The sequence below is a fragment of the Hypanus sabinus genome, chromosome 26, assembly GCF_030144855.1.
Source record: "Hypanus sabinus isolate sHypSab1 chromosome 26, sHypSab1.hap1, whole genome shotgun sequence".
In the NCBI taxonomy this organism is placed as follows: Eukaryota; Metazoa; Chordata; class Chondrichthyes; order Myliobatiformes; family Dasyatidae; genus Hypanus; species Hypanus sabinus.
In genome coordinates, this window is record NC_082731.1 from 44,209,328 (window position 1) to 44,346,827 (window position 137,500).

At 48.3% G+C, this 137,500-nt stretch overlaps 2 protein-coding genes across 6 annotated transcripts; both read right to left on the bottom strand.

Moving 5' to 3' along the window:
• Positions 1-12,570: 12,570 nt before the first annotated feature.
• Positions 12,571-44,646, bottom strand: LOC132381505 (glutaminyl-peptide cyclotransferase-like). 5 transcript variants are annotated; one of them, XM_059950952.1, is made up of 7 exons: positions 43,861-44,636; positions 30,416-30,562; positions 27,034-27,112; positions 18,899-19,060; positions 18,041-18,140; positions 14,735-14,953; positions 12,575-13,081 (listed from the first exon to the last, which is right to left on the bottom strand). In XM_059950952.1, exons 1-7 carry the CDS (start codon positions 44,044-44,046, stop codon positions 12,934-12,936), a joined length of 1,041 nt encoding a protein of 346 aa, XP_059806935.1. In that variant the 5' UTR covers positions 44,047-44,636; the 3' UTR covers positions 12,575-12,933. The 5 variants fall into 5 exon arrangements, with proteins under 5 accessions (XP_059806937.1, XP_059806935.1, XP_059806936.1 ...); XM_059950953.1 differs by having other exon boundaries at positions 12,580-13,081; positions 14,735-14,851; positions 43,861-44,630; XM_059950950.1 differs by having other exon boundaries at positions 12,581-13,081; positions 14,735-14,846; positions 26,825-27,112; positions 43,861-44,629.
• Positions 44,647-57,128: 12,482 nt separating this feature from the next.
• Positions 57,129-92,880, bottom strand: fbxo46 (F-box protein 46). Its single transcript, XM_059950955.1, has 2 exons — positions 92,490-92,880; positions 57,129-61,885 (listed from the first exon to the last, which is right to left on the bottom strand). Exon 2 carries the CDS (start codon positions 61,788-61,790, stop codon positions 59,949-59,951), a length of 1,842 nt encoding a protein of 613 aa, XP_059806938.1. The 5' UTR covers positions 61,791-61,885; positions 92,490-92,880; the 3' UTR covers positions 57,129-59,948.
• Positions 92,881-137,500: the final 44,620 nt, after the last annotated feature.

Below are 137,500 nucleotides of genomic sequence, written 5' to 3' on the forward strand. Positions count from 1 at the left end.
AAGTGTATGTACAAAGGATTATTGCGACCCTAGGGAAAGGGAGGGGACGCGGGTTCAAAAGGAACGGTCATTGACTTTATCCCGTAATGAAACAGAATTTGGATCCGATTTACAATGACCTATCAACCGGCAGGTCTTTGGACTGGTGGAGGAGACCGGAGCACCCGGAGGAATCCCACCGGGAGGGAATAGAAAGACTCTTGGAAGGCAGCGGTGGAAGCTGTGGAAAGTTTGTACGTTCTCTGTGTGACCACGCGGGTTTCCTCCGGGCGCTCCGGTCTCCTCCCTCCAAAGACGGGCTAAGGTTCAGTTGCCAGTGTAAATTGTCCCAGGATCCGGCTGGGGTTGACTCAGGGGTTGCTCGGGTGGGGCGGGGCATAAAGGGCTGGAAGGGTCTGTTTTACGTTGTATTTCTAAATAAATAAAAATCAATTTACAAAAACAAACTACACGTAAACAAAGACTGGCAAAGAACCAAAGTGTAAAAGAAGACAAACGTGCAAATAAAAATGAAAAGTAACACCGGGAACACGAGCTGTAGAGTCTTTGAAACTGAGTCCATAGGTTGTTGAATCAGTTCAGTGTTGGGGTGAGTGAAGTTATCCACACTGGTTCAGGAGCCTGATGTGTTGAATCAGTTCAGTGTTGGGGCGAGTGAAGTTATCCTCTCTTGCCAGATGGCATGTTTTCTACCCGAATTTAAATTCCTGCATACCCATGATATAACATTAGATTTCTGTATTCTTGAGCTGTGTCTTATGACATCATCATTACGTCCCGTGTCATTTCACCTGGGCGATCATGGTCTTTCCATGAACATGACTGTTCTTGGATTTTCCAGAAGTGGTTTGCCATTGCCTTCTTCTGGGCAGTATCTTTACCAGACGGGTGACCCCAGCCATTATCAATACTCTTCAGAGATTGTCTGCCTGGCGTCAGTTGTCACATAACCAGGACTTGTGATCTGCACCGGCTGCTCGTACGACCGTCCACCACCTGCTCCCATGGCTTCACATGACCCTGATTGGGGGCTAAGCAGGTGTTACACCTTGCCCAAGGGTGACCTGCAGGCTAGCGGAGGGATGGAGCGCCTTACACCTCCTTTGGCAGGGTCGCATCTCCAGCCCGTGTATTTCAGGGAACACGCACAAGGTGCTGGGGGAACCCGGCAGGTCGGGCAGCATCTGCGGAAAAGAGTCAACGTTTCGGGCCGAGACCCTTCATCAGGAACTGCCGCGATTTGTCCCCATTGTCCTGAAGAAGCGTCTCGGCCCGAAACGTTGACTGTTTATTCCCCTCCACAGATGCTGTCTGACCCGCTGAGTTCCTCCGGCATTTTGCGTGAGTTGCTTTGGATTTCCAGCGTCCGCAGATTTTCTGGGTTGTACATACGCATAAATTTTGGTGTGTGTGTTACCTGTGCTCACCTGCCCGTGACGCTGCCACGAGCAGCACCTCACCTGACCTGTGTGGGGGGCAGTGACGTGGACTTGTTGGGGTCTAACTGGGTTGCATCGTGGTCAGAATCCGCCCGGGAGGATCCGCTCAGCGTGGGATCTACCAGCCAGGCCAACAAGTACGCCGAGTACGCATTTTTTTTTAAATCAATTGGTTATAAATTTTTAATCACTGAGGCGCAATTCCATCACAAAGAGGTAGCGGACAAACCCCGGCAAACCCCATCGTCACCGAGGGTGGTATTTACCCCCCGCGGTCTCAAAGCGCCTCCAGGTTACCCCCAGCTCGTACCCTCACGGACTCGACCATCTGAGTACTGGCGGGTGGTCAGCCCGGGCAGAACTCTCCGGAACAACAGAAGTTATACCCTCCCCCCCCCCCCCACACCATTCGCCCTCACTCCTCCCCTCATCCAGCCCTGCACGGTTAAAACGTGAAATCCTAACGCTGATCCCGACGGAGGGGAGAAGCAGCCGCGCACAGTGCGGATTCCGTCCAGGGGCTCGGGCTCCTTTTGCCCCCGGGGTTCCGAACCCGGGGTCCACGGACGTGGGTACGGTTGCCGTGTGTCCGGTCCGGAATAAGGGTTTGTATTTGGAAAAAAACAAATCTCGCTCAGATTTGAGTTTGTAAGTCTTCCTTCTGCACTTTCGAGAGGCGGAGCACGGGAGCAGGCCGTTCGGCCCAACTCATTCCGGCCGGGATCCCGCGTTAAGTTGGTCCCGTTTGCCTGCATTTGACCCCTACCTGGGGATCTGAACCTGGAGTCCACGGACCCCTCGGGTTCACCCTCTGAGTGGATAAATTCCAGCGAGTCCGTGAACTTGCATGGGAAAGAATTCACATCGTTATTTGCACTAACCTCTCGCTGAAATTTAGTTTTTTTCCTTCAATGATGAACGTAGGCAGCCGACCCCGGTAATATTAGCAGTCCCTAGGATTTGGTGACTAATAGAAATCTCAGATATCTTCACATCCAATTACAGTTGTTACAAATATCCGTTACGGCACACTCATCGCTAGTTATTTGCTAATCAGGATTACAACACTTGTAGCCTTTAATACAACAAACCGAAATCGATGATACGTCCAACTTTGTCAAAGTCCACCTCACAGTATAATGACCTTATTCAAACTTTCATACTGATACGTCTTTTAAAAAAAAATGAACTTGCCTATATTTTTCTCAATAGTCTGCGCCGGCGGTGTAGTGGCATCGGCGCCGGCCTTCGGGACGTAAGTTCCCGGGTTCGATTCCGGCTTTGCACCGTGCTGGGTTGAAGGTCGAGCTGCTATTTCGGCCTCTGTGACACAGACAAACGCTGAGGAAACCGGCAAAGTTGCCGCCAGCTGCACCAAATGGGGCGAAGGATGAACAAAAAAAAATGCATTTTAAGTGTATGTATATATATTTAAATATATAGTCTTGTTATTTAATGGATTAATAAAGCACACAAGTCGTAAATTAGTTTTCTTTTATGTTTTGATACTGTATCTCAATATAATTGGTGTAGTTTGTACGGCTGTGGATTTTAGTTGATATTATTCTGAGAAGGGTCTATAGGCTTCACCGGCCCCTGACCACAGAACATTCGGGGACGGTGGGGGGCCAGCTCCGTGCTGACCGAGGCCGCGGCCTGCCCTGACTGGCGGCGTGGCTACGGAATCGCTTTCCCCAGTTCTTCAGTTCAGAACGCGAATTGCTTACTGTTACTGCTTGCGTGATTTGTGTCCCATCCTCCCCCCCCCCCCGGAGACTGGGTGTTTGACCGCTTTCTTTTTTCCCCACTCTGTCTTGTGGCTGCCTGTAAGGAGATGAATGTCAAGTTTTTAAAATTATTTTTATTATTCAGATTCTGGGCGAAACATGCCTTTCCGGACTATCAAGCCGCGCCGCCCGGCAGTCCTCCGATTTAACCCTCGCCTAATCACAGGACAGTTTACAATGACCAACTAAACGACCGGCTGGTAGGTCTTTGGACTGTGGGAGGAGACCGGAGCACCCGGAGGAAATCCAGGGGATCGTGGGGAGAAGGTACAAACACCCAGCAGACAGAAATGGGAATCGATCCCGGGTCACCTGCACTGTAAAGCGTTGTGCTATAAGCGCCGGCTCGCTACGCTGCCGTGCTCCTTATCTACTAATTATTTCGCGTTTTTTGCGTCTGTTTTGAAAGTGTTTCCGGTAGCCTGCGGTATGTAGTTTGGAGAACGGATTCGGGTGATCCAGCTCTCTGCTGTCTCCGAGCCCATGTCCGACTCCACTTCGCCGATTAAAGCGACGGGGGAGCCTTCTGATCCCGGTGGGATCGTCCTGCTGCCGGAGAGGGGAGCCTGGGAGAGGAGAGAGGGGAGAAGGGAGCCTGGGAGAGGAGAGAGGGGAGAGGGGAGCCTGGGAGAGGAGAGAGGGGAGAGGGGAGAGGGGAGCCTGGGAGAGGAGAGAGGGGAGAGGTGAGCCTGGGAGAGGAGAGAGGGGAGAGGGGGAGCCTGGGAGAGGAGAGAGGGGAGAAGGGAGCCTGGGAGAGGAGAGAGGGGAGAGGGGAGCCTGGGAGAGGGAGAGAGGGGAGAGGGGAACCTGGGAGAGGAGAGAGGGGAGCCTGGGAGAGGAGAGAGGGGAGAAGGGAGCCTGGGAGAGGAGAGAGGGGAGAGGGGAGCCTGGGAGAGGAGAGAGGGGAGAGGGGAGCCTGGAGAGGAGAGAGGGGAGAGGGGAGCCTGGGAGAGGAGAGAGGGGAGAAGGGAGCCTGGGAGAGGAGAGAGGGGAGAGGGGAGCCTGGGAGAGGAGAGAGGGGAGAGGGGAACCTGGGAGAGGAGAGAGGGGAGCCTGGGAGAGGAGAGAGGGGAGAAGGGAGCCTGGGAGAGGAGAGAGGGGAGAGGGGAGGCCTGGGAGAGGAGAGAGGGGGAGACGGGAGCCTGGAGAGAGGAGAGAGGGGAGAGGGGAGCCTGGGAGAGGAGAGAGGGGAGAGGGGAGCCTGGGAGAGGAGAGAGGGGAGAGGAGAGAGGGAGCCTGGGAGAGGAGAGAGGGGGAGAGGGGAGCCTGGGAGAGGAGAGAGGGAGAGGGGAGCAGGGAGAGGCTGAGAGGGGAGAGGGGAGCCTGGGAGAGGAGAGAGGGGAGAGGGGAGCCTGGGAAGAGGAGAGAGGGGAGACGGGAGCCTGGGAGAGGAGAGAGGGGAGAAGGGAGCCTGGGAGAGGAGAGGGGAGAGGGGAGCAGGGGCAGCCTGGAAGAGGAGAGGGGAGAGGGGAGCCTGGGAGAGGAGAGAGGGGAGAAGGGAGCCTGGGAGAGGAGAGAGGGGAGAGGGGAGAGAGGGGCAGCCTGGGAGAGGAGAGAGGGGAGAAGGGAGCCTGGGAGAGGAGAGAGGGGAGAGCGGGGAGAGGAGAGACCGGGGAGAGGCGGAGCCTGGGAGAGGCGAGAGGGAGAAGGGAGCCTGGGAGAGGGGAGAGGGGAGCCTGGGAGAGGAGCGAGGAGAGCGGGGAGAGGGGAGCCTGGAGAGGACGAGGGAGAGGGGAGCCTGGGAGAGGAGAGAGGGCGAGGGGAGGGAAGCCTGGCGAGGAGAGAGGGAGAAGGGACGACTGGGAGGAGGAGGGAGAAGGGAGCCTGGGAGAGGAGAGAAGGAGAGGGGCGCTGGGAGAGGAGAGAGAGGGAGAGGGGAGCCTGGAGAGGAGAGAGGGGAGAGAAGGGCGCCTGGGAGAGGAGAGAGGGGAGAGGGGAGCCTGGGAGAGGAGAGAGGGGAGAGAGAGGGCAGCCTGGGAGAGGAGAGAGGGGAGAGGGGAGCCTGTGGAGAGGAGAGAGGGGAGAAGGGAGCCTGGGAGAGGAGAGAGGGGAGAGGGGAGCCTGGAGAGGAGAGAGGGGAGAGGGGGAGCCTGGGAGAGGAGAGAGGGGAGAAGGGAGCCTGGGAGAGGAGAGAGGGGAGAGAGGGAGAGCCTGGGAGAGGAGAGAGGGGAGAGGGGAGCCTGGGAGAGGAGAGAGGGGAGAGGGAGCCTGGGAGAGGAGAGAGGGGAGAGGGAGCCTGGGAGAGGAGAGAGGGGAGAGGGGAGCCTGGGAGAGCAGAGAGGGGAGAGGGGAGCCTGGAGAGGAGAGAGGGGAGAGGGGAGCCTGGGAGAGGGAGAGAGGGGGAGAGGGGAGCCTGGGAGAGGAGAGATGGGAGAGGAGAGCCTGGGAGAGGAGAGAGGGGAGAAGGGAGCCTGGAGAGGAGAGAGGGGAGGGGAGCCTGGGAGAGGAGAGAGGGGAGAAGGGAGCCTGGAGAGGAGAGGAGGGGAGAGGGGAGCCTGGGAGAGGAGAGGAGGGGAGAGGGGAGCCTGGGAGAGGAGAGAGGGAGAGGGAGCCTGGGAGAGGAGAGAGGGGAGAAGGGAGCCTGGGAGAGGAGAGAGGGGAGAGGGGAGCCTGGGAGAGGAGAGAGGGGAGAGGGGAGCCTGGGAGAGGTGAGAGGGGAGAGGGGAGCCTGGGAGAGGAGAGAGGGGAGAGGGGAGGCCTGGAGAGGAGAGAGGGGAGAGGGGAGCTGTGAGAGGAGAGAGGGGAGAGGGGAGCCTGGGAGAGGAGAGAGGGGAGAGGGGAGCCTGGGAGAGAGAGAGAGGGGAGAGGGGAGCCTGGGAGAGCAGAGAGGGGAGAGGGGAGCCTGGGAGAGGAGAGAGGGGAGGAGGGGAGCCTGGGAGAGGAGAGAGGGGAGAGGGGAGCCTGGGAGAGGAGAGAGGGGAGAGGAGAGCCTGGGAGAGAGGAGAGAGGGGAGAAGGGAGCCTGGGAGAGGAGAGAGGGGAGAGGGGAGCCTGGGAGAGGAGAGAGGGGAGAAGGGAGCCTGGGAGAGGAGAGAGGGGAGAGGGGAGCCTGGGAGAGGAGAGAGGGGAGAGGGGAGCCTGGGAGAGGAGAGAGGGGAGAAGGGAGCCTGGGAGAGGAGAGAGGGGAGAAGGGAGCCTGGGAGAGGAGAGAGGGGAGAGGGAGCCTGGGAGAGGAGAGAGGGGAGAGGGAGCCTGGGAGAGGTGAGAGGGGAGAGGGGAGCCTGGGAGAGGAGAGAGGGGAGAGGGGAGCCTGGGAGAGGAGAGAGGGGAGAGGGGAGCCTGTGAGAGGGAGAGAGGGGGAGAGGGGAGCCTGGGAGAGGAGAGAGGGGAGAGGGGAGCCTGGGAGAGGAGAGAGGGGAGAGGGGAGCCTGCTCGTGGCCTGTCGCGGGCCGCGGAGGATGTCACCGAGCATTTATGGATGTGAATTTGGACGATGGACTTCTTTCTCAGTCTTAAATTGTTTCATATTCGGTGTTTTCTCGTTTTGTGCGGGGGGGGGGGTGGAGGATTTGTGGGTCGATGTTTTTTTTAGTTTTTGTGCGGGAGGTGGGGGTCGATGATTGCGTTGCCGTTCTTTTTTTTTGCGCGGGGAGGGGTGGGTTTTGTTTCTCTCTAAGCTGACTTCCGTTGTTTTTCTTTCTTCGTGGCTATCTGGAGAAGACGCATCTCAGAGTTGAATACTGCATACTTTGGTAATAAATGAGCCTTCGAACCTTTTTTTTTGAATCTTCATATCAAAATCAGAATCAGGTTTATTATCACCAGCGCAGGCCGTGGAATTTGTGAATTTTGCGGCAGCAGTACAAGGATAAATCCGGAGAGTAAATAAATGAAATTCATTCTGTATGTTAAATAGTTCAATTAATATAGTCCTCCAAAACAAAATAATAAAAAGTGAGGTAATGTTCGTGTATTAAAGTATACACACTTCGATAATATTTGAATTTTATCAACTTTGCCGGCATTTTTTTCCGCTTCCCTAACTGTTCCTGAACCTTGGGACAGCCAAGACTGAAACCATGTTGGATGGGTCGGCAGTCAGATATAAGACATCCTTTCCCACATTAGTGAACTTGATAGTTTTTTCCCCTACAACAATCTGTTTTGTGGTAAAATTTAATTTTATTTAAATCCCAGATTTATTTAACGACGAGTCTACATTCCTGGTTGGCTATGGTGGATTTGAACTTGGGGGGCAGAGGTCAGACCAGATTATCCGCGACCACTGGTCCGCTGGTGTGGGACTATACAAATGAAAATGAGTCATACAGTACAGAGCCCAGGCCGTTCAAGCCCTTCCAGTCAGTTCTGACCTTCATTTGTCCGTCTATTTCCCAACGGTTCGGTCCATAGTTTGGTCGGCAATGTTATGGTAGTATGGAAATGTGAGAGAATTCTGTTCACAATCTGTTCTTATTCGGCCTTCCTCTCTTGAACCTGGCCTTCCTCTCTCCACCTCTCTCTCCTCCACTTCCTCTCTTTATTTCCTCTCCCACCTCTCTCCACTTCCTCTCCCACCCCTCTCTCTTCATTTTCCCTCTTCACCCCCCTCTCTCTCCACTTCCTCTCCCTCCCGTCAGTTCACTTAACTTCATGTAAGTTGAAACCCCACGACTGTCAGTAGAAACGGTTCCAACAGGCATAGTAGCTAAGCCGCACCTGAAGGCCAGGAGCTGGACTTGGTTGTCAGGGGCTATTTGAGACGCAGGTCATTGAGGGCATTTAATCGGTAGTGGGAGCCCCTACTAAAGCTTAAGAAAACCAACCATGAATGTGGACTGGTCAAAACTATGGGCATTAAGAAAACCAGACACTGTGTTTGTGTTTGTTGTTGTGTTTGTTGTAGATCTTGTTTTATGAATAGAAAACCGCGACTGAGCCCTTGGAACACTGCTGCCCCCTGGTGGACAGTGTCCGACCAGCAGCTGCAACGGGCCCGCTTTCACTGATGCCGGCTATTCAACCGAGTGGGACACAGAAAGTTTCTGGGAATCTCGACACGCTCAAAATGCGGGAGGAGCTCGGCATTTCGGGCTCGGACCCTGGCGAAGGGTCTCAGCTCTTTATTTCCCTCCTGAAAAGCTGAGTCCCTCCAGTGTGTTACAAATGTGGGCAGTTAGTTCCCATCAGCGCCTTCCTGCGCTGTTCACACAATCCTTTAGACCTCAATCCTATTGCAAGGTGACTTTAAAAAAATTTCCGGGTTAAATTAAGGTTTGGGACTCTGCCCGGAAGGCGGCTGAAACTTTTATTTACCCCATTCAAGAAAATGATTTCTTGTATAACTTCTGCCCTCTGGCGGTCACCAGCTGCCACAGCGCTGGTTCCACTAATGCCGGCTCTTGAACCGAGTGCGACCCGGAGAGATTCTCCTGCTGAGCGGGTTCGCAACGTCAGCAGGACCGTGTGGACTCCAGCAAGGGGCGGGAGAAGGCACACCAGTGCTCCTCGAGTCCTGTAAAGTCCTGAAGAAGGGTCCTCTCCCCGAAATTTACTCCTTTCCACAGATGCTGCCTGACCTGCTGAGTTCCTCCCGCGTTTTGTGGGTGTGTGTTATGGATTTAACGTATCTGCAAATTTTCCTGTGTTTATGAAACGAGCGAGCAGCTTCAAGTTCCTTGGCATCGTGGGAAAGACGAACAACCTCGAACTGATGCAGCAGGTAGTGCTGCTGCTCCCAGGTTCGAGCCCCCAGTTCCGGCGCTGTCTGCGTGGAGTTTGCACGTTCTCCCCGTGGACTTCCAGAATCAGAAAGAACATGGTTTATTATCACTGACAAACATTCAATGGCCACTTTACTGGGCGCCTCCTAGGAGATCAGCAGATTCTGAGATACTCAAACCACCCCATCTGGCACCAACAATCACTGCACGGTCAAAGTCCCTAAGATCACATTTCTTCCCCATTCTGATGTTTGGGTCTGAACAAACAAGTGAAGCTCTTGACCGTGTCTGCAAGCTTTAACGCATCGAGTTGCTGATTGGCTGATTAGATATTTGCATTAACGAGCAGGTGTTCCTAATAAAGTGGCCACCCAGTGTACACCATTAAATTTGCTCCTTTTCAGCAGCAGCTCAGCGCAGTACATTATAAAAAATGTTGCAATAAGGAACCCCGTGACCACGTGGGTTTCCTCCCACAGTCCAAAGATGTTCCGGTTGGTAGGTTAACTGGTCATTGTAAATTGTCCCATGGTTAGGCTGGGGTTAAAGCGGGGGTTGCTGGCCGGCATGGTTTGAAGAACTGGAAGGGGCTGTTCTGCATCATCTCTCAATCAATCAATAAATAGTACGAAATCAAATCAAAGTGGTGAGATGGTGTTCAAGGACCGTTCAGAAATCTGATGGTGGGAAGAGAGGGGAAGAAGCCGTTCCCGAAATGTTGAGCGTGTGTCTTCAGGCTCCAGTGCACTGCGCCCTCCCTGATGGCAGCAATGAGGAGAGGGCACAGCCTGGGTGGTGGGGGTCCTTAACCTTCACCAGCTACCAGATCTGGAAGTCATGCTTGACGGTGGGGAGGCTAGCGTCCATGATGGAGATGGCTGAGTCCCTGGTATTTCATTAACAGGGATGTGTGTATGGGTTGGGGGGGGGGGGGGTTACTGAGACCAACTGTCCATCCCTGGCTGAACCTGGTCACTGGTATCACTAAGAATTAGTGGCTCTGGAGACACATAAGTAAGGTCAGACTAGGTAAAGACAGGGGTGGGGGGGAGAGCGGGCTAGGGTGGAAAGAGGTGTGGGGAGAGAGAGGGGTGGGGGAGAGAGAGGTGGGGGCAGAGATGGGTGGGGGAGAGAGGGGTGGGGGCAGAGAGGGGTGGGGGCAGAGAGGGGTGGGGGAGAGGGGGTGAGGGGGTGAGGGGAGAGATGGGTGGGGGAGAGACAGGTTGGTTGGTGGAGAGACGGGTGAGTGGAGAGACACGGGTGGGGGAGAGAGACGGGTTGGGGAGAGACAGACGGGTTGGGGAGACGGGTGGGTTGGGGAGACGGGTGGGTTGGGGAGACGGGTGGGTTGGGGAGACGGGTGGGTTGGGGAGACGGGTGGGTTGGGGAGACGGGTGGGTTGGGGAGACGGGTGGGTTGGGGGAGAGACGGGTGGGTTGGGGGAGAGACGGGTGGGTTGGGGGAGAGACGGGTGAGTGGAGAGACACGGGTGGGGGAGAGAGACGGGTTGGGGAGAGACAGACGGGTTGGGGAGACGGGCGGGTTGGGGAGACGGGCGGGTTGGGGAGACGGGTGGGTTGGGGAGACGGGTGGGTTGGGGAGACGGGTGGGTTGGGGAGACGGGTGGGTTGGGGAGACGGGTGGGTTGGGGGAGAGACGGGTGGGTTGGGGGAGAGACGGGTGGGTTGGGGGAGAGACGGGTGGGTTGGGGGAGAGACGGGTGGGTTGGGGGAGAGACGGGTGGGGGGAGAGACGGGTGGGGGAGAGACGGGTTGGGGGAGAGACGGGTGGGTTGGTGGAGAGACGGGGGGGAGAGACGGGTGGGGGAGGGAGAGGGATTCTCAGATATTTGCAGTTGCTCTGGCAGTATAATTGTGTAGAAATTGTCCGTTACTCTTGAGTCTTTCTTTCTCTCTGCATTTATTCCTTATACAGTATTAATCTAATAATCACGGCCTTTAAGCCGTCAACTGCCTTTTTTGTGTGGGCATTTGTAGTTTTCTCTTTTTGCAGTACTTATATAACTTTTAAAATATCTACAGCCACCCCTTACTGTCATTCACAGATGCTTTTCTATTATCCCCCCCCACCCCCTCGACTCCCCAGGTATTAAATCAGATGACAATTTCTGGCCAGCGTGGTGGGATTGTCATTTACCAGAGTACCACACAAAATGCTGGAGGGTCTCGGCTGAAAACACTGACTGTTCATTCCTCTCCGCAGAAGCCGCCCGACCTGCTCAGCTCCTCCAGCATTTTGTGTGTGCTGCTGTGGATTTCCAGCATCTGCAGAATCTCGTGTTTATCATTTACCTCATGTTTACCCTCCAAATAAAAAAAAAGCAAGGTTAGGAAAAAATCTAACCCTTAAGATAATAAAATCACACCTTGCTGCAAGTCTGCGCTCCGTAGGCACAGCTTGGTATATGCATATAAAAACATTTATTGCCATTCACATCAAAACCACATACACATCCATCAATGGTACTGGAGACCAGCTCATCGTTCTACCAATTGTCCTGAGCTCCTGGGCACCGAGGGCACCATCGAGGCCAGAGAGTTTGCCCCATGCCATGCTCCCCGACGCCCACCGTCTGCCCGGATTTATCCCAAGAGACGCCGCTCCAGGCGCAAGCCCTCTTGTCAACAGGTCACACAAGGCTTTGGGTCACGGCTGCTCTTGTGCTCGGCCCCCAGAGACTGCCCCAGCAACAGGAAGGGCAAAGTTTAGTCAGGTTTGCCCACTGCCATCTCCGAGAGGCGCAGCTCCCCCCGTGCGCGCCATCAAAGGAGAACCAGGTTGGGCTGAAGAACTCATCCCGGGGCTGAGAGTTAACACCAGACAGCATCTGGTGAACTCACACAGGGGGACCACGAGGGGGAGGGAACGTCCGCGAAAGAGTAAAGGGGATGATGAGAGGGGACAGGGAGAAAAAGTGATGTGGTGAGAGGGGGGGGGGGAGAGGTAGAGGGAGAGGGGAGAGACAGAGAGGAGGGTGGGGAGAGAGGGGGTGGGGAGGGAGAGGGGGTGGGGAGAGAGGGGGGTGGGGGAGAGTCAGCATTGGGAAGAGAGGGGGTGGGGAGAGGGGATGGGGAGAGAGGGGAGATGGGGAGAGAGAGAGGGAGATGGGGAGAGAGTGGGGATGGGGAGAGAGAGAGGGGGATGGGGAGAGAGAGAGGGGGATGGGGAGAGAGAGAGGGGGATGGGGAGAGAGAGAGGGGGATGGGGAGAGAGAGAGGGGGATGGGGAGAGAGAGAGGGGGATGGGGAGAGAGAGAGGGGGATGGGGAGAGAGAGAGGGGGATGGGGAGAGAGAGGGGGATGGGGAGAGAGGGGGTGGGGAGGGAGAGAGGGGGTGGGGAGGGAGAGAGGGGGATGGGGAGAGAGAGGGGGATGGGGAGAGAGGGGGGATGGGGAGGGAGAGGAGGTGGGGAGAGGGGGGATGGGGAGGGAGAGGGGGTGGGGAGAGAGGGGGTGGGGAGAGGGGATGGGGAGGGAGAGGGGATGGGGAGGGAGAGGGGATGGGGAGGGAGAGGGGGAGGGGAGTGAGAGGGGGTGGGGGAGAGAGGGGGATGGGGAGAGAGGGGGGATGGGGAGAGGGGGGGATGGGGAGAGAGGGGGATGGGGAGAGGGGGGGATGGGGAGAGGGGGGGATGGGGAGAGGGGGGGATGGGGAGAGGGGGGGATGGGGAGAGGGGGATGGGGAGGGAGAGGTGGAGAGAGGGGGGTGGGGGAGAGAGGGGGGATGGGGAGGGAGAGGGGGTGGGGAGAGAGAGGGGGTGGGGGAGAGAGAGAAAGGGGGTTAAAATGCAATTTCATAGACACAAGACACTGATACAAGATGAAACCTGCGATAGGTTCAGAGAATGTAAACACACACTCTCACACTCACACACAGACCTGAGGGTTGGCACATTCAGTACGAATGCCTCATATTTCCACTGTTGTGGGACAAGTCGTGCCTGTCTGTGCCCAGTGAGACGGTGTGCACCCTCTGCATTCCAGCTGTGCCGAGAAGCCTTCCTCACTCCTCTGACCGCGGCCTCTTACAGTCCCAGGTACTCTGCCACAAAGATGCTCAGGATCTTGCACAGGTTCTCGATGGTGGGGGGGTCCAGGTTCTCAGGCGTGTCCTCCATCGTATGCCAGACCCAGGGAAACGGGGGGTGGCGATGAGGTGCAGGACAGGGACTCCTGGAAGTCAAACACAGTATCAGGGACCAATTCTACCGTTCCCCAAATCCGTTCCCTTGCCTCAGTTCTGATGGATTGCTATTTCCTAGCTTATTCCATCTCCTTCGGACCTTGTGTTCCACCATCCATCTTTCCCATCGTCACATTCAAAACTATAAATCCTCGGTTTCTATAAAGTCTGTTACACCCAGCACTATAAACTCCAGGTTTCTATGGTCCGTTAGCCCAGCTCTGTAAAGCCAAGAGGGGACTCACAGATTGGTCACAGGGATCAATAATAACCTGGTTGCCACCTGGTTGCGTGTCATAGGTTACAAGGGAACTTTGACAGGTTGCCGAGCTGGGCTGAGATGTGGCAGATGCAGTTTAATCTGGAGAAGTGAGAAATGATTCACTTTGGAAAGTAAATTGAAGGCAGAGTTGAAGGGGTAACGGCAGGATTCTGAGCAGTGTGGAGGAATAGAGGGATCTAGGGGTCCACGTCCAAAATCCAACTCAAGCTGCCTTAAGTTGACAAGGTGTTTGGGAATGCATGTGGTGTGCAGCCCTCCATTTTCTCTGAAGGGGTTCCACGGTGTTTCGTGGCTGTCTGTGGGGAAGCTGCATAATGCACACGTACTTTGATGACAAATGTACGTTGACCTTTGAATCATTAGTTAGGGACTGAGTTAATGTTGCAGTCCTACAAAACTCCGGTTGGACCACACTTGGATTTTCGTGTTCAGTTCTGATCTCATTATGAGAAGGATGTGGAAGCTTTAGAGAGGGTGCAGAGGAGATTCACCAGGATGCTGCCTGGATTAGAGAGGGTGCAGAGGAGATTCACCAGGATGCTGCCTGGATTAGAGAGTGTGCAGAGGAGATTCACCAGGACACTGCCTGGATTAGAGAGGGTGCAGAGGAGATTCACCAGGATGCTGCCTGGATTAGAGAGGGTGCAGAGGAGATTCACCAGGATGCTGCCTGGATTAGAGAGGGTGCAGAGGAGATTCACCAGGATGCTGCCTGGATTAGAGAGGGTGCAGAGGAGATTCACCAGGATGCTGCCTGGATTAGAGAGGGTGCAGAGGAGATTCACCAGGATGCTGCCTGGATTAGAGAGGGTGCAGAGGAGATTCACCAGGATGCTGCCTGGATTAGAGAGGCTGCAGAGGAGATTCCCCAGGCCTGTATCCAACGCGGCTCAGCACCCCGAACGATTGAATCTTGGGTCTCCCTCGCTCTCGGTGGGGAACTCACTGTCTCCATCTGCCATAGTTGGGACATCCCGGTGGTCAAACATTCCCGTTCCCGTACGTCAGTCCATGGCCTCCTCCTGTGCCGCGATGAGCAACACCTGATATTCCTTCTGGGCAGCCTCCAGCCCGATGGCATGAACATCGATTTCTCCTTTTGATAAATAAATTTCACCCCCCCCCCCCCATCTATTCCATTCTGGCCTTTCACCTCTTTTCACCTGCCCAGTACTTCCTCCTGCGTCCCCTCCTCTGGTCCACTCTCCCCTCCCACCAGCCTCCTTCAGGATCGAACGGCGGTCGCCAGAGACGCGGAACAGCAGTGTAACCACTGCTGCTGAACACACGTCGTGCCCCCCCACCTCCCACCGAGAGGCAGGCAGAGCTGGCCTCCCCCACCGATCGGTCGGCCCATTACCCTTCTGCAGAAACGGGACGTGGTCGTCCTCGATGGGGGCATAGTGAGTGTTTCCGTTGAAGTACGTCACCTCGAAGGGGTGGAGCTGCAGCAGACCCAGCCTGTGGAGCCTCTTCTCTGGGGAGAAAGGGGAGAGAGAGCGTGAGACACACACAGACACAGACACGCACAGACAGACATAGACAAACACACACAGACCCAGCCTGTGGAGCCTCTTCTCTGGGGAGAAAGGGGAGAGAGAGCGTGAGACACACACAGACACAGACACACACACAGACATACAACACACACACACACATACACACACACACGAGACAGAGACACAGACAACACACACACAGACATACAACACACACACACATACACACGCACACACACACACGAGACAGAGACACAGACACAACACACACACAGACACACGCATACAGACACACACACACACGAGACAGAGACACAGACACAACACGCACACAGACACACACACAGACACACACACACACAAGACAGAGACACAGACACAACACACACGCACACAGACACAGACACACGCACACAGACACACACACAGGAGATAGAGACACAGACACACACAGAGACAGAGACACAAACACAACACACAGACACACACACGAGACAGAGACACAGTGACACACACACAGACACACACACGAGATAGAGACACAGACACACACACAGACACAACACACAGAGCACACAGACACAACACACAGAGACAGAGACACAAACACAACACACAGACACACACACACGAGACAGAGACACAGTGACACACACACAGACACACGAGATAGAGACACAAACACAACACACACAGACAGAGACACACACACAACACATACACAGACACAGACACACACATACACAGACAGAGCCACAGACACACACTCACACCCTCAAGTCACGAATGCAGAATAAAGTCCAACAGCTGCAGAGGAGGTGCAGTGCGGGTAGACAATAATTCGGAAAATCAGAACAAGGTGGATGGTGAGGCCGAGGATCCATCTCATCAGACCAAAGGTCCACTCAGGAGTCTGTCAACAGGGTCGAAGCTGCCTTTGGGCCTGCCGGTACACGCGGACCGACCGACACTTTCCTGCTTAAAACCGCTCTGCCCGACCGCAGGAAACTGCAGAGAGTTGTGCAGCCAGCTCAGCACAATACAGAAGGCAGCCTCCCCTCCACGGACGCTGTCTACACCACTCGCTGCCTCTGATAGCAGGCAGCATGATCAAAGACCACACCCTCCCTTCTCCCACCCGGCTCAACGACAGTGACCACCTCACTGCTATCGGGCTCCTGACCTCGCCACCTACCTCGTTACGGTCTTACCCGCACCGCACTTTTCCCGGCAGCTTCTGCAATTCATTCTGTATTGTTACCGTTTGTCTCGGTGCGCTGTGTGACGACCTGATCCATAGGGACTGTCCACAAGACCAGCTCTCCACTGTGTCTCAGCAGCGACCCAGGCCCAGTCTGAAACCACCACCCAGTGATGTCGAGGGCCTCCTGCCTACTACCGGCAGCGTCAACACTGGTCTCCGACGTCTGTCCCCTTGCTCCCAACTCCTGAGCTACCAAACTCTGCAGCTGCTGGGGTCAAATCAACACGTACAACACGCTGGAGGAACTCAGCAGGTCGGGCAGCGTCCATGGAAATGAACCGTCAGCGTTTCAGGCCCGGACCCTTTGTCAGGGCTGATCTACCATGTTCCTACTACACCCACCCCAGCCCCTCTCACCCTGCCTCATTCCCCTCTTCCACCCACTAAATCTGCCCATCGCCCTCCCCTCCTCTCCTCTCCTACCTGCCCTCCCTCCCTCAATTCCCTGTCGCACCTTACCCTCCCGTCAGGCTCCACCATCTCCAGCATTTTGTCACCTCGCAGCCTCTGCCACTATTCCAGCTCTTCAGCTACCAAATGCCCTCCCCACCTGCACCACCCCATCACCCCCTCAGCCTCTGATGCTATTCCAACTCTCCCTTCTGCCACGTGGCTATCACCCCCTCCCCGTCAGCTCCCAGTCTCTATCACCATTCACACTCTCCCTCCTCCATCTGCCTATCATCCCTCCCCACCTGCATCACATTCACCCCCTAGACCACATATTCCAACTCTCCCCTCCGCCATCTGCCATTCACCCCTCCCCACCTGGATTCACCCATCACCCCCCAGTCTCTATCCGTTTCCCACTCTCCCCTCCTCAATCCACCTATCACCCCTCTCACCCGCATTCATCTATCACTTTAATCTTTATATTTTCAGGTGTGAAGTGTGTAACTAGTGTGAGTGTGTCCATCACTGATCCGCTGGCGGAGAGGAAGAACGAGCGTGCGTCACCCCAATGTCACCGTCGTGACCACTAACCCGTGCATCGTTGGACTGTGGGAGGAAACCAGAGCAGCCGGAGGAAACCCACGCGTTCTGGGGGTGAACGCATGAACCCCTCAGGGGCAGTGGCGGGATTTGAACCCGCATCACAGGAGCTGTAACGGTGCTGCACTGACTGCTTTGATGCTGTGCCTCCCCGCCCCCACCCCCAGCTATCTCCTCTCTCCTTTTCCAGTCCAGAGGAAGGGTCCCGACCTGAAAATGCAACGGCCCGTCTCACTCCGCAGGTATTCCTCCGGTAGTTTGATTTTACCCCCAGTTCCTGCGTCTCCCGTTCGGACTGGCCTGCCTTGGTCCCCAAGTTCCCTCTCCACTCCCTCGTCTACAGCTCAGCCGGCTTGGGTTCATGGGAGCAGGGCCTCCCAACGTCAGCACCGCTTCTCATTGACTGCCCCGCCCGCCGTTCACACTGGGCCAGAATTAGGCCATTCGGCCCATCGAGTCTGCCCCGCCACTCAACCAGGGCTGCCTTACTATTCGCACTCTCCTGCCTTCTTCCTGTAACCTTTGGAACCCGTGCTGATCAAGAGCTGATCAACCTCTGCTGAGACGAGGCCGATGACTTGGCTTCCACAGCCTTCAGTGGCAAAGAATTCCACAGATTCACCACCCTCTGGGCTAAAAAATTCTTCCTCAGCTCTAATCTAAAGGAACGTCCTTGTATTATGAAGCTGTGCCCTCTGCTCCTAGACTCCCCCACTTCAGGAAACAACTTCTCCACATCCACTCTGTCTAGGCCTTTCAATGAGATTCCCCTACCCCCCCATTCTTCTAAAAGAACCTCCTCTTGAACAAAGAGATGGGAGGTGTGAAGAATGTTCCGCGTTGGGGGGGGGGACCACCCAAAGTGAGGCGAAGAAGACGTCCACGCTGACAGCTCGAGAACAGCCCGTACCGATCCCAACCAGCCGACTGAACCAGCGGGCCGTGTTCTGGAAGTGGTTCAGGAAGACGGGCTTGCTGACGCCCAGGAGATCCAGGAGCACAAACAGATCCTGCAAGAGGCAACGTGAGAGGGATCAGTGATCTGAACGTCCCTGGCCAACACGCTGTCTAAAACACAGAGTAACACACACAAAAATACCGGAGGAACTCAGCAGGTCGGGCAGCGTCCATGGAGATGAAAGAACAGTCAACGTCAGGACTGGGAAGGGAGCCAGAAGAAGGTGGTGGACGGACTGGCAGTTGGCAGGGGGAAGACGAGTGAGTGAGGGAAGAGGGTATGAGGCAAGGTGCTGGGAGGTGATTGATGGAAGAGCTAAAAGGCTGAGGAAAAGAACTGCCAGCAGTTTTATCTGAGGAGGGACGGGCTGAAACCGGAGAGGGTTCAAAGGAGGCTTGCGAAAATGATTCAAGGTGATCCTTCCCTCCGCTAGCCTGCAGGTCACCCTTGGACAAGGTGTAGCACCTGCTTAGCCCCCAATCAGGGTCACGTGAAGCCATGGGAGCAGGTGGTGGACGGTCGTACGAGCAGCCGGTGCAGATCACAAGTCCTGGTTATGTGACCACTGACACCAGGCAGACAATCTCTGAAGAGTATTGACAATGGCTGGGGTCTCCCGTCTGGTAAAGACACTGCCCAGAAGAAGGCAATGGCAAACCACTTCTGTAGAGAAGTCATGGAAAGACCACGATCGCCCACGTCATATAACATGGCACATGATGATGATGTCATATGACATGGCACATGGTAACGATGTCAATGAGTGAGATGCCAATGCCACCCTGGCCCCCTTGGTGACAAGAAACTCACCACAGAGTCGATCAGGGTGGTGCTGGAGGAGCCCTCTGGGTGCTTCGTCCTTGCCATCTGCTCCGCCAGGTGGCGGGAGCCATAGAGGGAGTCGGTGGGGCTCCAGCTGACCAGAGCCTCCTCCCCGTCGAGGAACAGCAGCTGCAGGGTCAGGTCCTGCCTCTAGACGAGAGAGAATTAAATGTAAATCCGAAAGATTGTCACCCCGGAAAATCAGTCGGCACAGTCTGGGGACTTGCTGGGGGCAGGCCGCAAGCGTCTCCCTGCATCCAGTACTCTGCAAAAGTCTTTAAGCACTTATAGACAGCCAAGACTTTCGTACAGTACTGTATTTGTCAACGTGGAATGGAGAGCAATTTGTAAATCTAGCGGGAGCAAAGGGTGTTGGCAATGGTAGATGGATTTGGGACGGGAGAGGAGCGCCGGGGGTGGGGGGGGGTGGTAGTGCTCGGTGGTTGACATGGTTTCGACTGGCTGAGGGGTCTCTTTCCGTTTCGTACATTTCACCGAGTTATAGGAAAGATGTCAACAAAATAGAGAGAGTACGGAGGAGATTTACTAGAATGTTACCTGGGTTTCAGCACCAAAGTTACAGAGAAAGGCTGAACAAGTTAGGTCTTTATTCTTTGGAGTGTAGAAGGTTCAGGGGGGACTTGATAGAGGTATTTAAAATATAAGGGGGATAGATAGAGTTGACATGGATAGGCTTTTTCCATTGAGAGTAGGGGAGATTCAAACAAGAGGACATGAGTTGAGAGTTAAGGGGAAAAAGTTCAGGGGTAACACAAGGGGGAACTTCTTTACTCAGAGAGTGGTAGCTGTGTGGAATGAGCTTCCAGTAGAAGTGGTAGAGGCAGGTTCAGTATTGTCATTTAAAGTAAAATTGGATAGGTATATGAACAGGAAAGGAATGGAGGTGTGCTGCCTTTAAGGCATTTGTTTAGTTTATTATATTTTCGCTTTAGTAATTCGTTTGTTATCGTTTTCTAATTAAGGTTAAGGTTGTTTAAAATAAATTCGTTGTCTGTGATGTATCGCGGCATGCGATGATGTCACACCCGGTTTCGCTGTGTCCTGTGGGAAAATACCGGTTTGGAGAAACAGGAAGGAGGGGGCTTATGTGTGTGCAGGATCAACGCGAGAAAAGTTTTCTTTCTACGCACTAGAAACATCAGAGAAGCAAAGCCGTCAGTTCATGAGATAATCGATATGTTGAATTAAAAATGTTAACGCTGATTCTGTTAAAAGTAATGACGGTTGATAAGTTTATGTTTTTGTTATTTAAAGAGTTGCGGATAGTTTGTGTTGAAGTGTATTTAAAGCCAGTTGATGACGTAGGTAGATTCTGACTGTATGTTGCACTTTAATGTAATATAGTTGTTGTAGTTTTACTTTTGCAAGTATTTATGATGTAAGTGTGATGTCAAGAAGGAAACAAATACTGTATACATTTTGTATTGTTTTATCAACAGTTTTCACCATACGTAAGGGGTGGAGTTTCAAGATGGCGACGTAGACATCTGCCTTTTAGGCGCTCTTCATTTTTTAAGCTATAATCACCCTTTAATCAAATCTTTTCGTACTTAATCATATGGGTTGATATTTATGATTTATTTTTCTTTTTAAAAATAACACTGGATTTAATTTTTTCAAACTTAAAATGTCTGTACCTAAGAAATCGTCTAAAGACCCTGTAACTCTCGATGCAATCTCCAGTCTTCTGGATACTAAACTTGCAAGTCTGGAAAACAAACTTACTGTGAAAATATCGGAGCTTGAAGAAGTTGTTAAATCATTTGATATCAAGCTTCAATCGCAGGCAGCAGTTATTGAAAGCCATGAAGAAAAGTTTGCGGCTCTTGACAAGATAATTTGTGAAAAAATACGTACAATCGAAACTTTGGAGAAGAAGGTACGATCGACCGCTAAAATAATGGAGCAGTATAAGTTTAAAATCACCGATCTTGAAAACCGGTGTCGCAGACAGAATTTGCGTATTATTGGATTTCCTGAAAATCTCGAGTCTGGTGACTTAACTGAATATTTCTCTAATTTATTGTGGGAAATTTTTGGCGAGGACGCTTTGCGGGTTAAACCTACTATTGATCGTGCCCACAGAGTTTCGAGATTTTCGGCTGCAAAAGACAAGCCACGAGCTGTGATTGTCCGTCTCCATTATCCTCGGGAGAAAGAGCTTTTAATTCGATTAGCTCGTCAGAAAGGTATGATTTCTCACAAAGACAACAAGTTTCGTATTGTGGAGGACTATTCATTCGAGGTAATGAGGGCACGGATTGCTTTTAAACCGGTGATGGCGGAGGTTCATTCGATTGGACTTAAACAAGCTTTAAGATATCCAGCGAATCTCAGAATTACGTTGAGCGACAACAGTCAGCGTTTCTTTAATACTCCGGAAGAAGCGAAGAAATTTGTTGAAGAATATCGCTCTTCTTGTACAACTTGAACTATGTGTTATGTGGAAGAACTTTTGGAGAGAAGACGCCATTCCGTTTTAGGCTTTAACTTATGAAGCTGTGGTATAGCTTTTTATTTTGGTCTGCAGACCTGTTTTTTTTTTATTATTATTATCATGATTTACAGATGCTTTTTTAACTTTAATGTCTTTTTTCTTAATTAATTTTTTCCCCTCTGGATTAGATATACATGTTAAGACTTTGTAATAATGATTTATTTTTTAAGATGTCGTTTCTTCTTCCCATAAGACCTTGCTTTCCGTAAGCGTTTATTTGCCTGTATTTGAGAATGGGACGGATGTTTTGAATTTTTGAATTTTTTTAATATATATATATATATATATATATATATATATATATATAGTAGTGGTTATTGAACCCTTTTTTAATTCTATTTTGATAACTTTTTTTTAAAAATAAGATTGGTGAATTTACATCTATATTTTGTAATATGGTCCTTTCAAAATGTCGTTTCTTCTTCCCATAAGTCTTTGTTTTTGAAACGTCATTTCCTTATATTTGAATATGGAATTTTTTTTAAAGGCATATTACACTATTTTAAACTTCAAAGGTTATCCTTTTTTTATTAATGATTTTTTGCTTTTTTATATTATTTTTTCATTTTGATTGATATATATTCTTTTTGTTTACAACCCTGTATTTATATCTGGGTGTTATATAGTTTCTCTTTTCTTTCTTTTCATGAAGTCGCCATCTTGAAAATGGGGGTAATATTAGTATTAGTTTGTGCGCCTGCCGCTTGGCTTTTTTCCGTGGGGTTGGGGGAGGGGGTAGGGATCTTCTTTCACACTTTTGCTTTTTATTTTTTTGCTTTTAGTTTATGGGCCGACTTTAAATTATTAATATTGTTGAGGTGTCATGTTCTCCGGTTGCTCCTGAATCATTTTTCCTTCTTCCTGATTTATGGGTTATGTGTCTTTTTAACCTTTTATGATATACACAATTAATATTGGCATGATGGATAAGTCTGTTAACTTTATCTCTTGGAATACTAATGGTTTAAATCATCCGATTAAACGTAAAAAAATATTTAAAGTATTCCATAGACTAAATGCTAATATTATTTTTGCACAGGAGACCCATATTAGGAGGGAGGATAATCAATACTTTTTTCGGTTCTGGAAGGGTCAACAATTCCACTCGAATTCTACCGCCAAAATTAGGGGTGTGTCTATTTTTATAGACCCTTCAATTTCATTTACACATCATGAAATTATTTCTGATCCACAGGGCAGATTTTTGTTGATAACTGGTTCACTTTTTAAATCGAAAAGTGGTTCTAGTTAATATTTATGCTCCAAACTTTGACTGCCCTGAATTTTTTAAACGTTTATTTACTTCCCTTCCTAATCTAAATGAATATATGTTGATAATGGGTGGAGATTTCAATTGTTGTTTGAATCCTTCAATGGATAGATCTAAACCTATTCGAATTCTTCCGAATAGATCAGCCTCACTTATTAATTCTTTTATGGTTGATTCGGGAATCACTGAAATATGGCGGTTTTTGAACCCTAAAGATAAAGAATTTTCGTTTTTTTCACATGTATATCACAGTTATTCTAGAATTGATTATTTTCTTATTGATCATTGTTTATTAACAGATGTTATTGATTGTAAATATGATTCTATTGCTATTTCGGATCATGCACCTTTGAAGTTATCTATCAAGATTTCGGACTTTTCAAATAATACTAGATCTTGGAGACTTAACGCTACCTTGCTTCAAGATCCAGAATTCATCACCTACATAAAACAGCAAATTGACTTGTTTTTCTCAACAAACTATACAGAAGAGATTGACAGAGGAATACTTTGGGATTCTTTTAAGGCTTTTATCCGTGGACAAATTATCTCATATTCTGTCGGTAAAAGAAAACAAAGATATTTAGATATTGTTTTATTAGTGGATAAAATTAAAGAAATTGATAAGATTTATTCCGTGACTCCTACCAAAGAACTTTATAAGAAAAGAGTTGAGCTTCAAATGGAGCATAGCTTATTATTATCTTCTTCAATTGAGAATCAATTAATTAGAACCAGGGCCCAATTTTATATCCATAGTGATCGAACTGGTAAATTATTAGCTAACCAATTAAAAGCTATTTCGACTAAGCGACAAATTATTAAAATTCGTAAACAAGACGGAAATCTGACTACTGATCATAAAGAAATCAATAGCAATTTTCAAGATTTTTATAAATCTTTATATCAATCAGAATTTGACGGCGATCTGTCCATGATGGATAACCTTTTTAACAATTTGAATATTCCCAAACTGACAGATGAAGATCGTAGCTTGTTTGATGCTCCTATCTCTCTGGCCGAAATAGGAGAGGCTATCTCATCAATGAATTCAGGGAAAGCTCCTGGTCCTGATGGTTATATTACAGAATTTTTAAAAACTTTTTCTTCTTTGCTTTCCCCTTGGTTATGTGAAATTTTTAATGATGCATTTGTTAAGAAGAGATTACCTCAGTCTTTTTATGAAGCTACTATCTCTCTAATTCTTAAAAAAGATAAGGATCCCACTTTATGTGCATCTTATCGCCCTATATCACTATTAAATGTAGATTCTAAGATTCTTACAAAAATTTTAGCTATTAGGTTAGAAAAGGTATTATCACAGATTATTTCAGAAGACCAAACTGGTTTTATTAGGAATCGGTATTCCTTTTTTAATATTAGAAAATTGATTAATATAATTTACACTTCATCACCCACAATTCCAGAATGTGTTATTTCACTAGATGCTGAAAAAGCCTTTGATAGAGTTGAATGGATATACTTATTTAACACTTTGAGATATTTTAATTTTAGTCCTAATTTTATATCATGGATTAAACTAATATATCATAAACCTGTTGCTTCTGTTCTTACAAATAATTACAGATCTTCCTTTTATCAATTATCTCGTGGTACGAGACAAGGTTGTCCCTTAAGTCCTTTATTGTTTAATATTGCATTAGAATCTTTAGCCATTGCTATTCGTGAATCTCCTAATAGTTTTGGTATCACCCGTAATGAGAAATTATACGAGTTATCACTCTATGCTGATGACCTGTTGTTATATATTTCTGATCCTGACAAGTCTATTCCCGCTATTTTATCCTTGTTGGCTCAATTTGGTAGTTTTTCTGGTTACAAACTAAACTTGGATAAGAGTGATTTATTCCCTTTAAACGCGCAAACTTTATTGAATGAAAGGACACCATTTAAAGTTGTTGATGATAACTATCTATTTAGGTATAAAAATTACTAAGAAATATAAAGATTTATTTACATTGAATTTTCTACCTATGCTTTATCAAATTCAACAACTTACTACAAGATGGTCTCCCTTATCCTTATCATTAGTTGGTCGGATTAATGCTATTAAAATGATGATTCTACCGAAATTTTTATATTTATTTCAAGCTTTACCAATTTTTATTCCTAAATCTTTTTTTGATAACATTGATTCAAAAATTTCTTCATTTGTGTGGCAAAATAAAAATCCTAGGTTAAGTAAAAGGAAATTAGAAAAATCTAAAAAAGATGGTGGTTTAGCTCTACCTAACTTTAGATTTTACTATTGGGCGAATAATATTCGTAACTTAATTTATTGGAAATCAGATTTGGATTCACCATTGTGCCCACAGTGGGTAAATTTAGAATGCAATGAGGCACAGGGATATTCTCTATTCTCCGTTCTAGGTTCTTCTCTTTCTGCCGATTTAGTTAAATTCAATAAACAGATACCCAACCCTGTTGTCAAACATACATTACGAATTTGGTTTCAATTTCGTAAATTTTTTACTCTGAGAAACTTTATTCTTGATAGCACTATTTTATACTTAATTTTTTTTTCAAACCTTCTTTGACAGATCAAGCCTTTAGCATATGGAAAAGGAAAGGTATAAAATATTTTCGTGATCTTTTCTTTGAAGGTAGTTTGATGTCTTTCGACCAACTTTCCAACAAATTTGAGTTACCTAAATCTAACTTTTTTAGATATTTACAAATTAGAAATTTTTTACATAAAATTCAACCATCCTTCCCCAATTCAACTTCAATGGACTTTTTAGGTATGATTTTTACCTTAAATCCCTATCAGAAGGGATTAGTGGCTTTTATTTATAATATGATTATGAAGATACAACCAGAAATATCAGGTAGAATTAAACAAGAATGGGAAAAAGAACTTCAATATAATATATCAATAGAAAAATGGGAAAAAATTTTACAAATGGTTAATTCTTCTTCTATATGTGCTAAATTTAAAATTGTACCTAGAGCTCATATGTCTAAAGATAAGCTTGCTCGATTCTATTCTTATATTAACCCTCAATGTGACAGATGTCATTCAGAAGTGGCTTCATTGACCCACATGTTTTGGTCATGTCCCACTTTACATAACTATTGGAAGGTCATATTTGCTACCATTTCCTCAGTTTGGAATATAGATTTACAACCTCATTTTATTACTGCAATTTTTGGTATACCAAATGAGGATGATAATCAGTTTTCCCCTTCAATTAGATGAATGATTGCTTTTGTAACATTAATGGCCAGAAGGTCTATATTACAAAATTGGAAAGAAGTAAATCCTCCTACCACGTTTCAGTGGTTCTCTCAAACTATTTCTTTTCTGAGTTTGGAAAAAATTAGAAGCACTATTTTTGACTCATCAATTAAATTTGAAGAAACTTGGGGACCGTTCATTCGACATTTTCATATGAATTAATTTGGCCTCTTCCAGACCTTCTCTTTACTTATCCTTGTTCAGGTATGGAGTTCCGGAGTTTTTGACACTATCTTATACAAATAAACTGTTATTATTGCCCATGTTAGTTTAGTTTAGTATTTTTTTATATTTTTTGCCTGTATTTTTATAATTTTTTCTTTTTCTTTTGATGATTATTTTTATTTTTTTCATATAATTATTATAGACTTGATTGATAATGTACTATGTTTTTCTGTTGATATTTTAATAGGATATTGTTATCCTACTATTAATTCAATTTCAAGTCTTATGTATTTATAATCTATTTATTATTATATTATGTTTCTTTTATATATGAAATTCAATAAAAAGATTGAAAAAGAAGAAAGAAAAGTTTTCACCATACGTTAATGTAGAAAAGTGAACAGTAAACGGTTAATCTTACTGGGACCGCCTCATTGACTGGTTTATGCTTGGTGTTTAGTTCAGAGTTCTTTTACACCTGTGCAAGAACACTACAGGAGGGTTATGGGCTGAGTGCAGGTCAGTGGGACTAGGTGAGAGTAAGCATTCGGCATGGACTAGAAAGGCCGAGGTGGCCTGTTTCCGTGCTGTAATTGTTATATGGTTATATATGGTTTCTATAATTCGGAGTATAAATGTCTGCTCAGTGGTTGGCACGTGCTCGATGGGCCGAAGGGCCTGGTTCCCGGCTGCATGACTCACCCTCTCCTTCAGTTTGAGCAACTCCTTGTCCAGCGAGGTCACCAGCTCCAGCATCATGGAACAGGGCACTGCCGAATCAGTGGCCCCCACGTACACCCGCCCCCGGTCGTCGGCCGGGAAGTACTTGGAGTCGTAGTGGCAGGCGAGGACCAACCGGCGCCGGGCCGAGGGGTCCAGGGTCGCCACCACGTTGGAGAAGGTTCGCTTACCGAAGGGTGTCCTCTCCTCGAACGTGTCCAGTTCCAAGGCCCAGCGAGCAGACAGCGACTCCATGTGACCTCTGATGTGCTGTCGGGGAGAAAGGAAAAGCACCATCACTAACCCACCGATTTACAAGGAAGCAGCACCCGACATCCAACAAGGACCCCACCGTTCAAACCACGGTCCCTTCTCACTGCTCCCATCCAGCAGGAGGTACAGGAGCCTTAGGTCCCACACCACCAGGTTCAGGAACAGTTATTACCCCTCAGCCATCAGGCTCCTGAACCACTGTGGATAACTTCACTCACCCCAACTCTGAACTGATTCAACACATCAGTCTCCTGAACCAGTGTGGATAACTTCACTCACCCCAACACTGAACTGATTCAACACATCAGGCTCCTGAACCAGTGTGGATAACTTCACTCACCCCAACACTGAACTGATTCAACACATCAGGCTCCTGAACCAGTGTGGATAACTTCACTCACCCCAACACTGAACTGATTCAACACATCAGTCTCCTGAACCAGTGTGGATAACTTCACTCACCCCAACACTGAACTGATTCCACACATCAGGCTCCTGAACCAGTGTGGATAACTTCACTCACCACAACTCTGAACTGATTCCACACATCAGGCTCCTGAACCAGTGTGGATAACTTCACTCACCCCAACACTGGACTGATTCCACACATCAGGCTCCTAACCAGTGTGGATAACTTCACTCACCCCAACTCTGAACTGATTCAACAACCTATGGACTCACTTTCAAAGCCTCATGTTCTCAGTGTTACTTATTTACATTTTAAAAATTTACTATTTGTACAATTTTCCCGCTTACACTTTGAATGTCTGTCAGACCTCTTTAATGAATCTTCACCATTATACTGTGGAACTGATTTACAGATATAGTGCGGAATCTGCCAGCCTACTAAACTATGCCACCCAGCAGCCACCCAATTTAATCCTCGTCTAATCACAGGACAATTATACTGAAACAAATCATGCTTTTGAGAACCGGAACCAACCCAATTTTGTTGCGTTGCAACTTCAACCGCACAATGACTTGTACTACAATGGTTCCTCAATTTACAAATGTCCGATTGACAGATTTATGTGTCAAAGCCCGGATTCCGAGAGTACTTGTCCTCGACTTCCAAAGCTGGTTTTCATAACAGTAAATATAACGCAGACCTCTCCCACACAGCAATGCACAGCCCTCACGCCTCCAGTAAACAGTTTGCCAAGATTTTTCAATTCACAAAGTCATAACCAGGACTTGTGATCTGCAACGGCTGCTTGTACGACCATCCACCATCAGCTCCCAATGGCTTCACGTGACCCTGATCGGGGGCTAAGCAGGTGCTACACCTTGCCTAAGGGTGACCTGCAGGCCAGCGGAGGGAAGGAGCACCTCATTCCTCCTTTGGTAGAGACCTACCTCCAGCCCAACACCCTAATCTTTGTTTATCTTTTCAAAAATTGAATTTGTTGTCATACTTCATCAGGAATTTGAGGAGCTTTGGTATGTCACTGGTTAATTGGTTGCTGGAAATTTTCCCGTGGTTAGCCCAGTGGCTGTGATAAAATCCCAAGGAAATCTGTCCGCTGCTCACATTCAGAGCTCACGCACTATTTTATTTAGAGGTACAGCACTGTAACAGACCCTTCTGCCCATCGGGCCAGTGCTGCCCACTCACACCCATCTGACCAATTAACCCACCAACCCGCACATCTTTGGACTATGGGAGGAAACCCACGCGGTCACGGGGAGATTGTACAAACTCCTTACAGGCAGCGGCAGGAATTGAACTCAGTTCACTGGTGCTGTGATAGCGTTACTCTACCGTGAGTCAGTGAGACTCGAAGGAGGACACTCTCAGCAGGTGACAGGCTCCAATCCGCAGTCAGGGGCAAACAGAGTTCAAAGTTCAAAGTATACTTACTATCAAAGTACAGGATGTCACCACAGGCAACTCTGAGATTCATTGTCTTGCGGGCATACTCTCTAAATCCAATAACCACAACAGAATCAATGAAAGACCACACTGACTGGGCATATAACCAATGTGCAAAAGTCAACAAACCGTGCAAATGCAGTTAGAAATAGTAATAATCAATAAATTAGCAATAAATGTCGAGAACATGAGGTGAAGAGTCTTTGAAAGTGAGTCCATGGGATGTGGGAACAGTTCAGTGATGGGGCGAGTGATGTTGAGTGAAGTCACCCCCTCTGGTTCAGGATCCTGATGCTTGAGGGGGTAATAACAGTTCCTGAACCCGGTGGTGTGGGTCCTGAGGCTCCTGAATCTTCTTCCTGATGGTGGCAGTGAGAAGAGATATGCTCAATGGTTGGGAGGGCTTTACCTGTGATGGACTGGGCCGAATCCACTACTTGTTGTAGGATTTTCCGTACAAAGGCATTGGTGTTTCCATACCAGGCTGTGCTGCAGTCCAGTCAATATACTCTCCATCTATAGAAGCTTGTCAAAGTTTTAGATGTCATGCCAAATCTTCGCAAATGTCCAACGAAGTAGAGGCACCGCCTTCTGCCACGGTGTTGAAGGCATTGCCTCTCACAATGGGGGCTGTAAACGGTGGCTGTACGAGGACTGACTGGCCCTTCCTACACTGCAAATCCGCAGTGTAACGTGGCTGGGGCAGATCCAAGCGCAGTACGAATCCAACTCCATTCCCTATACTGTCTTCCCTCTCACCCCTTCACTTCCCATTTGCCCATCAGCTCCCTCTGGTGTCCCTCCTCCCCTATCTCCCACAGTCCACTCTCCTCTCCTATCAGACTCCTTCTTCTTCAGCCGTTAACCTCTCCCACCAATCACCTCCCAGCTTCTTACTTCATCTCCTCCCTCCCCACCCACCCAACTTCCTCCAAACCTAGATTCACCCATCGCCTGCCCATTCCTCCTACCATCTTATTCTGGCTTCTGTCCCCTCTCTTTTGAGTCCTGATGAAGGGTCTTGGCCTGAAACATTGACAGATTATTCCTCTCCCTGGACTTGCTGAGTTCCTCCAGCATTTTGTGTTAAAACCAGGGCTTCACAAACTGTTTTATGCCATTAAGCAGGGGGGTCCGAGGACCCAGGTTGGGAACGCCTGCTTTAAGGTTGCCTCTCATTCTCCTACTTTGCAAACAACGAAGACCCAGGTTGGCCAACCTCTGCCTGCAATTCGGAACCTCCGGTACCAGGAAAATCCTTGGGAATTCTTTCCTTCACTTTACTGAGAAAGCACATTGCAACGAGACAAATAAAATGTAACAGCACGATGAGGGTAGGTGGGGAGTCCATCGCCAGTGTTTGAAAGTTGCCCCTGAGATGTGAACAGGGCACCACAAAGAGCAGATTCATTGTAACGGGCACCCACCTGTCGGACGAACTGAATGCCCTTGGAGCCTGGGTATCGTTCAATCAGCATCGGCACCAGAAACACGTTCCACAGGCGATGGAAGTCGATGAGCGATGCCAAGTTCCGCACCTGACTGGACATGAGGCTCTTGGGCTTGTGGTCGAGCTGTTTCAAAGCAGAGTGCAGAATTTCAGCTTTGTGCAGAGCCAAGTGAGTCAATCAAGAGAGTACGGAAGCCCTGGGCCAAGGGTTGGCAAATGGGATTAGCAGGGGCCACCAACCTTTTATGCACCATGGACCGGTTTGATATTGACAATATTCTTGCGGTCCGGCCGACAGGGGTTGAGGGTGGGGGTGTTAATCACGACCGGAATATAGGTGATAAGTCAACTATAAGTGACTAATACACTCAATTTTGTTTCTAAAAGGGTTTATCTAATGAATTTAATATTAAACACACAGCACATATTTTCCTCCCATGAATATAGTGATAAGTCACTTATGTCAACAACATTATAACATTTTAAGTAACGTTTGGATATTAAACACACAGTGCATTATTTTCCTCGTATGAACATATAAAATCATTACAACACTCCAGTGAGAGGACAAGATAAGGGCCGGAGGTCCCCGTCCCGAGGCCGCGGAGAGAGCAGCCAACAAAAGTTTGGCTCGAGGGATGACTTTCAGTAGATCGCAGCGAGGTAGCTGCTCTGCTACTTACGAAAACCTGAGCCCAAATTGGGTCGTCTGCGAATATTTTAGCACCGGGTTCCCCACGAACATTCGGTGTGGTGAACAGGTTCAGAGACGGCACCCATCTGTCCGCGCTCCAGGCCGGTAGCAACGGCACTTCCCGCCAGCCGCGTGAGGCGACCGGTTACCCCAGGCCAACCAGTGATCCCTGGCGCGAGGGTATCACTGCGTTAGGGCGACCCGGTACCGGTACCGGTCTGGTGGTTGGGGTCACTGGGTTTAGTGTGGATAGGACTTTGAACTGCATCAGATTGATTATCAATTGCAAGAATGTGGCAAGTGCACGTGTGGCCGATTGATCGCACAGTGGAACCCCGACATGCGTTAGGCTCTCTCTTTTTGTGCAGGCTTCTGGGGGGGGGGGTGGTTTCAGCTCTCACACTGCAAGCTGCCCTGAACGTACCAGTACTGTGCAAAGTCTTTGGATTTTTTTATAAATATGTGGTTTCAGAGGGTGTGGCTTGCACAGAGCCCTGATCTCAACATCATTCAGGCTGTCTGGGATTACTCGGAGAGCCAGGAGCAAGCCAGACAGCCCGTCTGCTCCGGGCTTCATGTCTACAGACTCAATCCCTGTTTGCTTGCTTTTACTGTTGGCATGATTGCCGTTTCCCCCCACCCTTTGCACTATGGACGCTTGACTGTCGTATTTCTTTAAAAAAATTTTTTGGGTTTATTATTTTGTGGCTGCTCATAAGGAGACAAGCCTCAAGCTCGCATAATGTATACTTACTTTGATAATAAACGGACTTTGAACTGTGGCAAGTTCTCCAAGATGCCTGGAACAACCTACCACTGATTTCCTTACAAAACTGCACAACTTTGTACCCAAGAGAATTGATCTAGTTTTAAAGGCCAAGGGTGGTCACACCGAATTCGATTTGATTTGTGTTTATTTTACTCTTTACAGTACTTTTGATATTTGAAAACTTCTAATTTTGTTATTTTTGAAAGCAGCTTCACTTTACAGAATTCTTTCCCCCCTGTGCCTCAGACTTTTGCAGAGTACTACAGGTAACAGACTTGATGGCTGGCATGGGTAAATGGACCGAGTGGCCTGCAGCTGTGCTGACTAGATAGAATTCTACAGAACAGAAATGGGCCCTTTCACCCAACCTTGTCTACACTGACCATAATACCCATCCACACTAACCCCAACTGCCAACGTTAGACCCATAGCTTAAAGTCAAAGTCGTCTACACAAGTCTGTGTAAGTACAGGCACAATGAAAAACTTACTTTTACTAGCATCACAGGCACAGAGCTTCATACACCCAGTGGCCACTTTATTACGTACCCCTGAGGGTATGTTCTAGGTTCAAAGTGATGTGCGTTCACAGATGCTCTTCTGCACACCACTGTTGTAACACTTTGTTATTAGATTCTATCACCTTCAACCAGTTTGGCCATTCTCTGCTGATCTTTTCATTAACAAGGTGTGCTCACCCACAGAACTGCTGCTCACTGGATGTCTTTTCATTTTTTGCACCGTTCTCTGTAAACTCTAGAGACTGTCGTGCCTGAAAATCCCGGGAGATCAGCAATTTCTGAGATACTCAAACCACCCCGTCTGGCACCAACAATTAGTCCATGGTCACAGTCACAAAGATCACATTTCTTCCCGATTCTGATGTTTGGTCTAAACAACAACTGAACCTCTTGACCATGTCTGTATGTTTTAATGCCACGTGATTGGCTGATTGATATTTGCATTAACCATCAGGTGTGCAGTTGTACCTAATAAAGTGGCCACTGAGTATATTAGCAGCATTTATAAGAGAAAACATAAATTATATACAAATCAGAGCCAAATACAGACCATTTTATTGCAAACTGATCAAAGCAGTTCAAAGGTTAACTTTATTACCAAAGTATGTGTGCAGAATACAACTCTGAGATTAGTCTTCTCCAGATTGCCATGGAATTCAGAAAACCACAGAAGTAGTTAAAAGAAAGACATCAATCTCCCCCAAATGGAAAAAGAAACAAAAACTCACAAACCCCAAACTCCCCCAACCCCTTCCTCACACAGAAACTAACAGATCAGCCATATGGAGAAACAGCAAGAACATCAGACCCCAAACCCCCAGCCCGCCATCAGCAAGAAGAACGGACGGGAGACAGCATGGCAAAAAAAAACAGAACTAAAGGAGGCTAATATGAACACCTGAGCAATACACAAATCTCCGAACTTTGATAACGTCTCGGAGAGCATCGGGATCCATCAGCCTCCCCAAAAGCATTGGCACCCAGCGGCCCCCAGGGCCGCTGGCTCAGACCATACTGTTACACGTTCGGTAAACTTAATGTAGGTGATAAGTGGAGATATATCCCTACCTAAGGAGTCGCAAGGCACTCCTTCCCCCTGCAACGAGTGACACCTGCTTAGCACCACCTCCCCTCCCCGATCAGGGTCATGTGAAGCCACGGGAGCAGGTGGTGGATGGTCGTACGAGCAGCCGGTGCAGATCACAAGTCCTGGTTACGTGACCACTGACACCAGGCATACAATCTCTGAAGAGTATTGATACTGGCTGGGATCACCCGTCTTGTAAAGACACTGCCCAGAAGAAGACAATGGCAAACCACTTCTGCAGAAAAATTTGCCAACACAACAATCACGGTCATGATGACCATGATCGCCCACGTCATACAGCGTGGCGCATAATGATGATGTCATTATGAATAGGGTTGTGCCAGTTTGTTCAAGAATTAATTGGTCGAAGGGATGTAGGTCCTCTTCCCTCACCTTTCCTAACCAGGTTTCTGCTGAAATCTCTTTTAGACATTGTAGCAGTATCACCACGACTCATTCCAGATATTCATTGGCCATCCCTCAGATCCCATTCAAATTTCTCCCCTCTAACCTTAACCCTGCTCCCTCTAGTTCCAGACGATGCTGGCTTGGGAAAAGGATTTTGACCATCAATGCCCCTCACAATTTTATTACAACTATCAGTCACCCCTCAGTCTCCAGCACCCAGTGAGAACTGACCCATTCTCCAGCACCCAGTGAGAACTAACCCAGTCTGTGGCACCCAGTGAGAACTAAACCAGTCTCCGGCACCCAGTGAGAACTAACCCAGTCTCCGGCACCCAGTGAGAACTAAACCAGTCTCCGGCACCCAGTGAGAACTAACCCAGTCTCCGGCACCCAGTGAGAACTAACCCAGTCTCCGGCACCCAGTGAGAACTAACCCAGTCTCCGGCACCCAGTGAGAACTAACCCAGTCTCCGGCACCCAGTGAGAACTAACCCAGTCTGTAGCACCCAGTGAGAACTAACCCAGTCTCCGGCACCCAGTGAGAACTGACCCAGTCTGTAACACCCAGCATACATTCAGAGCATTTCATTCCCACAGATGCAGCGTTTCCAGGATTTTGTTTTATTTCAGATTTTCGGCAAATGCTGTCTTTTTTTCATCTATTCAAACAAAAAGCCTTTTTTTTTGTTTTATACAGCGTACATTTCTGTGCAAAAGACATAATCACATATAGAAGACCAAGGGTGCCTAAGACTTTTGCACAGTCCTGTATTTGTCAACGTGGAGTGGAGAGCGAGTTTTGTAAATCTGGCGGGAATAAAGGATGTTGGGAATGGTGAGGGTGGAGCGCCAAGGGAGGGGTGTGGGACAGGTGGCAGAGAAGGAGTGTCGGTTGTGAGGGGTGGCCCAGGTGCAGACACACCCAGCCCTGAGACACCAGGCAAGGTAATTTGATTCCAAGTAATTGGTTTATTGATCGTTACATAATGTCTCTCTGGTGCTTTCCGCTCCCTCCCCTCTCCCTTCCCCTTTCCCCAACCAGGATTCCCCTCTCCCTGCCCCCTTCCCACTCTCAGTCCACAACAGAGACCCAGATCAGAATCAGGTTTATCATCACTCACGTATGTCACGAAATTTGATTTTTTGTGGCAGCAGTACAGTGCAATACATAAAATTACCACAGTACCATGCAAAAGTCTTACATATATATGCCCAAGACTCTTGCACGGTACTGTACCTCTTACCTGTGGTTCCTTGCTGCAAAGTGAAGCCACAATGCAGAAAAACGGTCGCAATATCCTTCCCACAGATAAGGAGATAACGAGTCAAGTTTTAATTGGTCATATTTGCTGCTGCATTCTGTTCATAGACGGTGGAGCATGGTTGAAGATTTTGAAACACACGATAAAGGATTTTACTAAAAGTTATCAGTGTTCACATTCATACGTTTCTTTTGCAACAGGTTTCGGATTCATTTTAAAAATACCCCGTCACCAGTGTTCTGTTTTGCGACGTCAGAAGCAACTGGTTGAGTGGTGTCACAGCAACAACTGTGCGTTCAGCGTCAGTAAGACCAAACAACGACCGTGGACTTCAGAAAGGCTAGGACAAGGGACGCACACCAGTTCTACGTGCACGGGAGCCTTTCAGTCACTACGCGGCAACAACGGCTATGTACGCGGGAGCATTTCAGTTAATGCACGGCCTTGCACCCACAGGGCTTAGAGCGGACAGAGATGCTGACTATCGCTAATCAGACTGCAAATGTCAGTAAATCCCTTCACTAAAAATCCTCCCTAATAGTTTTCCCATCACTGTTGGAAGACTCACTGTCAAGTCAAGTCAAATCACTTTTATTGTTATTTCGACCATAACTGCTGGTACAGTACATAGTAACAACGAGACAACGTTTTTCAGGACCATGGTGTTACATGACACAGTACAAAAACTACACTGAACTATGTAAAAACACAGAAAAAAACTACACTAGACTACAAACCTACCCAGGACTGCATAAAGTGCACAAAACAGTGCAGGCATTACAATAAATAATAAACAGGACAATAGGGCAGTAAGGTGTCAGTCCAGGCTCTGGGTATTGAGGAGTCTGATAGCTTGGGGAAGAAGCTGTTACATAGTCTGGTCGTGAGAGCCCGAATGCTTTGGTGCCCTTTCGCAGACGGCGGGAGGGGTGCGTGGGGCCCTTCATCATGCTGCAATTCCCAGGGTTTTTATTATTAACGCACCACGTTGTAATTTGGAAAATGCAAACTCAACTGAATGCCCATTAATTTGAGTTACTGCAAACTTAATAGAATTTAACAATCTCTATGGGAAGGACAATAAAGGATGTTATTAGTCTAGAAAAGGTGCAGAAATTATTCATGAAGATCTTGCAGGAACTGGAGAGCTTGGGTTGCAAGGAGAAAATGGATAGGCTGGGACAGTTTTCCCTGGAGTACGGGAGGCCGGGAAGTGACCTTATTGAGCAGTGTGGATATGGTACGGGATGTGGTATGGTATGGTTCCCAGGGTACGGGAGTCCAAATCCAGAGAGCAGAGGTGAAAGGTCAAAGCTGAAAGATTCATGAGGGGCAACTTTCACATGCAGAGGGTGGAGGATATATGCAATAGACGAAGGTGCATAAGATCATAAGACATAGGAGCAGAATTAGGCCATTCAGCCCATCCAGTCCGCTCCACCATTCCATCCTGGCTGATTTATCGTCCCTCTCAACCCCTTTCTCTTGCCTTCTCCCCGAAACCTTTGACACCAGTGCTAACTGAGAACCTATCAAACTCCGCTTTAAATACATTTGGCTTCCACGGCCTTCTGCAGCAATGAATTCCACAGATTCACCACCCTCCGGCAAAAATTCCTCCTCACCTCTGTTCTAGAGGGACGTCCCTTTACTCTGAGGCTGTGTCCTCTGTTCTAGAGGGACGTCCCTTTACTCTGAGGCTGTGTCCTCTGGTCCTAGACTCCCCCACTATAGGAAACATCCTCTCTATCTGTGTCCTCTGGTCATAGACTCCCCCACTATAGGAAACATCCTCTCCACATCCACTCTATCTGTGTCCTCTGGTCCTAGACTCTCCCACTATAGGAAACATCCTCTCCACATCCACTCTATCTGTGTCCTCTGGTCCTAGACTCTCCCACTATAGGAAACATCCTCTCCACATCCACTCTATCTGTGTCCTCTGGTCCTGGACTCCCCCACTATAGGAAACATCCTCTCTATCTGTGTCCTCTGGTCCTAGACTCCCCCACTATAGGAAACATCCTCTCCACATCCACTCTATCTGTGTGCTCTGGTCCCAGACTCCCCCACTACAGGAAACATCCTCTCCACATCCACTCTATCTGTGTCCTCTGGTCCTAGACTCCCCCACTATAGGAAACATCCTCTCCACATCCACTCTATCTGTGTCCTCTGGTCCTAGACTCCCCCAATGTAGGAAACATCCTCTCCACATCCACTCTATCTGTCCCCTCTGGTCCTAGACTCCCCCACTGTAGGAAACATCCTCTCCACATCCACTCTATCTGTGCCCTCTGGTCCTAGACCCCCACCATAGGAAACATCCTCTCCACATCCACTCTATCTGTGCCCTCTGGTCCTAGACCCCCACTATAGGAAACATCCTCTCCACATCCACTCTATCTGTGTCCTCTGGTCCTAGACTCCCCCACTACAGGAAACATCCTCTCCACATCCACTCTATCTGTGTCCTCTGGTCCTAGACTCCCCCACTACAGGAAACATCCTCTCCACATCCACTCTATCTGTGTCCTCTGGTCCTAGACTCCCCCACCATAGGAAACATCCTCTCCACATCCACTCTATCTAGGTAGGTTTCAATGAGAACCCCCCCCCCACCCCAGTCTTCTAAACTCCAGCACCTACAGACCCAGAGCCATAAAATGCTCCTCATGCATTAACCCTTTCATTCCCAGAATCCTTCTTGTGAGCCTCCTCTGCCAGCACATCCTTTCTTATCCAAGGGGCCCAAAACTGCTCACAATCCTTCGAGTGAGGCCAACGCCTTGTGAAGCCTCGGCACTCAAAACATAAGAGACCTCCTTCCTCCATCACTGGTGCTGCCCTCATCCGCGTCTCCTCATTTCCCAGACTTCCGCGCTCATGCCCTCTTCCTGCCACCTTATCCGGGATAGAATTCCTCTTCTCCTCACCTAGCACCCCAAGAGCTTCCACATGCAACACACTGTTCTGCCATCGTCAATGGGATCCTACCATCAAACACATCTCTACCTCCTCCCTCCACAGGGATCGCTCTCTCCATGATTCCCCTGTCCAGTTCTCCCTCCCGACTCTTACCCCTGCGAGCGGCCCCCGGCCACTCACCTCCTCCCTCCCCTCCACTCAGCGTCTCAGACAGACCTTCCAGGTGAGGCATCACCTCGCCTGCGTCTCCGGTTCTCCCGATGCAGCCCCCTCCACGTTAGTGAGGCCCCTCGTAGACTGGGTGGGGTGGGAACGACAACTTTGTCGAGCTCCTCCACGCCATCGGCCAAAAGCAGAACCTCCCTGTGGCCAAACGTTTCAATTCCGATCCCCGTGCCGGGCGTGATCACCTCTTGTGCTGGCGAGAGACCTCCCTCAGGATGGAGGAGCAGCATTCCATGTTCTGCCTGGCAGCCTCCAACCTGATGGTAGGAACTCCCTCTTCCTCTGGCCTCCTCACCTATCACCTCCCCCTGGGTCCCCTCTCCTCTCCTACCAGACTCCTTTCTCTCCAGACCTTTACCATTCCCACCCGTCTTCCCCCATCACCTCCTCAATATTCCCCTTCCCTTCCCCCCCCCCGACCTTTCCATTCTGTCGTCTTCCCCTTCCTCTCCAGTCCTGAAGAAGGGTCTCGGCCTGAAACATCGACTGCCTATTCGTCTCTATGGACGCTGCCTGACCCGCCGAGTCTCTCCAGCATTTCGTGTTTGATTCACATCTTTGCTTTTCTTTCTTTCTAAATCTTTTTATTATTATTAGTAATATGGACAGAATACAAATGATATATTGATAAAGAAATTACCAACACACAAATTCCATTACATATGAAAAAAAACATAAACAATAGTTACAATATAAATGAGTTTACCAAGACATAAGCCATACAGTATATGTATGAACATGGTAAGTCTAAATATTTCATACTATATGATATAAAAAAACAGAAAAAAGAAAGGAAAAAATATATATATATAATGCAAAACTAGCTAATCTACTAATCTAATAACTAATATAGAAGAAAAAAAGAAGCAAAAGAGAGAAAAAAGAAACATTGGGAGAAGAAAAAGAAAGGGCTGTTTATAACATCTCACAAGAATAAATAATCATCAATGCCGTCACTTCCGGTCCTCTCAACATACATAAGCTAAAAGCTGGGAAATCAAATGGACTTGGAACAGGGTCATATTACATCATATGAAAATGTTGAATAAATGGTCTCCATAACTTTTCAAATTTAATAGAAGTCTCAAAAGTACCACTTCTAATTTTTTCCTAAATTTAAACATAACATAGTTTGAGAGAACCAATTAAATACAGTGGGAGGATTAATTTCCTTCCAATTCAACAATATAGATCTTTGCTTTTATATTCCAGTCCTCTCGAAATCAATGCTAACATTGAATTTGCCTTCCTCACCACCAACTCAACCTTTAAGGAAGCCTGCATGCAGTCTCCCAAGTCCCTCTACACTCGATAACCCCCCCCCCCCCCCAGTTTAGAACGTACTCCAGGTCTTCATTCTTCCTACTGAAGTGAATAACTGCAGGTCATTTTGCATGTGTCATTTCTTTGCCCTTACAAGGTTGAGACCGGTACGTGGGTAAGAGAGGTTTAGAGCAAAGGGTCTGTAACCCCTTTTATGCCTTGCACCTCTTGGGCGGCCCGGTGAAGCCTCTGGACCCCCCTCTCAGAACACTGCATTTAAATATATAAACTAAAACACGCAGGCTTGCCAAAGAAAACCGTTACACTGAAACAGTCATCAAAAGACCACTGTGGTTTGCTGCCGACACTCATAACTGGAGGAAGCGCTAAACTTCAGTTAGCGGTTAGTGAAAACAAAGATGAAATTTACTTCCCTTCCATGTTCTGATCGATAAGCTACAGAACCTGGATCTCTGTACCTCCCTTTGCAGTTAGATCCTCGACTTCCTAACCGGAAGACCACAATCTGTGCTGATTGGTGATAACATATCCTCCTCGCTGACGATCAACACTGGTGCACCTCAGGGGTGTGTGCTTAGCCCACTGCTCTACTCTCTGTATACACACGTCAATGTGACTAGGCACGGCTCAAACACCATCTATAAATTTGCTGACGATACAACCATTGTTGGTAGAATCTCAGGTGGTGACAGAGGGTGTACAGGAGTGAGATATACCAGCTAGATGAGTGGTGTCACAGCAACAACCTGGCACCCAACATCAGTAAGATGAAAGAGCTGGCGAAGGAACACATACCAATCCTTGTAGAGGGATCAGAAGTGGAGAGAGTGAGCAGTTTCATGTTCCTGGGTGTCAGGATCTCTGAGGATCTAACCTGGTCCCAACATATCGATGTAGTTACAAAGAAGGCAAGACAGCAGCTAGATTTCATTGCAAACTAAATTCTGTTCCAATTCCAACCTCACTCCTCCCGAACTCTCTGCTCCCTCCGCACCAATCCCAACCTCACTATAAAACCTGCTGATAAGGGGAGAGCTTACTTACTCCTTGATTATGACCCCACTAAGGAGCACCATACCATCACCAACCTTATCAGCTCTGGGGATCTCCCATCCACTGCCACCAACCTCATAGTTCCCACACCCCGCACTTCCCGTTTCTACCTCCTACCCAAGATCCACAAACCTGCCTGTCCAGGTAGACCCATCGTCTCAGCTTGCTCCTGCCCCACCGAACTCATTTCTGCATACTTTGACACTGTTTTATCCCCCCTTGTTCAATCTCTTCCCACCTATGTTCGTGACACTTCTCACCCTTTTAATTTTTTTCAATGGTTTTAAGTTCCCTAACCCTCACCACCTTATTTTCACCATGGACGTCCAGTCCCTATGTACCTCCATCCCCCACCCGGACGGTCTCAAAGCTCTCCGCTTCTTTTTGGATTCCAGACCTAACCAGTTCCCCTCTACCACCACTCTCCTACGTCTAGCCAAATTAGTTTTTACTCTCAATAATTTCTCCCACTTCCTCCAAACCAAGGGTGTAGCCATGGGCACCCGCTTTGGTCCCATTTATGTCTGCCTTTTTGTTGGCTTTGTGGAACAGTCCATGTTCCAAGTCTATACGTGTATCCATCCCCCTCTTTTCCTTCGCTACATCGACGACTGCATTGGTGCTGCCTCCTGCACGCATGCTGAGCTCGTTGACTTCATTAACTTTGCCTCCAACTTTCACCCTGCCCTCAAATTTACCTGGTCCATTTCCGACACCTCCCTCCCCTTTCTCGATCTTTCTGTCTCCACCTCGGGAGACGGCTTATTACTGATGTCTACTATAAGCCTACAGACTCTCACAGCTACCTGGACTATCCCACCCTGTCTCGTGCAAAAAGGCTATACTCTTCTCACAATTCCTCCGTCTCCACCGCATCTGCTCTCAGGATGAGGCTTTTCATTCCAGGACGAAGGAGATGTCTTCCTTTTTTACACAAAGGGGCTTCCCTTCTTCCACCATCAACTCTGCTCTCAAATTCATCTCTCCCATTTCCCGCACATCTGCCCTCACCCGATCCGCCCGCCACCCCACTCGGGATAGGGTTTCCCTTGTCCTCACCTACCACCCCACCAGCCTCCAGGTCTAACGTATAATTCTCCGTAACTTCCGCCACCTCCAACGGGATCCCACTACCAAACACATTTTTCCCTCCCTCTCCTTTCTGCTTTTCGCAGGGATCGCTCCCTACGCGACTCCCTTGTCCACTCGTCCCCCCCCACCCCTTCCCACCGATCTCCCTTCTGGCACTTATCCTTGTAAACGGAACAAGTGCTACACCTGCCCTTACACTTCCTCCTCACCACCATTCAGGGCCCCAGACAGTCCTTCCAGGTGAGGCGACACTTCACCTGTGAGTCGGCTGGTGTGGTATACTGCATCCGGTGCTCCCGGTGTGGCCTTTTATATATTGGTGAGACCCGACGCAGACTGGGAGACCGTTTCGCTGAGCACCTACGCTCGGTCCGCCAGAAAAAGCAGGATCTCCCAGTGGCCACACATTTTAATTCCACGTCCCATTCCCATTCTGATATGTCTATCCATGGCCTCCTCTATTGTCAAAATGAATCCAAACTCAGGTCGGAGGAACAACACCTTATATACCGGCTGGGTAGCCTCCAACCTGATGGCATGAACATTGACTTCTCTAACCAGTTAATGCCCCTCCTCCCCTTCTTACCCCATCCATGACATATTTAGTTGTTTGCCTGATCTCCATCTCCCTCTGGTGCTCCCCTCCCCTCCTTCTTTCTCCCTAGGCCTCCCGTCCCATGATCCTTCCCCTTCTCCAGCTCTGTATCACTTTCACCAATCACCTTTCCAGCTCTTAGCTTCATCCCACCCCCTCCGGTCTTCTCCTATCATTTCACATTTCCCCCTCCCCCCACTACTTTCAAATCTCTTACTATCTTTCCTTTCAGTTAGTCCTGATGAAGGGTCTCGGCCCGAAACGTCGACAGCGCTTCTTCCTATAGATGCTGCCTGGCCTGCTGTGTTCCACCAGCATTTTGTGTGTGTTGTGGCTAGATTTCGTTAGGAGTTTGAGAAAATTTGGTCTGTCAACAAATGTTCTACAGATGTACTGGGGAGGGCATTCTGACAGGCTGCGTCGTCATCTGGCATGGTGGGGGAGGCCTCTGCAGAGAGTTGTAAACTCAGTCAGCTCCATCACGGGCTCCAGCCTCCCCAGCATCCAGGATATCTTCAAGGAGTGATCCCTCAGAGAAGGCGACACCCATCATTAGGAACCCCCATCACCCAGGCCATGCCCTCTTCTCATTGCTACCGTCAGGGAGGAGGTACAGGAGCCTGAAGACACACACTCAACGATTCAGGAACAGCTTCTTCCCCTCTGCCATCAGGGAGGAGGTACAGGAGCCTGAAGACACACACTCAACGATTCAGGAACAGCTTCTTCCCCTCTGCCATCAGGGAGGAGGTACAGGAGCCTGAAGACACACACTCAACGATTCAGGAACAGCTTCTTCCCCTCTGCCATCAGGGAGGAGGTACAGGAGCCTGAAGACACACACTCAATGACTCAGGAACTGCTTCTTCCCTCTGCAATCAGATTTCTGAATGGGCATTGAACCCATGAACACAACCTCACTACTTTTATATATACACACACACATATATATATTCACATTTCTTTGTTGCACTGCTGCCACAAAGACAACATATTTCACGAAATACGCCGGTGATATTAAACCTGATTCTGAGGTTTTCACGGGCCCCCCGAGGGGGGTGAACCCGAGACCCCGCTCTGGAGCGGTGTGGGTCAAATGCAGGCAGAACGGACTAGTTTATCTGAGAATCTGGGCTGCCGGGGTGTCGCCGAGTGGGGCCGAAAAGCCCGCCTCTCTAAACTGCAGCAGAAACACTGCCGAACTAAAATCTCAGCGAGGTTTGTTTTCAAACTACTAACCCTCAATCCCGATTGGACCGTAGCAAACGCACGTTCAGCATCGAACCGAGACAATCCCCAATAATTTTTTAAACACATATTTTAAAAAAAAATCATTTTAAACTAATCAACCCAGTAAAGAAAAAAGAAGCGCTCTCTCACAACAGGGAGGCGAAGGTGGCTCTGTTGCAATCGGAGCCACACTGTAGCGACTCGGTGCCACACTGTAGCGACTCGGTGCCACACTGTAGCGACTCGGTGCTTCATCGCGTGTGGGAGCCACGTACCTTCCGCCGGTTCCAATCCGCCGGTCTCGGGTCGGGCTTCATTTCACCTCCAAGCAGCCCCAGGATGGTGCAGAGGATGGCGAAGGCGAATGAAGCCGAGAGCAGGATGGCCACCCACGGTAGCCTGGCCACCCCGCAGCGCTTCTCGGGGCGAGGGGCGCGGGAACTCCGCGCTGACTTGGACATGACGGCGGCAAGCGATCACATCTTGGCACACCGGACACGCTCGTCCTACGGGCCCCCCCACAACTCAGCGGCCGACGCCGGAAGATGACTCTTCGGAGTGGGTGTACCTTCCCAATAAAGGTCCGCCCCTTAGCTGGCTGCCGGGTCGCACAGAATCTCTCCGGTTATTTGCAGGCTGGAGTCCCGAGGGTTGAAATAAGCTCTTCTTTATGACTTGCCGTCGCTGCTGGGGTTGACAGGGACGAGGACATCTGCGGGTGCTGGACACACACAGGCCGGCCGAGCTCAGCGAAGGGTCTCGGCCCCAAACCTTGGCCGATTTACTCTCGCCGAGCTCGGCGGCAGTTTATGTTCTGTCCCCCAAAGCAGGGGCCCAGCGTTCTGCGGGCCATCCCCTGGATTCGCTGCGTCTTGCCCCTGCGTCTGCCCCAAGTTACGTGCGGGTCACAACAGCCCTCTGCTGGGGGTAAGCAAGGCGCCCGATTTTAATGCAGATTCGCCACAGGGATCGTCTAAATCATGCTGACCCGCTGCAAGGGGGTTTCATTTATTTCCTTTCTCTGGCCCACAGTTTTCCGTCCCTTCCCGAGATAAGACCGCCTTCAGGGCGGAGAAACTCCTCTAGCGTCTGGGTGGCTTCGGGGCAGGAATATGATTTTCTCCTCCCGGTAAAAAAAAATTCCCACCCCCTCCCTTCTTCCTCTATCCCCCACACTGGCCTCTTCCCTCTTCTCACCTCGCCCTGGGTGCCCTCCCCCTTCCCTTTCGCCTATGGTCCCCTCTCCTCTCCTATCAGATTACCTCCTCTCGAGTCCCACCCACCAAGCTTCACCTATCACCTTCTTTCCCCCCCCCAACCCTTATTATTCTGGCGTCCTCCCCTCCCTTCTCAGTCCTGATGAAGGGTCTCGGCCCGAAACATCGACGGTTCACTCTTTTCCGTCGATGCTGCCCGGCCTGCTGAGTTCCTCCAGCATTTTGTGTGTGTTGCTTTGCAATGATTCCTCCTGTCCCTTAATCGCTTACACGCAAGTGGCCATTCGGCCCACTCTGGGAGCCTCGTCCCGTTTTGCCACATTTTCCCTCTCACAGACCCATCAGCTAACTCCCCGGTTTCTCCCGCACAAAGGGGCACGTTACAGCCGCCAATTCATCTTTGGGGACATGGGAGGAAACCAGAGCAGCCGGGGAAAGCCTCAGGGTCACTGGGAGAACATGCAAACTCCACACTGACAGGATCGAGCCTCGGTGGCTGGGCCTGTGAGGCAGCAATACTATCTCGTAGGCATGGGAGGAATACGGTGTGCACCGACAGACGACCGAACCCAGGAGCAGAGGAATGACAGGTTGAGACAGTAACAAGAGTTTATTCATAGGAAATCCAACTGAACTTCTGTGGTTTGACTGAGCAAGACTACAAGCCGAATCATTCTTGATTGGGAGTCTGTTCCAAACAATCACGGTACACTGCAAACCCGGGCCCGTCACAATGAGAGTAAACAGAAAGCACAAGGGTTTAACGGCTGATGGCGCATGACACAAGATGCCAGAGGAACTCAGCGGGTCACGTAGTATCTATGGAGGGGATTAAACAGCCAATGTTTCAGGTCAAAACCCTTCATCAGGACTGGAAATAACATAATATAAGAAATAGGAGAGGGAGTAAACTATCTGGCCCGTCAAGCCTGCTCTGCCATTCAATAAGATCATGGCTGATCTGACCATGGACTCATCTCCACCCACCTGCCTTTTCCCCGTAACCCTTAATTCCTCTACTATGCAAAAATCTATCCAACCTTGCCTTAAATATATTCACTGAGGCAGCCTCCACTGCAGAATCCACAGATTCACTACTCTCTGGGAAAAGCAGTTCCTCCTCATCTCCGTCCTAAATCTACTCCCCCGAATCTTGAGGTTATGTCCCCCAGTTATCGTGTCACCTACCAGTGGAAATAACTCTCCTGCCTCTATCTTATCCGTCCCAATCATAATTTTAAATGTTTCTATAAGATCTCCTCTCATTCTTCGGACCTCCGTACGATCCCAGGAGACCCAATCTCTTCTCATGGTCTAACCAGAGGAAGAAAGTGAAGCCAGAAAAAATTAACTCATTAATTTCCTAAACCTCTGGTCAACCCTCTGAGCTTCACACGTGAGAGATTTTATTGAGCCCTGGTGCATACGACAATATATTAACCCTTAGATTCGGAGCTGGGAAATCTGGGTACACTGGTGGAATCACAAGACCCGCCTCCCACCATCCCTGCTCTCATTGGTTGCCCAAAATGCCCGTCATTGTAATGCCTCATCTTCCCTGATTGGATGACTGTTGGCCCACTGGAACAAAAATCTTACAACCCGGTGTCCTATTGTTCTTAAATCTGGATGTACAGTATCTGGCTCATTCACTGGTCCAGAGTGGAAGCCAAAGGTCCTGAGGGTGGGTACGGCCAGAGGCAAGGTCCAAACTGCAAGCTAGCTTGTGGTGGTGGAACACCAGACATCAGGAATGAGGGTGGAGTTGGGATCTGGAGTGCTTCTACATTTCCCACTGCCTATAAACTCACAAGTTTCACTGGGAAATGGATTGTCCTTCTGCATAACATGTAATGGAAGTGCCAAAAAACGTGCTTGGTGAGTAACCATAGAACATTACTGCACAGAAACAGGCCTTTTGGCCCTTCTTGGCTGTGCCGAACCATTTTTCTGCCTAGTCCCACGGACCTGCACCCGGCCCATATCCCTCCATACACCTCTCATCCATGTACCTGTCCAAGTTTTTCTTAAATGTTAAAAGGGAGCCCGCATTTACCATATGGCAGCTCATTCCACACTCCCACCACTCTGTGTGAAGAAGCCCCCACTAATGTTCCCTTTAAACTTTTCCCCCTTCACCCTTAAACCATGACCTCTGGGTTTTTTTTTTCTCCCCTGGCCTCAGTGGAAAAAGCATGCTTGCATTCACTCTATCTATACCCGTCATAATTTTATACACCTATAACCATATAACAATCACAACACGGAAACAGGCCATCTTGGCCCTCCCAGTCCGTGCCGAACCCTTAATCTCACCTAGTCCCACCTACCCGCACTCAGCCCATAACCCTCCACTCCTTTCCTGTCCATATACCTATCCAATTTTACCTTAAATGACACAACTGAACTGGCCTCTACTACTTCTGCAGGAAGCTCTATCAAATCACCCCTCATTCTTTTACACTCCAGGGAATAAAGTCCTAACCTATTCAACCTTTCTCTGTAACTCAGTTTCTCAAGTCCCGGCAACATCCTTGTAAACTTTCTCTGCACTCTTTCAATCCTTCCTGTAATTCGGTGACCAAAACTGTACACAGTACTCCAAATTTGGCCTCACCAATGCCTTATACAACCTCACAAACATCCGGAATATAATGAGAGTTTATCTAAGGGAATTGGGGGTGCAGGAATTCACATTAAAAGGGTTACTGGGCATGGGTGAGAGGGCACGTCAGGGTACTTTTATCTTTCTTAAGGGATACAGGGGTTTTTGTAGGATATGAGGAATAAGCAGGAATAGGGTACTAGGATAGCCAAAGTGTAGATTAGGGTATGTGTGTGTGAGATTGGGTGAAGGGATTTAGAATGTGAGTCTATCGCACAGTCCGGAGCAGAAGGTGGCGGTAATGCATCATTAAGCTGGGTGCCAACCGCCGTAAAACAAGAAGAAGAATGTCCGGAACTCCAGTGGACAGACACCACTGAAGTCCCCACAGTGCTGTGTTCTCAGAACTTTAACACACGTGTTGTGGAGAGCCGATCCCTCCCCACCGTCGGTAGTATCTACAGGAGGTGCCGCCTGAAGAAGGCAACGTCCATCATCAAAGTTCCCAAACACCCAGACAATGCCATCTACCATCAGGCAGGAAGGAGGTACAGAAGCCTGAAGTCCCACAACACCACAAAGTTTCCCTCTGACTTTTTTTTACAGTTGCACAGACCAACCATCGCTCCGAGCTGGGAACTTTTACTCGGCCCGAAAGCCGTGTGGTGTTTCAAATGTGTTTTTATTTTGGTAATACGCATCTCAGACAAACACAAACCACAACTCACAAGATAAGTAAATGATGTCAGGCAGTCAAAACAACTGACAGGCACAATGGCAAAAGTAAAATGTTTTGACTAGATGGTGTCAGCATTTGAGGGGCCAGAAGATTATTCACAATGAGCTGCTGACTTCCATTCTGTGCCTATTGTTACAATTTGTAGCAATGATGTAACTCGAAACACTCGCAACGTAAATACATTGAAGGCCTAAAATGTTTCAAAATAAAAGTTTTGGTACATTTATTATTTAGGAAATTTAAGGATAATATGAATATATTATTATATTTAAGGCCTAAAATGTTTTTCAAAATAAAGGTGGTACATTTATTACTTAGAAAATTTATAGATAATATGAATATGTTGTTATATCATTTTTGTGGAAAGCCAGGAGAAGAAGAGATCTGATATCATCAATTAAGAAATAGCTGCTAAAAATTTCTTGGACTCGTACTGAGGAAAGAGAAGCTCGAACATCCCGCAGTGTCGGGGAAAAAACATATGGAAGAAGAAGTCGCCATTGACAAGGCATGACTTTCATGAGATACGTCAAGAGATGGACAGGCAAAAGTTTTGGAGAGTTTATTTGAACATCCCAGGTGAAAGGCCATGATCAACCATGTCATACGAGATGGCACATGATGATGGTGGTGTGGATTATGTTCATGATCATATATTTAATTACAGGATATTTCAAAATCATACTGTCACAGATTTCACAATTATGTTAGCTTAATTTCAAAATTACATTTACATTATATAACAAAAGATTCCAGCTGTGTGGCATATTTCATTAGGAACTTGAGAAGATTTGGTATGTAACCAAAAACACTCACAAATTTCTACAGATGTACCCTCACCGTCTGGTGTGGGGGGGGGGGGTGGCATAGGGGCACTGCAGGGGGTGGAAATAAACCGCAGAGAGTTGTAAACTCAGTCAGCTCCATCACGGGCACTAACCTCCGTAGTGTCCAGAACATCTTCAAGGAGCAATGCCTCAAAAAGGCGGCGTCCATCATTAAGGACCCCATCACCCAGTTCATGCCCTCTTCTCATTGCTACCGTCAGGGAGGAGGTACAGGAGCCTGAAGACATACACTCAACGATTCAGGGACATCTTCCCCTCTGCCATTCGATTTCTGAATGGACATTGAACCCATGAACACTACCTCACTACTTTTTTATTTCTGTTTTTCCACTACTTATTTAATTTAATGCTTTATATATATTTACCGTAATTCACAGTTTTTTCCCTATTATATCATATTGTACTGCTGCTGCAAAGACAACAAATTTCACGACGTATACAACGCCGGTGATATTAAACCTGATTCTGAAAACTCTGATTATTGAGATTACACCAGAGGTTCCCAACCTTTGACATGCCATGGACCCCCACCATTCACCAAGGGGTCCGTGGGCCCCAGCTTGGGAACCCCTGCTTCTCTCTCCTCCAGTTCCCGTCCACTCCCCCAGGCCCTACGTGTCACTTAGGTGTCGTTCACAGCTGCGAGTTAACCTCGCGCCTCTGGGATGTGGGAGGGAGCTGGAGCACTCCGAGGAAACCCGTGCAGAATGCGGAACCTCTGTACAGACAGCGCCGCCGAGGTCGGGATCAGACCCTGGCAATGCCACCTGCGAGTCAGTGGCTGCACCACCCAGGGAAGCAGAGCCTGGGTGGTTTCTGTGGGGCCCATTCTGGTCTGACGTCGCCAAATCAAGGCGGCGGGGTCCAGAGGCCCCGGAGCGTAGCGAAGCAGCTGAACCCGATGTGCGGTCGATGGACTTATGACCGAATGAGAAGGGTCGGGTACAGGCCGATCAAGGTGGCGGGGTCCTGGCCTCAGGGCAGAATGAAGCAACTGAACCCAATGTTTGGACAGGTATTTCAGTGCCAGGACAGACTGTGAGGGTCCAGCTGCTTGCCTCTGTGCTCAACTAAGGGTCCGTGGACAATCTCCGTTTGTGGACTTCAGCGTGGAGTGCTAGTTATTGTTTTCTCTGCACGTTGGCTGCTCGACCGGGCCTCACGGCTGCCCATTGGGAGACAAGTCTCAAGGTTGTATAAAGCACACTTTGTTAATAAACGTACTTTGAACTTTAAACAGCAACTCAAAGTCCCCACCCAAATGCTGGTTCTTCGTCACTACCTCCAACGCCGGCGGGTCAGAGGAGATATCCCGGCTCCCGCCAGTTGTCACGGGGTGCACGGATACTCGAGTCTAGGTAACCTCTCCCAACTTGACCCTTTTTGTTTCGGTATTATTGTCACGAAGGTAAGCTGCGCGCTCGATATTTGCCCAGATGCCCATCATTCATACAGATATTAACCTACCAGAGCACCTGGGGATGTTTTCAGTGTGTTTCCTCTCAGATATTTCCAACATCAAATGGTCACCATCCCCAGGCCTGTAACGTAAGATGCACCCACACCGATTACAGCCTCAGTGCGTATGTACTGGTCAATGTTCCAAGTTCAAAGTAAATTTATTCTCAAAGTACACATACGTCACCATATACACCCCCGAGATTCAATTTTTGCAGGCATGCACAATAAACCTCTAGAATAATAACCACAATAGGATCAATAAAAGTCCATTCCAAATTGGGCATTCTACCAGTGTGCAAAAGCCAACAAGCTTTGCAAATATTAAAAGAAAGAACAAATGATTAGGTAATAAATATTGAGAACATGAGATGAAGAGTCCTTGAAAATGAGTCCATTGGTTGTGGGAACATTTCAATAGACAATAGACAAAAGGTGCAGGAGTAGGCCATTCGGCCCTTCGAGCCAGCACCATCATTCAATGTGATCATGGCTGATCATCCACAATCACTACCCCGTTCCTGCCCTCTCCCCATATCCCTTGACTCTGCTATCGATAAGAGCTCTATCTAACTCTCTCTTGAAAGCATCCAGAGACTTGGCCTCCACTGCCCTTTGAGGCAGAGCATTCCACAGATCCACAACTCTCTGGGTGAACCTTCGTTCTAAATGGCCTCCCCCTTATTCTTAAACTGTGGCCTCTGGTTCTGGACTCACCCATCAGCGGGAACATGCTTCCTGCCTCTAGTATGTCCAATCCCTTAATAATCTTGTTTCAATCAGATCCCCTCTCATCCTTCTAAATTCCAGTGTGTACAAGCCCAGTCGCTCTGATCTTTCAACATATGACAGTCCCACCGTCCCGGGAATTAACCTCGTGAACCTACGCTGCACTTCCTCAATAGCAAGAATGTCTTTCCTCAAATTTGGAGACCAAAACTGAACACAGTGATTTCGATCTGGGTGATGAATGATTTCATCATTTCAATGATGGGGCAAGTGAAGTTATCCCCTCTGGTTCAAGAGGCTGGTGGTTGAGGGGTAGTAACTGTTCCTGAACCTGTGGCACAAGTCCCGAGGTTCCTGATGGCAGCGGTGCGAAGACAGCATGGCGTAGGTGGTGGGGGTCCCTGATGATGGACTTGCTTTCCTGTGACAGCATTTCATGTAGTTGCACTCAATGGTGTGGTGGGCCCTACCCGTGATGGTCTGGGCTGTTATGGCACCACACTCACACGAACTGCTCGAGGATCTCCTCAAATCCATGGAGGGCAATGAACAGCCGACCCCTCGGGCTGACGACCCTTCGCCGGGACTGGGAGGGAATCCGGAAACTGAATGGTGTGCATCCGCAGAACCTCGTGTCAATGCTAACGAGCTCTCGGCAGGGGCAGGGGTGACGCGGCAACCTGGGTGCTGCCCGTGTGGCCAGAACGTTTCCCCAGATGCTCCGGCTTTTCCCACTTCCCGAGTAGGTGCGGCTTGGCAGATTAATTGGTGTGTGAGTGACGAATAGACTCTGGGGAGAACAAATGGAGATCATTGTAAATGGGTTCGTAAAACTTCCAAACGAATGTCCTCCCCCTCAGTGGTGCTGCACATTTATTTATTCTGATACACGTGACGTAGACCTTTCCAGCCACACTGCCCAGCAACCCCCCAATTTAACCCTCGTCGGATTGATTTATAAAATGCAGCGTGAAAAAAAAACCCCTCTGGCCCTTTGAGCTGTCCTGCCTCGCTTTACACTGATTTACCTCTAGCCTAACCACGGGACAACTTACAGTGTCCAAACAGTACGTCGTTGGACTGTGGGAGGAAACCCACGCGGTCACGGGGAGAACGTATAAACTCCTCACAGGCAGTGGCTGGAATTGAACCTGGGTCACTGGTACTGTAAAGCATCGTGCTGACCACTGCGCTACCGTGCTGCCCCAGGACTGGAGAAGGGTCTCAGCCTGAAACATCGACTGTTTATAGACACTGCCCGATCTGCTGAGTTCCTCCAGCATTTCGTGTGTGTTGCTTTGGATTTCCAGCATCTGATAATTTCCTCGTTTGTGACATGATGCCGCCCCCATGGTCCTGAGCTCTTCAACCTACCTCTTCCATTACTGCAATATTACTATTTCTATTTGCGCTGCATCGGTACTCTCCTGTACTGTTCCATCTAACACAATTCTGCTGCATCTCGTCCTACCATGCACAGTGTTTACACTGCAATGGATAGCCCAGTGAAGTCCATCAGAGGAAATCCTCTTCCCACCACTGAGCACATTCACCAGGAGCGCGGCACCACAAAGCAACAACCCCCACCCATCCAGGCAATGCTCTCTTCCCCACCGGGAATGAGGTACAGGATCCTTAGCCCCCTGCACCAGTGTGGAGAACTTCATTCTCCACTACCTCGAACTGATTCCACAACCTGCAGCCTCAAAGGCTCTACATTCACGTTCTCAGTATTATTTTTAAAAATTTGCATACTTTGTCCTTTCTGCAGGTTGGCGGCTCTTGTCAGAACTTATGTACAGTTTTTCCCAAGTTTTAGTGGGTTTCTTTATATTCCTGGAAATGCTTGCAACAAAATGAAGCTCAAGCTGGTCTTTGGTAACGTACAACTAGTGGCCACTTCACTGTGTACCTAATAAAGTGGCGACAGAGTGTGTGTTCACGGCCCCCTGCTGCTGTAGCCCATCCACTTCAAGGTTTGACACGATGTACATTTGGAGAATGCACACCACTGTTAAAACACATTTATTTGAGTTACTGTCAACTTGAACCAGTCTGGCCATTCTCATCTAACCTCTCTCAATATCAAGGCATTTTCGCTCCCTAGGTGTCCTTAGCTTCTCCCACCCTTAACGAGGCATTTTTGCCCAAAGATCTGCTGCTCGCTGACTTTCTATTTTGGACCATTCTCCGTAAACCCTAGAGACTCTTGCGTGTGAAAATGCCTGGAGTCAGCAGTTTCTGAGATACTCAGACCACCCCATCTGGCACCAGCAATCATCCCACGGTCAGTGACTTAGATCCCATTTCCTCCCCATCTGGTGCTGGTCTGAACCTCTTGACCATGTCTGCATGCTTTTATGCAATAAGTTGTGGTCACATGATCGGCTGATTGGATAGTTGCATTAACGAGCAGGTGTACCTAATGAGGTGGCTGATGAGTACTTTGATAATACATTTCCTTTAATCTTAATTGTATGTAAGCAAGGAAGTTCATTGCACTCCATTGTTCAGGACATAAATCTGATGTATAACTGTGCTGAAACCTGGCCATTTTCAGGAATTATTGGAGAGCTCCTAGCTGGGCTAACAAGATCTATTCAGCTGCATTTACAAATCTCCTGGCGGGTGTCACCTGGCACCTGACACTCTAGTGCAGGTTAGTAATTAAAATTTGAGCATCTCAGGGGTGTTTGGTTACTCCAGTGTTCCACAACAAAAGGCATACGCTCCATCACCGATGCGAGTGTGCACAGGTTTGATGCTGCACTATTCCAGACAACAACACAGATAAAGTACAACTGCCCCGGACAGATTGCATGTCCTGGAACAAATTACTTGGCCTGTCTGATCCATTATTGCTCCGCACGAACTCGTTCCACCTCCTCCCCATCTCACCCATCGCCAATTCAAACACCCAACGCCCCTACGTATCAAAAAAAGATGAGGGGCCTTTGGAATGGCCCCCCTCATCCGAAACAGAAGCTGCGAACTTCAGAAGTTGAGTAACTCTCTCAGCGAGTCACTGCGAGAGTTTAGAATGCAAGACATTTAGCCATCAAGTTTACATGCTGTCCCGGGTTTACCACAGCTCAGTGACTTCTGTACTCGGAGAGTGGTCGCTGTGTGGAACGAGCTTCCAGTAGAAGTGGTAGAGGCAGGTTCGATATTGTCATTTAAAGTAAAATTGGATAGGTATATGGACAGGGAAGGAATGGAGGGTTATGGGCTGAGTGCAGGTCAGAGGGACTAGCTGAGAGTAAGCGTTCGGCACGGACTAGAAGGGCCGAGATGGCCTGTTTCCATGCTGTAATTGTTATGTGGTTATAGGGCACCCCAACATCAGAACAAGCTAGTAAATTAAGTTTGAAAGCCCAATCTAAGGGAACAGCTTCTCCCCCTCTGTTGCTAACAAAAAGGAAGACTACCTCTCACAAACCGCCCACCCATTGTCCACCTCCAGAACACCATCAGTGACACCTCTGCTGCCATTATCCTCAACACTGGTGCTCCACGAAGCTGTGTCCTCAAGCCCTCGACACTGTGTGCCCCAACTCTGTTCTGTCTCCATCTGCACAGGAGCTCCCAACCTGGAGTCCATGACCCCTTGCTGAACGGTATCGGTCTATGGCCTGAAAAAGGATGGAAACCCCTGGTCTACGCATTAGCAAATGGCACCGCCATAATGGGCTGAATCTCAGATAACGATAATTCCCAGTACGGGAAGGAGGAGAGCTGTGTGACGTGGTGTCATGACAGCAACATTTCCCTCAATATCAGCAGAAGAGCTCGTCACTGACTTCAGGAAAGAGAGTGTCACTCCTGTTTACATCATGGTGTCTTTTAAGAGAGTTTAAAGATAGGTACACGGAGTTTAGAAAAATAGAGGGCTATGCAGTTGGGAGATTTTAGGCAGTTTCTAGGGTAGGTTACATGGTCAGCACAACAATGTGGGCCGAAGGCCCTGTAATATGCTGTGGATTGCTATGTATGCAAACGGGCTGAGGTTGAGATGGTGGAAAATTTCATGTTCCAAAAGTGCAAACATCATCAATAGTGTCTCCTGGTCCTTGAAAGCACTCCAGCAACCAGTGCCAACCCTTCCTGGGGGGGTTCCAACCTCTCCCACCCCAACAGATATTTATAGGTGACATCACAGACTTGCCCCTTCCCACAATCGGAAGCATTGCAACAACCATCATCCGGGCTATACCGATTTCTCTCGGTGGGTATGGAAGCCTGAAGTCCCACACCACCAGCTTCATGAACCGCTAATTCACTACTTCAACCACTTGGTTCTCGAGCAGACACTACCATGGTACAGCAACACCAACCACTTTGCACTGTCATGGATCTTTTGTGCTAAATTTGCTTCCCTTGTTTGGGGAAAACTGTCCACCTTCTGATTGAATTTTTCTTGCAAACGTTGCTGACACCACACACACAAAATGCAGGAGTAAACCCAGCAGGTCGAGTGGCGTCTATGGAAACGAACAGCCAGCCAGCCTATCTGGGTCCTTCAGGTCCGCAAGAATCTGCAGAGCCCCGGACTCAGCCCAGTACATCATGGACATGCCCGTCCTCACAAGCGGAGGGACCTCCAGGAAGGATCCATCATCCGGGCTATGCCTTCAGGATCTCTGCCTGAAACGCCGGCTGTTTATTCATTTCCTGCAGAATTTTGTGAGAGCTGCTGTCGATTGCCAGCACCTGAAGCTTTCTCATGGCGATTACCTGACGCCATGCACCCATATGCAAAAGCTTTTCCTTGCATGCACTGCACTCGTGCACATGGCCATAAGCTCAGCTCTATTTATTGAGATACAGCGTGGAATATGCCCTTTGAACCAGAAACCCACCCACTTAATCTTAGCCTAACCACGGGACAATTTACCTACCGACCGGTACTTCTTTGGGTGAGTGGGAGGAAACCGGAGCACCCGGAGGAAACCCGCACAGGGAGAACAGACAAAGTCCTTGGTCACCGTTGGCTTTGAATGAGGCTTGCATCTCCTCTATCGGACCAGGGACCGATCATCCTGCCCAATATTACAGCAGGAGTGACGAACCTTTTTGAGAGCATGTGCCCAAATCAGCAATAATAACTCTTCCACGTGCCATTGCAATTTTGAGCAGAGATTTTCAATTGAGTTTCATGAATTAGTGACAATAATGACAGACAGCTTAAGGGTTAAGTTCCTTAGAAAACCAGCTAATAGAAAAGACAATTGAAAAAAAATATTTCTAAACAATAGTTTTTGTTGGGTGGCAGGATGGTATCTCTACTAAAGGAGGTGTAAGGTGCTCCTTCCCTCCGCTAGCCTGCAGGTCACCCTTGGGCAAGGTGTAGCACCTGCTTAGCCCCCGATCAGGGTCGTGTGAAGCCATGGGAGCAGGTGGTGGATGGTCGTACGAGCAGCCGGTGCAGATGACAAGTCCTGGTTATGTGACCACAGACGTCAGGCAGACAATCTCTGAAGAGTATTGATAATGACTGGGCTCACCCATCTTGTAAAGACACTGCCCAGAAGGAGGCAATGGCAAACCACTTCTGTAGAAAAATTTGCCAAAAACAATCATGGTCGTGGAAGACCACGATCACCCACATCATACGACACAGCAGATAACAAATAAATGAAAGGTTTTGAAATTTGGAACATAAACATTTGTAATAACCAATCATTCAACGTCACACATTCTCACTGGTGTGAGGCGTATCCTGTGAAACCATCACACAGTTCTCTCGCGCCATTAAAAAATTGTTTGCTGCTTCATTTGGCAATAATCATTATGAATCTTCTCATCACGCCTGGGGATTGAGGGGCAGGTGCCAACAGAACATCCCCTGTCTACCACCTTGGGCACATGTTTGCCACCACTGCTTACAGCAACGGGTCTCACCAGCTGTTGGTTTTTGAACCTTGGTTGAAGAAAAACTACATGTATGTCACTGTTTGAAACAAGTTTATTACCGGGTAAAACAAAAAAACAAACAAGAGAACTGGGAGGGGGCTTTGAACCTCCCTGTAACAGGACACTGAGCCAAGCCCGTTTTATACTTTGTTACACCTGAAAAGCTTCTTACAGCAACCAGCTTCCATTTGGGCATCTTGGTTTGGACACGAGCACCCAGCTGCCCAGATGTGGTTCAGTGAGATGTTTTTTTGCTGATGGTGAGGTATACAGGTACATTTTCTGACGTTCTGGGAGGTACTGAAACCTAGCACGCCCGCGGGTTAATACTTATTTCGGGGGGCGGGCGGGGGTAAAACTCGGCAGGCCCCTCTCTCAGTCGGATGACAACAGCCAGATGTTGTCAATGATGGGGCTTGGCTGCAGCAGCTTCAGAGGAGGGGGCCGATGAGGTGAGAATGCGAAAGGCTGTCGGCAACCACCGCTCCCTCTCCTCATGGAATTGTAACACTGCACAAGTCAGAAGGGGGACAACACTGTGGCGGTCCAGAAGAGGCCTCTTTAACCAGGGATCTTTCCCCTGCACACTGGGGAGCTGGGGTGGAGTGGCTCTGGGGATGGCGTATCAGATATATATGGAGGGGCAGCCATTTTGACTGGGGGGGGGGGCTCCTCAAGAGCTGACTGCACTTCAACCCCACTCTCCTGATCTATGGTCAACCGGTACTGTGGGGGGGGGGGCAAGCTGTCCATTCACAGGTCTACACAGCGGTCAGTCAAGGGGCAACAGCCTGCCCCTCTCCCAGGGTTATATCCATGCCCGGGTATCCTTACAGGAGCATGCAATCTCTATTGGAGGGGGTGAAGAGATCAGTGAACGGTCAGCACCCCCCCTCCCCGGGGAATTGTAGACAAAAAAACAATATTTTACCTTGAAATTGTTAATGATTTTGCGAACCTCTGATTATTGTCACTGAATAAACTTCTGTACATTTGTAAAGAAAAATTCAGGAGGGGACAGAGGAGGTATTTTGTTAACCAATACCCCAGACAGGAGTGGTGTCTACTTTCTTGTTGCCTCTCACCAAGATGAGTGAGGTGTGGGGTTAAAGTTCATCCTTGGTCACCAATGCCAACCCAATTCCAAAGCTTGCCTTTATTACTATCAGTGTGATTTTGGAACTAGAGTACGAAGCTTTGATGCGATTCTATCCAGCAGAAGCGACTCTGGACTGACCACCTCCCTACCTTCGCGGGTCCCTCCGTCGAGCTGAAATCAGAACTGGGCGGGCATTTGAACCTTGTGGCTCGAGTGCGACACACTGTGCGCTGCCCGCCGTTCCCTATTCCCGCCAACCTGCGCGGGTGGGCAGCGACCGAAACGTTCCCACGCGCACAGCCTTCATTGCCGGGCAGCCGCCACTTCCTTTTAAATGACGCTTTGATCACCTGCCACACAGATTGCAGGCCGTGTAAAAATTTCTTGCTCGGAGCAACGGTTGGTCTGCGCAGCTGTAAAAATAATTCAGAGGGAAGCTTTGGGCCCCTTAGAAAAGACAAGCTGACAATGGAGAGGGTTCAAAGGAGGTTCACAGCTGTGATTCCGGGACTGAAAGCCTCTTCACGTGAGGTGCATCCGAAGGCTCTGGGCCTCTGCTCACAGCAATTCAAAAGAATAAGGGGTGAGCCCATTGTTGAAGGCCTCGATAGAGCAGAGGTGGACCAGGTGTTTCCTGTGGTGGGAGAGTCTTCGACCAGAGGACGCTGCCTCGGAATGGAGGGGCATCTATTCAGAATGGAGATGAGGAGGAATTTCTTCAGTCAGAGAGGGGGTGAATCTGTGGGATTCTTTGCTACAGGCGGCTGGGGAGGCCAGATCTTTACGAGGTCGATAGATTCTTGGTTAGTCAGGGCACGGAGGGATACGGGGAGAGGACAGGAGAGTGGGGCTGAGAGGGAAAGTGAAATGGGGGAGCAGGTTCAGTTGGTCGAATGGCCTAACTCTGCTCCCGTATCTTATGGAAAGTTGGCACCATTTCCCACCCGTCCTTGGCTACAACTGCTAGTGGACCACTTGAAGACTAGGTAACCTCCCCATCTCCCATTCCCTTTAGGGGTAAATGTCTAGCAATAATGGACGTAGTTCCCTATGGTCACCGAGTGCCAGTTGGTGAGAGGGCAGCGTCATCAGTACTGCCCACTTTCATAAGTGGGTAAATGGTTAATGATTGAAGGTCGGGGAGGGGGGAGCCTTTTCTGACTGACAGTAAAATCCACAAACCCAGACCCCACCTTCTCGGCCGCACGGAGCTGTGTTTGGCGTCTCCTTCTGCCTTGTTGTCAAGCCAAATCTTTTGAAGACGGTCTGTCTCTGAGCCCTGAGGCAGGGAGAGGTGATGAGAGGTAGGGGCTGTTGTCTTCAATGTCCGGGGGTGGGGAGGGTTCCCTACTAATTTTGCCTCTGAACACACACATCTCAACTGCCAACGCCCTCCTCTGCCCCATGCAAGGTTAGCGAGACCCCCTCTGTAGATCCGGCGAGCTTGTGGGGTGAAATCTGCTCTAGTTTGATCAAAAATTAAATTACGGTAATATAATTTGTAAAACAGGGAGAGAAATCACACACACACTCTCTCTCTCTCACACACACACACACGCACACACAAACTTTTATCATGCTTCCAACAGAATTTTTTTTTACAACCCTTCCCCATTTCAAAACAGATCAAAAATTAAATAGCTCTAGCAGAACACAGAAGCCAGAAGATTCAATCACAGGACAGCACGGTGAGGGAGAGCGAGTTTTTGTTTTCTTAAAAAAAAGTTCCCTCCAGTTCCTTTTCATTTTGTCGTTTTACCTCCCCTCCTCCCTCTTCGCTGTGTCACTGGTCTGCACCCAGTTATTGTCATGTAGTCCGACCCGGCAGCCGGGGGTGTCCCTGTCTTTCCGGCGACAGCACATCCAGTAGGATCGTCCGTAAGGCAAGTCGTGGTGGTAAGGTTTGGGGTGCCAGCGGCAGAGGGAGACATCGCCCCTCTCATAATGCTTCTTGCACTGCTTGCAGGGGTCATCGCGGTAGAGAGGGTCCCGGTTCCAGCGCGAGTCAACGGCCCTGATCCCGTAGGCCTCGATGACCCCCTTGAAGTGGTGGCAGGCGCACTTGAGGGCGGCCAGGGACCGGGTGGGCAGGTAGCCCAGGATCTTGACCGTCACGTGGTCAGGCAGGAGGAGGAGGTACTGACGGGGTTCCAGGAGGCGCTGGATCTTGAAGCGGATCTCCAGGAAGTCATGCGAGACATGGCGATACAGGCAGTAGAGGGGGGCCTCCGGCTCGTCGGGCTGCGAGGGGCCCTTGTCCTCGGACTCACGGGCGCCGCGGATCCGGAGGGGCCCGGCCTTGGCCTCCTGGGGCTGGCCTGCCCGGCCCTGCTCGGCCTCGGGCCCCTGAGCCAGGGAGTGCAGGAAGAAGAGCTGCCCGGGGGGAGGCTCCTCGCAGCCCGGGCACTTGGCGTCCTGCCCCACCGTCACGCAGAGAGAGTCCTCCCGGTCGCCCGGGGAGCCCTCGCGGCCAAAGACGACGCACTGATCCACACCGCCGGTGACCACCACCTCCACCCGGAAGCCGGCACGACAGTCTCGGGACGCCCCTTTCTCCAGGGAGGAGGTGGCGGCATCCGGGGGCCCCGTCTCTCCCACCGGGCAAGGCGCTGCCATCTCTATGTCCGGCAGGGGTGGGGCCGGGGCAGGTTGGAAGGCGGGGGCAGCCGAGGGGGAGGAGGAGGAGGAGGGGGGCGAGGAGGGGGAGGTGGAGGGCCCAACGATTTGGTATAGGTCACAGGTGATTTTCTCCAGAGCCCCACCGCACACCGCCCGATTGCAGCTCATGAAAACGCTGCCGGCCGGAGCATCTGATCCCCGGGGCCCACCCCCTCCCCCTGCCCTGCCCGCCACCCGGAAGGCGATGCGGACCTCCCCGGCGGGGCAGGGGGGGCTGAAGTCCCCGCCGCCGGCCCCCAGCCCGTTGCGCCTCCGCGCCCCGGCTCCCCGCTGGGCCGATTCAATCCGGGCAATCGCCTCGGCCACCCGGCTGCTGCCCCTGCCTTCCCCCAGCTCCTCCTCCCCCTCCTCCTCCTCATCCCCCTCCTCTTCCTCCTCCTCCTCCTCCCGCCGGGGCGAGGGGCTCTCGGCTTCCTGTCCCGCCAACGCGGTGGCGGTGGAACGCTGCTCTACCAGGGCCACCATCTCGGCCACCGAGACCAGCTCCGCCTCGCCCAGAGGCTCCCTCGGCCCCTCCCTGGCAGGGTCATGTGACTTCCTCCTCCTCTTGGGCTTCGTCCCGTCCATTGTCCAGCTGCCCTTCACCTTGACGGCATTGGTCCGGCCGCTGTTGCCACCCCCTCCGCACTGGTGAGCCACAAAGAAGGCGATCTTCTCCTTGGTGTTGCCTGGCTTGATGACATACCAGGTGTCCAGCAGGACCCTGCCCTCCTCGCTCTGCCCCTCGCTCTGGCCATTGCCCCCGCCGGCACCGGGAATAGCGGGCGGCGTGTTCTCCGAGGCCGGCTTGCTCTCCTTCACCTTGGGGTCCCCCCCCGGGCTTTTCTTCAGGCTGATGCAGCACGGCTTGTTCTGCAGGTAGGTGCCGAAAGGCCGGGGACACCAGAGTCTTATGCGGGAGAAGGTGTTCTGCTCCATGGCACGCTCCGATCAGGTCCCGGCACTCACGGCCCTCCGCACACCCTCTCCGGGTTCATTCAGCGTACGAGAGGCGCTCCCAGTTCCGGCTTCCCCTGGAAAAGGCAACAGAACAGAAGGGCAGGCGTCAGTTCTCCAACTGGGACAAAACGAAAACCGGGAAAGAATAAGGTTGTACAACAGGGGGCACATTCTGCAGTGACCACAGCCCAGTTCTCTGTCCCAGGACACCAGGAAGATCTGCAGATGCTGGAAATCCAAAGCAACACACTCAGCACGTCAGGCGGTATCTGCCCTTCTCCACAGATGCTGCCTGGCCTGCTGGGCACTTCCAGCATTTCACAGACTCCTCCAGAGACGTCAAAACCCGGGATCTCACCCTTTCCAACGCTGATCCCCTCAACGAGGGCTGTGGTACCTCCTCCCAACCTCCCCCCCCTCCTGAAGGTTTATTACCACAGGGAGCAGCAAGGCCATGTGCTAGTTAACCCTAACATCACCACAGAGGCAGAGACCTGCGTTCAAGTCCTGCCGCTGAATGCAAGGAAGTTACACGTTCTCCCCATGTGGGTTTCCCCGGGTGCTCTGCTTTCCTCCCACATTCCAAAGACCTACAGGTTAAGTGGTCAGAGGGGTGCAATGGGGCAAGAGGCCAGAAGGGCCTGTAACGTGCGCTGTAGCTCTGAATATGGTTTCTGAATTGCGGGTCGGGCAGTTTCTGTGGTAAGAGAAACAGTCAAGACCCTCAGGTCAAAGATATTTCCTCAGGTCTGGGAAAGAATGCAACAAAGAAAGGGTCTCTGAAACTCTGGTGTGGAGGGGGCCACGGCAGAGGATCGGAAAAAGCTGCGGAGGATTGTAAACTCAGCCAGCTCCATCGCGGGCACTCGCCTCGCCAGCATCCAGGTCACCTCCGAAAAGGCAGCATCCGTCATTAAGGACCCCCACCACCCAGTACATGCCTTCTTCTCTTCATTACCGAAAGGGAAGAGGTTCAGAAGCCCGAAGACACACACCTGTATACCAGTCAGTAGTTTAATCAATCATTGTACGAGGGGTGATTGATAAGTTTGCGGCTTAAGGTAGAATTGAGATGAGTTATTAACTTAAAGCTTTCTGCATAATCCAATGAGGAAGCCCAGAGCAAACAAACACTCCTCGTATGATAGTAGGGAAGTGGTGTTGGGTAAATTGAAGGGATTAAAGGCAGATAAATCCCCAGGGCCAGATGGTCTGCATCCCAGAGTGCTTAAGGAAGTAGCCCAAGAAATAGTGGATGCATCAGTGATAATTTTTCAAAACTCCTTAGATTCTGGATTAGTTCCTGAGGATTGGAAGGTGGCTAATGTAACCCCACTTTTTAAAAAAGGAGGGAGAGAGAAACCAGGGAATTATAGACCGGTTAGTCTGACATCGGTGGTGGGGAAAATGCTAGAGTCGGTTATCAAAGATGGGATAACAGCACATTTGGAAAGAGGTGAAATCATCAGACAAAATCAGCACGGATTTGTGAAAGGAAAATCATGTCTGACGAATCTTAAAGAATGTTTTGAAGATGTAACTAGGAGAGTGGATAGGGGAGAGCCGGTGGACGTGGTATATTTAGATTTTCAAAAGGCTTTTGACAAGGTCCCATACAGGAGATTATTGTGCAAACTTAAAGCACATGGTATTGGGGGCATGCTATTGATGTGGATAGAGAACTGGTTGGCAGACAGGAAGCAAAGAGTGGGAGTAAACGGGACCTTTTCAGAATGGCAGGCAGTGACTAGTGGGATACCACAAGGCTCAGTGCTGGGACCCCAGTTGTTTACAATATATATTAATGATTTAGACGAGGGAATTAAATGCAGCATCTCCAAGTTTGCGGATGACACGAAGCTGGGCGGTGTTAGCTGTGAGGAGGATGCTAAGAGGATGCAGGGTGACGTGGATAGGTTAGGTGAGTGGGCAAATTCATGGCAGATGCAATTTAATATGGATAAATGTGAGGTTATCCACTTTGGTTGCAAGAACAGGAAAACAGATTATTATCTGAACGGTGGCCAATTAGAAAAAGGGGAGATGCAACGAGACCTGAGTGTCATTGTACACCAGTCATTGAAGGTGGGCATGCAGGTACAGCAGGCGGTGAAGAAGGCAAATGGTATGTTGGCATTCATAGCAAAAGGATTTGAGTACAGGAGCAGGGAGGTTCTACTGCAGTTGTACAAGGCCTTGAGAGACCGCACCTAGAATATTGTGTGTAGTTTTTGTCCCCTAATCTGAGGAAAGACATTCTTGCCATAGAGGGAGTATAGAGAAGGTTCACCAGATTGATTCCTGGGATGGCAGGACTTTCATATGAAGAAAGACTGGATCGACTAGGCTTATACTCACTGGAATTTAGAAAATTGAGGGGGGATCTTACTGAAATGTATAAAATTCTAAAGGGATTGGACAGGCTAGATGCAGGAAGATTGTTTCCGATGTTGGGGAAGTCCAGAACGAGGGTCACAGTTTAAGGATAAAGGGGAAGCCTTTTAGGACCGAGATGAGGAAAAACTTCTTCACACGGAGTGTGGTGTATCTGTGGAATTCTCTGCCACAGGAAATAGTTGAGGCCGGTTCATTGGCTATATTTAAGAGGGAGATTGATATGGCCCTTGTGGCTAAAGGGATCAGGGGGTATGGAGAGAAAGCAGGTACAGGGTTCTGAGTTGGATGATCAGCCATGATCATACTGAATGGCGGTGCAGGCTCGAAGGGCCGAATGGCCTACTCCTGCACCTATTTTCTATGTTTAAGCCTACCAATCCCGGAATAGTTTTGGTGAACCCTCTCCAGTGTCAGCACACCCCTTCTTGAATAAGGGACAAAACCACTCACAACAGTCAAAGTGAGGAGCTCACAACGCTTCTGGCAGATTTGTACACCTGACAATACCTGGGACACCCAAGAGGGCCTTTGCGGGAACTAGGTTCACCAAACACTGAGGAGCTGAGGAGATCCAGCCAGCCAGTTTCCCTCCAGGTCTCTCTCACCAGATGGCAGAATGCCAGAACTGAAGGGACACATACCCTGCTGGAGGAACACAACGGGTCGTGCAGTCTGTAGGTTTGGCGGGGGGGGGGGGGGGGGGGGGAGGAGGAAACGTTGGTGATTTGGGTCGAAACCTGGCAGGACGAAGGACCTGTCACCCTTCGCTGCCGCTGGGTGATGGCGCTGATGGAGCACCTGCGCCAGGGGGACTGTGGCAGTTCAAGAGGGCATCCCACCAGCACCTTCGAGGGCTAACTGGGGGGGGGGGAGGGGGAAGGATAGACAATAAATACAAGAAAAAGTGTCACCCTAGTCCTAGAGCGCCATAGTACAAAAACAGGCCCTTTGGCCCATCTAGATCATGCCAAACCATTATCCTACCTAGTTCCGTCAACTTGCACCTAGACTAGGGGTTCCCAACCTTTTTGATGCCATTAAGCAAGAGGTCCAGGGACCACAGACCTCCATACCCCTCTCGTCCACATACCTTCCAAATTTCTCTTAAATGTTGAAACCGAACCCACATCCACTACTCCCCCCCCCCTCCACCCCGGCAGCTCGTCCCGCACTCTCGCCACTCTCTGAGCGAAGATCCCCCTCGGCTGCCCCTTAAACCTTTCACCTTAACCCATGACTTCGCCCAGCCTCAGTAGAAAAAGCCTGCTTGCACTTACCCTCTTTATACCCCTCAGAATTTTGTGTACCTCTGTCAAATTCCCCCTCATTTGCCCAAGCTCAGTCCTAAACCAGTCAACGAGTCTCAGGGTTGCACACTGCATACATACTTTGACAATAAATATATTTTTAATCTTTCCTGATAGCTCAGGTCTTCAAGTCCCAGCGATAAGAGGGTGGATGGGGGGGGGGGGGGGGGTTTGTCAGGGTGACACAGGCTCACATGCAGCGCAGATCAATGGGGTCGATTGACCTGTTTCCATGGCAACAGATTAGTCTGCGTGAGCGGACACACCGGGCCCATTAGAATTGTTAACAAGCCTGTTTGGAACTGCGGTGCCAGAGACCGCAAGCTTCTTCTGCTTTCTTGCCAGCCGAGCTGCTGAATTATAAAAGGAGCCGCTATCAATGACGACGATAGAATCCCAAGGAAATCTGACCCGGGAGGCCGGCACTAGCTAATCACATAGAACATAGAGCAGTAACAGGGCAAGAATAGGCCATTCGGCCCACAGTGTTGTGCTGAACCAAGCAGACGTCGAACGGGCAACTAATCTCTCATTACGACACAATGTCTCTTCCCTTCCATTTTCCTCACATTTATATGCCGACCAAAATGACTCTCAAAGTCTCTAATGTATCTGCCTCAGCCTCTCACTCGCATCTCTCTGCTTCCTCACACCTCCTTTGAAATTATCCCCTCAGTTTAAACACATATCCTCTCACTCGCAACTCTCTGTACAAAAATCTGCCCCCTCACATCTCCTTTGAAATTACCATAGAACCAAAGACCACCACAGCACAGTACAGGCCCCTCAGCCCTCCATGTTGTGCCGACCCATATAATCCTTAAAAAAAAGTACTAAACCCACACTACCCCATAACCCTCCATTTTTCTGTCGTCCATGTGCCTGTCCAAGAGGCTCTTAAATACCCCTAATGTTTTAGCCTCCACCACCATCCCTGGCAAGTCATTCCAGGCACTCACAACCCTCTGTGTAAAAAACTTACCCCTGATGTCTCCCCTAAACTTCCCTCCCTTAACTTTGTACATATGCCCTCTGGTGTTTGCTATTGGTGCCCTGGGAAACAGGTACTGACTATCCACCCTATCTATGCCTCTCATAATCTTGTAGACCTCTATCAAGTCCCCTCTCATTCTTCTATGCTCCAAAGAGAAAAGTCCCAGCTCTGCTAACCTTGCTTCATATGACTTGTTCTCCAAACCAGGCAACATTTTGGTAAATCTCCTCTGCACCCTCTCACATATCCTCTCACTCGTAACTCTCTGTACAAAAATCTGCCCCCTCATGTCTCCTTTGAAATTACCCCCTCACTTTAAACACGTATCCTCTGGTAGTATACATTTAAAACCCTGGGAAAAAGATAGTTTCTCTCTTCTCCAGCCATGCATCTCATAATCTTTTAAACCTCTTACAGGTCTCTGCACATGAAGATCAAGAAGGGAACAAACTCGACTGGGCACCTGTGAGGGTCATGGCGCAGGCCGACACGCGAGTTGCAAAAGAATTCCGAGAAGCGTGGTTTCCCCCGAACAGTTCTGTGAACAAAAATGGCCGACCTCGATCCTACTTACGAGCCAAGGGAGGCAAAATTCCAGATCACAACGCACACGCAAAGTTCACCAAACAGCCAATCAGCGATGAGATTTCCTCCCCACATCCCGCGAGTCTCTGAAACGATGTCCAATCAGCTGATTGACAAGGGCCAAGCGTTCAGAGGACAGATCACAACTGATAGCGCACTGACGACGTCTCCTCGGGTGGTGAGGAAACGTTTGCAAGTAAATTGCCAAGGTCAGAGGGCAACTCAACGCAACCACAAACCACCCGAGCTACACTTCTGCCGACTTCCTGTAAAACCTCTGTCAGATCTCTCAGCTATCGCCACTGCAGAGAAAGCAAGCCAGGTTTGCCCAAATTCTCATTACAGTACACACGCCCTCTAATCCAAGCAACATCCTCTCCAAAGCCTCGTCATCCTTCCGACCAGAACTATATACAATACTCCAGCTGTGGCCTAACTAGAGATTTATAGGACTGCATCACACAACTTGCTGACTCTTTAAACTCAGCCTCGACTAATAAAGGTGAGGACGCCATAATCCTTCTGAACCACCCTATCAACCTGTATAGCCACGTTCATGGAGCTAATCATGTTCCACACCCACACATCACAAGACCACAAGACTATAAGACATAGGAGCAGAATTAGGCCATTTGGCCCATCGAATCTGCTCCACCATTTTATCATGCCTGATCCAATTTTCTTCTCAGTCCCAATCTCCTGCCTTTTCCTCATATCCCTTCATGCCCTGACCAATTAGGAATCTAACAACTTCTGCCTTAAATATGCATAAAGACTTGGCCTCCCCAGCTGCTTGTGGCAAGGAATTCCACAAATTCCCTACTCTCTGGCAGAAGAAATTTCTCCTCATCTCCATTATAAAAAGAATGCCCTTCTATTCTGAGTCTGTGTCCTCTGGTCTTGGACTCCCCCACCAAAGGGAACATCCTCCCCACATCCACTCTATCGAGGCCTTTCAACATTCGATAGGTTTCAATGAGATCACCCCTCTGAATTCCAGTGAGTAGAGGCCCAGAGCCATCAAACACTCTTCATATGACAAACCTATTAATCCCAGAAACATTTTCCTGAAGCTCATATGAACCCTCTCTAGATTCAACAAATCCTTTCTCAGATAAGGGGGCCCAAAATTGTTCACAAATCTCCAAGTGAGGCCTCACCAGTGCTTTATAAAGTCTCAACATTACATCCTTGCTTTTATATTCTAGTCCTCTCGAAATGAATGCTAACATTGCATTTGCTTTCCTCACCACCAACTCAACATGAGAATTAATCTTCAGGGAATCCTGCACAAGGACTCCCAAGTCCCTTTGCGCCTCAGGCTTTTGAATTTCCTCTCCATTTAGAGAATAGTCAACCCTTTCATTTCTTCTTCCAAAGTGCACGACCAGACACTTCCCAACACTGTATTCCATTCTTTGCCCATTCTCTGAATCTGTCTCAGTCCTTCTGTAGCCTCTCTACTCTCAGAACTACCTGACCCTCCACCTATCTTTGTATCGTCTGCGATTGTGTCAGCGTAGCAAGGGGATAGATAGACTTTCAGTTGGCTATAGGCCCACATCCCCAGCCAAAGGCAAAGAATGCCACAATGTTGAAGATATTGTCTCTCACGCTGGTGGCTCTGGACCCTGGCTGTTTGAGGGCTGACTGGCCTTTCCGACATTGGGATCTATCTAAAGTGCCCAGGAAGATGCAATTGCATCATTAACTCCCTCCTTCACACACCGTTCAGATTTTATTTATTTAGAGACACAGCACAGACCAGACCCTTGATCCACGACACCCAGCCGTCCCCCCCCCCCGATTTAAACCATGGACTAATCATGGGACAATCTACAGTGACCAATTAACCTACAAACCAGCAGGACGGTTAGCCAGTACACTCCTCGAACAGAAAATGAAACAGTTAACATCGCAGGGCAGCACAGCGGCATCTTGGTTAGCACGATGCTTTACAGTACAGGCGACCCGGGTTCAATTCCCGCCGCTGCCTGTAAGGAGTTTGTAACTTCTCCCCGTGACCGTGTAGGTTTCCTCCGGGTGTTCTGGCTTCCTCCCACAGTCCAAAAGACTTGTGGGATAGAGCATGCGCAATGGAGGAATGCTAAGTTGGCGCCAGAAGTGTGGTAACACTCAAGGGCCGCCTCCAGCGCATCTCTGATGGCTGATCAGTGACACAAAACCAAGTATTTCACGGCCTGTTTCAATACCTTGATGGCCCTGTAGCACAGAAGGGTAGGGTTAGAAGAAAGAGGTCCATAGTAATAGGGGACTCAATAGTCAGGGGTTCAGACAGGCGGTTCTGTGGAGGTGATCGGGAGTCCCAGATGGTAATTTGCCTCCCTGGTGCCAGGGTTCGGGACGTTTCTGATCGCGTCCAAGATATCCTGAAGTGGGAGGGTGAGGAGCCAGAGGTCGTGGTACATGTAGGTACCAATGACATAGGAAGGAAAGGGGAAGAGGTCCTGAAACGAGAGTATAGGGAGTTAGGAAGGCAGTTAAGAAGAAGGACCGCAAAGGTAGTAATCTCGGGATTACTGCCTGTGCCACGCGACAGTGAGAGTAGGAATAGAATTAGGTGGAGGATGAATGCGTGGCTGAGGGATTGAGGCAGGGGGCAGGGATTCAAGTTTCTGGATCATTGGGACCTCTTCTGGGGCAGGCGTGACCTGTTCAAGAAGGACGGGTTACACTTGACCTGGGGGAACCAATATCCTAGCGGGTAGGTTTGCTAGGGCTACAGGGCAGACTTTAAACTAGTAAGATGGGGGGGGGGGGCGGGAATCAATTTGAGGAAATCATGGGAGAGGAGGGTAGTTCACCAGTAGAGCAAGTAAGTAGACAGTGTGTGAGGGAGGAAAGGCAGGTGATGGAGAAGGGATGCTCAGCCCAAAGATGTAGGGGAGAAGAAAGAAAAGGATAATAAATTTGAATGCATTGTTAGGGATGAAAAGAGAGGAGGGGATGGAGAGTATCTTAAATGTATCTATTTTAATGCTAGGAGCATTGTAAGAAAGGTGGATGAGCTTAAAGCGTGGATTGATACCTGGAATTATGATGTTGTAGCTATTAGTGAAACATGGTTGCAGGAAGGGTGTGATTGGCAACTAAATATTCCTGGATTTAGTTGCTTCAGGTGTGATAGAGTAGGAGGGGCCAGAGGAGGAGGTGTTGCATTGCTTGTCCGAGAAAATCTTATGGCGGTGCTTTGGAAGGATAGATTAGAGAGCTCCTCTAGGGAGGCCATTTGGGTGGAATTGAAGAATGGGAAAGGTGCAGTAACACTGATAGGAGTGTATTATAGGCCACCTAATGGGGCGCGTGAGTTGGAAGAGCAAATGTGTAAGGAGATAGCAGATATTTGTAGTAAACACAAGGTGGTGATTGTGGGAGATTTTAATTTTCCACACGTAGACTGGGAAGCTCATTCTGTAAAAGGGCTGGATGGTTTAGAGTTTGTGAAATGTGTGCAGGATAGTTTTTTGCAACAATACATAGAAGTACCGACTAGAGATGGGGCAGTGTTGGATCTCCTGTTAGGGAATGCGATAGGTCAGCTGACAGATGTATTTGTTGGGGAGCACTTCGGGTCCAGTGATCACAACAGCATTAGCTTCAATATAATTATGGAGAAGGACAGGACAGGACCTAGAGTTGAGATTTTTGATTGGAGAAAGGCTAACTTTGAGGAGATGCGAAGGGATTTAGAGAGAGTGGATTTGGTCAAGTTGTTTTATGGGAAGGATGTAACAGAGAAATGGAGGTCATTTAAGGGTGAAATTATGAGGGTACAGAATCTTTATGTTCCTGTTAGGTTGAAAGGAAAGGTTAAAGGTTTGAAAGCACCATGGTTTTCAAGGGATATTAGAAATTTGGTTTGGAAAAAGAGGGATGTCTACAATAGATATAGGCAGCATGGAGTAAAGGAATTGCTCGAGGAATATAAAGAATGTAAAAGGAATCTTAAGAAAGAGATTAGAAAAGCTAGAAGAAGATACGAGGTTGGTTTGGCAAATAAGGTGAAGGTAAATCCAAAAGGTTTCTACAGTTATATTAAAAGCAAGAGGATAGTGAGGGATAAAACTGGCCCCTTAGAGAATCAGAGTGGTCAGCTATGTGTGGAGCCGAGGGAGATGGGAGAGATTTTGAATGATTTCTTCTCTTCGGTATTCACTAAGGAGAAGGATATTGAATTGTGTAAGGTTGGGAAACAAGTAAGTAAGTTATGGAACCTATGACAATTAAAGAGGTGGAAGTACTGGTGCTTTTAAGAAATTTAAAAGTGGATAAATCTCCGGGTCCTGACAGGATATTCCCCAGGACCTTGAGGGAAGTTTGTGTAGAAATAGCAGGAGCTCTGACGGAGATCTTTAAGATGTCATTAGAAACGGGGATTGTGCCGGAGGATTGGCATATTGCTCATGTGGTTCCATTGTTTAAAAAGGGTTCTAGAAGTAAGCCTAGCAATTATAGACCTGTCAATTTGACATCAGTGGTGGGTAAATTAATGGAAAGTATTCTTAGAGATAGTATTTATAATTATCTGGATAGACAGGATCTGATTAGGAGTAGCCAGCATGGATTTGTGCGTGGAAGGTCATGTTTGACAAACCTTATTGAATTTTTTGAAGAAGTTACGAGGAATGTTGACAAGGGTAAGGCAGTGGATGTGGTCTATATGGACTTCAGCAAAGCCTTTGACAAAGTTCCACATGGAAGGTTAGTTAAGAAGGTTCAGTCGTTAGGTATTAATGCTGGAGTAATAAAATGGATTCAACAGTGGCTAGATGGGAGATGCCAGAGAGTAGTCGTGGATAATTGTTTATTGGGATGGAGGCCGGTGACTAGCGGGGTGCCTCAGGGATCTGTTTTGGGCCCAATGTTGTTTGTAATATACATAAATGATCTGGATGATGGGGTGGTAAATTGGATTAGTAAGTATGCCGATGATACTAAGGTAGGAGATGTTGTCGATAATGTGGTGGGTTTTCAAAGCTTGCAGGGAGATTTATGCCAGTTAGAAGAAAGGGCTGAACATTGGCAGATGGAGTTTAATGCTGAGAAGTGTGAGGTTCTACATTTTGGCAGGAATAATCCAAATAGAACATACAGGGTAAATGGTAGGGCATTGAGGAATGCAGAGGAACAGAGAGATCTAGGAATAACAGTGCATAGTTCCCTGAAGGTGGAGTCTCATGTAGATAGGGTGGTGAAGAAGGCTTTTGGAACGCTGGCCTTTATAAATCAAAGCATTGAGTACAGAAGTTGGAATGTAATGTTAAAATTGTACAAGGCATTGGTAAGGCCAAATTTAGAATATTGTGTGCAGTTCTGGTCACCGAATTATAGGAAAGATATCAATAAATTAGAGAGAGTGCAGAGACAATTTACTAGGATGTTACCTGGGTTTCAGCACTTAAGTTACAGAGAAAGGTTGAACAAGTTAGGTCTCTATTCATTGGAGTGTAGAAGGTTGAGGGGGGATTTGATCAAGGTATTTAAAATTTTGAGAGGGATAGATAGAGTTGACGTGAATAGGCTTTTTCCATTGAGAGTAGGGGAGATTCAAACGAGAGGACATGATTTGAGAGTTAGGGGGCAGAAGTTTAAGGGAAACACAAGGGGGTATTTCTTTACTCAAAGAGTGATAGCTGTGTGGAATGAGCTTCCTGTAGAAGTAGTAGAGGCCAGTTCAGTTGTGTCATTTAAGGTAAAATTGGATAGGTATATGGACAGGAAAGGAGTGGAGGGTTATGGGCTGAGTGCAGGTAGGTGGGACTAGGTGAGAGTAAGCGTCGGCACGGACTAGAAGGGCCAAGATGGCCTGTTTCCGTGCTGTAATTGTTATGTGGTTATATTGTTATATTACATGTGACGAACAAAGCCGATCTTTTTCCTCAAGCTGGCTACTCGGACTACACAAAGCCGACTGGATACAGTGCAGGCTGAACGGTGGTGCGCTGATCTCGGAGGCCAAAGGCTCGGCACACATCGTGGGCCAGAGGGTCGGCCCGCACTGTACTGTTCAATGCTGAGACAAAGGAGCAGGATTAGGCTTTTCGGCCCAACGAGTCTTCTCTGCCATTTCATCATCATATCCGTCCTAACCCCACTCTCCTGTCTTCTCCCATAACCTACAGGACCACAAGACTCTTCACTGCCCGTTACACTGCAGGTGCTTAGGGCGACAATGGAGGCCCTCCATCTCTGATGGTGTCCAGGGTCATTTGTCATTTGTCATCGGTTTTTCATGACTGTCAGTCGTGCGAGTTCCGGGTGCAGACTCAGGGACCTTTCGTTTCAGATGCAGAAGAGGACAGCACAGGAACAGGCCATTCGGCCCACAGTCTTGCACTGAACCAGCTAAAAAGCAAATCAAAAACCCCCAAACACTGATCCCTCCTGCCTACACCGTGTCCCTATCCCTCCATCTCCCTCACATCCATGTGTCCATCCAAACGTTTCTTAAAAGCCTTGAATTTATTTGCCTCTGCCACCACTCCAGGCATCCACCACTCTCTGAGTAAAAAAGCTTACCCCTCACATCCCCCCTGAACCTGCCCCCTCTCACCTTCAATGCATGCCCTCTGGTATTAGACATTTCAACCCTGGTAAACAGGTACTTCCTGTCCACTCTATCAATGCCTCCCATGACCTTACAAACCTCGGTCCCATCTCCCCTCAGCCTCCGCCGCTCCAGAAACAACCACCCAAGTTTATCCAGCCTCGTGACAGCACACCAGGCAGCGTCCTGGTAAACCCCCTCTCCAAAGCTTCAACACCCTTCCTATAGTGAGGCAACCAGGACTGTGTGCAATATTCCAGTTGTGGCCTAACCAGAGTTTTATAAAGTTGCAACATATTTTTTATAACGGATTTTTACCAGTCAGGGTTGTTAGCCCTGAGCTGAACCCCCGAACCTGGAGGACCGGTGGACACTCTTAATCTGACCTCTACCCTTTGACCTGTTTGTCATGGGTGACCCTACCAAGAGCCAAAGCATAAACCCTGACTCCAGCCAACGTTGCTCTCCGGTCATTGAGGCACACAAGCCTCCAAAGCCTACATCGAGGTTGTGGTCCTCTAGGAGGAAGACCATAAGACATAGGAGCAGAATTAGGCCATTTGCCCACAGCCCTCTGAGGGCCAATCAGACCTCATCCTGTTCCAAAGAGGACATGCTTTGTTGGCAGATTGAAACAGTAAGAATTTCACTGCTCCCATATCTTTGATGGTGTATTGTTCAGCTAGGGAATCTCCAGTTTTCCCTCTTGGGACAAAGACCTCAAGAATCTTGGAAGGACATGTGTTTACCAAGGGGACACGGAGGGAAGCTGTTCCCATCAGCAAAGAGCGAGGAATATACATATTTTTCCCAGAAAAGTTACAAAGGCAGATGCAAGAATAAGAATCAGATTTAATATCACCATCGTGGCCAGCTTCTTCCCCACTGTCATCCATGAACCCATGAACACGACCTCACTACTTTCATTTGCTGTTTTAAAAATATTCACCCCCCCCCGCTGAAAGTTTTCATGTTTTATTGTTTTATAACATTGAATCACAGTGGATTTAATTTGGCTTTTTTGACACTGATCAACAGGAAAAGACTCCTTTGTATCAAAGTGAAAACAGATATACAGATAACAGATAACAAAGTGATATAAATTAATTACAAATATAAATCACAAAATAATTGATTGCACCCCCTTCAAGTCAGTATTTAGAAGATGCACCTTTGGCAGCAATTGAGTCTGTGTGGATAGGTCTCTATCAGCTTTGGACATCTGGACACTGCAATTTTTCCCCATTCTTCTTTACAAAACTGCTCAAGCTCTGCCAGATTGCGTGGGGATGGTGAGTGAACAGCCCTTTTCAAGTCCAGCCACAAATTCAATTGGATCGTGGTCTGGGCTTTGTTATTTTTAATCCATTCCTGTGTAGCTTTGGCTTTCTGCTTGGGGTCATTGAAGGGAAACAAGATCTTCTCCCAAGCCGCAGTTCTCTTGTAGACTGCATCAGGTTTTCCCTCCAGGGTTTCCCCGTATGTTGCTGCATTCATTTTACCCTCTACCGTCACCCTCTGGTTAGGCCACACTTGGAGTACTGTGTCCAGTTCTGGTCGCCTCACTATAGGAAGGATGTGGAAGCATTGGAAAGGGTACAGAGGAGATTTACCAGGATACTGCCTGGTTTAGAGAGGATGGATTATGATCAGAGATTAAGGGAGCTAGGGCTTTACTCTCTGGAGAAGAGGAGGATGAGAGGAGACATGATAGAGGTGTACAAGATATTAAGAGGAATAGACAGAGTGGACAGCCAGCGCCTCTTCCCCAGGGCACCACTGCTCAGTACAAGAGGACATGGCTTTAAGGTAAGGGGAGGGAAGTTCAAGAGGGATATTAGAAGATTTTTCACTCAGAGAGTGGTTGGTGCGTGGAATGCACTGCCTAAGTCAGTGGTGGAGGCAGATACATTAGTGAAATTTAAGAGACTACTAGACAGGTATATGGAAGAATTTAAGGTGGGGGTTTATATGGGAGGCAGGGTTTAAGGGTCAGCACAACATTGTGGGCTGAAGGGCCTGTACTGTGCTGCACTATTCTATGTTAAGCCTCCCGGGGCCAGCTGCAGTGAAGCATCCCCACAGCACCATGCAGCCTCCACCGTGCTTCATGGTAGGGAAGGTGTGTTTTTGATGATGTATGGTGTTATGCTTACGTTTCGTCTGATAGCCAAAAAGCTCCATTTTGGTTTCAACAGACCAAAGAATCTTCTCCCAGCTGACTTCAGAGTCTCACATGCCTTCTGGCAAACTCCAGCCAAGATTTCACGTCCATTTTATTTCCCATCGATGGCTTTCTCTTTGCCACTCTCCCACAAAGCTGCGTTTGGTGAGGCACCCGGGCAAGTTGTTGTATGCGCAGTCTCTCCCATCTCAGCTTGTAACTCCTCCAGAGACTTCACAGGTCTCTTGGTGGCCTCCCTCACTAGTCCCCTTCTTGCACGGTCACTCAGTTTTTGAGGACGGCCTGCTCTAGGCAGATTTACAGCTGCGCCATATTCTTTCCATTTCTTGATGTTTGACTTAACTGTGTTCCAAGGGATATTCAGTGACTTAGAAATTTTCTTGTATCCATCTCCTGGCTTGTGCTTCTCAATAACCTTTTAGCGGAATTGCTTGGAGTGTTCTTTTGTCTTCATGATGTAGGTTTTACCAGGATACTGACTCGCCAACAGTTGGACCTTCCAGATACAGGTGTATTTTTACTATAGTCAATTGCAACACCGCGACTACACACAGTGATCTCCAACTAACTAATTATGTGACTTCTAAAACCAATTCGCTGCATCCGTGATAATTTGGTGTGTCACAATGAAGGGGATGAATTCCTTTTTGTGTTTTCCCTTTTGTGCAATCAATCATTTTGTGTTTTACTTGTAATTAATTTAGAGATCTGTTTTCACTTTGACAAGAAAGAGTCTTTTTTCTGTTATCAGTGTCAAAAAAAGCCAGATTAAGCATGAAAACTTCCAGGAAAGTGGGTGAATACTTTTTATAGGCACTGTACATGCACAGCCTGCCATGCTTTCTTAGTAAGTGTATCAATATGTAGATCCTCAGAGATGCTGACACCCATGAACTTGAAATTGCTCACTCTCTCCACTTCCAATTCCTCGAAAGCCGAGAAATTCACAGAATTATAGTCATAAGAGCCTGTAGCACAGAAACGGATAAAATGTCAAGGCATCAGCATGTTAGCAGAGCAATTAGCGCATTCACTTTACAGTGCTAGAGATCTCCGACCGGGGTTCAATACCCCCGCTCCACGATCTGTAAGGAGTGTGAACGTTCTCCCCCGTGACCACACAGAATTCCTTCAGGCGCTCTGTCTTCCTCCCAAGTTCCAAAGTGCGGATCGGGGTTAGTAAATTGTAGGGCCGCCATGTTGGCGCCGGAATTGTGACGGCACCTTCAGGCCCCGCCCCCAAGCATAACCCCGCTGCTCCGATTTGATGCAAATAATGCATTTCAAAAGTTCAAAGTTCAAAATAAACCTATCATCAAAGCCATGTCACCATATACTACCCCGAGATTCAAATTCTTGTGGGCATTCACAGTAAAACAAAGAAATAAAAATAGAATCAATGAAAAAACTGTACAGGAAGACTGGCAGAAGCCAAATAATATGCCACCCTCAGCACCCCAGGAATCAGCTTTATTCACCATACATACTTCTGTGCATTTGGCATTTGCTGTTGCATTAGGATTTGGAGTAAGCGTGCATAAATACCAGCACGTATTTACAATGTAAACAGCTTTATAAAGTGTGGTTTAAAGGGTTGACAGTGCAGTGAAGTGACGCGGGTAATAGAGGGGGTGGGGGGGCTCACTCGAATGGTGGATCAGATTAACTGTCTGGGGGCAAGAAACTTTTAAGATGACATGTAGTTGAAAGGCCTCGATAGAGTGGATGTGGAGAGGATAGTTCCTACAGCGCGGGAGCCGCAGACCAGAGGGAGCAGCCTCATAATGTCCATTTAGAACAGAGATGAGGAGGAATTTCTTTAGCCTGAGAGTGGTGAATCTGTGGAATTTGTTGCCACAGGTGGCTGTGGAAGCCAAGTGTTTGTGTATATTTGAGGCAGAGGTTGATAGATTATCGGGGCATGAAGGGATGTGGGGGGAGAAGGCAGGAGATTGGAGCTGAGATGGGAAATAGATCAGCCATGATGAAATGGTGGAGCAGACTCGATGGGCCAAATGGCCTAATTCTGGTCAGATATTTTATGCTTTTATAGCATCTGTTTGTTTAACAGCACCTACAGTGATTTCTAGAAGGGAGCTTTTGGAAAAGGCAGTCTGCTGAGTGCGAAGTGTCCACAACGATTTGTTTCCTGTCCGGTTCACATAAAATACAAGTGGAATTACTGTTGGATCCGAGGAAAACAAATCCAGGGTATCCCGTCTCTCCTCGTGACTGAAATGCTGCATCCTCCCCCAGGAACATCGTGATGACTCCCCATAGCACCCTCTCCCATGTAAGTGCATCCTTCCTATAGGGTGTGCCGTGTAAATGCGTCCTTCCTATAGGGTGCGCCGTGTAAATGCTTCCTTCCTATAGGGTGCACCGTGTAAATGCGTCCTTTCTATAGGGTGCGCCGTGTAAATGCTTCCTTCCTATAGGGTGTACCGTGTAAATGTGTCCTTTCTATAGGGCGTGCCGTGTAAATGCGTCCTTTCTATAGGGTGCGCTGTGTAAATTCGTCCTTCCTATAGGGTGTACCGTGCTCCAACCCAGTTTCTCACCAACACTGCCAACAAGGATCAGCTCTGGCCATCACGCGTACATTGAAACATGCAGTGGAACGCGGCCTTTGCTTCTTCAACAACCAACGCGGTCTGAACGCGTGCTGGGGCAGACCGCAGTTGGCGCCACACTTCCAGTGCCAACACAGCATGCCCACAACTCCTAATCTGTACACATTTGGGAACGATCAGTCCCTGATCAGAGTGGGTGCTACCCTTCTCAATGTTACTGGCCCTCCTCCAGCACCTTTCTGCAAATGCGTCCTTGAAGGCAGGTAGACTGGAGCTGGTGAAGGCTACTGTGCCGATCAATATTATCTCGTGGCCTGACACCAGCAACAGAAGCTTTCATGCCATCTGATACTCCTTACGCTGACATCTAAAGCGTCAACGTGCATGACTCAGAGATCAGCACCAGAGTGGCGGAGGTTCGGAGTTTACCATCTACCAAACTGAACTGAGAGAATGAATGCCAACACCGAACGGTGAGATGTTCAAGGGGAAGCGGAGGGGGGAAACTCTTCACTCCGAGGGTGGTGAGAGTGTAGGATGAGTTGCCACTGGAAGTGGGCTCGATTTCAACCCCTAAGTTTGGGTAAGTACATGAATGGGAGGGGTATGGTGGGCTATGGTCCAGCTGTGGGTCGAAGGGAGTAGGCAGAGTAACCGTTCAGCAAGGGCTAGATGGGCTGAATGGCCTGTCTCTGTACTGAGATACTCTATGAGACTGACATTTACGGGAGGATAGTTTACACTGCCGGGGTTCCCAACCTGGGGTCCATGTACCCCTCGCTTAATGATAGGTTCACGATACGTTCATTATCAAAGTGTGTGTGCAGTATAAACTCCGAGATTCGTCTTCTCCACAGACAGTCAGGAAACAAAGAGACCGTCCAAAGAAAAACACCCACCGCGTCCCCACCCCCGGTGCAAAATAAAACAAATCCCGCAGACAGCAACAAGAACATCAAGCCCCCGCGCGCAAAAAAAAAGACAAGTCATGCAAATGGCAACAATATCAACCACACACCCAAAACAAAAATCAGGCCAATGGCAACAAGAAGGAACTAGTGAAAACAGTGAATATAAAAATATCAAATCAGAAGAGTTGAATCCATAAACCGCAGGCCGGGAACTGCAGCACCAACCTCCATCGAGGGACACCACTCCAACGCACAGACCTTCTCTTGGGGGGTAGGGTCCATCGCATATATAAAATGAGGTTGGGATGTGTTAACAATCTGCTTAACCATGAGATGGCACGGACTTGATGGGCCAAATAGCCTGTCTCTGTACTGTAATAATTTAGTCGCAGGTGACTTCTCACAAATGGTTTCGGTCAGAATTTGAAACCGAAACGGATGGGGTGGAGGAATTCAGGAAAGGCACCAGGCCCCAGTAGAATTAGCCAGCGTTACCAGCGTGAGAGGGAGTGAACTCGGGGGACATCGTGGAGGAGCACAGCGGGATGAGTTGTGGCGGCAGAAGGAAAGGGACTGCTGCCGTTTCGAGTCGAACCCCTGTGTCAGCCCTGAGCTGCCGAGTTCTCCCATCAGACCCTGCTCCAGAACCCAGCGTCCATAGACGCCCGTGTCTCCAATGTAGGAGGCCAAAATGGGGCAGGGTAGGGATTTCGGAGAGTTCAGGGTTCAATTCCGGTGCCGGCAACACCTGTAAATGAATTTGTACATTTCCCCGTGACAGCACGGGTTTAGTTTGGGTGCTGTTCATCCCATAGTCCAAAGACGCACCAGTCAGTAGGTTAATTGGTCATTGTAAATTACGCTGTGGTTAGGCCAGGGTTAAATCGGTGGCTTGCTGTGTGTACTGGCTTAGACCATAAGACAAAGGAGCAGAAGTCGGCCATTCGGCCCATCGAGTCTGCTCCACCATTTTCATTCTCCCATTTAGTCCCATTCCCCCGCCTTCTCACCATAACCTTTGATGCCCTGGTTACTCAGATTCCTATCAATCTCTGCCTTAAATACACCCAGTGACCTGGCCTCCACTGCCACCCGTGGCAACAAATTCCACAGATTCACCACCCTCTGTTCTGAATGGGTGCCCGTCAATCCTTAATTCATGTACTAGACTCCCCCACCATGGGAAACAACTTTGCCACATCCACTCTGTCCATGCCTTTCAACATTCGAAATGTTTCTATGAGGTCCCCCCCCCCCCCCCCATTCTTCTAAACTCCAAGGAGTACAGTCCAAGAGCGGTCAAACGTTCCTCATATGTTAACCCTCTCATTCCCGGAATCATTCTAGTGAATCTTCTCTGAACCCTCTCCAACGTCAGCGCATCCTTTCTTAAATAAGGAGCCCAAAACTGCGCACAGTACTCCAGGTGTGGTCTTACCAAAGGGCCCATTCCACTCTGTTACAGTAAATATAATTTCAATGTCTGCAGAACACCTTGGCACTAACTTCTGAGGCCCACGACCTTGTCGTAGGGTTTGAAGGTTTGTGTCCCACAATGACCCAGACAGCAACGTTGGCTCGGGTGCAGAGAGCGGCAGACTGACCCAAAGGCACACCCCTCTCCAATAACGGAAGCTTCTACAGCGTCAGACGCTCGCAAATTTCCACAGACATGCTGTGGAGAGCATCTTAACCGGCTGTGATTGGAGGGGATCGAAAGAAGCTGCAGAAAGCTCCATCAGGCGAACCAGCCTCCCCAGCATCCAGGACATTGTCAAGGAGCGCTGTCTCAAAAAGGCGGCATCCATCATTAAGGACCCCCACCACCCAAGACATGCCCTCTTCTCATTGCTACCATCAGGGAGGAGGTACACACTCAATGATTCAGGAACAGCTTTTTCCCCTCTGCCGTCAGACTTCTAAATGGGCATTGAACCCATGAACCCTATCTCTCTACTTAGTTATTGTCTTTATTATGCATTGCACTGCAGCCACATAACAAATTTCATAGCATACGTGGGTGATATTAAACCCGATTCTGATTCAGGTACTGCCTCCAGCCCCACCATCAGGGTTACACATCTCCTCGAGGCTACCATCGGGCAGGAAGTAGAGAAACGTGAAGTCCAACACTAGGGGCAGCTACCCTCCATCAACCAGCCCGCAAATCGCTGCGACCACATTCGCCACCTTGCCCTACCAGAGATCATTTTTGTTCTAATTGTGGTTCTTTCTGAAAGTTCGAAAGTAAATTTATTATCAAAGTCACCACACACAACCCCGAGGTCCGTTTTCTTGCAGCATTCACAAAACAACGAAAATAACAGTAAAATCGATGGAAAAGCACAATGTGCAAAAGAGGAGAAAATGCGCTAACACAAAAAAAACAATAAATCAATAACACTGCGAACATGAGATGCAGAGTCCTTGAGGGCAAGTACATAGGCTGTGGAATCAGTTCAGAGTTCACTACGACGACGTTCAGGAGCTTGATGGCTGAAGGATTATAACTGCTCCTGACCCAGGGGCTGCTGACTGGGGACAGCATCAAGACACCTTTCATCCTGGACGCTGCCCTACTGCGACAGCACTCTTTGTAGGTGTGCTCAGTAGAAAGGAGGGCCTTACCTGCGATGAGCTTGTACCATCCACGTTTAACTTGTGTTTTATCTTGTGAACATTACAGACCTGGCACTTGCACTGTATCGTTTACCTGCCCTGTGCTCTTTTGGTGTCCTTTACACTTTATTCTGCATTGTTATCAGAATCACAGAATCAGGCCCTTCGGCCCATCTAGTCCATGCTGAGCCACCTAACCTGCCTACTCCCATCGACCTGCACCGCTTCTGTAGCCCTCCATAACCCTGTCATCCACGTACCTATCCAAACTGCACTTGGATATTGAAATCGAGCTTGCATGCACCACCCATGCTGCCAGCTCGTTCCACACTCTCACAACCCTCTGAGTGAAGAAGTTTCCCCTCATGTTTCCCCTTAAAATTTTCACCTTTCACCCTTAACCCATGACCTCTAGTTGTAGTCCCACCCAACCTCGGTGGAAAAGGCCTGCTTGCATTTACCCTAGCTATACCCCTCATAATTTTGTATACCTCTATCAAATCTCCCCACAGTCTTTTACATTCTAGGGAATAAAGTTCTAAATCTATTCAATCTTTCCTTATAACTCAGGTCCTCCAGTCCTGGTAGCATCTTCGTAAATTTTCTCTGTACTCTTTCAACCTTGTTTACATCTTTCCTGTAGGTAGGTGACCAAAACTGTACAGAGTACTCCAAATTAGGCCTCACCATCGTCCTATACAACTTCAACATCTCATCTGCTGTACTCAATACTTTGACTTATGAAGGTCAACGTGCCTAATGCTTTCTTTACAACCCTATCTACCTGTGACGCCACTTTCAAAGGATTATGTACCTGTAGTCCCAGATCCGTGTTCTACTGCACTCCTCAATGCCCTACTGTTCACTGTGAAAGGCCTACTCTGGTTGCTCCCACCGAAGTGCAAAACCCTACACGTCTGCATTAAATTCTATCTGTCATTTTTCCTGCTGATACAGATCCCTCCACAAGCCATGATAATGATAGCCTTCCTCACTGTGCACTACACCCCCAATCTTGGCGTCTTCCGCAAATTTGCCAATCTAGTTAACCACATTATTATCCAGATCACTGATATAGATGACAAGCAACGAAGGAGCCCCTGTGGCACACCACTAGTCACAGAGGGAACCCTCTACTACCACTCTCTGGCTTCTCCCACAAAGCTAATCCAATCCAATTTACTACCTCATTTTGAATGCTGAGCGAGTGAACCTTCTTGACCAGCCTCCCATGCGGGACCTTGTCAAGTGCCTCACTAAAGTTCATTCACTGCCCTGCCTTCATCCACTTTCCTGAAGATTGGTTAGACATGACCTACAAGCATGAAGCCACACTGACTATCCTTAATCAGTCCATGTCTACCCAAATATTTACATATCCAGTCCCTCAGAAACCCTTCAAATAACTTTTCCATAACTGATGTCAGACTCATTGGTCTATAATCTCCTGGTTTATGTTGTATAAACCCATTATGTTATTACTTTACCTACTTCCAGCTCAGTGCACTGTGAAATGAATTCCAAGATTCAAAGTACTTTTACTATCAAAGTCCCCTCACCACTATCGTCGGGCAAATCAAAGGTGGTGATCAATCAACATATAGATCTGGATAGGTGATGTCGTAACTACAGCTCAATGTCAGCAAGACCAAAGGGCTGATTATTGACGACAGGGGAAGGAAACCAGCCCGTCCTCCTCATTGGATGATCAGAGGTGGAGAGAGTCAGCAACTTTCAATTCCTCAGAAGTTCTGGGCCCAGCACGCAAGTGCAACTACAAAGAAAGCATGGCAGTGCCTCTCCTTCTTTAGGCACTTGGCATGACATCCAAAAACTTTGTCAGAATTCTATGGATGTGTGGTGGAGAGAGTATTGACCGGCTGCATCACAGCCTGGTACGGAAACATCAATGCCTTTGAGCGGAAAATCCTACAAAAAGTAATGGATACGGCCCAGTCCACCATGGGGAATGCCCTCCCCAACATCGAGCGCATCTGCATGAAGCGTTCTTGCAGGAAAGAAGCATCCATCATCAAGGAACCCCCACCACCCAGGCCATGCTCTCTTCACGCTGCTGCCATCAGGAAGAAGGCACAGGAACCTCACGACTCGCACCACCAGGTTCAGGAATTGCTATTACCCCTCAACCATCAGGCCCTTGAACCAGAGGGGATAACTTCACTTGCCCCAAAATTGAACTGTTCCCACAACTCTGGACTCACTTTCAAGGACTCTCCGTCTCATGATCCTGATTATTTTATATTTGCACAGTTTTGTCATCTTCCGCACTCTGGTGAAACACTCAAGTCGCAAGGTCGAAAATTGATTCTAGTATAATCATTATTCTATTATGGATTTATCCAGTATGCCCTCAGGAAGATGAATCTCAGGGTTGTATATGGCGACATATATGTACTTTGTTGATAAAATTTACTTTGAATTAGCTTTGTTACCTTTGAAAAGCACGTATGCACTATACAACCGAGATTAGTCTTCCCGATCTTTGATCTGTATGAACAGCATACAAGACAAACTTTTCATTGGTACGACACAATGATAAGCCAATTCCAATTCTTGACTGTCTGAGCCTGTGATGCGGCTGCAAGTAAGGTTTTCATTGCACCTCTGCACACGTACACTTGTGCACGACGTTAGACTTCGACTCCCATCACCAAGCCAGTCTTGTACCCAATTGGCCAGCTCAGCAGGATCAGGCCACCACGTGGAACCTTCCGAGAGGGCTTGCTAAAGACCACGTTCCTGTCTTACCGCCCTGCCCTCGCCAAAACTCTCGGCCACTTCTTCAAAAACAATTCAATCCAATTTGTGAGACATGATCTCCCACGCACAGATCCAAGCCGGCTATTCTGATCCTCCCTTCAGGCAGCATCATGGAGAGGGATAAGCAGTGGACGTTTTTGGCCGAGAAAGGGTCTTAAGTGTTACAAGGAAGCAGGTTCACCGGTTTGATAAGTGAGACAAAGGACACGGACTACAAGTAAATACATTAACCATTCATTTATAGACAGTTAAATGTTCGATCAAGCAGCTAAGCGACCATCCATTACAGAAACATTCAGTAACACTTCAAACCCAGCGGGTACCCCATTAAGCCTCCCAAAGTTACACGACTACAATCTAAACAGTTATTTAGCTAAGCGCACATGTGGGCCCTCGCATATCTGCAGCACTTTCCCAATGGCTCTTCAGCACCGGTCACAACCTCAGCGTGAAGCCCCAGGCACCCAAAAGTAGACACCAGTGCTGGGGCATACAAGGCAACCACTGGGAAACAGCTGCTGCACCCTTCAAACGGGCCAATCGATGACCGGCATGGTAGAAGCGGCTTTTGTCTGAAATGGAAACTAACCCTTCACGTGACACTCGGCCTGAAACATCGACTCTTGTCCCTCTCCATACGCGCTGCCTGACCTGCGGAGCAATGTTCCCTCTAATCTGTCACGGCCAGTTATGTGCTGTGCAACTTTTTGCCCAGTGACAACAACACTTGCACACCGAATTATTTCTTCAATTAAAAAAAAGCATTAATAAGCCAGTTCTAAAATCTGCAGACAAATCATCGCCAACTCCACATTGTCAATACCATCTGCATCAGAAACCAGAAAAGAGATGAGATTGTGTACAATCGTGAAATATACTGAACGTGCCAATGAGGTAGAGGGTGACAACCTTTTGTACGCAGTTTAAATTCTTTTAAGCACACGCGCACACCTCAAGAGGGAACTTGGCTGCTGAGCTCCTCTGGCGTTTTGTGTGTGTGTTGCTCTGGACTTCCAGAATCCCATGATTTTAATCAGTGCTTGCCTATCCAAATGCAGGTCGATTCTGTATCTCCAGTAACATTCCTACCTACCCGATGTTGGATTCAGCACCCTCACATTTCCCGTGCTTGATCTTGCAGCCCTCGTTAAATAAACACACAACATTAACCACCCTCCAATCTTCTGGTACCTCACACCTGACTAACGCTAACACCATTCCTGCCGTCGCCTGTGAGGAAATTCCACGTTGGCCCCGTGACCGTGTCGGTTTCCTCCCACAATCCACAGGTTAGTAGCTCACATGAGCAGCATGGATTCGTTGGGCCCCAAATCTAAAACTGAAACAATTATCCGTGCCAGGATCCCAGAAACTCTTCCCTAGCCATTCAATGTTCATCGATTAAGATACAGCACAGTGTTGGTCTTTCTGACTCTTTGAGGTACACCGCCCAGCAACCTCACAATTTAACCCTGGCCAAATCACAGGACAATTTACAATGACCAGTTAACCTACAATGACCAGTTAACCTACAATGACCAGTTAATCTAGGAATAACAGTGCATAGTTCCCTGAAGGTGGAGTCTCATGTAGATAGGGTGGTGAGGAAGGCTTTTGGAACGCTGACCTTTATAAATCAAAGCATTGAGTACAGAAGTTGGAATGTAATGTTAAAATTGTACAAGGCATTGGTAAGGCCAAATTTAGAATATTGTGTGCAGTTCTGGTCACCGAATTATAGGAAAGATATCAATAAATTAGAGAGAGTGCAGAGACGATTTACTAGGATGTTACCTGGGTTTCAGCTCTTAAGTTACAGAGAAAGGTTGAATAAGTTAGGTCTCTATTCAGAAGGTTGAAGGGGGATTTGATCGAGGTATTTAAAATTTTGAGAGGGATAGATAGAGTTGACGTGAACAGGCTGTTTCCATTGAGAGTAGGGGAGATTCAAACGAGAGGACATGATTTGAGAGTCAGGGGGCAGAAGTTTAAGGGAAACACGAGGGGGTATTTCTTTACTCAAAGAGTGATAGCTGTGTGGAATGAGCTTCCTGTAAGTAGTAGAGGCCAGTTCAGTTGTGTCATTTAAGGTAAAATTGGATAGGTATATGGACAGGAAAGGAGTGGAGGGTTATGGGCTGAGTGTGGGTAGGTGGGACTAGGTGAGATTATCCGTGAGATTAGTCCGTGAGTTCGGCACGGACTAGGAGAGCCGAGATGGTCTGTTTCCATGCTGTGATTGTTATATGGTTATATGGTTACTGATCGGTACGTCTTTGGACTGTAGGAGGAAACACACACGGTCACAGGGCAAACGTACAAACTCCTTACAGGCAGCGGCGGGAATTGAACCTGGGTCGCTGGTACTGTGAAGCGTTGCGCTAACCACTACGCTACCACGCCACCCTCAGTGCCTCGGAATACACTCGGTCAGGTCCGGCAGACGTAGCCACAGCACTTCACTCGAACACTTTAGAACATCCCAATGTGCTTTCCAGCCTTTGAAATACTTTTCTCGGGTCGAGTCACTGCTGACGAGAGCACTCATTCGAGGATCTTATTGGCTGCATTTAGAGTCAGAGTTATACAAGACGGGAGTAAGTCCTTTGGACCAGTTGGCTCCATGCTGACCCAGGAGTGTTGCTAGAGCTGGGCATGCGCTCTTGGACAATCCTTTATGAGCCAGTATGAGCAGAGGGGCTTCCATGACACCCCTGACATGCCCTGTAGAAAGTGGAATGATTGGTTGTGCAGTATTAGGAGGCAAATCATTGTTGCAACAACCACCTTGCACCCAACCTCAGCAAAACCAAGGAACTGACTGTGGACTTCAGGTAGGAGAAGTTGGGAAAGCATATGGCCCTTGTCGAAGGGGTCAGCAGTGGAAAAAGTGAGCAGTTTTAAACTCCTGGGCACAAGCATCTCAGAGGATTTTTCCTGGGCTCAGCAGATTGATGCAATCACCGTGGATAAACTTCGTTAAGAACTAGAGATTAGGATTGTCACCAAAGACACCCACAAATTTCTACAGATGTGTGACGGAGAGCACTCTAACCAGTTCCACTGCCACCCAGTATGGAGGTCTGTTCATTCATTATATTCCGTGTTGTACGATGTGGCCGGTCACGGTCTTTCCATGACCATGACTGTTCTTGGCAAATTTTTCTACAGAAGCGTGTGCAGTTTTGGTCACTGAATTACAGGAAGGATATTAATAAGGTTGAAAGAGTGCAGAGAAGGTTTACAAAGATGTTGCCTGGACTTGAGAAACTGAGTTACAGAGAAAGGTTGAATAGGTTAGGACTTTATTCCCTGGAGCGTAGAAGAATGAGGGGTGATTTGATAGAGGTGTATAAAATTATGATGGGTATAGATAGAGTGAATGCAAGCAGGCTTTTTCCACTGAGGCTAGGGGAGAATAAAACCAGAGGACATGGGTTAAGGGTGAAGGGGGAAAAGTTTAAAGGGAACATTGGGGGGGGGGGCTCCTTTGCACAGAGAGTGGTGGGAATGTGGACTGAGCTGCCAGATGAAGTGGTAAATGCAGGCTCACTTTTAACATTTAAGAAAAACTTGGACAGGTACATGGATGAGAGGTGTATGGAGGGATATGGTCCAGGCTTGGGTCAGTGGGACTAGGCAAGAAAATGGTTCAGCACAGCCAAGAAGAGCCAAAAGGCCTGTTTCTGTGCTGTAATGTTCTATGTTTCTAAGTGGTTTGCCATTGCCTTCTTCTGGGCAGTGTCTTTACAAGACGGGTGACCCCAGCCGTTATCAATACTCTTTAGAGATTGTCTGCCTGGCGTCAGGACTTGTGATCTGCACCGGCTGCTCATATAACCGTCAACCTCCTGCTCAAGTGATCTTGATCGGGGCTGTGGGGGGGGGGGGGGGGGGGCGACGGGGGGAAGGAGGGTTAAGCAGATGCTACATCTTGCCCAAGGGTGAGCTGCAGGCTAGCAGAGGAAAGGAGCGTCTCCCAATGTAACATTTATTAGAAGTCCAGTATACAAGATCGCAAGACCTTTAGAAGGTCATGGCCAAAAGCCACCCCCCAATCTGGGACATTTTCAAACGGTGTTGCCTAAAGAAGGCATCATCAAATACCCTCACCACCCAGGACATGCCCTCTTCTCATTACTACCATCAGGGAGGAGGTACAGGAGCCTGAAGACTGATACTCAACGATTCAGGAACAGCCTCTTCCCCTCCGTCATCGATTCCTGAATGGACGTTGAACCCGTGAACACCACCTCACTGTGCCTCTTTTGCACCATTACCTTGCACAGTACTGCTGCCACAAAACAACAGATTTCACCACGTATGCCAATGGCAACGACAGTTACCACTGTGATGCAGTGGTCAGCCTAACGCTTTGAAACGCCAGCGACCCTGCCCACTCCATAACGAGTCCGTAACGTTCTTCCCATCATTGTGTGGGGTTCCTCTGGATTCTCCCGTTCCCTCCTCCCACCTTCCAAAGACCTACCGTCTAGTAAGTCAATTGGTCACATTAGTGTAATGGGGGGGGGGCGCTGGGGGCCAGAAGGGCCTGTTCCTCTGCTGCATCTCTGAGAAGCCTGACCTTGACTCAAAATAGCCAACCTCAACCTGTTCACATCGTTATTGTGTTGTAGAGAGGAAAGAACAGAGAGGGCAAATAATTAATATGGGTGCAGGATGGAGATGCATCTCTCCCAAAGGATCTCCCAATGCTCCTTCCCTCTGCTAGCCTGCAGGTCACCCTCGGGCAAGGTGTAGCATCTGCTTAGCCCCCCGATCAGGGTCACTAGAAGCCATGGGGACAGGTGGTGGATGGTCGTATGAGCAGCCGGTGCAGATCACAAGTCCTGGTTATGCGACCACTGACGCCAGGCAGACAATCTCTGAAGAGTATTGACAATGGAAAATCCTACCAAAAGTAGTGGATTCGGCCCTGTCCATCACGGGTAAAGCCTTCCCAACCATTGAGCACATCTACATGAAACATTGTTGTAGGAAAGCAGCATCCATCATCAGAGATCTGCACCACCCACCCGGGCCACGCTCTCTCCTCACTGCTGTCATCAGGTAGAAGGTACAAGAGCCTCAGGACTCGCACCACCAGGTTCAAGAACAGTTACCACCCCTCAGCCATCAGGCTGTTGAAGAAAAGGGGATAACCACACTCACTTGCCCATCCAATGAAATATTCCTACAACCAATGATCTCACTTTAAGGACTCTTTACCTCAAGTTCTCGTTATTTATTGCTATTTATTTACATTTGCATTTGCACAGTTTGTTGTCTTCTGCACTCTGGTTGATCTTTCATTGATCCCATTAGTTACTATTCTGTAGATTTGCTGAGTATGCCCACAAGACGAAGAGTGTCATAGGTTTATATTCATAAGAAATAAGAGCAGGAGTAGGCCGTCTGGATGGTGACATACATGTACTCTGATAATCAAATCAACTTTGACTTTAATGGCTGGGGGGGGGGGGGGTCACCGTCTTGTAAAGACACTGCCCAGAAGATGACAATAGCAAACCACTTCTGTAGAAGAATTTGCCAAGAAAGACCATGAACTCCCACATCATACCACACGGCACATAATGATGATCGTTAACTAGTAAATATGGATGTGGACACGAGATTCTGCAGATGCTGGAAATCCAGACCAACACACAGAGAAAATGCTTGGAGGAACTCAGCAGGTCGGGCAGCATCTACGGAGGGAGAATAAACAGCGGACATTTCGGGCCAAGGCAGGGTTGTATTTACGTGGTAACAGGGGAACTGCAGAGGCATTGAATACGACAGCAACAACGCCCACATATCAGGAACTTGGCTGATTAGAGTATGGTGTGCACCCATTGTTGTAAAAGAAAATAGGATTTACTGTTAGACCTGTGTGTAATCAAGTTATTCTGTAAATCAGTACCTGGTCTATTTACATAATTAAACCCTCCTGTGGCCACCGTGTGTTATCAAATTGCAGTTTTACCGGTAATTGGTAAAAACTAAATCTAATTCAAGCTCAGATCAGCTTTGATGCTCAAGATAACAAAACCCCCTCACTCCCTCCCCCCCCTCCAGGATGAGTCAAGGAATTGGGCAACTGACTCCCTCGAGGGGTTAGGGATCAAGAAACTGACACCTCCCATTCCCTCCCCCCAAAAGAGTCAGTGACTTAGGGAATAAGAGTCAAGGAAATTGGGCAAGTGACACCCCCAAACACACACAGAGACACACACACACACACACACACACCACCCCCCCCCCATCTGGCAGCTGCCCCCTGCCCCCAAGAGTCCGGGACTTGGGGAAATGACCCCACAATGAGTTAGTTAGGGAATTGGGCAAACTGACCCGGGAGGGGCAGGAATCTGTACAGGTCAGTAAGAAGCCCCACAGCACCCCAACTTGGAATTGGGGGGGTGGGGGAAATCTGAGAGTTGGGCTAGTTACCCTGGTGAGCCTTGTGCTCTCTACAATGGGGAGGGTGGTAGAGACAGTGAGTGGTGATGGAATCCCCCTCAACCTTCACCTGTGACCTCTGACCAGACGTATCAACACTGCCTACCCCGCAGAAAGAGGCGTCAGTGCAAGTTAATTGCCCGGAAGCGCCTGTTAAATACCCCCCCACACACACACACACACGATGTTTTCGTTATCAGTTATTGATCGGCAGGCTGGCCCGGATTGGAAAGGCCGCCCGCAACACCGCCCCAGAGGCGATCGATACCAGTCGCTCACTGCTGCAGCCACAGTCCCCGCCGCTGAACCACGTCCAACTCCGCAGCTCTCCCAACCAGCTCGTCCCCAGGCCGACCAGATCCCCCCGGGCAGTACTCAATTAAACTTCAGGCTGTTGCGTCCCACAACAACAACGCGAGTTTTCTTTTAAGACAGCAGTGATCAGTTGAACGCAGGTTCTTAGGGGATGGGGTGTTTATCCCAAGACTGGGGTGTGTGTGTGTGTGTGTGTGTGTGTGTGTGTGTGTGTGTGTGAGTGTGTGTGTGTGTGTGTGTGTGTGTTTGGGGGGGGGGGGGACCTGTGGAAAATCCCAGGTCCCCTGCAAATGCAAATTTCTAACCGGCTGCGGCGGGGACTACCGCACAGGATCGAAATAAACTGAAGAGAGTTGTAAACTGTCCCCTCCCCAGCATCCCGGATAGCTTCAAGGTGCGATGCGTCAAAAAAAAAGGCAGCATCCATCATTCAGGACCCCCACCACCCAGGACATGCCCTCCTCTCATTGCTACCGTCAGGGAGGGGGTACAGGAGCCTGAAGACACACTCTCAGCGATTCAGGAACAGCTTCTTCCCCTCTGCTGATTTCTGAATGAACCCATGAACACTGCCTCGCCACTTTTCAATTATTTACCGTTCCTGCCCTACTCATTGAATTACACAGTCACTGTAATTCAGTTTCGCCTCTGTACCCTCGTTGTTCACCGCCGCAAAGTTAGCAGATCTCAGCGCACACACGCCGGTGACAGTGATTCACGAACACACCCTGGAAGGGCGGACGGAGGCCCCAGTGACGGGGGTGGGGGGAAACGCGTGGCTGGCAGGAGATGTCAACACAAGAGCCGAGCTGGACGCGCAGATCTCCCGAGCCGAGCCAACGACTGCGGCTGTCGAGGGAGACGCACCGGATCGGACCCGGGGGGAGCGGGGGGTCGTAACTCCACAAGTGTAACAAGAAACAAAACAGATCGCGGCCGACACTGACGCGCAAATTCGCCCCTTCCCCCGGATCAACAGCTCACCTTCATCACAAAGGGGCAGCTGCCCGAGCGTGGCGTCTCCTGTCCAGTGTTGACACTACTCGAGTGCCCCGCTCGTCCATGCAACCCAGGCCTCGAGTGGGACGGTCTTAGGGGGAGACACGCGTACTGCACACACGCACACGCACACGCACACTCAGGCACACGGATCAGCTGGGGCACAGGCAGGCGATCAGCTCCGGGTCTGAGTCGGGATCCGGGTGGCGCTGCCTGCCGGGGCGGGAGGCGAGGGGCTCGCCAGGCTAGATCCCTCCTGCCCCTGACATCTGCAGCGCCGGAGGAGGGAGGCCATTTGTTGACAGACACTTGCGAGGGGCCGGGAGCCTATCACGGCGGAGAATTCACGGCATGTCTATATATGGACGGAGGGATTACTCCGAGCCGCCAGCGCCAGCGCCAGCTTGTGAGGGACGAGCCTCACTGCTCCGAACTGGGGAGTGACGGTTAACCCCCTGCGTGCCGCGTCTCCCTCCTCCGGGTAGGCTCATGCTGGAGTGAGCGCAGGCAGTGTTAACCCTCTGTAAACCTCATCTCCCTCCTCTGGGTAGTTTAATGCTGGGGTGAGCGCAGGCAGTGTTAACCCTCTGTAAACCTCATCTCCCTCCTCTGGGTAGGTTAATGCTGGAGTGAGCACAGGCAGTGTTAACCCTCTGTAAACCTCATCTCCCTCCTCTGGGTAGTTTAATGCTGGAGTGAGCGCAGGCACTGTTAACCCTCTGTAAACCTCATCTCCCTCCTCTGGGTAGTTTAATGCTGGGGTGAGCGCAGGCAGTGTTAACCCTCTGTAAACCTCATCTCCCTCCTCTGGGTAGTTTAATGCTGGGGTGAGCGCAGGCAGTGTTAACCCTCTGTAAACCTCATCTCCCTCCTCTGGGTAGGTTAATGCTGGAGTGAGCACAGGCAGTGTTAACCCTCTGTAAACCTCATCTCCCTCTTAATCCTCTGCATGCCGCATCTCCCTCCTCCCAGTAGGGTAATGCTGGGGTGAGCGCAGGCACTGTTAACCCTCTGTAAACCTCATCTCCCTCCTCCGGGTAGGGTCATGCTGGAGTGAGCGCAGGCAGTGTTAACCCTCTGTAAACCTCATCTCCCTCCTCTGGGTAGTTTAATGCTGGGGTGAGCGCAGGCAGTGTTAACCCTCTGTAAACCTCATCTCCCTCCTCTGGGTAGTTTAATGCTGGGGTGAGCGCAGGCAGTGTTAACCCTCTGTAAACCTCATCTCCCTCCTCTGGGTAGTTTAATGCTGGGGTGAGCGCAGGCAGTGTTAACCCTCTGTAAACCTCATCTCCCTCTTAATCCTCTGCATGCCGCATCTCCCTCCTCCCAGTAGGGTAATGCTGGAGTGAGCGCAGGCAGTGTTAACCCTCTGTAAACCTCATCTCCCTCCTCCGGGTAGTTTAATGCTGGGGTGAGCGCAGGCAGTGTTAACCCTCTGTAAACCTCATCTCCCTCCTCCGGGTAGGGTCATGCTGGAGTGAGCGCAGGCACTGTTAACCCTCTGTAAACCTCATCTCCCTCCTCTGGGTAGGTTAATGCTGGAGTGAGCACAGACAGTGTTAACCCTCTGTAAACCTCATCTCCCTCCTCCGGGTAGGGTAATGCTGGAGTGAGCACAGGCAGTGTTAACCCTCTGTAAACCTCATCTCCCTCCTCTGGGTAGTTTAATGCTGGGGTGAGCGCAGGCAGTGTTAACCCTCTGTAAACCTCATCTCCCTCCTCTGGGTAGTTTAATGCTGGGGTGAGCGCAGGCAGTGTTAACCCTCTGTAAACCTCATCTCCCTCCTCCGGGTAGGGTAATGCTGGAGTGAGCACAGGCAGTGTTAACCCTCTGTAAACCTCATCTCCCTCCTCTGGGTAGTTTAATGCTGGGGTGAGCGCAGGCAGTGTTAACCCTCTGTAAACCTCATCTCCCTCCTCTGGGTAGTTTAATGCTGGGGTGAGCGCAGGCAGTGTTAACCCTCTGTAAACCTCATCTCCCTCCTCTGGGTAGTTTAATGCTGGAGTGAGCGCAGGCAGTGTTAACCCTCGGTAAACCTCATCTCCCTCTTAATCCTCTGCATGCCGCATCTCCCTCCTCCGGGTAGGGTCATGCTGGAGTGAGCGCAGGCAGTGTTAACCCTCTGTAAACCTCATCTCCCTCCTCTGGGTAGTTTAATGCTGGGGTGAGCGCAGGCAGTGTTAACCCTCTGTAAACCTCATCTCCCTCTTAACCCCCTGCGTGCCGCATCTCCCTCCTCCGGGTAGGGTAATGCTGGAGTGAGCACAGGCAGTGTTAACCCTCTGTAAACCTCATCTCCCTCCTCTGGGTAGTTTAATGCTGGGGTGAGCGCAGGCAGTGTTAACCCTCTGTAAACCTCATCTCCCTCCTCTGGGTAGGTTAATGCTGGAGTGAGCACAGGCAGTGTTAACCCTCTGTAAACCTCATCTCCCTCTTAATCCTCTGCATGCCGCATCTCCCTCCTCCCAGTAGGGTAATGCTGGAGTGAGCACAGGCAGTGTTAACCCTCTGTAAACCTCATCTCCCTCCTCTGGGTAGTTTAATGCTGGGGTGAGCGCAGGCAGTGTTAACCCTCTGTAAACCTCATCTCCCTCCTCTGGGTAGTTTAATGCTGGGGTGAGCGCAGGCACTGTTAACCCTCTGTAAACCTCATCTCCCTCCTCCGGGTAGGGTCATGCTGGAGTGAGCGCAGGCAGTGTTAACCCTCTGTAAACCTCATCTCCCTCCTCTGGGTAGGTTAATGCTGGGGTGAGCGCAGGCAGTGTTAACCCTCTGTAAACCTCATCTCCCTCCTCTGGGTAGTTTAATGCTGGGGTGAGCGCAGGCAGTGTTAACCCTCTGTAAACCTCATCTCCCTCTTAACCCCCTGCGTGCCGCATCTCCCTCCTCCGGGTAGGGTAATGCTGGGGTGAGTGCAGGCAGTGTTAACCCTCTGTAAACCTCATCTCCCTCCTCTGGGTAGTTTAATGCTGGGGTGAGCGCAGGCAGTGTTAACCCTCTGTAAACCTCATCTCCCTCCTCTGGGTAGTTTAATGCTGGAGTGAGCGCAGGCAGTTGACCCTCTGCAAACCCAATCTCCCTCTTAACCCTCTGCATGCCGCATCTCCCTCCTCCGGGTAGGGTAATGCTGGAGTGAGCGCAGGCAGTGTTAACCCTCTGTAAACCTCATCTCCCTCCTCTGGGTAGTTTAATGCTGGGGTGAGCGCAGGCAGTGTTAACCCTCTGTAAACCTCATCTCCCTCCTCTGGGTAGTTTAATGCTGGGGTGAGCGCAGGCAGTGTTAACCCTCTGTAAACCTCATCTCCCTCCTCCGGGTAGGGTAATGCTGGAGTGAGCACAGGCAGTGTTAACCCTCTGTAAACCTCATCTCCCTCCTCTGGGTAGTTTAATGCTGGGGTGAGCGCAGGCAGTGTTAACCCTCTGTAAACCTCATCTCCCTCCTCTGGGTAGTTTAATGCTGGGGTGAGCGCAGGCAGTGTTAACCCTCTGTAAACCTCATCTCCCTCCTCTGGGTAGTTTAATGCTGGGGTGAGCGCAGGCAGTGTTAACCCTCTGTAAACCTCATCTCCCTCCTCTGGGTAGTTTAATGCTGGAGTGAGCGCAGGCAGTTGACCCTCTGCAAACCCAATCTCCCTCTTAACCCTCTGCATGCCGCATCTCCCTCCTCCGGGTAGGGTAATGCTGGAGTGAGCGCAGGCAGTGTTAACCCTCTGTAAACCTCATCTCCCTCCTCTGGGTAGTTTAATGCTGGGGTGAGCGCAGGCAGTGTTAACCCTCTGTAAACCTCATCTCCCTCCTCTGGGTAGTTTAATGCTAGAGTGAGCGCAGGCAATGTTAACCCTCTGCATGCCACATCTCCTCCCTCCAGGTAGTTTAATGCTGGAGTGAGTACAGGCAATGTTTTTTTTTAATTAAACAAAATATACTTTATTCAAAAATAAAATTATATACAATAAACCATTCGATGACTTTCAATCCTTTACAACTGTTTTCACTGCTGTCTTTACATTTTCACACTCTTCACCACCCATGAGGCACTCTGTTATTCCATATTTACATACACTTGTTTAGGGGTATAAACCCCGCCGCCCCACCCCTCAGCTCCCGCGAGAGAAGAACCTTAGACTGTGGTCCTCACCCCCAGCCAATGTTAACCCTCTGCAAACCACATCTCCCTCCGGGTAGTTTAATGCTGGAGTGAGCCCAGCCAATGTTAACCCTTTGCAAACCACATCTCCCTCTGGGTAGTTTAATGCTGGAGTGAGCCCAGCCAATTTTTTTTATTAAACAAAATATACTTTATTCAAAAATAAAATTATGTACAATAAACCATTAAATTACTCTCAATCCTTTACAAATGTTTCCATTACAGTCTTTACATTCCCACACTTCTGCCACCCAGGTGGCACTCTGTTATTCCATAGTTACATACCCTTGTTGAGGGGTATACACCCCACCCACCCCTCAACTCTCACGGGAGAAGAACCCTAGACTGTGGTCCTTCCCCACCGGGCCCTTGCGGTGGCTGCACCGAGTTTGAGTGCGTCCCTCAGCACGTACTCCTGCAGTCGGCAGCATTCCCCCACGGACATCTCCGTGTGCTGGTAGACCATCAAGTTTCGGGCTGACCAAAGAGCGTCTTTCATCGAGTTGACGATCAGCCGATGTTTAACCCTTTGCAAACCACATCGCCCTCTGGGTAGTTTTATTCAGGAACAGCTTCTTCCCCTCTGCCATCTGATTTCTGAATGGTCATTGAACCCATGAACACAACCTCACTTGTTAATCCTATTTTTGCACTATTTATTTAATTTAACTATTTAACATACATCCTGCAATTCACAGTTTTTCTCTGTTATCATTTATTGCATTGTCCTGCTGCCACAAAGTTAACAACCCAGGCAATGTTTAACCCTCTGCATGCCATATCTTCTCCTTCTGGGCCGTTTTATTCAGGAACAGCTTCTTCCCCTCTGCTATCCGATTTCTGAATGGTCATTGAACCCACAAACACTACCTCACTACATATTTTATTCCCATTTTTGCACTACTTATTTAATTTAACTATTTAACATATATACTGTAATTCACAGTTTTTCCTCTATTAGTATCTATTGCAATGTCCTGCTGCCACAAAGTCAACAAATTTCAGGACGTACACCGGTGATATTAAACCTGAGTTTGATTCTGGAGTGAGTGCAGGTAATGTTAACCCACTGCCTGCCATACCTTTTCCCTCTGGGTAGTTTTATGCACAGAAATTACACAGCGCTACGGCCCAACGATCCAAGAACAGCAATGAAGAGGAATTTCCTTAACTGGAGGATGGTGAATCTGTGGAATTCGTTGCCACAGGTGGCTGTGGAGGCCAAGTCAACGGGTGTATTAGAAACAGAGGTTGATAGATTATTGATTGGTCAGAACGTGAAGGAATCTGGGGAGAAGGCAGGAGATTGGGGCTGAGAGGGAATTGGATCAACCATGATAAAAAGGCGGAGCAGACTCGATGGGCCACAAGACCTAATCCTACTCCTATAGTATTATGGTTTATAGTTCAGCTTCAATCCCAACTGGAAATACAGCACAACACACACAAGATGCTGGAAGAACTCAGCAGGTCAGGCAACATCCATGGAAATGAATAAACAGTCGACGGTTAGGGGCCGAGACCCTTCTTCGGGACTGAGAAGGGAGAGGGAAGGCGCCATATTGAAAAGGTGGGGGAGGGGAAGGAGAACTTTTCTCTGGCTCTTGGGAGCTTAATTTCAGTGCTTAAGAGCAGTATGGATGTGTACGTGGATCTTAAGGGTATAGAGGTCGATGGGAGTAGGCAGCTTAAATAGTTTGGCACAGACTAGATGGGCCAAAGGGCCTGTTTCTCTGCTGTACTTCTCCGAGACTCTATGACAGCTGGAAGGTGATGGGTGAAGCCAGGTGGGTGGGAAAGGTAATGGGCTGGAGAGGAAGGGATCTGATAGGAGTGGACCAGAGGAGAAAGGGAAGGAGGTGGGTCACTGGGGGAGGTGATAGGCAGGTGAGGAGAGGCAAGAGGCCAGAGGGGAGGAAAGAATAAGAGAGGAGAGGAGGGATTTTGTTTTAACCTGAAGGAGAAATCGATATTCATGCCATCAGGTTGGAGGTTACCCAGACAGAATATAAGGTTTTGCCCTGAAGGTGGCTTCATCTTGGCACAGGAAGAGTCCATGGGCCAACATGTCGGAACGGGATTGGGAGTCGGAATTAAAATGTCGGGCCACTGGGAATTCCCGCTTTCAGTGGACAGAGCGGCTGGTTTGTGTGCACAGCAAGACTCCACAGTCAGCAACGTGGGAAGAAACGTGTGACTTGATTCGGAGCCCTGAGCTGGGAGATAAGACCGTACGCTAGGACTCAAGGCTGTTTATTCTCATTGGTCAGTACACGAGCATCAGTGAAACAATTGTTACTCCTGATCCAATGTAGCACAAAGAAAATCACGATAAGCGTGAGGAACGCAATGAAAAACACAATAAATATAACTGATAAGATCAATCTCTATATATCGACTGATTGTAAAGTGACACCAGGGACAGGAAGATCTAGGCATAAGGTGACTCTGACAAGAAATGATAGTCACGACGGGGAGGGGGGTGGGGTCGATCAGCCTGACGGCTTGAGGAAAGTTACTGCTTTTGAGTCCGGTGGTCCTGGCACAGATGCTGCGTAGACGTAGTTCAAAGTTCAAAGTAAATTATTATCAAAGCCCATATATGGCCCTCCACGGGGACCGCAACCTTGTCGTAGGGTTTTGTTTGAGGTTTGCGTGCCTCAGTGTTGCTGGCTGGAGTCAGGGCTTTTCGCTTTGACTCTAGGTGGGGTCACCCACGCCAAACAGGTCAAAGGTTAGAGGCCAGACTAAGAGTGTCCGCTGGTCCTCCAGGTTCAGGGGTTCAGCTCACAGAAACAACCATGAATCCTTCTGCACCTGAGGTATTCCTGAGTCTCCACCTTGCAGGACTGACAGGAGTGAAAACCAAGAGGAAGCTACTGACACGATGACGGAAGCCCTGACACCAGAGATGGAGGATCTTCATTGCTGCCCAAAACGCCAGTGGCATAACGGGGAGCAAGTAGATACATATACAACCCTGAGACTGAAGGTTGTAGGAATCCACAGTGAATACAAAAAGCACACAAACAAGGCAGACAAACAACCAATGTGCCAAAGACAACATTTCATGCAAATATGGAAATACCATAATAATAGATAAATAAGTAATGAATAATATTGAGAACAGGAGTTGCAGAGTTCTTGAAAGTGAGTCATACGTTGTGGAATTAGTCGGGACCTCATTGGGCTGAGTGAAGTTATCTCCTCTGATTCACGAGCCTGATGGTTAGGGTTTTGATGCACCATCAATAACTCATACTGAGACGTAAGGCGAGATATCGGCTTTTATTGACTGGAAGAAGGAACCAGGAGTGAGTGTCTATCATACAATGTCCTGGAGACTGAGGCCGAGTGTCAGGCCTCAGACCTCCTTTATACAGGGGCCTGTGGGAGGAGCCACAGGAGCAGTCAGCAGGGGCGTGTCCAGACAGGCACATAGTTCACCACAGGTTTAGCAACTGTTCCTGAACCTGGTGGTGTGGGACCTAAGGCTCTCGTAGCTCCTTCCTGATGGCAGTAGTGAGTAGAGAGCATGACCCAGATGGAGGATCACCTTGATGACGGATGCTGCTTTCCTGCGACAGTACTCCGTGTAGATGTGCTCAGTGGTGGGGAGGGCTTTACCTGTGGTGCACTGAGCCGTATCTGCTACTTTCATGGGCTTTTCCATTCAAGGGCATTGGTGTTTCCATCCCAGGCTGTGACACAACCAGTCAATGTACTCTCCACTCCGCATCTGTACAAGTTTGGCAAAGTTTGAGATGTCACACCAAATCTTTGCAAACTTCTAAGAAAGTAGAGATGCGCCTTCTCTCTGTAATTACACGCTGTTTGAAATGAATACACCTAGAGAGTTAACGTTTCTGACCCTCTCCGCTTCTGTTCCCCTGATGAGGACAGCTCACGAACATCTGATATTCCTTCTGGGTAGAACCCGATGGCGTGAACATCAATTTCTCAAACTTCTGATAATGCCCCCCCTTCACCATTCCCCATCCCCTTTTCCCCTCTCACCTTATCTCCCTGCCTGCCTATCGCCTCCCTCTGCTGCTCCTCCCGTTTTCTTTCATCCCCTATCAGATTCCCCCTTCCCCAGCCCGGTATCTCTTTCACCAATCAACCTCCCAGCTCCTTACTTCACCCCTACCCCCCTCCCTGTTACACCTGTCACCTTGTGCTTCTCCCTCCCCTCACTCTGCCTCCTCATCGTTCTTTCTCCAGACCTGATGAAGGGTCTCGTCCTGAAAGTTCAACTGTCCTCTTTTCCATCAATGCTGCCCGCCCTGCTGAGCTCCTTCAGCATTCAGTGTGTGATTCACGGACCTCCTGGTGAAGTCAATAATCAGCTGCAACACGAGTGAATCTGCAGAAATAAATAAAAACACAAAATGCTGGCAGAACTCAGCAGGCCCTACAGCATCTATGGGAGGTGGTAGTGACGACGTTTCGGGCCAAAACCCTTCATCAGGAGTGCTCCTTGGTCTTGCTGACATTGAGAGAGAGGTTGTTGTTGTGGCACCACTCAGCCAGATTTTCAACCTCCCTCTAATATGCTTTGATTTGGCCAACGACAGTAGTGTTGTCAGCAAGCTTAAATATTGCATTGGAACTACGCTTAGCCTCGCAGTCATAAGTGTAAAGTGAGTGGAACAGGGGCTAAGCACACAGCCTTGTGGAGTGCCTGTGCTGGTGGAGGTTGTGGAGGAGATGTTGTTGCCAATCCAAACCGACTGGGGTCTGTAAGAGAGAAAATCGAGGATCCAATTACACAAGGAGGTATTGAGGTCCAGGACTTGATTGGTTCTGGGGGGGTGATGGTGTTGAATCCTGATGTGAGTATCTTCACTGTGCAGATGTGCCAGGGTTGAGTGAAGGGCCGATGAGCTGGCACCTGCTGTGATGGGCTGCATCCAACTCACCTCCTAGGCCAGAGTTGGTGAGTTTCACCGGCGAACACAAGGCGCTTCATCACGGTGGATGTGAGTGTTACTGGACGATAGTCACTGAGACAGGTCACCACACTCTTCGTGGGCACCAGAACGATTGGAGACTGCTTGAAGCAGGCGAGTGCCTCGGACTGCTGAAGTGACGGGTTAAGGATCTCAGTGAGCACTCCAGACCTTACTTGGCCGGCCGGGTGCTTTCCATCGTCTGTCCCAGCCTCAGGGCATCACAGCATTGTCGGGGGCTCTGGGAGTCCGTGACGGTGCGTCCATGTTCTGTCAGTCTAAGTGAGCATTAAGGGAGCAGAAATAGGCCATTCGGCCCACGACATCTGCTCCATCATCCTATCCCAGCTGAATTATTTTCCCTGTCACACAAACTGCTGGAGGAACGCAGCAGGTTGGGCAGAGGGACTTAAGGAACAGTCGACGTTTCGGGCCAAGACCTGATGAAGGGTCTTGAAGGGTGTTAGCTTGAACTATTGGCTATTTAACCATGGACCACAGAGTCAGAGAAAAGTAAAACACAGGAACAGGCCCTTTAGCCCATCTAGTCCATGCCAAACCATTTAAACTGCCTACTCTCAGCAACCGGGACCATAGCCCTCCATACCCCTCCCATCCATGTACTTACCCAAACATCTCTTAAACATTGAAATCGAACTCGCATGGACCACTTCCACTGGCAGCTCATTCCACACTCTCACGACCCTCTGAGGGAAGAAGTTTCCCCCCATGTTCCCCTTTAGCTTTTCACCTTTCACCCTTAACCCATGACCCTAGTTGAAGGCTGTGGAAAAAGCTTGCTTGTATTTACTCTATCTATACCCCTCATAATTTGGGATACCTTTATCAAATCTCCCCTAAATCTTCTACATTCCAAGGAATAAACTCCTATTCAATTTTCCTCATAACTCAAGTCCTCCAGACCCGCCAACATCCTTGTCAACTCACCATTCAGTTAAACCACAGCCGAACACCACAAACCAAAACGCCCCAACCATCTGTGAGATCTTGCTGTGCCCAAGCTGTCACCTGATGCGATGGTGACGCCTCCATAGCCAAAAGCAGATCCTACACAGCAAGGTGATCCCAGCATAAGACTGCATTCAGCTCTGATCTTCATCTCAACAGCCATGGGCAAACGTTTTGAAATGCTAGATCACACAGGCCCTGATATTATTTGCAAAACACACCAAGGAAGGCAAACACAATGCAGTCATTTCGAGAAGATTGGAATATAAAAACAAGGGTGTAATGCTGAGCCTTTATAAGGCATTGGTCAGAATATTTGAATATTGGGAGCAGTTGCAGACCCCTTTTCTAAGAAAAAATGTGCTGATATTGGAGAGGGTCCAGTAGAAGTTCACGAGAATGGTTGCTGGAGTTTAGAGGAATTGGGGGGGGGGGGGGAGGGGACAGATCTCATTGAAACCTATCAGACATTGAAAGGATAGTGTGGATGAGGAGAGGATGTTTCTGTCAGTGGGGGAGTCTCAGAATAGACGTCCCCTTTGAACGGTGATGAGGAGTGTGTTGAATCTGTGGAATTCATTACCACAAAGCATTTGGAGGCCAGGTCATTGGGCATATTTACAGCAGAGGTTGACAGGTTCATCAAAGATTACAGGAAGGCAGAATGGGGTTGAGAGGGATAATAAATCAGCCATGATCGAATGATAGAACAGACTCAAAAGGCTGAAGGGCCTCATTTGCCTTGTGGTCTACATTCAATATCTATTGAAATAAATGTAACATTTATTTGGGATGTCACCTACTGCACATGCGCACAGGTGATGTGTTACCTGTTCCCTCCATTCCCGTCCTTTAAACCCATTTCCGGGAGACGTACGTCGTCGGAGCCGGTAATGACGTAAGGGAGAGCCGAGTCCCGGACATTCAGCCTGCAATGTCCTCTGGGAAACGTAGTTCCAATTTTCTGGTTAATGCACAGCAGCCCAGTCCGTAAGTGTCAGTCCCAGATCGTATTTCCCTGCTTAAATCGAATTCAAACATTTCACACTCACGTCCCTCTGCAGAAAATGCAAAGATAGTGTTATTTTCTTTAAAAAAGCCGAGGTGACACAAAGCATATTGGGATATGTAGTCCATATGGTTTTTAAATTCGGTGTGGCAATAGTTTTAGGTAGTTTTTGTGATACCTTGACCACCCGAAGTAGCTGAAAACCTCCTGAAGTGATATTCCTATTGCAGTGCATGGAATGAGTTTGCAGAAGGCACTTACGATCAGTGGAGAGGAATAAACAGTCGATGTTTCGGGCTGAGACCCAAAATCTCAACTGTTTATTTATTGATTGAGAAACAGTGCGGAATAGACCGTTCTATTTAAATCTGAGAGTGACCGCGGGACAGTTCTGGTCAGATGGTGGTGAGTATACCCGCAGCGGCCTCTAGGGGGCCACCCGGATGTGCGACACGCAGTCGTTTCGAGACGAGTTGATTCAAACTTCGCGGCGCTGGCATTTAAATCTCCAACACCCGCCCTCTCCGGGCGGAAATGACGTCGGAGGCGCTTGACCCAAGTCTCCCCCCCCCCAACCCCCAGCGCGCTGGCTATTTGTGAGCCGGTGCGCTTGCGCAGAAAGTTAGTTGCCACATAACCCCCTCCCCCCCAGTCCCGGCGATACCCCCCCCCCCCCCCCCGATGTCCACAGTCTGGATCAGCCCTTGTTTGGGAGGTCTGCCTCTTCGCCGCAGTGCCTGAACCTCGACCGGCTGCGCCAAGTCCACATGGGCCGGTTTGAGTCGGTCCACCGTGAAAACCTCCTCTTTCCCCCCAATGTCCAGAACGTACGTGGACCCGTTGTTATTGATCACCTTCAACGGCCCCTCGTACGGCCGCTGTAGCGGTGCCTGGTGTCCGTCCCTTCGCACAAGCACAAACTTACAGTCCTGCAGGTCTTTGGGTACATGGGTCGGGGTCCGTCCGTGCTGTGAAATTGGTACGGGGGCCAGGTTGCCAAGCCTTTCGCGTAGCCTGTCCAGGACTGCTGTGGGTTCTTCCTCTTGCCCCCTTGGGGCTGGTATGAACTCTCCCGGGACGACCAGGGGTGCGCCGTATACCAACTCAGCCGACGAGGCGTGCAGATCCTTTGGGCCCTGTATGAATTCCAAGCAGGACCCAGGGAAGCTTGTCCACCCAGTTAGGTCCTCTCAGGCGGGCCATGAGAGCCGACTTCAAGTGACGGTGGAAGCGTTCCACCAGTCCGTTCGACTGTGGGTGGTGGGCAGTAGTGTGGTGTAGCTGCGTTCCCAACAGACTGGGCACAGCTGACCACAGGCTGGAGGTGAACTGGGCACCTCTGTCATGTGGGCCGGTACCCTGAAGCATGCTACCCAGGTTGCAATCAGTGCTCGGGCGCAGGAATCGGCAGATGTGTCGGTGAGCGGGACTGCCTCTGGCCACCTCGTGAACCGGTCTACCATAGTTAGGAGTTACCGCGCTCCTTGGGACACTGGTAGGGGGCCCACGATATCCACACGAATGTGGTCGAACCTCTGGTGGGTGGGTTCCAACTGCTGGGGCTGGGCTTTAGTGTGCCGCTGCACCTTGGCTGTTTGGCACTGCGCGCACGTTCTGGCCCATTCACTGACCTGCTTGCAAAGTCCGTGCCACGCGAACTTGCTGGAGACCAGCCGGACAGTTGTCCTGATAGATGGGTGTGCCAAACCGTGTATGGAGTCGAAAACTCGCCGCCTCCAGGCTGCTGGGACGAAGGGGCAAGGTTGGCCGGTAGCCACATCGCGCAGGAGGGTCCTCTCACCTGGGCCTACGAGAAAGTCTTGCAGCTGCAAACCCGAGACCGCGGTCCTGTAGCTGGGCATCTCGTCGTCTGCCTGCTGCGCCTCTGCCAGTGCTGCATAGTCCACCCCCAGGGACAGGGCCTGGACAGCTGGTCTGGAGAGTGCGTCCGCCACGACGTTGTCCTTTCCCGAGACATGCTGGATGCCCGTTGTGTACTCGGAGATGTAGGACAGATGTCGCTGCTGGCGAGCCGACCAGGGATTGGACACCTTCGTGATCGCGAAGGTCAATGGTTTGTGGTCCGTGAACGTGGTGAACAGCCTGCCTTCTAAGAAGTACCTGAAATGCCAGATTGCCAGATACAGTGCCAACAGCTCCTGGTCGAAAGCACTGTACTTGAGTTCGGGTGGTCGTAAGTGCTTGCTGAAGAATGCCAGGGGTTGCCAGCGCCCCTCGATGAGTTGCTCCAACACCCCACCAACTGCTGTGTTGGGTGCGTCCACCATGAGTGCAGTCGGAACCTCCGTTCAGGGGTGCACCAGCATTGCGGCATCTGCCAAGGCTTCCTTGGCTTTAACGAAAGCTGCCCCGGCCTCCTTGTCCCAAGTAATGTCCTTGCCTTTACCCAACATCAGGGTGTACAAAGGGTGCATGATACCGACTGCTGAGGGGAGGAAACGGTGGTTCACCATACCAACGAACTCCTGCAGGCCTTTGACCGTGTTGGGCCGGGCAAAGTGGCGGATCGCGTCTACCTGGCGGGCAGAGGTGTTGCCCTGTCTCTGGTAATCCTGTGGCTCAGGAAATCGATGGTATCGAGACCGAACTGGCATTTGGCCGGATTGATTGTGAGGCTGAAATCACTCAGGCGGGAGTAGAGCTGGCGGAGGTGGGACAGATGCTCCTGGCTACTACTGCTGGCGATGAGGATGTCGTCCAAGTAGATGAATGCAAAGTCCAGGTTGCGTCCCACCGCCTCCATTAGCCACTGGAACGTCTGTGTGGCATTCTTCAGGCCGAACAGCATTCGGAGGAACTTGAACAGGTTGAACAGTGTGATGAGTGCTGTTTTGGGGATGTCTTCAGGGTGCACCGGAATTTGAAGGTATCCCCGGACGAGGTCTACTTTGGAAAAGATTCTTGCCTCGTGCAGGTTTGCTGCAAAGTCCTGTATGTGCGGCACGGGGTAGCGGTCTGGAGTGGTAGCCTCGTTCAGCCTGCGGTAGTCGCCGCATGGTCTCCAACCCCCGGCTGCTTTGGGCACCATGTGCAGGGGGAAAGCCCATGGGCTGTCGGACCTCCGTACGATCCCCAATTCCTCCATCCTCTTGGGGTCCTCCTTTGCCAGGAGGAGCTTTTCCGGGGGGAGCTTTCGTGCGCGGGCGTGGAGGGGTGGTCCCTAGGTCGGTATGTGGTGCTGTACCCCATGTCTGAGCATGGCTGCCGTGAACTGCGGTGCCAGAATCGATGGGAACTCCGCCAGGATTCTGGTGAATTTGTTGTCTGACAGCGTGATGGAGTCCAGGTGTGGGGCCGGCAACCTGGCTTCACCCAGGGAGAATGTCTGGGAAGTCTGGGCATGTACCAGTCTTTTCCCTTGCAAGTCGACCAGCAGGCTGTGAGCTTGCAAGAAGTCTGCCCCCAGGAGTGGTTGGCCCACCGCGGCCAGTGTGAAGTCCCACGTGAACCGGCTGGCGCCGAACTGTAGCTGCACTGTGCGGGTGCCATAGGTCCGTATCGTGCTGCCGTTTGCAGCCCTTGGGTGGGTCCTGGCTTCCTGTTGCAGGTGTCGTACCCCGTCAGGGGCAAGACACTGATCTCTGCTCCGGTGTCGACCAAGAAGCAGCGTCCCGACTATTTGTCCCAGACGTATAAGAGGCTGTCCTGGTGGCCAGCTGCCATAGTCATTAGTGGCATCTGGCCCTGGCCCTGGCCCTGGCCCTTGCAGGGCGGGTGACAATGGTGGGCTTTTGTGCCCCACCACTGGTGGTAGACACACCTCTGTTCATTGGCCTCCTCACTCCTGCCACTGTGTTGTGTGCGCCCCCCGCCAGGCCTGGTCTGGTCTGCTGTTGGGCGCGTGGCCTGGTAATGGACGCTGCGTTCTCCCACTTGGCTTTCCACAGCACATCTGCCCGGGCCGCCACCTTCCGGGGGTCGCTGAAATCTGCGTCGGCCAACAGCAGATGTATGTCCTCGGGCAGTCGCTCTAGGAACGCTTGCTCGAACATGAGGCAGGGCTTGTGTCTGTCGGCCAGGGCCAGCATCTCGTTCATCAATGCTGACGGCAGTCTGTCTCCCAAACTGTCCAGGTGAAGCAGGCGGGCACCCCGCTCACGCCATGAGAGGCCAAAGGTCCCAATGAGCAGCACTTTGAATGCTTCATATTTGCCTTCTTCTGGGGGCGACTGTATGAAATCCTCAACCTGGGCGGCCGTCTCCTGGTCAAGGGCGCTCACCACGTGGTAGTAACGCGTGAAATCAGAGGATATCTGCCGAATCTGGAACTGGGCTTCTGCTTGGCTAAACCACAAGCGTGGTCACAGCGTCCAGAAAGTCGGCAGTTTTAGCGAAACTGCGTGAACAGATGAAGAGTCGGTCATCTTTGGTCCAAATCCGGTTTGGACCGTTGGGATCACCAATGTAGCGATGTATTACATACAGACCTAGAGACGACACGCAGTCGGTAAGCCGTTTCGAGACTAGTTTATTCAAACTTCGTGGCACTGGCATTTAATCCCTAGCGCCCGCCCTCTCCGGGCAGAAATTACGTCAGAGGTGCATTACCGCGCGCTGGCTATTTGTGAGCCGGTTCACCTGCGCAGAAAGTGGGTCGCCACAGCACTACCGTATTTTCCTTGCTAAATGTGTTTTAATACATCGTAAGACTATTCGTTACTCCAATAACTACGTATACAGCAGGTCCACCGCATCAGTGAGCTGCTCATTGTTTGGAGTCGTCGGCCGGTAGATCAGTCAGCCCAGCAGGCCTGGGGACTCGAGTCGAGCCGTCATTGGAGAAGCTGGATTGGGTTCAGAAGAGCTGACCTGGGCGCAGACCGTGCTGCTGCCCGCTACTCTGAGGCACCGGAGCTGGTGCTTTTGAGGTGGCGCAAAGGTAGCGTGCCGTGTAACCGTGGCTATCTCGGATGGTTCTTCCGCGATCGCAAGACCCTGCTGGACATTGACCCTTGTTTGGTGGGGAGACAGGCGGCGAGGCAGCAGTGTCACCTCAGTTGTAGCTAGGACTAGGCCTCAGCCTTCAGGCATGTGTTGTTGCATGGGGTCCTGGCTCAGCTGGGGAGTTGGGGGTGGTGGGTGGCCTCTCCTGTCAGTGCTGCTGCCCCCAGTGGTGGATCTGCAGAACTGCAGGCTGGTCAGCCAGGAACCATCAATTTGCAGGACTTGTCAGTCAGAAACTTCATCTAAAAATGTGTTTTTTTTACATGACTATGTTCTTTCCCCCCCCCCCCCCACCTTTCCTGTTATTTTGAATGCTCATGCATGTTTCTGTTCCTTGGCCCCAGGGGAACGCTGTCTTATTTGGCTGTAATCATAAACAGGAAAATCTGCAGATGCTGGAAATCCAGAGCAACACACACAGAACGCTGGAGGAACTCAGCAGGTCGGGCAGCGTCTATGGAAAAGAGAACAGTCAACGTTTCGGGCCGAGACCCTTCAGCAGAACTGGAGAAAAAATGCAAAGGATTAGATTTAAAAGGTCGGGGAGGAGAAGGTGAAACTGGGAGGGGGAGAGGGTAAAGTAAAGAGCTGGAAAGTTGATTGGTGAAAGAGATACAAAGGTGGAGAAGGGGGAGTCCGATAGGAGGGAACGGAAGGCCTTGGAAGAAAGAAGAGGGGCGAGGAGCACCAGAGGGAGGTGATGGGCAGTTAAGGAGAAAAGGTGAGAGGGGGAAAAGGGGATGGGGAATGGTGAAGTGGGGGGCATTATCAGAAGTTTGAGAAATTGATGTTCATGCCGTCAGGTTGGAGGCTACCCAGACAGAATATAAGGTGTTGTTTCTCCAGTCTGAGTGTGGCCTCATCGTGACAGTAGAGGAGGGCATGGATTGACATGCTGGAATGGGAATGGGAAGTGGAATTACAATGGCCACTTGATGATACCGCTTCTTCAGGCAGACAGAGTGTATGTGCTCGGCAAAATGGTTTCCCAATCTCCAACGGGTCTCACCGATATACAAGAGGCCACACCAGGAGTGCCAGGCACAACAGACTTGCGGTCACGTACAAACTCCCTACAAGCAGCAGGTCTCTGGTACTATAAACTGCTGTGCTAACCACTACGCTACCAGGCCAACCCTTTCTGTCCATAGCCGTGACCTGACCTTCTGAGTCAAGAAGGTCTGACTCTCCAGAACTCTGTGAAGGTTCCTCAAGATTTCCAGCATCCACAGGACCTCTTGTGTTGATGATTCACAGTCAGTGGCATTGCTGATGGATGAATAATAGCAGACCACCATTAGAGGTAACGGTTCCTCTTCTCTGAAAGCTGGTTATCTCCTCCAGAGAGGGCAGACGTCCTTAAGATCACATCTCCAACTGCACTGGAGCATCGGCTGTGATATTCGCAGCAAGTTGGACTATTAGACAGTAGACAGTCGGTGCAGGAGTAGGCCAATCGGCCCTTCTAGCCAGCACCGCCATTCCCTGTGATCATGGCTGATCATACACAATCAGTACCCCGTTCCTGCCCTCTCCCCATATTCCTTGACCCTGCTATCTATAAGAGCTCTATCTAACTCTCTCTTGAATGCATCCAGAGACTTGGCCTCCACTGCCTTCTGGGGCAGAGCATTCCACATATCCACCACTCTCTGGGTGAAAAAGTTTTTCCGCATCTCTGTTCTAAATGGCCTACCCCTTATTCTTAAACTGTGGCCTCTAGTTCTGGACTCACCCATCAGCGGGAACATGCTTCCTGCCTCCAGTGTGTCCAATCCTATAATAATCTTATATGTTTCAATCAGATCCCCTCTCATCCTTTTAAATTCCAGTGTATACAAGCTCAGTTGCTCCAATCTTTCAACATATGACAGTCCCGCCATTCCGGGAATTAACCTCGTGAACCTATGCTGCACTCCCTCAATAGCAAGAATTTCCTCAAATTTGGAGATCAAAACTGCACACAATACTCCAGGTGGGGTCTCACCAGGGACCTGTACAGCTGCAGAAGGACCTCTTTACTCCTATACTCAATTCCTCTTGTTATAAAAGCCAGTATGCCATTAGCTTTCTTCACTGCCTGCTGTACCTGCATGCGTGCTTTCATTGCTTGATGTACAAGAACACCGAGATCTTGTTGTACTTCCCCTTTTCCTAACTTGCCTCCATTTAGATAGTAATCTGCCTTCCTGTTCTTGCCACCAAAGTAGATAACCTCACATTTAACCACGTTAAACTGTATCTGCCATACATTTGTCCACTCACCCAACCTGTCCAAGTCACCCTGCATTCTCATAACATCCTCCTGACATTTCACACTGCCACCCAGCTTTGTGTCATCAGCAAATTTGCTAATGTTACTTTTAATTTCTTCATCTAAATCATTAATGTATATTGTAAACAGCTGCGGTCCCAGCACCAAACCTTGTGGTACCCCACTGGTCACGGACTGCCATTCCGAAAGGGACCCATTAATTGCTACTCTTTGTTTCCTGCCAGCCAGCCAATTTTCAATCCATGTCAGTACTCTGCCCCCAATACCATGTGCCCTAATTTTGCCCACTAATCTCCTATGTGGGACTTTATCAAAAGCTTTCTGGAAGTCCAGGTACACTACATCCACTGGCTCTCCCTTGTCCATTTTCATAGTTACATCCTCAAAGAACTCCAGAAGATTAGTCAAGCATGATTTTCCTTTCATGAATCCGTGCTGAATCAGACTGATCCTTTTACTGCTATCCAAATGTGTCGTAATTTCCTCATTTACAATTGACTCCAGCATCTTTCCCACCACTGACGTCAGGCTAACCAGTCTATAATTCCCTGCTTTCTCTCTCTCTCTCCTTTCTTGAAAAGTGGGACAACATTAGCCACCCTCCAATCAGCAGGAACTGTTCCTGAATCTATAGAACATTGGAAAATGATTACCAATGCGTCCACGATTTCTAGAGCCACCTCTTTAAGTACCCTGGGATGCAAACCATCAGGTCCCGGGGACTTATCAGCCTTCAGACTCAACAGTCTATCCAACACCGTTTCTTGCCTAATATAAATTTCCTTCAATTCATCCTTTACCCTAATTCCTTTGGTCACTATTACATCTGGACGATTGTTTGTGTCTTCCCTAGTGAAGACAGATTCAAAGTACCTGTTCAACTCGTCCGCCATTTCCTTGTTCCCCATAATAAATTCACCCGTTTCTGTCTTCAATTGCCCAGTTTTGGTCTTAACTATCTTTTTGCTATTCACATACCTAAAGAAGCTTTTACTATTGTCCTTTATATTCTTGGCTAGTTTACCTTTGTACCTCATTTTTTCTTGGCGTATTGCCTTTTTTGTTATCTTCTATTGCTCTTTAAAAGCTTCCCAGTCCTCCGGTTTCCCGTTCATCTTTGCTATGTTATACTTCTTCTCTTTTATTTTTATACTGCTCTTTACTTTCCTCGTCAGCCACGGCTGCCCCTTACTCCCCTTAGGATCTTTCTTCCTCTTTGGAATGAACCGATCCTGCACCTTCTGCATTATTCCCAGAAATACCTGCCATTGTTGTTCCACTGTCTTCCCTGCTAGGATATTGTTCCATTGAACTTTGGCCAGCTCCTCCCTCATAGCTCCATAGTTCCCTTTGTTCAACTGTAATACTGACACATCCGATTTTCCCTTCTCCTTCTCAAATTGTAGGTTAGAACATATCATATTATGGTCACTACCTCCTAATGGTTCCTTTACCTCCAGGTCCCTGATCAAATCCGGTTCATTGCGCAACACTAAATCTAGAATTGCCTTCTCCCTGGTAGGCCCCAGTACAAGCTGTTCTAAGAATCCATCTCGGAGACACTCCACAAACTCCCTTTCTTGGGGTCCAGTACTATTCTGATTCTCCCAGTCTACCTGCATGTTGAAATCCCCCAAGACAACTGTGTCATTACCTTTGTGACGTGCCAATTTTAACTCTTCATTTAACTTACACCCTACATCCAGACTGCTGTTTGGGGGTCTGTAGATAACTCCCATTAGGGTCTTTCTACCCTTAGAATTTCTCAGTTCTATCCATACTGACTCTACATCCCCTGATTCTATGTCCCCCCTCGCAAGGGGCTGAATATCATGCACAAAGGTGACAATTTTGTGACCCGCAGAGGAAGGCGGTGTTGTTGTAGTGTTTCGCTCTTTCCCACAGTTGCCATCAGGTAGAAGGTACCAGAGCCTCAGGACTCGCACCACCAGGTTCAGGAACAGTTATTACCCCTCAGCCATCAGGAAGGAGGTACAGGAGCCTTAGGACCCGCACCACCAGGTTCAGGAACAGTTACCACCCCTCAGCCATCAGGTGCTTGAACTAAACTACTTGAGATGTCCCCACAACCAAAGATCTCACTTTAATGACTCTTTATCTCATGTTCTCGTTATTCATTGTTATTTATTTACATTTGCATTTGCACAGTTTTTTTGTCTTCTGCACTCTGGGTGATCTTTCATTGATCCTGTTTTAGTTACAATTCTATAGATTTGCAGAGTATGCCCGCAGGAAGATGAATCTCAGGGTTGGATATGGTGACGTATAGGTACTCTGATTACTTTGAACTTTTGGACTTACCTCTACTTTGCTGAGGCCAGGAGGCAACTCTCAGACACCTCCTCATACCTACCCCTTGAAGAGGTCCCCATTACGGACCATCAGGAATCTGTCTCTAATACCATCACTGACTTCATCAACTCTGGAGAAGTCCCATCCGCTGTCACCAAACTCCTAGTTCCCTTACCCAACACTGCTCACTTCTACCTCCTGGCCAGGATCCACAAACTGGACTGTGAGGGTAGGTCCATTACCTCTGACTCCTCCTGTCCCACTGAACTCATGTCCTCATACCTCAACTCCATTCAATCCCCCTGATTCAGTCCCTACATCAGTGATGTTTTCCATGCCTTCAATCTCCTCAATAACTTTCAATTCCCTGGCCCATCTCATTTTCACCAAGGAAGGCCAGTCCCCATGAACACTTCTATCCCCCATCAACAAGGCCTTAAAGCTCTCCACTTCTTTCTCAATAAAAGGCCAAACAATTCTCCTCCTCCTTCTCAACCTCAGCAATTTCTCCTTTGGCTCCTCCCATTTTATCCAGACTCGAGAGGTAGTCATGGGCCCCAGCTGTGTCTGATTTTTGTTGGCTACATAGAATAGTCCCTGTACACATATAGAAACTCCCAACAGTGGTGGGAATGAACGCTGGTCACTGGCACCGTAATGCAATTACATTACAGCTTGGTAGCTTAGCGGTTAGCACAATGGTTTACAGTACAGGTGACCCAGGTTCAAATCCCACCACTGCCTCAAAGGAGTTCGTATGTTCTCCCCTTGACTACATGGGTTTCCTCCAGGTGCTCCGGTTTCCTCCCACCGTCCAAAGGTGTATGGTAGGTTAATTGGTCATTGTAAATTGTCCTGTGATTAGGCTGGGTTTCCTGACATCGGTGGAAATGATGGGTAGCCACCAAGAACGGTGTACGAGGCATGCTCTTCACTGCATCTTGGTACATGTGACGATAACAAACCAATTTCAATATCAATTCCAATACCAATTCAATACCAATATCAATTCAAAACCAGTATCAATTCCAATACCATTATCAACACCAATACCAATATCAATACCAATTCCAGTACCAGTATCAATTCCAATACCATTATCAACACCAATACCAATATCAATACCAATTCCAGTACCAGTATCAATTCCAATACCAATATCAACACCAATACCAATTCCAATATCAATGACAATACCAAATAAGATATCTATGGACTTTTATTCTAATCTTTACAAATCTGAATTCTCTGATAGTACTATTACTATGACTAAATTTTTGTAAAGATTAAACATACCTCAAATTTCAATTCAAGATGCCGATACGTTAGGTGCACCTATTAAACAGGAGGAGATAGCCAAGGCTATATCCTCTATGCAATTAGGTAAAGCTCCGGGACCTGATGGTTGTACAGTAGAATTTTACAAGACCTTTCATGAAATGCTTATACCACATCTTCATCAAACGCTTACTGATTCTACATCCTCTGGGAACCTTCCTAAAACTTTTTATGAAGCACTAATTTCATTGATTCCAAAAAAAGGAAAAGACCCACTGGAATGTGTATCCTATAGACCTATTTCTTTACTGAATGTAGATTTTAAAATCCTCTCTAAGATTCTAGCAAATAGCTTGAGATGATCTTGCCTAATGTTATCTCAAATGATCAAATAGGATTTATATAAAAATAGGTAGTCACATTTTAATATTCAAGATTATTAAATATCATTTATTCCCCCTCAGCCAAAGAATCAGAATGTATTGTATCTTTGGATGCAGAGAAAGCCTTTGATAGGGTGGAGTGGCCTTATCTATTCTTGGTTTTGAAGAAGTTCAATTTTGGTCCAGGATTTATTTCCTGGATTAAATTGATTTATCATAATTTACATAAAAGTGAATTTTTCCTATTAATAATTATTCTGATTATAATGATCAAATACCTTTTAATATTGCCAAAAACCATTTTACTTACCTTGGCATCAAAATCACAAAAAATTTTAAAGACCTATATAGGTATAGTGTCTTCCTTTTAGTTGAATATACTCAACAGGCGCTTTCTAGATGGTCACCTATGTCAATGTCATTGATAGGTCGAATAAATGCTATAAAAATGGTTATTCTACCGAAATTTTTGTATATATTTCAAGCAGTTCCCTCTTTTGTTCCAAAAATATTTTTTTAGATTCTCTGATTTTGTCTTCTGTTTGGAATAATAAAAGCTCTAGAGTGAATAAACTTTTATTGCAAAAATCAAAAAAAGATGGAGGACTGGCTTTACCAAACTTTAGATTTTATTATTGGGCAATTAATATTCATTATATTACTTTTTGGATTTATGATATTGATGACCAAGATCGCCCTTCATGGTTACAGTTGGAGGAAAATTCAGTAATGGGGTTTTCGTTAGCTTCTTTATTAGGAGCTCCCCTTCCGTTTTCGTTCTCCAGAATAGGTGGATAAGCTCTTAACCCTATTGTTAAAATTTGGTTTAAATTTCGTGGATTTTTTGAATTAAATGATCTTTTACTTTCTAGTAATATTTATTCTAATTTCTTTTTTAAACCATCAACTTTGGATAAGGCTTTTTTAACATAGAAAATTAAGGGAATAAAAACTTTTTTAGATTTGTTTTTACAAGACTGTTTAATGTCTTTTTCACAGTTAGTGGATAAATATAATATCTCTAATACACATTTTTTCAGGTACTTACATGTTAGGAATTTTTTATGTGATTTTTTACCAAATTACCCCTGGGCCTGCTCTTTAAATTTAGCTTATGTTATTTTTCAGTTTAAACCTTTTCAAAAACGATTAATAGCTATCATTTATAAACAGTTAATGAATGCTCGCACATCGCCTAACGATGGGGTTCAACGCTCCTGGGAAGTAGAACTTCAACATTCACTCTCAGATAACCAATGGAGTAAAATTTATTATTTAGTCAATAATTCATCTATCTGCGCATGACATATCTTAATTCAGTTTAAGATAGTACACAGGGCCCATATGTCCAAAGATAAATTGGCACATATTTTTCCCAATATATGCCCTATTTGTGATAGATGTAATGCAGAAGTGGCTACTCTAACTCATATGTCTTGGTCATGTGTAAATTTAAATAATTTTTGGAGGGATGTGTTTAGAATATTATCTAAAGTTATGGATATGGATGTTCAACCTAATCCACTTACAGCAATTTTTGGGATTATTCCAGAGGAAGCAAGCAAAGTGTCTGCCTCCGCCCAACATGTGACAGCTTTTTCAACTTTACTGGCTAGGAGAGCTATTTTGCTACACTGGAAAGAATCTAACTGGCCCGCTGTTTTCGATTGGCTCTCCTCCATCATGTCATGTTTAAGCTTGAAGAAAATTAGAAGTCGAATATTCGATACATCTTTTGATTTTGAACAAGTCAGGTGACCCTTTATTCAATATTTTCACATGATTTAATGTTTATTTATTTATTTTTCTTTATTCTCTTTCGGGAAAATCCTTATTAATGAAGGTTCGGAGATGTGTTTTTTGTTTCTCTCTTTTTTTCTAATTCTATCCTCAATTGGACTGCCCAATCTTTCTTTTTCTTTCCTTTTTTTTTGTTTCAGTTTAGTTAGTGGATTTTTTTTTCTTTATCAATAAAATTCCCAATTTTTTTTTATGATTGCAATGAGGAGTTGTAGTTTTTTTTGACCATTGTACATATAATAGCATAATATTTTACCTATTTGATTTTGACATTATATACTTTCTGTTTTTACTATTGCTGTTTATATGTCTTTTATATTATCTACTTGTTAAACTCCTCTTTCGATTTGTATATTCTTTATTTGAAAATCAATAAAAAAGATTGAAAAATGAAAATGAAATGACAATACCAATATCAATACCAGTTCCAATATCAATACCAATTCCAATATCAATACCAGTTCCAATTCCAATACAAATTCCAATATCAATGCCAATTCCAATACCGATTCCAATATCAATACCAATTCCAATATCAATATCAATTCCAATTCCAATACCAATTCCAATATCAATACCAATTCCAATATCAATATCAATTCCAATATCAATACCAGTTCCAATATCAATACCAATTCCAATTCCAATACCAATATCAATGCCAATTCCAATACCAATTCCAATATCAATACCAATTCCAATATCAATACCAATGCCAATTCCAATACCGATTCCAATATCAATACCAATACCAATTCCAATATCAATGCCAATACCAGTATCCATACCAATTCCAATACCACTATCTATAGCAATAATGACACAAATATTAACACCACTATCAATATCAATACCAATTTCAACACCAATATTAATACTACTATCAATATGAATACCAATGTCAATACAAATATCAACACAAATACTGACAGCAATATTAATATTGTGTGCAGTTTTGGTCACCAAATTACAGGAAGGATATTAATAAGGTTGAAAGAGTGCAGAGAAGGTTTACAAGGATGTTGCTGGGACTTGAGTTACAGAGAAAGGTTGAATAGGTTAGGACTTTATTTCCTGGAGTGTAGAAGAATGAGGGGTGATTTGATAGAGGTGTATAAAATTATGATGGGTATAGATAGAGTGAATGCAAGCAGGCTTTTTCCACTGAGGCTAGGGGAGAAAAAAACCAGAGGACATGGGTTAAGGGTGAAGGGGGAAAAGTTTAAAGGGAACATCGGGGGGGCTTCTTCACGCAGAGTGGTGGGAGTGTGGAATGAGCTGCCAGATGAGGTGGTGAATGCGGGCTCACTTTTAACATTGAAGAAAAACTTGGACAGGGACATGGATGAGAGGTGCATGGAGGGATATGGGCCAGGTGCAGGTCAGTAGGCAGGAAAATGGTTCAGCACAGCCAAGAAGGGCCAAAAGGCCTATTTCTGTGCTGTAATGTTCTATGGTTCTAATTTTTTAGAATAAAGAACACAATTATATCAAGAATAAGCAAAGTCCATTTCAGTGCAAAGTGATGAAAGTGGTGATGGAGTTGTTAAACTGAGATAGTGATCAGGTTTGTGCTGGTCGGTCTGAGAACCAAACGGTTGAAGGGAAATAGCAGTTCTTGAACCTGGTGGTGGGGGACTTCAGGCTTCTGTACCTCCTGCCCAATGGCAGCTGTGAGAAGGTGACATGGCCTGGACGGTGGGGATCTTTGATGATGGATGTCAGCTTCTCGAGGTAGCACCTCCTGTAGATACCACCGATGGTGGGGAGGGAGCTACCCGTGACATACTGGGTTGAGTGCACGACTCTCTGCAGCTTCTCACGTTTCTGCGCATTCGAGTCGCTGTAACAGGCCACGATACAGACCTTGAACAGTACATCTGCAGAAGTCTACTACAGAGTTCATTGACTCTGATCAATGAGAGGTTTGGATGGGTACGTGGATGGGAGGGCTATGGTCCCATGCAAGTCAGTGGGAGTAGGCAGTTTAAGTGATTCACCTTGGGCTGAAGGGCCTGTTTTTGTGCTGTATTTTTCTATGTCGGACCTCCTTAACTTTCTAATAAGTATACGTCCTACCATTTACACCACCCGCGTGCAAGAATGATCGTCTGGATTATTAGCGTTACCTGTCATGGTTTCCATGATCACAGCATGCTTTCAGCCCGCCAGTGTGTCCAGGTGGCCACAGGGGGAGTTTGCACTGACGCTCAGGTGGAAGTGGGTATCACCCTTGTCTTTGTGTTTTGAGGCTCATGGGCCACCCCAGTACAATCCCCGCCTATTTGATCTGGCACCTTTTAGTCCACAGTTCGAAGTTTCCATGCACATGTGACAAGTAAACCTAATCTTTAATCTTTGGTGTTGGCGCTTGCCTGCATTTTTGTTGGCTGTGTGGACCAGTCCATGTTCTAAGCCTTACCTGGTAATGCTCCCCAACTCTTCCTGTGCTACACTGACCCTCTGCATTGGTGTTGCTTCCTGCACCCATGCCGAGCTCGTCAATTTCATCAACTTCCACCCTGCCCTGCAGAAGCCACTTGGTCCACTTCTCTTCCCTTCCTCAATCTCTCTGCCTCCATCTCTGGAGACAAAATGTCTACTAACATCTTTTACATAGAAACATAGAAAACCTACAGCATTCGGCCCTCAAAACTGTGCCAAACGTGTCCCTACCTTAGAAATTACTAGGCTTACCTATAGCCCTCTATTTTTCTAAGCTCCATGTACCTATCTAAAAGTCTCTTAAAAGACCCTATCGTATCCGCCTCCACCACCGTTGCCGGCAGCCCATTCCACGCACTCACCACTCTGAGTAAAAAACTTACCCCTGACATCTCCTCTGTGCCTACTCCCCAGCACCTTAAACCTGTGCCCTCTTGTGGCAACCATTTCAGCCCTGGGAAAAAGCCTCTGACTATCCACACGATCACTGCCTCTCGTCATCTTTTATAAGCCTGCTGATTCCCACAGTTATCTTGACCATACCTCTCGTCACCACGTCCCCATAAACACGCCAATCCCTTTTCTCCGTTCCTTTGTCTCGGCCGCAGCTGTTTCCAGGATGAGGGTTTACTTTCCAGGACGTCCCTTCGAAGAACGTCGTTTCCCTTCCTCCGCACCTTCACCCGCATCTTCTCCATTTCCCAGACATCTTCCCTCCCGCTCAACAGAGACAGATTTCCTCTCGTCCTCACCAGCCTCCCCACGAGCCTCCGCATCCGACGCATCATTCACTGCGACGTGCCACCTTCAACAGGATCCTCCCATCAAACACATCTTTACCCCCCCCCCCCCGCCCACGTACTGCTTTTCAGTGATTCCCTTGTTCTACCCATCTCCCCCAACTAATCCCCCTCCTGGGGCCAGTCCCTGCAAACATCCAAAGTGCCACCCTTTCATTCAGGCCCCAACCAGCCCCTCCAGGTGAGACAGCCCTTCACCGGTGAATCAGTGGTTCCCAATGTGAGAAATATTGCCCCCCCCAGGCCATCCGGATTTCATAGGAGCCACAAGTGAAACACAAGAAGGTCGGGGAGGGGGGGGCGGTCACAGGACTTTCTGAATAGACCACGATAAGCTTACTGCCTTAATGAAATACTAAAATATATAAATATAAAAGATATTTACCAGGTAATTTAGTTGGGACTCTGAATGGAATAAATGGGGGGGAAGTGCTCATCTTTATCGTCACCTGCTGTGTCGTATGACATGGGTGATCGTGGCCCTCCATCTGTTTTTAATCAGTGTAAGGCCTCTGCTTTCGTCAAGATGAAGCCATTCACAGGGTGGAGGAGCAACACCTGATATTCCATTTAGGTAGCCGCCAACTGGATAGCATGAACAATCGATTTCTCCTTCTAGTTACAAAACTTCTTCCCATTCTGGTCTCTTACCTCTTCTCACCTGCCTATCGCCTCCCCCCGGGTCCCCTCCTCCTTTCCTTTCTCCTCTGGTCCACTCTCCTCTCCTGTCAGATTCCTTCCTCTCCTGCCCTCGACCTTTCCCACTCTCCGTCACCTTCCAGCCAGCCTCATTCCTCACCCTCCCAACCTTTTTATTCTCCCATCTTCCCCTTTCCTTCTCACTCCTGACGAGGGGTCTCTGCCCAAAGCGTCGACTGTTTAAGCATCTCGACAGATGGTGTCGGACCTGTTGCGTTCCTCCAGCATTTTGCGTGAGTTGCTTTTTAAAAAACTGTTCGCCCTAAGCACGATGTAGTGTCTCGTAGGGGAATGCGACTTTCGGCAAGTCCCCTGTCCCAATTAAGCAGCACGGTATCCTGAATAAACGACAGAAACCCTGGCTCTTTTTCTCGATTGCATTCTGATCTCCATCTCCCTCTGGTTCTCCCCCCACTCCTTTCTTTCTCCCGAGGCCTCCCGTCCCATGATCCTTTCCCTTCTCCAGCTCTGTATCCCTTTCGCCAATCACCTTTCCAGCTCTTAGCTTCATCCCACCCCCTCCAGTCTTCTCCTATCATTTTGCATTTCCCCCTCCCCCCACAACTTTCAAATCTCTTACTATCTTTCCTTTCAGTTAGTCCTGACGAAGGATCTCAGCCCGAAACGTCGACAGTGCTTCCCCTTATAGATGCTGCCTGGCCTGCTGTGTTCCACCAGCATTTTGTGTGTGTTGTTTGAATTTCCTTTTCTTTTCTTTTTCAATCTTTATTATTATTATTATTAATATAAAATTGATACATAGATAATGTGATTACAAACATACACGTTTCAACTGAACATGAAAGAATACATAAGCAATAGTTACAGTATAAATGAGTATTCCCAAATCATGGACGATACAAGTAACAAATAAACAAGGCAAACCTAGGTATATCATATTATATATTTTTCAAAAAACAAAAGAAAAAGAAAAAAAATTATATTTATGCAAAAAAACCTAATCTAACAATCTAATAACTAATAAAGAAAGAACAAAAAAAGAAAAAAGAAAAAGAAAAAATGAAAAAAAGGGCTGTTTATAATATCTAACAAAAATACAAAATCATCAGTGTCGTCAACTCCGATCCTCTCAACATATATAAAATCAAAACTGGAGAAACAAATAGGCTTGGAACAGGGTCATATTACATCATATGAAAATATTGAATAAATGGTCTCCATATCTTTCCAAATTTAATAGAAGTATCAAATACAACACTTGTAATTTTTTAAAATTTAGACATAACATAGTTTGAGAAGTTTGAATTTCCAGCATCAGCAGATTTCCTCGTGTTTGCTCTTTTTCTCGATTGGATTCTGTTCTTTTAAGAGTTTCCCCTGATAAGTGGCTGCCCCAGTTGACCAGAATCCCGGGGTCTCCACCTGCCGTCCACTGATGTTGCATTCCAGCTGGTCTGCAGGATACACAGGTCAGGGCAGTATGATATGGAGGGCCAACTATTGCCCTTGTAGCAGAATCCCCCTCTCCACGCACCTGATGCCTACGTGTAGACATCCCCGCAGTCTACATGGAACGCAAGCCTGGCCAGTACGATATGGAGGGCAGACTGTTGCCCAAGTACTAGACTCCCCACTTTCCAGATGAACCCAAAGGAACGCAGAGGCCGATGCAGCTTGGCACCAGTGGCGACACAGGAGCTGCCAGACAGCGTTGAACTCCAGCGTTAGGGTCTCCAGATCTGGATTTTTCCCTTGGGGTTTACTCCCCGTGAGTGGGTGTGGCAGCGGAGTTCGAGATTTCCTTCCCCTAAGTGAGCCGCCAGCCACGGCTGACAAGCCCCGAATGCCAGAAGCGATGGGTTTTAAGGGACCAGTAACCCGCCTTTGCCCCTTCAAATGGTTCTGCTGGGCTTCGTAGCAAAGCCACACGTGAAGGCCAGAGGCTGTTTGAGTTGTGTGCCATTGGGAGCATTTAATAGGCAGTGGGGGAGCTTATCCCATTATCCCCCCCCACACCCCGCTATTACCAATTCAGGAAGCAGAATCCACTGTAAAAGGAATTCGAGCAACACACACAAAATGCTGATGGAACACAGCAGGACGAAGGGTCTCAGCCCAAAACGTCGACAGCGCTTCTCCTATAGATGCTGCCTGACCTGCTGCATTCCACCGGCATTTTGTGTGTGTTGCTTGGATTTCCAGCATCTGCAGATTTCCTCGTGTTTGCTCGTTAAAAAGAATTTGGTTTACTTTAAGTCAGTCAGTCTTTGAAATGACGAAGAAGTACTTTCAAGCCTGCAAGGCAGATTAACTGTCGCAATGTTAACAACTAGTTAAAGATGGTCATTACTTCCTCCACCCCCCCCCCCAGCGGTCAGACTGATCAACTCCCCCCCCCCACTTCACACACTTCACCTATCCTCCGTCACTCGTGCCGTCAGTTCATGTACCTGTCAGCTGGTTGTAACTCTGTTTAACAGAAGGGTACAGAGCAGGAAAGGCCATTCGGCCCACAATACTGTGCTGAGCCGGCTGAAAAGCAAAATCAGAAATGGCCAAACACTAACCCTTACCCACACCACGGAAATATCCCTCCGTGTGCTCATCCAAACATTGCTTAAAAGCATCTAATATATTTGAAGAATACGTACACAAGGCTGGAAGAACTCAGCAGGTCAGGCAGCATCCGTGAGAAAAGAGTAGCTAACATTTCGGGCCGAGACCCTTCATCAGGAGTAAGGCTAATATATTTGCCTCTCCCCCCAGACCAGACCGTTTGTACCCACCCCCTCACATTAGACATTTCAACCCTGGGAAACAGATGCTCTCGACCTAATCCATATTGAATTTAAACGTAAAACTATAAATCAAGTCACTTCTATTGTCATTTCGCCCATAATTGCTATGTACAGTACACAGTAAAAATGAGACGTTTTTCAGGACCTGGGTACAAAAACTAGACCGAACTGCACAAAAAAAACACAGGAAAAAAAAGCTACACTAGACTACAGACCTACCCAGGACTGCATAAAGTGCACAAAACAGTGCAGGCATTACAATAAATAATGAACAAGACAATAGGGCAGTAAGGTGTCAGTCCAGGCTCTGGGTATTGAGGATTCTGGGGAAGAAACTGTGGTCGGGAGACCAATGCAGGGCGTGACATGGGTAAATAATAAATTTAATTACTGGTGGTTCGGCTAATCTGGAAAGCTACTGGTATGAAATGGCCCAGAAGCTTGCAAACTCTTTTAATCGTTGAAACTTCCTGTGAATATTGTTAGTGCGAGAAGCAGCGGTCAATGTAAGAAACAATGTATGAGACGTCTCCCCAGGGGCCAGGTGGCGTGGAGCCACGAAGTCTGCGAGTTTTAACTGTAGGAAGGACAGAGGTCCCGCTCTGCAAGCCCCGAACCTCCCGGCGAGCTGATGCCGCTGTTTACTCAGTAATTGCTATTCTGCAGCTTGAAAGCGACCGGCGCCCGCCCGCAATTCCCGGTCCTCTGCTGGGGGAGTCGGGTCAGGACGGGGAGGGGGGAGAGAGAGAGCAAACACGAGAAAATCTGCAGATACTGGAAATCCGAAGCAACGCCCACAAAATACTGGGGGGTCCCGATGACGGGTCTCGGCCCGAAACATCGACTGTTTAATCCCCTCCATAGATGCTGCCTGACCTGCTGAGGTCCTCCAGCATTTTGTGTGTGTTGCTCATTTCTTCTCTCCGCCTGCCATTGGGAGCATTTAATAAGTGGTGGGAGCTTATCCCCAATACCCCCCCCCTCCCCGCTAAAACAACCTCAAGGAATCTTAAGAGCAAACATGAGGAAATCTGTAGATGCTGGAAATTCAAACAACAATACACACAAAATGCTGGTGGAACACAGCAGGCCAGGCAGCATCTATGAGGAGAAGCACTGTCGACGTTTCGGGTCCTGATGAAGGGTCTCGGCCCGAAACGTCGACAGTGCTTCTCCGTATAGATGCTGCCTGGCCTGCTGCGTTCCACCAGCATTTTTGTGTTGTGATGCTAGTGCTAATAGCCCCGATTCCGACTCTGATTACACATCAGTTACGGCTGATCTGCCCCAGCTCTGTACCAGTTCCCCAAAAGTACTCTGTTTCCCAAACCGTCAAAAAAATTATCACTGCCCCATTGACCCAGCCTCTGTCGTGGTTACTTGAAATGACCTGGAGACACAGACAATTCTTCAAGAAAATTAAACCTTTATTTGCAAACAAAGGCTGAGGCAATCAATGAACTTGTCACCGAAAGCCCGCGGAGCTCCGGTGTACAGCATTCTTCATAGTGATTTCTTATCTCAGTTACATTTCGGTTTCATCACCATACCCAATCGAGTTTTAATTGCATATCATCTATATATGAATTAATTAATCGCTTTTGCCTAGCACGCGGTGCGTCACCATTATATTTCACCCGTTCGCATTGGGACCTTATTCTGTGTCAAGATTATGTTTTCCAGACAACCTCCCTCACATTACATTCCTGCTCGCAGCATCCTGTCCGCCACCGTTATCTCGGACTAAACAAAGGTTGAGTGTAATACATGGGATACATCTCAGCTGATAGTGCTGCTAAACAACAGGTATTCTGTAAGTGCCATAATATGCAGCTAAAAGAGTACAACGTATCTAGCGAAAACAACACATAACAAAATGTGTCTAGTAAATAATACATATTAATATTCAGTACCTAGAAGTGATTACATAGTATAGTAAATATTACATAGTATAGTAAATAGCTAATACATAGTGATTATATATCAGGTATATATATAGTGGTTATGAGTGGTTATGTCAGGTATATTTCTCAATATAATCCCCGCTTTGAGACCCACAGGGTCTCACACAGAAAGAAAACACTCAGAGGCCGTGCACTAAAGCCAAAATAAAGTTCAGCATTTTAATCCCAAATTTGGGTCAACTACAATTTCCGTACTCGGAGCTCAAAATGATCTCTCTCTAGGCTGCTGAGACAAAAACCTGTCCCTCCGTATCTGAGACAGGGAAAAAGACTCAGACACCCTTACAGACTAGTGTCCACATCTTTAACACTTTCCAGTCCGCTTGGTGCATCGTGCAGACTGTAACAGTACATCATCGGCTTTTCTCCTTGTCCAGGGTCAGATTCAAAAATTTCCAGGAGCATCGGAAATTGTTTTGCTGTCGCACGCATTATCAAAGTCTTGATACATGGAAGAAAACAGCACAGAATAAATGCACAACTTATCAGCACAATACCTGCAGTCATTGCCAATTTAGTCAGCCACGCACCCCATCCCCCTAGTTTGCTTTCTGACCAGTCAAACCACTGATGCCCAAACCCTGCATTCTGTTTGACCTCCGTCCGCAGATCCTTTAATTTATTCATTGCTCTGGTGAAAGACCCTTCTGGGCTAGTATTGTTCGGTATGAAAGTGCAGCATTGATCTCCAAACATTACACACACACCCCCTTTTTCTGCCAAAAGCCAATCCAGTACCTGTCTGTTTTGCTACGCCATCCTGCTAGTTGCATCCAGCTGTTGCCCTAAGGCCTACAGCACATCAGCGGTGTAGAGGATGAACGTCTGTTGATTGTAGTATATATAATTTATCCATTCAACATTTTTGCTTCTCCCTATCACAGGTATGAGAGCTTCCCAGCCTGCAGCAATCTCATTCCGCGCCTTGAATTCGTTCGGTATACCTCTCGGCTGTCCTGTACTGTCAATCCGGATTGTCGGGTCCGGGTCATATTTTCTCTTCCGCCGTAGCAGTGTCCGCTGCTCAGGGAAGTTAGCGCTGGACTGTACTTCAGGGGACATTATAACTTCCCGAAGCAGCATGACACGCGTACATGTTCCTGCCAACCTGAGGGGGAGCGTAGATTTCAGACCTCCTTCCTGTCCACACAGCCACCAAGTGTCTGCTAATGGGATAGTCTGAGAGTCCATTGCACCCTCAGGAGGAGGGGAACCCATCAAGTGTCTTTTACCTGGGGTTACATCCCACATCTGAGTGCAGTTGCCTTGGAAATGGCCAACCAGGCGAGTGTCCACCCGCTTGAAACATTCATAATTCAAATGACCCTGCATCATATATTGTTCCTGCATAGGTGTTTGGCTCCTTTTATTTATAGGTCAGGGTCTGCTATAATTACAGTGATAGGCAAGCTTGTTTTGGTCGAACTGCGAGGACGCCTGATATAGCATACACCAATATGGGCACATGGGTGCATTGTTCAGACAGTTTCGATAACAGGGATCAGTGTTACCACAAATCTTCATGTAACCAGCCCTGGTACTGACTGGACCAGGACATCGTTGCCCACATTGCTCCCTGTGTTCCCGACGCCACTGCGCACAAGTGGAAGAATGATAAGGCATGGGGACTACGTGCTGCGCAGGGTTTGCCCTTGAGCACAGGTAGCAATTCTGTCTTTCCATCGTGCTTGCTGTATACACTGCCCACTGGTACCATGTGTTCTCTTGTCGTGACAAAACGGTGTATGTGCTACTTCTCTTATTGCGTGCTCCCGAGTTTCCCAGGGTTACATCATTCCCATGCCATATCCTCCATGTTGATGGTTTCCAAATCTGCGCTATAGTAGGCAGGAGTGTTATTCTGTGGGGCAAAACTGATTGTACCCAAACCATCCCCATTGTCTGGAGGAATACTACTATCCCCAACTTCATTCTCAGAGTCATCAGAATTACCACTTCCCTTACCAGCTGGTCAAATTCCTGTGCTGCAGTGTCGGCTTCTTGTTCCTCCTGGCTGGCCTCTGCAGTCTGCTCCTCCTCACCACTTACCTCGGGTTCCGCCTGTGACTGTACCTGCGGAACTGCCTTAGTGCAGTGGTTGAGATGATACCAAGTGGAACGCCCTTCCACCTGAACCGCTGTGGGTGATGCCTTGATTACCGTGAAAGGCCCTTCCCTTCTTGGTTCATTCCACTTCCTTCGAAACGCTCGCACGTAGACCTGATCTCCCGGTTGGATTGGTCCTTCCCTTCGGACCGTCTCCCGTTCTTTCTGTTTTTCCTGTGTATAAATAGACTGATGTCTCATAGTTAATTGCCGCATGTATTGTCTTAGTTCAAGTTCTAATTGCTCTAAACTGGGTCCCTTATATGGTCCTCTCCATTGGGGTACTGGCATGGGCCTTCCAGTCAGCATTTCATGTGGTGTCAAGCATGTTACTCGGTTAGTCTTGTTACGTATTCAGGCAACAAGAAATATATGAGTTCGGCAAGGGTTTCTTATAACAAACAACACGTTTATTAAACACAGAAAACAAACCCCCCACACCAAGTGGTATTGCCAAAAGTTCGATATGCTCACAGTCCATTTAAAAGGAGAGACTTTATAGGACGATTTAGGTTCTCTTTCACGTCGCTTGCTTCGATCCCCGACGTCGAACTTCCCACGAAGAATTTACGAAACAGAACGGCTTAAAGGCACTGACCTTTCCTTCTCCACTACCTTCAATCCTTTCTAGTTAAACCCAGGGATTAACACGAAGTTAGTCAACGAAATCCTTCCAAATAAGGATCAAACAAAGGTTGCCCCCGTTTCACCGTAGAAAGCGATTCTCCTCGATCTTTAACTTCCAACTTCCAATCTTCACTCTCCACTGTCTCGAACTAACAGGATCGTAAAGAACCTGCTGGCAATGACCTCTTAAACTTTAGGCATTAAATAAAAACTTCATCCTTCAACTAAACTACGTCATCACTTAAAACACGCAGTGGCATGAAGTCAACCTGGCAAATCCAGCCATGAACTGCCCCTCCTCACAGGGTGGGGTCTACCTTTTATAACCTGTAAAAAAAACCCGTCACATGATCTCTACTGGCGGGAAAATGACGTCATTCCACCATCACAAGACCATCACCTCAAGTCCAGTACAGCTTCAACCCCAGTCACATGACAAGGGCTCCACTGTCATGTGTCACGAGTACGTAACAGTCTGCATACGGTAACTCATTAATGCTAACGGTAATGCATCAACCCAATTCAGTCTAGTCTCTGCACAAACTTTGTTCAGCTTGGCCTTCAGGGTGCCATTGATTCTTTCCACCATGCCCTGTGACTGTGGGTGGTACACACATCCAAACCTTTGTTTTATTCTCCGTACTTGTAATACCAATTTGACCAGCCTTTGGTTGAAGGCCGAACCGTTGTCCGAGCTAATTTCCGTAGGTATTCCAAATCTTGGGATAACCTCATTTGTCAGGAACTTTACCACTGTTCCTGCCCCTTGATCCTTCGAGGGTACTGCCTCTACCCACCTGCTGAACCTGTCAATTACCACCAGAATGTATCTTTTCCCTCTTACCATCTTTATCATGTCTACGTAGTCGATCACCAGATGTCGAAAGGGTCCTTCAGGCGTGGGTATGTGACCTATTGGGGTTGTAATCCCCTTTCGAACGTTATTCTGTGCACAAACCTCACACTGTGCTAGAATATGGTCGACCGAAGCCTGTAAGTAAGGCGACCAGAAACCATCCTTTTTATTTTCCTTATTACTTCCCCCCTTGCACAATGGTCCACTCCATGTGCTTCTGAGATTAGGGTAGTCAACAAAGGAGTAGGTGCTACCCACAAACCGTCCTCCGTGCTCCACAGGCCTTCTGGGTTCTGCTTGGCCCCCCGTCGCCCCCACATCGTCTGTTCTGCCAATGTTGCCCTACCTTGCATTTCAACCAGGTCCTCTATCATGGGTTCCGGCTCTAGGCTTACCTGGGGGGCAATAACAGCTGATGTACACCCAGACGCTTTCCTGGCTGCTTCGTCTGCAGCTTGATTTCCTTTTGTTATCATCCCATTCCCTTACTTGTGTGCCTGGCATTTCACTATAGCCAGTGCTTGGGGTTTCATAAGTGCTTTTACTAAGTCTGAAATTTGCTGACAATGTTGAATGGGGTCTCCATTACTCTTCCTGAAACCTCTCTGTTTCCACACTGCCCCAAACAGATGACACACCCCGTGGGCATATGCCGAATCAGTGTAAATGTCTGCTTTCTCACCTTCCATCATCTCACATGCTGTTGTTAAAGCCTTGAGTTCTGCGAATTGAGCGGAGCACGGTTGTGGACAAGCTTCCACTCTGATGGTCTTGAAGCTTGACTGGTCCTGCTGTACTATTGAGAATCCCGCATGATCTCCATCATAATCCCTATAGCAAGAACCATCCACAAACAGAACCCTTTGATCCAAATCCTCTAGTGGCTCTGACCGTAAATCTGCTCTCAGCTTGGCAAATGTCATCGTTTTCCCTACACAATCATGGGGTTCTCCTACGCAGCTCAAAGGGACATAATCAGCTACGTTACTGGTGGTACATCTTTGTATGGTTACATTTGGAAATGTCGACAGCATCTGATACGCTGCTATCCTGGCTGGTGTTAACACAAATTTCCCTCTATCCAGCAATTCTGCTATCTTGTGGTGTGTGTACAGTATCACAGGATAACCCATAGTTACAGATGATGCCTTCTCATACGCATAGTACAGTGCTGCCAATCCCTGATAACAAGGTGGATACCCCTGGGCCACCTCGTCCAGTTTTGCACTGTAGTACGCTATTGGCTGCTTCGCTTTCCCTGTACCTGTCACTTGTGTCCGCACTGCTGCGGCATAGCCTTCCCATCGATTAGATACATACAGATGGAAAACCTTTTCATAGTCAGGAAACGCTAATGCTGGGGCTGACTGCAATTCCTGTTTAATAGTATTGAAAGCTATCTCTGCCTCCTCATTCCACTGCAGGCTAGTTCTCAACTTGGTATGGCCAGTTTCCTTCATTATCTTCCTCAGTGGTGCTACAATCTCAGCATATTCTCCAATCCAGTCTGAGCTATATCCTGTCATTCCCAGAAACGTCATCATCTGCCCTACTGTTTGGGGCTTTGGAGCCTTCATTGTCGCCTCAATCTGACTCGGCGCTACTGCCTTCAAGCCTTTAGATACCATCCTTCCTAAATCTTCCACCTGCTGCTTACAAAATTGCAGTTTTTTCCTAGATACTTTATGTCCTCCATACGCCAGTCTCTCCAAAAGTATCACAGTATCCCGTCCACACTGCTCCTCACTTTCAGTGCAAATCAACAAATCATCCACGTACTGTATCAGTGTACTTTCCAGCGAAATGCCATCCAAATCTTCCCTCAATACTTTATTAAAAACATGTAGTGAATGCTTAAATCCTTGTGGCATTCTCGTGTCGGTGTACTGGTTGCCTCTGTATGTAAATGCAAACAAATACTGACACTGTTCGGCTAGGGGAATGCCGAAGAAAGCCGAACACAAATCAATTACTGAAAAGTAGCTTGCTCCTGGTGGGATATTAGTCAGCAGTGCATGTGGATTCGGGACCACTGCTGCCAAATCCTCCACTACCTCATTCACTGCTCGTAAGTCATGCACCAGTCTCCATTTAGACCTGTCCGCTTTTGAGACAGGCAACAGCGGAGTATTGCACGGGTTGTTTACTCTCTTAAGCACTCCTGACCCTAACAGTCCCCGTATCGTCGGCGCTATACCTTCCTCTTCTTCCGGTCTTAAGGGATATTGTGGTCTCCTAGGTGGGACTGCTCCTTTCTTTAACCTTACCTCCACCAGACTGGCTGTTTTTATTTTCCCCACGTCCGTGTCATGTCGCGACCACAGAATAGATGGCAACTTGTCCAATATTCTATTTTCCTGCTGACCCCTTGCCTTCCCCAACAACGGCATATGTGGCTGAGGAATTATTTCAACTTCCTTCATAGTTCCTGTCACATCTATGTTTACCCCTATTTTAATGTAGTTGTTGTCTCCGGATATCCATACCTCAGGCATAACCTTTCTCCAAACCGTTACGGTGCTTACCTGCTTTACTAGGGGTCCTAAGTCTTTAGACTGGTATCCCTCATTTACCAGCAGGGTTACGAGGGGTACAGATTCCGGTATCCTGTACCATTCCTTCAAGAAGGTACTCCACCTGACTTGCAGGGCCGCCCCCTGCATCCCAATTACTATGGCTTCCCCTTTGAGGTGTTGCCGAATATCTGCCCTCATGTTCCATCTCCTCTCTACCTCCTTATTCTGAGCCTCATCGAAAATTACAGTGCAATGTAACTCAGATTTGGGCGCTACAGCCTCAGGTAATATGGCCTGCTCGCCCTGTTTCCACTTTTCCCAGGCATCCCAGATCTGACCTTCTATGTCCCCTATCCAAAAAACTTCGGCTCTCTTATCTTCTCGCACTATCAATTGAGCCCCTGCTCTTTCCACACTTAACCCCTTTCTGGTGCATTCTAATTTTAATTCCAGTTTCAATAGAGCATCTCTGCCTAACAAATTAATCGGAGTTCCTTTAGATACTAGTACTGGTAAAACAATTCCTTTATTTCCCATTTTCAAATGCACTGGAGCCGTGTACTGTGTCAACTGTGTTTTCCCCGAGACCCCTACCGTCTTAATAAACTTTCCTGACATGGGAAGGTGACGGGCATACTGTGGCTGTACGCAAGTGTACGTGGCTCCAGTATCTATCATCATTGGTGTCAGTTGCCCTTCTAACATAACCTGAACCATAGGTTCCTCCTCTGCCTCCCTCGTTATCATTGGGTAATGTCCCTTCCCACTCGAGTTCTCGTGGCACCCCTAATACCTTGCATAGGGGTTTACAGGTCCGTTCGGACCCCCAGGAGCCGGCACGTGGCCGAACTGTGGCTCCCTTGCCATTGGCTCCTGCTGATACGAGACAGGCCATGGTTTAAATGGGCAGTCTCTCTTCATGTGTCCAGGCTGGCTGCATCCCCAGCATAATCTTTCTATCTCTCTTTCCCCCTGTCTCCTCACTAGTCCTCTCTGCCCATAACTCCTCCGTCCCCCTCCTTGGGAGTTCCAGTCCTGACTGGGCTGTTGTTTAAATTTACTCTGTCCCCAATAGGGCATCTGTGGAAATGTTCCTCTGAAGACATTCATTCTTGGCATGGGGTTTTCTGGCCCTTGACTGACAGAAGGACCGGTTCCCCCATCTAATGGTGTAATGGCTGTACTCACACTAGTGGTGGCTGGCAGCATCTTTTTGTTTTTTTCTTTGTTCTTCTTTTTCAGTTCTTCGAGCTGCATTTGCAATAGCTTTCGCTGCACCTCTTCTTGCTGCTCAGCCAGCTTTCGTTTGTCTCTCCGATATTTCTCCACCGCGTGGATTACGTGATCCTTGAATGCTCGTGGGGTCAGTGATGACTGCCCAACCACTTCCTCCAATTTAGACTTGAGCTGCGGAGGCATTGCGTTCAGAATGCTCTGTCGGAACAGGGAGTTTAGAAACAAGCTATTTTCCCCCTCTTGCTCAGTCTCCAGTCTCCATCCTTTCAACTGGTTTTCTACGTAGGCTGCTGGGTTTTCAGTGTCTCCCAGTGGTTCCCCGTTTAAGGCTTTGGGGTCCACTCTGGGTGGATAAAGCTTCCTGTGGGCCTGCCATACCCTCTGTCTCACTGGATCAAAATTGGCCCCATCAGTCTGTGGGCTGTCCACATTCTGTAAGCCAGCCATTTCCATCAGTTCTTTCAGCTTGGAAGTTCCCATCAACCTTATTAGCAGAGCCTTCAAATCTCCCATAGCCAACAATCGTCCCGTTGTTTCCTCCTCAAAGGTTCTAATCCACTTTCCTGCCCCCTCGTGCAGACTAGGCAGAGTATTTTTCAGCCCTTCCAGGACCTGGGATCCCCAAGGGATACACTGTACTTGTCCTGATCCCTTTACGAGCAGTGGCAGCATTTCCTTCTCCCCGTTCCATGTAATCAAGCTTCCTTCCTCACCTGATTCTTCATCTATTGCTGGCCCTATTTCTACTGGCTGCCACTCATACCTCCTTGGGGTATACCTTCTTCCTTGCTCCTTCTCCACTCTAGTCCCCTCTTCCATCTCCAATATCTGCCTCTCTGTCCTCTCTCATACTTACTCCAAACTCTCGTCTCCTACCTTTCTCCAACTTCCTCTCAACTCCTCCGTTCTTGCTTTCTAGATGATTCCTGTTCTCTTCTAATCCATCTGTCTCTACAGTATGACCGATATTCCTCATAATCCCTCCTCTCTCAGCTGCTGTAGCCTTTCCATCTCCCTTTCTTCCTGTTCCATCCTTATCCTTTCTCCCTCTATCTCATTCCTCAGCACCTCTCTCACCTTCTCATATTTCCTTCTTTCCTCCTCAGGGTCCCAGACCTCTACTTCCCCCTGCAGGCTCACTGATCCTGATATCAAGGGGCATTGCTTGGGTGTTCCCTGCTCATGATAGGGAGGGGGTCTTTCTTCTTCTTTCAGATCCGGGTATAGAGCTGAAGCCGGCTTCTGTCAGGTTTTTCCTCTCCCCCACCCGACTGTTTTTCCTGTTCCCTTTTGTCTTTTTCGTTTATAATCAATATCCTGCCAGTCTTTCTCAATCTCTCTCCCTCCCTCCTAAAAAGTTTCAAAACTTCCATCTCCTGCTCTCTCCTTTCCTCTCTTTTCTTGGACTTATCATTTGGTTTATGATTTTCAATTAGTGCTTCCATCTCTTCACACAAGCTTACATCGAATGTCCCTTCTTTTGGCCATTTCGTGCGCAGGTTTTTGGTTCTTTTTTCCCATTTCTCTGAAATTGCAGTAATCGCTCCTCTACTTACTGGGAATTTCTTGCACAGAGTGTCTACTGCTGTTCCTTTTTCTTCCGCCATGTTATTTTCTCCTTGTCTTAGGTACTATTTCTTAAAAGTCTAACAGTTCAAATACTTCCCCGATCCTATCTCCACGCCTAGCCCTACAGTTGTCTACCAGTGTTTAAGCAATTTATCAAATTCTTCTTACCTTCTGTTCCGTTTTGTCCGAGCAGCCCTCAACCTAGGGCAGTACTCACAAAAGTTTCTCTTCACTCTCCCTGCCCGTTCAGCTTTGTGCTAAGTGGTATCCACAGGGATTTTCTCTATTATTCCTTACCCTGTCCGTTCAGCCCTTCGCTTTGTGCGAAGCGGGATCCACAGGGATTTACCGACACCACGTGGAATTTTCTTTACTCAACTTCTTGTTACCTTACTAGTACTTACCCCCCACTGCAGAGTTCTCGATCAATCCTCTGAGCCTCCTGTCAAACCCTCAATTCTGCCAGATTCTTTGGATCGGAGAGACCCATCGGCAGTTGCTACACACCTCTGAGTCCCTGAGACCCCCAAAACCAACAGAATTTTAATCCAAATTGTCGCAAAAAGCGCTTACCTTTTTCTGGGTACACCCGTAATTCTGTTAGTTCTGTAAGGGCTCCCGAGGGACCGGGAAGCGGCTTCAACCCGCCGAATCTTTTCCTCGGGTCTCTTCCCGGTCCTGCCGCAGTCGCCAATTTTGTCGTGGTTACTTGAAATGACCCGGAGACGCAGACAATTCCTCAAGAAAATTAAACCTTTATTTGCAAACAAAGGCTGAGGCAATCAATGAATTTGTCACCGAAAGTCCACCGAGCTCCGGTGTACAGCATTCTTTATAGTAATTTCTTATCTCAGTTACATTTCGGGTTCATTGCCATACCCAATCGAGTTTTAATTGCATATCATCTATATATGAATTAATTAATCGCTTTTGCCTCGCACGCGGTGCGTCACCATTATATTTCACCCGTTCGCATTGGGACCTTATTCTGTGTCAAGATTATGTTTTCCAGACAACCTCCCTCACATTACATTCCTGCTCGCAGCATCCTGTCCGCCACCGTTACCTCGGACTAAACAAAGGTTGAGTGTAATACATGGGATACATCTCAGCTGATAGTGCTGCAAAACAACAGGTGTTCTGTAAGTGCCATAATATGCAGCTAAAAGAGTACAACGTATCTAGCGAAAACAACACATAACAAAATGTGTCTAGAAAATAATACATATTAATATTCGGTACCTAGAAGTGATTACATAGTATAATAAATAGCTAATACATAGTGATTATATTTCAGGTATATATATAGTGGTTACGAGTGGTTATGTCAGGTATATTTCTCAATACCTCCAGAACACTCCGGGATCGAGAATTCCTAAGGTTCTGTGAGAATTGTTAAGTTCTGTAACTCCAAAACTAATGGAAATAAAGAAAAACATGGGACCAGGAGATAACTTGTCTACATTTGTTTTTACTTTAGACGAGGCAGCACGGTGACGGATGCCACTTATATAGTTCTACATATAACAGGTAATGAATATTTAAACAAGAAAAAATGTTTAATCAAACAATATCTTCACAATATTACTCAAGTATTACTGAAATACTAAATACACATCAACAACGCACACCAGTTTTAAATGATGGTCCTTTTATCACGTAAGTTGGTCTTGATGAAGGGTTTCGGCCCAAAATGTTGATTTATACCTGCCACCTGAAACCTCTCTTCGTCTGTTTATTCCTCTACACAGATTTATTTATTTATATATTAAATTACAGCCTTTTGGCCCTTCAAGCTGTGCTATCCAGTAACCCCTGATTTAGCCCTGGCCTAATCGTGACAATTTACAATGAACAATTAATCTACCAACCAGTAGATGTGAGAGGAAACCGGAGCACCCGGAGGAAATGCACGCGGTCACAGAGAGAACGTACAAACTCCTTCCAGTGCTGCCAGCTTGCGGAGTTCCTCTAACTCAGGGGTTCAAAGTTAAAAGTACATTTATTATCAAAGTATGTATGCATGCTACAACCCTGAGATTCATGTCCTTACAGGCAGCCATGAAACAGGGAAACCCAAAAGACAAGCCCCCATATATATGAAAAAAGACTGTCTAACACCCAATGTGCAGAGAATAAAGTTCCACACCATGCCTTTAGAAAATAACAGAATACAATTACTCATAAAAAGACTGCTGAACGCCCATGAGCAATGAAAGAAAACACATCTGGAAAGATATTACACATCTGGAAAGAATAGTACAGCACATTACAGGCCCTTCGGCCCACAATGTTGTGCCAACCCTCAAACCCTGCTCGTTTGAGCTCGTTTCAGCTCGTCGGATGATTGCATTTGTTACATTAATGGCCGGAAGGTCTATTTTATTGAACTGGAAAGAGATTAATCCTCCAACTACATTTCAATGGTTTTCCCAAACAATATCGTTTGAATTTAGAAAAAAAATCAGAAGTGCTATTTTTGACCCTTCGATTAAATTTGAAGAAACCTGGAGACCATTTATTCGACATTTTCATATGAGCTGAATCGACCTTTCCCGAACCTTCTTTATTACCCTTAGGTATTTGGATAGAGGAGCAGAGTTATCGACACTACTGTTTATACCTGTTATAATAGCCTAGCTTTGGTTAGTTTAGATTGTAGTCAGTCGGTTTTTGGAGCAGTTTTCTCCTTACTATGTAAATACGGTATGAGTTTGGGAGGTGTTATCAATCGTTTGTACTTGTATATACTGCCTGATTAACTAGATACTCGCAAGCTCTCTGTATTTCTATTGTTTCTATGCTCTGTTTGAAAATTAATAAAAAGATTTTAAAAGGAAGAAATAAAACACATCATGCGAACAGTGACCACAGGCACGTCGTGCTTCTGAACCGCAGTCCGCAAAGAGAGGCCGAGGTGTGTCGCGTAGAAGTCGGCGTCTTGGACCTCCAAAAGTTCGTGCCTAAGGTAGAAGGAGATGAGTTACTATCTTCAAACTTTCTGCATTTTCACTCAAAGAGTTGAACTGCACGTGTATATAACGAGAGCTGTATAACTCATCTCCTTCTGCCTCAGGTCACAAACATCAATCAGCCCAACTGTGGACCACTTTGACAAAGAAGGGATCCGTATGCTCCACGACCGCTGGACTAAGTGTGTACGTGTAGGAGGGGACAATATTGAAAAATAAATGTGCTAGGTTTTCTAAAATTGACTCATTCTACCTTAGGCCATGAACTTATCAATCACCCCTCGTATGCGCATTATGTGCAGTACTGTGCTTTACACCCTGGTCCAGGGAAACGCTATCTCATTTGACAGTATAC

Bases quoted from the DNA above. Each gene is read 5' to 3' on its own strand.
- LOC132381505 (XM_059950950.1), bottom strand. From the start codon at position 44,046: ATGTCCAAGTCAGCGCGGAGTTCCCGCGCCCCTCGCCCCGAGAAGCGC. The intron at 30,563-43,860 runs GTACGTGGCTCC...GCTTTGAAACAG, and splicing joins CGGATTGGAACCGGCGGAAG to CTCGACCACAAGCCCAAGAG. The intron at 14,847-18,040 runs GTACGGGCTGTT...TCCCCAGAGAAG, and splicing joins CAGTCGGCTGGTTGGGATCG to AGGCTCCACAGGCTGGGTCT.
- fbxo46 (XM_059950955.1), bottom strand. From the start codon at position 61,790: ATGGAGCAGAACACCTTCTCCCGCATAAGACTCTGGTGTCCCCGGCCT.